Source organism: Marmota monax, unplaced genomic scaffold (genome assembly GCF_021218885.2).
Source record: "Marmota monax isolate L192 unplaced genomic scaffold, Marmota_monax_Labrador192_F-V1.1 WCK01_AAM20220418_F8-fsc00111, whole genome shotgun sequence".
Classification (NCBI taxonomy): Eukaryota; Metazoa; Chordata; class Mammalia; order Rodentia; family Sciuridae; genus Marmota; species Marmota monax.
In genome coordinates, this window is record NW_026695067.1 from 5,887,461 (window position 1) to 6,015,926 (window position 128,466).

At 38.7% G+C, this 128,466-nt stretch overlaps 2 protein-coding genes across 10 annotated transcripts; one reads left to right on the forward strand and one right to left on the reverse strand.

The window, feature by feature from the left end:
- The first annotated feature begins 4,690 nt into the window (after nucleotides 1-4,690).
- Adpgk (ADP dependent glucokinase) lies at nucleotides 4,691-31,955 on the forward strand. Of its 2 annotated transcripts, none has more exons than XM_046428076.2 (7): nucleotides 4,691-4,977; nucleotides 12,456-12,681; nucleotides 16,157-16,219; nucleotides 23,171-23,291; nucleotides 26,577-26,773; nucleotides 27,359-27,457; nucleotides 30,422-31,955. In XM_046428076.2, exons 1-7 carry the CDS (start codon nucleotides 4,745-4,747, stop codon nucleotides 30,974-30,976), a joined length of 1,494 nt encoding a protein of 497 aa, XP_046284032.1. In that variant the 5' UTR covers nucleotides 4,691-4,744; the 3' UTR covers nucleotides 30,977-31,955. The 2 variants fall into 2 exon arrangements, with proteins under 2 accessions (XP_046284032.1, XP_046284033.1); XM_046428077.2 differs by having other exon boundaries at nucleotides 30,425-31,955.
- Nucleotides 31,956-49,370: 17,415 nt separating this feature from the next.
- On the reverse strand, nucleotides 49,371-118,303 carry Bbs4 (Bardet-Biedl syndrome 4). 8 transcript variants are annotated; one of them, XM_058573752.1, is made up of 17 exons: nucleotides 118,228-118,267; nucleotides 109,879-109,930; nucleotides 70,964-71,033; nucleotides 70,332-70,429; nucleotides 67,743-67,806; nucleotides 66,337-66,448; nucleotides 64,923-64,995; nucleotides 61,153-61,206; nucleotides 58,956-59,083; nucleotides 56,577-56,631; nucleotides 55,517-55,585; nucleotides 54,209-54,361; nucleotides 53,940-54,111; nucleotides 52,910-52,979; nucleotides 52,145-52,286; nucleotides 51,399-51,600; nucleotides 49,371-50,752 (listed from the first exon to the last, which is right to left on the reverse strand). In XM_058573752.1, exons 3-17 carry the CDS (start codon nucleotides 70,968-70,970, stop codon nucleotides 50,658-50,660), a joined length of 1,494 nt encoding a protein of 497 aa, XP_058429735.1. In that variant the 5' UTR covers nucleotides 70,971-71,033; nucleotides 109,879-109,930; nucleotides 118,228-118,267; the 3' UTR covers nucleotides 49,371-50,657. The 8 variants fall into 8 exon arrangements, with proteins under 8 accessions (XP_058429735.1, XP_046284050.1, XP_046284051.1 ...); XM_046428094.2 differs by lacking the exon at nucleotides 70,964-71,033 and having other exon boundaries at nucleotides 118,228-118,303; XM_046428095.2 differs by lacking the exon at nucleotides 70,964-71,033 and having other exon boundaries at nucleotides 70,332-70,411; nucleotides 118,228-118,298.
- Between the last annotated feature and the right edge of the window lie 10,163 nt (nucleotides 118,304-128,466).

The window sequence follows — 128,466 nt, forward strand, 5'->3', positions numbered from 1 at the left end:
AAAATGTGATTGGACAAAACAGGTGTGATCTAAGGCCAATAGAGCAATAGAGTAGATGGGGAAACACAGCAAGGTCTCTCTGTTAAGATTCTTTTTATTTAATTATTTTTTTTTGTAGTTGTAGATGGACCGAATGCCTTTATTTTACTTATTTTTATGTGGTGCTAAGGGTCGAACCCAGTGCCTCACACACGCTAGGCAAGCACTCTGCCTTTGAGTTGCAGCCCCAGACCCTCTGATCAGATTCTTTAGCATTCCTTGAAAATATAGAAAAAGACCCCTTCTGAAATGGAGATCTAGTCATCTGTACCAGACAAGGTAGATCAGAGGTTTCTTTATGGCTAGTGGCTGCAAGGTAAGGGAATATTGGAGTTTCTATGACTTGCCTGAGTGATGAGAAATTCTAGTATGTATGGTCAGCCTTCCATATAAAAAGGAGCAGTGAAGGGGGTGGGGGGAGAGAGAGAGATCGAGAGAGAGAGAGAGAGAGAGAGAGAGAGAGAGAGAGAGAGAGAGAGAGGAGATTTTGTTTTCTGAAGCCTTTTTCTGCAGTGTCCCAATATTATTCCGATAGCTTAGGAAATAACAACTATGAGAGTGATGAACCAGGAATTGTGGGTGAAAACCAAAAAATATACACCATATTGCACAGATGCTGTGCTAGGCTCTTTTAAGATACCTCTACTTCAGCCATTTTAAAGTAGAAATTATTTTTCAGATAAGGAGACTGAGGAATAAATACGTTCAATAACTTAACTGAGGCCATGCACATAGTGGGTGGCAGAAGCAAAACCAGGCATTAAACCCCAACTATTTCCATTAAAGTACAAGCTGTTGGTGCCCTGCAGCACCTATTTGTCACCTCTTCTTTCTTTCAGAATCCTGGTTTTGTTAGGATGTCCTTTGTGCTGTCACCCCAGTGATTGCAGAGCAAAAGAAGCCTGGGCCCCTGAGGACTCTCAGTACTGCCATGCCATTCCAGTTGGATGATTTTGCTTCCTTTCATTTATTTTTTTCCCCTTTATTTTAGTCTGGAAAATAACTCTTAAGCTAAGTGGTTCTAGAACTGCTGGGGTTCTTGAATCAAAAAGGAAAGATAGTTGGAAGGCAAACTTTCCTTTCCTTCCAAACCATTGCAAGTATTATAGAAACCCAAACCAGATCCCTACAACAGGCATTATGTGGTTATGGTAGGGATGGCTTACACAGCCAGTGGAGACAGCTTGAACAGAAGAGCCTGTGAGTCTGAAGGACTTCAGCTAGCAGTCTGGTGACTGAGTTCCAGGAAGCCTGACACATCAAGAGAGAAAGCTCGTGGCTTCTTAAAGACAGAAGCCCAGACAGCTCTGTGCTTCACTACTTGCCCAGGGTCAGTATTTCCCCATAGTCCAAAGCACTTAATCCCCAAGTGGAAATCCAGGGCCTGTGCATTGTCACATCTCACAAGCTAAGAAGATCTCTGCTTTCAGTCTGTGTCAGAAATCCGATTACTATCAGGGAACTCTCCTCCCTGATGCCTTTCTCACTGCTTTGCTGTTGATCTTGTCACCTGGCTTCTGTTCCTTCACACCCCTGCCTCTCACCATTTAGCAGTCTTAAGACAGGCTAGGGAGGAGGGTGTCTGATTGCCCAGCTTTCTCTATTCTGGTCTTGGAATCCTCTAGTTTTTTTTTTTTTTTTTTTAATCTCCTTAGAGTTTTCTGTAATCTTCGAAGTGTGCTCTGACTTGGGCCTTTGGATAGCCTATGATTGGCTATGCCTCTGGATCTATAAAGGCTTTGATATGACACTCCAGAGGCCTAGAGCTGTGGGAAAAGTGAGTTAGCCCAGCTTTCACAAGGACTGATTGGTCCCACTTTAGTTTCTACAGCAATGTGGCAACAAGTTTTACCCTTGAAATCTTTTGTTTCAAGAGAGTAGTGTTGACTGGTATGCATGGTAAAGCCAAAACCTTAAGCTAATTTGGGAATTGATGGGACTCTGCTAATTCCTTGTATAAATGTGGGATCTACTTTCTGCCCTTCCAGGTCAGGGACTTGGGTGGGATACCTGGAGCCTCCTTTGATCTCTAAATTTTCTAGAACCAAATTTTTTTCTCGCTCTCACTTTAATATCCTAGGAGAGAGAACCAACAGCAAAGGCCATGTCTGGAAGCAATTTGGGAGGGGAAAGGATTGTCTCAAGGCCCACCCAAACCTTTTCTCTTTTGCATAATTTGCCCAGAAATCTAACTTCTAGGAAAACAACTGGCTTGCAAAGCATTCCAGACTCAAAATAGATAGATGATCAGAATCTGAAACTACTATTTTTTTCTTTAAGGGAATATTTCAAGGGGAATTGTTGCACCAAGAGAGTTGAATGCCTGCCCCTTAGCTCCTAATGAAGACAAAGAGGGAATTAAGGTCACTGTGATTGTGTACATAGCCAGAAGCCACATCAGTCTCCACTACTGTTGCTAGTGTTCTGTTCTTTACCTCCTGTGGCTCCTGACTCTTCAGTCTGCAGTTGCATCAAGGTCAACTCTCAGCTCCTTGTATGCCACCCCCCCAACACACACACAATAAAACCTATATTGACTAGCCAAAACACAGGAGACCTAGAGCAGCCCCCATAAAACCAAATGGGGCTAGCTTGTACTGCAGCCCACATTGTGAATGTACACCATTTGGACTTTCACATGAGAAGTTAATGTCCATTTTGTTCAAGCTGTGACTAATTGAAAAGTTATGACAAGCCAAGAAAGAAGCAGATGAATGGGGCTGGGGTTGTTGCTCAGTGGTAGAGCGCTCGCCTAGCACACATGAGGGTACCATCCTCAGCACCACATAAAAATGAGATAAAGATTTAAAAAAAAAAAGAAAAGAAAGAAAGAAGCAGATGAATTAGGTGCAAAGTACAAGAAGCTCAGTGGCATTTCATGGGGCAAGAAGGTGATAGACAACTTTCTTTCCACATCACACTGGTATGGAGCCTTCTCCTGGTCTTTTAGGCCTGTAGCTTTCCCACAGTTCAGAGTCCTCTACTCCCCCAAAACTTGACCTTGGGAACATATTTAACATGCCCTGACCTTAAACCCCACAAGACTTTGTGGGTCTACACCCAAACCAACAACTACAGACATCTGACTCTCTGTTCAGATCTCAGTAGAAAGAAACAGTTTCTGACCAGTCCGTGGATCTGCTGTTTTGGAGTTGAGTGCTGGCTCAGTCAGCTCTGGTGGTAGGGAAACCTGCCAATTGAGGGCCATGGAGGGACCACTTTCTTTGACTGAAATGTTTCCCTAAGAGAGAGAAAACAGGCAACTAGAGAGAAGACAGCTTTGGTGGCTTTACAGATTCATGGGCTTCTTGATTTTTCTTTCCCAAAGTAGCCCAAATCCCTTCCTGTGTGAATCTCTCCTTGGAAGGGGATAGAACCATCAGATAGGTTGGATGGGGCTAAATAGGGAAGGATAGGTGAGGATGATGGAAGTGCTGGTGAGGTGCATTGGGGAGAATGAAGATTAATGTCCAAGATCAAATCTAGGGAAATAAAATTTCACTGTCAAGTCCAAAGGTCAGGGACAGAATAGAAAATTGGACACAGAACCAAGGTCAGAAAGCAGCAGAACTGGAAAAATGGAAACAAGCCAAGGAACAAGACCAGGCAGGGCATAATTGTTGCTAAGAATGAGTTGGCATTAGGCCTAGCTTCACTGGTTCTTAATCTAGACTCCCGCACAGAGGGGTCATACCAAGGAAGACAGGGCTGAGTTTAAGTAATATCACTAAGGGGGAACAAGAGAAACCAGGGTTTTTCAATTCAGGTCCAATATCCTCTCTGTGTTGTGCTTAAGACTGCAAAATTTGTGCATGTTCCCGAGATTGTTAAAAGGAACAGCACCCTAAAGGAATCATTTTAAGATTTGATGCCAGGCTCAGGGTGCATGCCTATATAATCCCAATGCCTCAGGAGGCTGAGGCAGGAGGATCGCAAGTTCAAAGCCAGGCTCAGCAAATCAGCAAGGCCCTAAGCAACTTAGAGAGAATCTGTCTCCAAACAAAATATTAAAAAGAGCTGAGGATGTGGCTCAGCGATCAAGCACCACTGGGTTCAATCCCCTGTAAACCCCCACCCCCACCCCCTCCAAATTTCATCCAGACAGGGACGATCTCTGTGGGGTCTCCTCAGTCTCAACCAAAGCCCCAAGTAGTTGAGGGCCTGAGCCATCCCCCAAAGGGACAGAATCCCCCTGCCTTGAGCGCCCCTAGCACTTCTATGAAACGCAGCTGCCGTCAGAATCCACTTGGGGAGGCGGAGCACTGGGGGAGTTTAGAAAACCGTGTAGGACGGACACAGGGGCGGAGGGACAGATTGAAGGGGTGTATGAATTTTGTGCCGGCTCAAATATTAACGTGAGGCTTGTCTGCTTCTTTATAATCTGTCCGTTTCGTTTTACTGGGGAAGCAACATATTCCCGCCCCAGTATTTTGGGGATACGGATGGAGTTCTGGGGAGAGATACAAGGCCTGAACTAGAGCGAACGCTTTGTTCAATCACCTTCCGCGCCGCCAAGTGTCAGGATTTGGACTGAGAGCTCCCCGCCCTCGCGACACCAGCGGCCCGCCCATCGTCCCGCCCCTCGGGAGGGGCCGTGGCGCGCAGGTGTGATGTAAGCGCGTATCGACGTCAGCACGCGCTGAGCCCGGAAGAGGCGCGGGCCAGGAACTGAGCCTACCGCTACTGCTGCAGCGCCAGGGTCCCCATGGCTCTGTGGCGGGGCTCTGCGTGTGCGGGCTTCCTGGCGCTGGCCGTGGGCTGCGTCTTTCTGCTGGAGCCGGAGCTGCCCGGCTCGGCGTTGCGCTCGCTCTGGAGCTCGTTGCGGCTGGGGCCCTCGCCCTTGCCCCCGGGATCTCTTTCCCCCGAGGGCCGGTTGGCGGCCGCCTGGGACGCTCTCATCGTGCAGCCAGCCCGGCGCTGGCGCCGCGTGGCTGTAGGGTGAGTGCCCGCAGGGCCTGGGTCTCTGGGCCTCTCTAGGAAGTGCGGGCGCTCAGTCCTCTGAGGTTCACTTTGGAGGTCGGGAGGCTACCGAGCTGTAAGATAAAGCCCGCGTGGAAACGGGTTTTCAGAGGTCCCCAGGAGGCGCCGGTGTCCGCGTTGCCCTCTTGGCAAAAGGTGTTGGATGTCTGGGTCTAGCCAATTTCGTCACCGCTGCAGGGATTCAGACTGGTTTTCACTCTGCTGGCCCCAGAGCCCTTCTTTTGTCCGGGTAGGACCAACCCTAATAGCCTTTTTGCACATCTCACTCAGCTTGTCACCTTCATGTTCAGGTGTTCATTCATCGTTCCAACTTCCAGCTCCCTTGCTTTATGGGCGACTGTTCTTTGGCAGCCAAAAATGTCTTACCAGTTTTGACGGCATTCTTCCTCTTGCTTCGAAAGAAGAATGTTCTCTGCCTTTATTCACTTTCTTTTGCCCTGTTTTCTGTTAATTAACGCTATCCAGTTTGGAGACCACCACTTCACTGAGATTCCCGATTTTCAAATTCAACTTCTTTTAGTCTATATCGTCAGCTTGCTGCAGCCTTCCACTCGTTTAACACGCCCTTCTAGAAACTCTTCTTCCCCAGACTTCAGTGACATTGCATATTTAAGGTTCTCCCAAATCACAACGCCTCCTTTTTTGTACTCCTTTCAGGAATATAATTATTTCCCTTATGCTAACTTTAGTCCCTGTCTCAGTGCCACTTTTGCCATCAACTCAAAGATACCATACAAAAGCAGGTCTTCTGTCAAGTACCCTACTAGTTTATGTGAGTGCTGGGGCCAGAAGGAGTAAGGTAGAGCAAAGTTATCCTGAAAATGAAATAATTTATGTAGCTTATGTAGAGTGGTGTCAGCTTTTGAAAGTACTCAATTGTTAACTTGTATTTTTTCATATCAGCACATTTACTGGTTCTTAAGATGTGTTTCCTTTTACCTCTTATGAGTTCAGGCTCTTTTCATCCACAAGTATCAGCCTCTTAACTGACCTCCCTTCATGCGTGTTCTGTCAACAGATACTTATCAACGATTTCAAGTCTGCTGGGTTCTGAGGATATGAGTATAACAAGGTCCCTTCCTCATTTGTTGAAAACTGATACGTTCATCATTGTATTGATCTGCTTGGGCTGCTAGGACAAAATACCACAGGCTGGATGGCTTAAGCAGCAGAAATTCATTTTCTTGAAGCTGTGGAGCCTTATAGTCTAAAAGGTGCCGGTGTGGTTGGTTTGGGGCAAGCCTTTTCTTTGCAGTTTGCAGTTGGCTAGCTTCTCCCTGAGTCTTCACATGCATGGCCTTTCCTCTGTGTCTGCACTGCTGGTACTCTTTCTTTTATGTGGACATCGGTCTTATTGGATTAGGACTCTCCTGTGTGACTTCATTTAACCTTAATTACTTCTTTGAAGGCCCTGTGTCCAAATACAGTCATACTGGTTAGGGCTTCAACTTATAAATTTGTGATGGGGTAGAGGATACCATTGTCCATAACAATTGTGAAAAGTGCTTTGTTGAATTCAAGTGGTAAGAACAAAGTGTGTGCTGGGGGTATGGTTTAGTGGTAGACCTTGCCTACTTTGCTGGGATCTATCCCCAGCACTGCCAGGAAAAAATAAATAAAAACAAAATAAGGTAGACCTATTGTCCCAAAGAAGGATTACTAATTCTTCCTAGGATAGAGTGTCAGAAAAAGCTCTAGGATGATCTTACATTTACTATTGCTGTATGATAAGTCACCCCAGAACTTAAATAGCTTAAACAACAACCATTTTATGATCTTTTATTATCTGAGATTTGGTGGGGCTCTACTGGTCAGTTCTTGCTTGGGGTCTTAGGCAGTTATAGTTGGATGGTAGCTGGAACTGGGTTCATCATAAAGATTGATCATGGCTGAAACTTCCAGGGGGGTTTTATCGCCTACATGTGGCTTTTCCCTAGCTGTTTAGTTTCTCACAGCAGGAAGACTGGATTAGGAGATGGAATGTGTTGGGAGGACTAGGCAGAATCCTTAAAGTATCTTATGATTTAACCTTCAAAGTCTGTAGGGTCAGTTTTTACCAGAGTTATGGTTCCACCTGGTTTTAAGGGAGGGGTGTCACCTAAATCATACCTTAATGGGAGGAATATCAATGTCACATTTTAAAACGAACATGTGGGTTGGGACATCTTGTTGGGACCATTATGAGAAATATATTCTACTACAGTGACTTGTGTAACAGCCTAGAAAAGAAATGAGACTTTTAAAATAAATAAGCAAAGGTGGGGGAACAAGTCCACCTAGGAAAGAGAACCAAATGTGAGAAAGCAATTTGGCAAGAATCTTTTGGTAAATAAATAAGATGCTAAGAAGGAAAGGTTGGACCAAATTCCAACATGCCTTTAATGTGAGGGTACGTGGTAAGGAGGCCATAAAGATTTATAAACAGGTAAATGACACTACTTATTTATTGAAAATAATGGATGGGAATGTGAAAGGTGGATTTTGAGCAGCCGTTCATGTTTTGGGGGGTTTTGTTGGTTTGTTTTGGTATCAGAGATTGAACCCAGGGGCACTTGGCCACTAAGCCACATCCCCAGCCCTTTTTTGTATTTTAGTTAGAGACAGGATCTCACTGATTTGCTTAGTGCCTTGCTGTTGCTAGGCTGGCTTTGAATTTGCAATCCTGTCTCAGCTTCCCAAGGTCTGGGATTATAGGCATGTACCACCATGCCCAGCCTGCTTCACATTATTTTTATGAGTAACAAGTCCATTAGGAACATTTCTGGTTACCCAAAGAGATTTTTAGCCTAAAGAGGGGATATGGGAGGGGTGGGTGGGAGTATATACAATACTTGAACCACAATCTCATTTTGGGTATATTCGACTTCTTGGGAGAATACACACCTATTCGTGGTCTCTCTCTCTCTCTCTCATGCACATACTCAAAACAATTTAGTGTGATAGCCCTAAGAATGGATGAATGGAGACCCTGGTTAAGAAGACATTGTAGGGTTTACGTGAGAGGAGAAAAGAGTCTGATCATTGTTTAGGAATGGTGATAAAGAAAGGTAAGATTTGAGAAAGATGTGCATAACAGGCTGGATGTTTTAGAGTAAAGAAAAGCAGCCCCAAAAGACAGGTTTTTAGTTTTGGGTCTCTCATAAGAATCTTATGAGGTGGGCAGATACCAGTATTGTCATCTATTCATACAGATGAGTAAATAGGCTCGGACTCATTGATTACCCAAGACCCCACAGCTATCAAGTGCAGAAGGTGCAATTTAAGCCCATTTCAGGTTTCATAGTCATGCCACATTGTTGTCATATTAAGAGATTTAGGAAAAAGGTGATTTGTGGAGGAAGTTAAGCTGAATTTCAGAGGAAGGGAAATGCACCTTGTGGGATTTCAAAGGAAGCTGCTCCATCAGCTGGTAAAAATGAAAGGCTGGAATTTAAGAATGCATGAAGGACCAGGGTTGCAGATTTTAGGATATTAGCTCTTGGGTTGAAGGCTATCACATCTTTGTGAGTCTTCCCGTGCTTCCAAATTGGACCCTGGTACCTATTGAACTTTGGGTAAAAGATAAAGCCCTCATCCTAACATTGATTCCCCTATAACTGTCCTTGCCCTGATCTGTCTTGCTCTTCTCCCTGATATGAATTCTCCATTCTAGCTAGATCACATTCTTATTGTGTCCGAACACAAGGTTAATCCTTTCATCTAAAACTGCTTGCATATGCTCCCTACACGGATTTCAGTATCAGATAAATCTGGGTTTGAGTTTAGGCTTGTTTAGTTTGTAGCCTTTGGAATGTTGGTTAACTCCAATCTCACTTTTCTTAGCTGAAAGCAGTAATGGCCACCTGTCTCACAGAACATTGCAAGTGGGTATATTCTATCTAAAAATGCCTGTCTAGCCCTTGGTACTTCATAAAGATTGGCTCCTTTCTCTTTGCAGATGTGCCATCCAGAATTCAGCCTAGGCACAATTGCCCAGACCTTTGTGATTTCTCTACAGTTCTGTATCTTATAGGTATTATAATTCTTATAATATCTGAGACACATGTTAAAACTAGAAGGAGCCTTAGAAAACATTTTACAGAGGATGAAACAGGATGGAGGTGACAGGAAACATCATTCTTTGAGGAATTCATAGCCTCAGAGGAAGAACTGTGTCCCCCTCACCTTGCCAGCCAAAAGTCTGTACTAGTCGCCTGGAAGCCAAGGCTTCCAGTGTGCCCTGCCTGGTCCTGCAGCCTCTTGTTTCAGCATTTGGCATCTTTGCCTTGTTTGTTTTTTTCCAGTTATTTCATCTGTTTTCTCCAAAACCACACTATAATCTTTTTTTATACATTTCTTAAGTGTGAAATTCTGCCTTCGGGTCAAATGAGCATTGCTTTGTTTTCTGGTTCTGGTTAGCTCCTATCCCTCTATTTCCCCCTTGATAATAAAGCAACTTAGGAGATTTGTTTACATTGGGGATGCTGTTGAGGAAGTGCAGAGGAAGATCCTTGCTCTGGTCAAAGTATTATATAACAAGCATATGTAAAAAATACTTAGTTTGGTATCTGGCCCAAAGGAGATATTTCGTAATTTTTAAAAAATTAATACAAGCTTTTTATAAAAGTTATCAAATGATGATTATAAGTAGGGGATAAAAAATGCTCCTCAGTAGTTATATATTTTTTTGTAACTCAAAATCAGTTTTGTTGGTTTGTCTTGTTTTGCAAAATGCACTGAACTTTTCCTTTCATTTTGCATTACTTTTGTAAACTTGACTTTCTCCACTCTTATCTCTAAAAAATCAAATTCTGGGGCTGAGGACATAGCTCAGTGGTAAGGCACTTGCCCAGCATGCTTATCAAACTGTGTTTAAGATCTCAGTGGAACTAGATAAGAAGGTGATATGTTTATAGTTTTTGAAGTACTTATATTTCTAAATGTAAAACTTCCTTGTTTTTGAACTTCTGCTGTTCAGATTCAGGACCTAAATCCTTTTGGATACTTTCTTTTTTTAAGATAGGCCAGTTTGGTGGAACTAGTATCCCTGGCTATCCAAACACTTTCTGAAGCTCAGGACTGTACTGAAGTTGGAGAGCCAAGAGATACCTGCAGTCCTATTCATAGGCTCACTTTTAAACATCTAATGTTCATTTAGTGGAAGTAAAGGGCACCCTTTGTGGGATGGGAATGAGACCAGTTTGCAGGGTGTGTTTGGTTTATTTCATAGGCTATGAAAGACGTGTATTAAAACATCCTTAAGCACCTGCTGCTTGTCCGTGTGTTTTATGCACTGAAAGGCACAGTAACCCATTATTATACTCTTCCAGTTAAGTCATCTATATTTTTGATTTTTAAAAGAAAATTTGAGTATTTAAATGCTATTTGATGGGCAAAAATCTTTTCAAAACATGGATCCATAGATAAAGAATTACTAAAAGGACCCTTAAGATGAGGATTTAAGTCATTTTGTGTCAGGAGGAGGAATGTCTCTCTTCCTGCCCTTGTAAATCTTCAAAAGTGATATAAATAATATCTAGCCCACATACAAGCCTTTTAAAGTTACATTGATCTAAAACTTACAAAAGTTTGGGCTGGGGATGTGGCTCAAGCGGTAGCACGCTCACCTGGCATGCGTGCGGCCCGGGTTCGATCCTCAGCACCACATACAAACAAAGATGTTGTGTCCACTGAAAACTAAAAAAATAAATAAATATTTAAAAAAAATAAAATAAAACTTACAAAAGTAATACATAGTTGTAAAAATGAGAAATGTTATCTAATTAAAAGTAAAATTATTCTCCTTTATGGTAATTGCCCAATTTCAGTTTGCTACCATTAATGATTTGGTGTGCTAGTTTACAGACTGAGAGATTTTTGAAGTGGATTAGAAGAGAACATAGCTATGTGTTCCATGCTAAAAATCCAGTTCTTTGGGCCTTCTTCATGAATGAGTTGAACTTTAGGTTTCAAAGCTGCTCAGCATTAACTGAATATCAGCCACCCTTATCACTAGGAGGTATCTTGGTCTGCTATGAGCTTGCTCTTAGAGTCTAGGAGCTGCTTGTGGCCACCAACCACAGTAGCAAAAGGGACATTCCCAATAGGCAGAAGGAAGAATAGCCGTAAATGGAAGTGACAGTTGGGGGCCTGGAAGACCTCATCTAGACACCTTAGTTATTTAGCCTTTCTCTTTAAAAGAGGAATGACCTTTAGCAAAGAAACACTGAAAATATGTAAGCCAGGATTTTTTCATGCACACATAAAAGACGCCATGTCAGACAACCTTAGTATTTTATAATTTCCATACAACCTACCAGATGATGCACAAGTTTCTTGCCAGTCCTTTAAAGTTCATGGATAGGCTGGGCTTAGTGGTGCACGTTTATAATCCCAGTTACTTCAGAAGCTGAGGCAGGAGGATCCTAAGTTCAAGGGCAGCATGAGCAACTTAATAAGACCCTGTCTCAAAATAAAAAGGGCTGGGGATATAGCTCAGTGGTGGATTGCCCCTGGATTCAATAACTAGTACCACACACACACAAAAAAAGATTCATGGGTAAGTCTTGTAAACACCTGTCAAGTGATTAGTTGTTACAAGGCCACAAGTGTGCATCTTTTTAAAGCCCCACTCAGCTCTTCAAATGCAGGCTTTCAGCTGGGACCATTTGGGCATTTAGGTATTGAATCTGTCTGGAGGGAAGTTGTCTGGAACTTAGAATTTTTTTTTTTTTTTGTACCAGGGATTGAACCCAGGGGCACGCAACCACTGAGCCCCATCCTCAGTCCTATTTTGTATTTTATTTAGAGACAGGGTATCACTGAATTGCTCAGAGCCTCACCATTGCTGAGGCTGGCTTTGAACTCGAAATCCTCCTGTCTCAGCCTCCCAAGCTGCTGGGATTGATTATAGGTGTGTGCCACCATACCTGACTGGTATTTAGCTTTTGACCAAAATATATTTTGCTTACTTTGCACCAAGCAATGTTCCTAAACATTGGTTATTTAATCTTCACAGTAGCTCTCTGAGTTAACTATTCATATCATTGCCATTTTTTTCAGATGAGAAAACTAAGACTCACAGAAATTAAAGTGACTTGCCCAAGACACTGTGAATCCTGTTTGGCTCTGCTAGTATTTCCTTAGAAATGCTACATTTTTATTGTCATGATAGCTTTGTTCTGAAATGCTAAGCACTGTTTTCTCACTTTTTTAACTAGTATAAATTTTTGCCAAACTTTCAAAAAAGGTTCTGATCTTATCCCATTACATATATCCAGATAAAGTAATTTTCCTTCTGCCACATGTTGTTTGCTTTCCAGTTAAGGTAGCAGATCCACTTCAGCTGTTCCCTGTTTGAATACAGTTCTCTGAAACCTTTCTCTGCAGCTAAAAGCCAAGGTGCTTTTCCTGTGCTATGGCTGCTTCTTTTCACATGTCTCTCCTCCTTCTTTCAGAGTCAATGCATGTGTCGATGTCGTGCTCTCAGGCGTGAAGCTCTTGCAGGCACTTGGCCTGAGTCCTGGGAATGGGAGAGATCATGCAGTTCTGCATTCAAGGAATGATCTGGAAGAAGCCTTCGTCCACTTCATGGGGAAGGGAGCTGCTGCTGAGCGCTTCTTCAGTGACAAGGAAACCTTTCATGATGTTGCCCAAATAGCATCAGAGTTCCCAGGAGCCCAGGTCTGTTAGTTCACCAAGAGTAAATTAAGGGTGGGAAAAGAAGCCTTTTTTTTTTTTTTTTTGAGGGGGGGGGGAGAGAGGGAGGGAAGGAGAGAGAGAGAATTTTTTAATATTTATTTTTTAGTTTTCGGCGGACACAACATCTTTATTTGTATGTGGTGCTGAGGGTTGAACCCAGCGCTGCATGCATGCCAGGCGAGCGCACTACCGCTTGAGCCACATCCCCAGCCCCAAAAAGAAGCCTTTTTAATATGGCAACTTTTCCTCCAGTTTGCCTCATGACAGTGACCATTGGAAATCCAATTCTGCAGTGTTTTCCCTTTTTGTAAAACTGTATCTCATGTTTTATTATTAATTCTGTTTCTAGTCAGTTTAATTCAGCCAACATTAGTGATGCATGTTTACTATAATTTTGGTTCTTGTTCATCATAAAGTTGCCTTTTTCATGTTATCTATGTTTAAAAGGAGGAAACATTGTCTATTAATTTGTTTTAGTTGTAATGCTTATTTTTGATAACTTGTAGTAATCTTAATGTGTCTGAGTCCTAAGCAGGAGAACAAGGCCAAACCCATAGAAAAGTAGACTAGCTTTTAACTGGGAAAAGGAGAGATGGGGCCATACCTTTGTTCTGCTCATGCAGTGGGGTTTCTATGTGTGTGTGTGTTGCTGGGGATCAAACCCAGGGCCTCATGCATGCTATGCCACTAAGCCACAACCCCGTCCCAAAAAGGAGTTTATCAATAGAACATGGATACTATTTTGTGGGGAAGACTGTCCTGTGACAGTAGTGGAATGTTTAGCATCCTTTCCAGCTCTTTTCCCCAGGGCTAAAAAACATGTATTTCCTTGGTTAGATACTCAGGAAGGGGAGTGAAGCAAAATGATCCCTGATTGAAAACCACTGGTCTAGAGTGTTGGCTTTCAAATTTGAGTGTGCATCAGAATCACTTGGAGGAGCTATTGAAACAGATTCCTAGCCTACTCCCAGAGTTCTGATTGAGTAGATATGGTATGGGAATGAAGAATTTACCTTTCCAGCAAGTTTCCTGGTTGATGCTATTGGTCTGGTGACCTCGTTTGAGAACCAGTAGTCTTTGGGTTGGAACAAGTCAGATGGATGGAACTTCAGTGGTCTTCAAGCTCACCTGGTGATCATAAAGCCCTGGAGTCTTAATGGTCCAGGCTGGGGTGGGGGTGAGGATCACATAGAGTAAGAGTACTGGGCCTGGAGACCCAAGTGTGGCTCTTTCCATCTCACCCAGTGTGCCTGCTGCTGTGTCCTCATGCCTCTTGAGGCTGAATTCTGGTTGTTTGAACATTTTCCACCCCAGCTAATTCTCCTCATCTGAGACCTTACTTCAACTGGGCATCCCAGACCAGGCCTGAATTCTAGCCAGGGAAGCTCTTAATGCTGTTTTTAATTGGTACCTTTCACAGGCAAACCTTTGGGATCACTGATGACTTGAGATTTTAAAGATTTTGTCCTTTGAAGCTGCCTATTTGAACATTAAAAATTGTCAGGGGTGTTAGCCAGTTGAGTTTCTAAAGGAAACAGCAAGTTGTTAAAATTTCTATGGTCATTTTGACAGCTTAGTTTAGTAGTGTCTGGTCTTTTAGAGAATCTTGATAGTTCCAATCTGATAAGTATACTGCTCAGAAACCTCTGTGATCATGGTATTTAAACCACTTCTGCTTTGACCCTACCATTTGTTTCATAACAAAAAAAAAAAATCTACAGAAACTCATATCTTACGTTTTTGGTGGTCTATTATTTCTTAACATTTTAAAACCTAAAATGTGTTACTTCTAACAACAATTTGGTGTCATTTGAAAATCCTTTAAACTGTAAGGTAGGCTGCCTGATGAACAACAGTGACAATTATATGAAAAATCTGAGTTGGGCATGGTTATACACACCTATAATTCCAGCAGCTTGGGAGGCTGAGGCAGGAAGATCACAGCCTCAGCAATTTAGTGAGGCCCTGTCTTAAAATAAAAAAAGGGCTGGGGATGTGTCTTAGTGGTCAAGCACCCTAGGATTCAATCCCTGGTACCAAAAAGAAAAAGAAAAATCTGGTATCCATTTTGCAGATATCTTAATAATTTCCCTCAAGATTTTTTTTTTTAATTAAATAGCTTTGTTTATTTTTATGTGGTGTTGAGAATCAAACCTCGTGCCTCACACGTGCAAGGCAAGTGCTCTACCACTGAGCCACAGCCTCAGCCCATCCCCCAAGAACTTTTAGTAAATTCTGCTAGTCATCATTATTAAATAAAATATGAAATCAGATTTGTTAAAAGGTCAAACTTAAGCGAGCATATCACAAAATTAATCTATGAAGAACGGTTAACATCCCACTTAAATCCAGAGATCAGTCAGCCCAAAGCGTGGGATGAGAGTGATAGCTAGCAGCTGGAGTTATTTAGTCTATGCCTCTGCATGGGCTAAAGGTTGTTAGCCCAGACAGAACTACTGATTAGGTTTCTTCAGAATTGAACAACAGCCTTATTGCCTATTCATCAGGTTTCTAAGGTACATGGATCCATCCTTAGCAATGTGGAACACCAGCCTTGAAGGATCTGCTCTCTCAAGCTGAAAGATGTATTAGAGGAAAATATTTTCCTGTGTTAGAGCCATTGCCTTTTAGAATTTACTCCCAGGGAGCCATATATTCCCCAAGACATCGATGTGTTTGTTTCTTTCTCAAAATTTAGCAACAGACATTTACTGAGCACTTATGAAAAGATGGTCCCTGCCCTGAAGATGCTCTTCATGTGTCCAGATGATGATAACTAAAGTAGGCAAGGGCTGTAATATGGGTTCATATTAGAGGGGCAGGAAGTGGTCTGTAATCTTGTCTGGGGAAGATAGTTATGGAAGCTGAGATGTCACTGAGGAAGGGGTACAGAAAAGGCATCACAGAAGAGGCAGCAGCTGAGAAGGGGAGCTGAGAAGGGGAGGAACCTGCTAAAGGCCAGAGGCCAAGAGGAAGGCTGACTTGGAGAGTTGCAAACAGATTGTGGAAGGGGCAGGCATGAGATTAAGAAAGAAAAAGAAAAATTTTAGGTGGGGGTGTAGCTCAGTGGTAGCACAAGTTTCCATATCCAGCACCATTAAAAAAAAAAAAAAAAGTTGAATGATTCAGGAGGAAAGTGATGTATACTCATTTTAAAGGTTGACAAGACCTAGCCACACTGTTTTTTCTTTATCTGTTCTGATGGCCCAGAAGTTCAGTCAAATTTGATCTATAGTTACAGCAGTCACACTTTAATTTTCAGGTTACCATATTTATTTTCTTCACATTTTACTCATTGTCTATTTCTGTGTTTTATTAACTTGTTTGTGTATTTGTTGTAAAGTCACCTCAAAATATTTGGGGAAAAATGTACTATGATTATTAACATTAAAAATTATTAAGCTTGGGTAACTAGTTGTGCTAAAATACTGCCTAATCACCTTGAATTATCTTTCAGCACTATGTAGGAGGAAATGCAGCTTTAATTGGACAGAAATTTGCAGCCAATTCAGATTTAAAGGTAGGTCAGATTTCCAGATTAAAATTTGTACCCTTCTGTTGTTTCAGTAATTTTAGGAGCAAGCATGGATATTTGTTCCTTGATTCAATTTAAGGATTACCTGCTTCTGCACTAGACTGTGGACCTCTTGTTAGGATGCATACAGTATTAGTAGGAGTGTAGTAGTAACTAATACTTTCTAAGTGTTTACTATGTGCCTGGCATTGTCTTCAGTGTTTTACATAGATTTGACTAATCCTTGCAATACCCCTTATAAAGCTAGTTGGTACTGTCATCCTTGCTTTCAACATAAGGAAGCTTGAGGCACAAAGACATTCACAGAGGGTAAATAATGGAACTAGTATCCAAACCAAGGCATTCTGACCCTGAGAGGCCATCAAGTAATGGTTATGAGCATGTGGGGATTATGGAAGTTATGAGAGAGAATGTACTTGGCTATGTTGATAAGCCTGAATCTAGAGTGTTGAAAATTCATGCTACTAGATGAGGGTAGATAGAAAAGTGTCTTCAAGTTTTGAACCATTTGCTATAAGTAGAATTAAAAATGATTACTATTTCAAAATAACATCTGAGTAAGAAGTTTACTGTGCTATAAGTGGAATAGTTTTGAGGAGGGGAAGCCAACTTGGAGATTGTTGCTGTCATACTACAAAATGATAAGGTTTGGATTAGAGCACCCAAAAGAGGAGAGACTTATTTATCACTGGAATCATGGTATGGCTAGACCATAAGTGGTAACAAGGAAGAGAGTAAATAAATGGACAGGTACAGGGTGATTGTGGCTGCTGACAGAGAAGGAAACAATGAACAGTGCTCTGGACTTGGGGAACCAACATAAAAATATAATTTGGATCAGGGATGAAATGAAAAGCCAGAGAGAAAGTTAGTTAAATATGGCTAGATAATCAGCAGTGTTAGGGAAAAAATCAGTGTGTTTGTTTCTTTCTCAAAATTTAGCAACAGACATTTACTGAGCACTTATGAAAAGAGCCACACTGTACACCAGGAGACAAATATACTTTAGATTGAGAGAGTATATTAAAGTGTTAACATTTATATTTTAATAAGAATTAAAATTCTGGGCTAGGGTTATGGCTCAGTGGTAGAGCGCTTGCCTAGAATGTGTGAGGCACTGGGTTCCATTCTCAGCACCATATATAAATAAATAAAGGTTCATCAACAACTAAAAATATATATATATTTTTTTAATTTTTAAATATTTATTTTTTAGTTTTCGGCGGATACAACATCCCTGTTGGTATGTGGTGCTGAGGATCGAACCCGGGCCGCACGCACGCCAGACGAGCGCGCCACGGCTTGAGCCACATCCCCAGCCCCTAAAAATATATTTTAAAAAAAGGATTGAAGTTCTTATGAAATTTTACAGTGGAAAATATAGATTTTTATAGTCATTATCCTTATGATAGTAATAAACTTCTAAATAGAGATGATTAGAAATTCCAGGGTAAACTCTTGGAAACATTATCTGTTAACAAAAAAAGAAAAGTTCAGTCATAAGCTCTTTAGCGAGCCCAGGCCCTTCTCATCAGAATCTTGGGAGTTTTCATGGTTCCCCACAAGGCACCTTCCTGGTCCTGAGAAATAATTCTATCCTTTGGAAAACTAACACACTGGACTGTTATGGGCAAGTACAAGATTGACCTTTCAGTATTGACCTCTTCTGAAACCATTATTTGCTCTTGGTCTCCGGAGAAGTTGGACCTGAGGCTGGTCTTAGTGGAAGGCATTCCAAAAAAACAAGTCTAGCCTTGGTACGAGAAAAGATCTCTTACTCAGTCCTCACAACAGTGTTATAATTTTAAAGATAAGAGGGAGGTCCAGAGAGACTAAGTAACGTGTCCAAATTCAGCTAGTTAGGATTCAAATGCCACATTCTGCATGACATTACCACTCTAATTACTATTAGGGTAATAGTACAGTCTTCAAAGATAATTACCACTGCTCTCTCAAAGAGATTCAGTTTAACTTGGTGAAATGCTTCCCAGCATGGATCAGGTGATCATCTGAGAACCATCAGAGATTAAGAGGTATTTTCCAATGCTGATGATAATAGCTAATGCTTATAAAATTCTCAGTATATTCCAGGTACATAGATATGAACTAATTTAATCCTCTCAATACCCTATAAAGAAAGCCCATTTATTATATTCCACTTGAGAGGGAAAATGAAGCATGGCCTTGAGAAATTAAAACTGCTTAAGGTCATGTACCTAGTAATGGGTAGAGTGGGAATTCAAACCCAAGTAATCTAGTTGCAGAGTCCATACTCTGAATAGCCATGCTATAGTGTATCTCAGAAATAGACCCTGGCAAATATAGTAAAGGCAAATTTAGAAGAATGGCCAGATGCAGGAGTGAGGCAGTGCCTTTAAAAATATATTTGTGAGAGCTAGGGCTGTAGCTCAGTGGTAGAGCACTTGTCTAGCATGTGCATGGCTCCAGATTTGATCTGAGTAGATGTTGGATTTTTGTCAAATGCTGCTTTAGCATGTAGTAAAATGATTTTTGGTTTTTGGTTGTTTGCTATGTGGTAATCACATTGGTTTTCCAATGTTAAACCAACCTGGCATCCCTGGGATAAACCTTATTTATTTCTCATGTATTAATTATCCTTTTTGTGTTTTGTTGAATTCAATTTACTAAAATTTTATTTAACGTTTTGCATCAGTTTTTTTTTTATTTTTTAGTTGTTGATGGACACAATATCTTTATTTGTTTACTTATTTTTATGTGGTGCTGAGGATCAAACCCAGTGCCTCACATGCGTGAAGCAAGCACTCTGCCACTGAGCCACAACTCCAGCCCATATCTGTTTTCTTGAGGGATGCTGTCTGTATTTTTCTTATGTCTGTCTGGTTTTACTGTTGAGGTAATATTAGGCTTAAAGAATGAGTTGGCAAGTATTTTCTTCCTCTTCAGTTTTTAAAAAGGTTTGTATAGAATTGGTATTAGGCCTTCTCTAAATGTTTGTAGGTTTTTCTAGGCCTATAGTCTTCAATGTGGGAAGGCTTTTGATAACAACTCTAATTTCTTTGTTTTGTTTTGTTTTTTGGCAGGTTACTGGGATTGAACTCAGGGGCACTCGACCACTGAGCCACATCCCCAGCCCTATGTTGTATTTTATTTAGAGATAGTCTCACTGAGTTGCTTAGCACCTCAATTTTGCTGAGGCTGGCTTTGAACTTGTGAGTCTCCTGCCTCAGCCTCCTGAGCCACTGAGATTACAGGCTTGCACCACCATGCCCAGCTGATTTCTTTGATATAGAGAAATTCAGATTTTCTGTTTCTTGAGCAACCTTTGGTAGTTTGTGCCTTTCAAGGAATTATTCATTTTGTCCGTGTTGTTGAATTTATTGGCATAGTTAATCATAATATTCCTTTATCCCTTGAAGTTCTGTAGAGTCTATAATGATGCTCTTTCTAATATTGTTCATTTATGTCTTCATATTTTCCTAAGTGATTTGGCTTGAAGTTTATTGATTTTTATTCTTTTTCAATGAATAGTGAACTTTTGGATTTTTATGCATCCTATTCTGTTTCATTGGGTTTTGTTTACTTTGGGTTTAACTAGCTTCTTTTTCTAGTTTCTTAAGGTAAGAAGCTAAGGTCATTGACTTGAGACCTTTCTTATTTTCTGATACAGGCCATTTAGTGCTATAAATTTCCTCTTTAGTACTGCTTTAAATGTGTCCCACAGATTTTATATGTTGTTTTTGTTTTCATTTCAAGATATTTTCAGTAATCCTTTGATTTCTTAAGATGTACTATTCTTGGACTAGCGGTGTAATTTTAATTCTGATCTAGTCTGAAAATGTTTTCCATGACCTGTTAAATTTATTGAAACTTTTTAATGGCCCAGAATATGATCTCTCTTGGTGAAATTATATGTGTATTTGAAAGTTTTTCAAGAGTAAGTAGGGGTCTTTCTATTGTTGAGTAGAGGGTTCTGTAAATGTAACAACTAGGTCAAGTTGGTTATTGGTGATGTTCAAGCCTTGTGTGTCTTGTGTATATCATTACTGATTTTTCTGTCTATTTGATCTATCAGTTATTCAGAGAGGGGTATTGACGTAGCCAACTACAATAGCAGATACGTATTTCTATTGGAAGTTTTATAATTTTTTTGTTCGTGTATTTCATAGCTCTTTTATTCAGTGCATAAATGTTTAGGATTGTTAACATTCTTTTCATGAATTCATCCCTTTTCCTTGCCAGGGATAAAGAAAATGATTTCATAATCTTTGCTCTGAATTCTATTTGATAAAATAGCCATCACAGCTTTTTTTTTTGGATTAATATTAGCATATCTTTTTCATCCATGGGCTTTTAACCTATTTGTGTTTTTAAAGTGTACTCCTTTTGGTAAGCATATAGTTAGGGCTTGCTTTTTAATCCACTTTGGCAATCTGTGCCATTTAATTGGGATGCTTAAACTGTTTACATTTTTGTTTGGTGTTGAGAATTGAACCTAGGGCCTTATGCATGCTGGGCAAGCATTCCACCAGTGACCTATATCCCCAGCCCTAGACCATTTACATTTAGTGTGACATTATTATTTATTTCTGTTTGTTCCGTTCTTTTATCTTCTCTCTTTCCTCTTTCTCCATAGTCTTTTTGAATTATTTTCTATATTTAATTTTATCTCTTCTGACTTATTAGCTGTACATCTTATTTTAGTGGCTGCATTAGGGTTTATGGTGTATATCTATAGCTTATCACAGTATTCTTTCAAGTGATATTACTGCTCCATTACACTATAAGAACTTCAGAATATCATACTTCCGTTTCTCTACTCCAGTCTGTGTACTATTCTCACAGTGTATTTTACTTCTACATATGTTACAAACTTCACTCTACATTATTAGTATTCTTTAAACAGATCTTTTAAAAAATAATAAGGAAATAATATTATGTGCTTATCCAGAGTTAGCATTTCTGGTGCTCTTCATTCCTTTAGTTAGATCCACGTTTCCACCTGGTATCATTTGTGTTCTGCTTGCAGAACTTCCTTTAACATTTCTTGTGGTGCAGGTCTGCCAGTAATGAATTCTTTCGGCTTTTGTATATCCAGGAACTCTTTCATGATTACATACTGAGGAATTAGAGGGGTTTACTTGGATTATTTGGCTTTTTCATTTCTTAGGGATCATTGTGCTTTGCCTAATGTCCAAGCATTTTGAAAACCATTGTTTCTTATGTTTTGTCTGTTTTTTTAGTGTTCTAGGTAGGGGGGTAAATCTAGCCAAGAATCAGAAAGAAAATAGTGGCAGAGGCAAGAATTGTCAGATTTGGCATGTAATGTGCCCATGTCAAGGCAGAAAGGCAAGGGAGGTGTATTTTCACCAGAAGCTGGGATTTCTAATTACATACATGAAAGTACCTCTGCACAAAGCAGTATACAAACAGGCAGCTACTTAGCAAGTTGAAATGCCTTTTGAAATTTCTGGATGGGGCATAATTTGAAACAATGTAGATGGTTCCTGGGGATCTTAATTTGCCCCCTCCACCATCAGAATTCAATGGTTTTGAGTCTGTTATCCTGTCCTTGAGGGCATGGCAGAAACAGCAACTTACTGGAACTGAGAGGTGGCAGCAGATGTGAAGTGGTTTCTAGAAGGAATAGCCAGGGGGAGGCCCATCTTGGAGTTGAAGAAAAAGGTATTGAGAAGTTGCAGAGTACCTCCCCCTAAACTTTCTAAATTGAGTTGCTCATTAATTCTCATATTTGAAAGGTTAAGTATGGTAGAGTGCTTTTTTGGGGGAGGGAGATACTAAGGATTGAACCTAGGGCACTCTAACAGTGAGCTACGTGCCTAGTCCTTTTTTATTTTTAGACAGGGTCTTACTAAATTGCTAAGCTGACCTCCAACTTGTGATCCCCCTGCCTCGGCCTCCCAAGTAGCTGGGATTACAGGCATGCACCACTGTGCCCAGTTTCAGAAGTTCTTTTTCTGTACTGTGTAAAATTCAAATGATTGTTTTCATCTAGCAATCTTTTCCTACCTTCCTTTCTTCTTCTTCTTCTTCTTCTTCTTCTTCTTCTTCTTCTCCTCTTTTTTTTTTTTTTTTTTTTTTTTTAATTGTGATGCTGGGAATTAAACCCAGGACATTATTCATGCTAAAGCACTCTACCAATCAGCTATATCCCCAGCATCTGTCATATTTGAGCAAACAATATCCCATGTCTATTTGCCTACACAGGGTATGAATGTGAATTAAAAAGATAATGTAGGGGAATAGGGTGTATCTTGGTCTGCCTGGGCTGTCATAATAACAAAATACCATAAACTAGGTGGTTTTTTTTTTTTTTTTTTTAATATTTTTGAACAGTTCTGGATACTGGAAAGTCTAAGATCAAAGTTGCAGCAAAGTTTTGTTTCTGGTAAGGGCTCTAAGATTCCTGGCTTGCAGAGGCTGCCTTGTCACTGTTTTTTGTTTTGTTTTGTTTTTCACAGGGCCTTTTCTTGGTTCACACAGATCTCTCTTCCTTTTCTAATAAGGTTACCAGTCCTATCTGATTAGGACCTCACTCTTATGATCTCATTTAATCTTAGTAACTCCTAAAAGTTCTATCTCCAAGTACCATTCCATTAGGGTTACAGCTTCAACATCTGAATTCAGGGAGCACTCATTCAGTTCATAACAGGGTATCTGGGCTGTAGTAGTTGCATAGGCACCTGACAACTATGACTTTGGTCTTTGGTCATTTTCTTGTTTCTGGGTACATTGTGGCATTAACTTCCAGAGGCTTATCCCCTGTTAAGAGCCTCCTGTGCTACAAACCTCTAAACCAAGGACTTTTGGAATTGAATTAGATTCAGTATTTTGTTGAAATGAATAGAATTGGCCTGAATGTACCTAGTGGTTATTGTTCAGATTGTTGGAAAAGAAACAGATCTGGTAGACTGACTTCACATTGCTTATCTCCAGGTTCTTCTTTGCGGTCCAGTTGGTCCAAAGCTACATGAACTTCTTGATGACAATGTATTTGTTCCACCAGAGTCATTGCAGGAAGTAGACGAATTCCACCTCATTTTGGAGTATCAAGCAGGTAAGGGAAGGGTATTAATGGTAATAAGCTGTGCATCTTCAGACTTGGCTTTGTGCCAGAAATTCATCTTTGTAAATTAGTAGGATCCTATTTGTGTCCCCATACCAAGTTTCTCAAGTCCATTGATCTGCAGAGCTGTTATCATTTGTTATCTCAGAGACTGAGAGAAAAATTCTCAAGTCTACAAACCAAATTGGTGTGAACCCAGTGGAAATCAGGCTGTAGGAAAGCAGGCATCTTGAGTAAAAGTGAAAATGTGTTAAACACACATTTGTGAAGCTTCCCTTTATTACTAAGAAAAGAGAAGGGCAGGTAATATTTCCTCAGCTCTGCTGAATCCTGCCCAGGACCCTTCTGGCCTGACTTACCCAAGCTGCTTAGATTAGTTCCAGGCCTCTGGCAAGCTTCCTTTGGAGTAATTTATTTTTTCCCTGAGGTGAGTGGGAGTGTTTTGTATTTAACCTCACATTATTTCTTATTATAAGATATTTCAGGGGACTGGGATTGTGGCTTAGTAGTAGAACGCTCACCTAGGAGGTGCAAGGCCCTGGGTTCCATCCTCAGCACCACATAAAAATAAATAAATAAAGGTATTGTGTCCAACTACAACTAAAAAATAAATATTTTTTTAAAAAAAGATATTTCAGTGTTTATAAAGCCAAATCCACCCCACAAGTAGATTTTTTGTGTTATAAAGACTAGAGATTAATTTTCTACGAGAACCTTAAATACCTGGACATATTTTGAGTCTGTGTGTTCTTTGCTGTATCTTTTCCTGTACTCAGAAATTACTCGAGTTCTGATAAACACATTATTAATTCACATTAAAGATTCAAATATGCAAACAGCTAATTGGCTCCTTAGAGGAGTAGTTAACACTCTTCAGTGAACTGCTTCCAAATCACACAATTAAGAGAACCTCACCTACTGGAGTAATGATCTATAATGTAAGATAGGAAAAAAATAGTGCTTGTTGACAATTGTACCTTTCTCCAAGTATGAAAAAGAACTGTTGTTTGCTTCTGGTTCCCTTTTGGGTGCTTATTAGAATCAGTTGAAATTTAGCAAGGGCAGGATCTAAAAATCAGGGCAGAATGTTGCAGGAGGTACTTCATACCTAATGATGCCCAAGGAGTTTTTCTCCGTTTTAGTTTTCCCAAATAAGAGTGACAATTTTGCTAGGCGCAGTGGCACACGCCTGTAATCCCAGTGACTCAGGAGGCTGAGGCAGGAGGATTGCAAGTTCAAAGCCAGCCTCAGCAACAGTGAGGTGCTAAGCAACTCACTGAGACCCTGTCTCTAAATAAAATACAAAATAGGACTGGGGATGTGGCTCAGTGGCCAAGTACCCCTGAGTTCAATTCCTGGTTTCCCCCGCCCCCAAACAAAAGTGACATTTTTCACTCTTCAGTGACAATGACTATGGACTGGAAGGTGCTACCACCACCAGTCCAGATTAGTCTCTCTTCCATTTCTGTTGGTGCCCACAGCATGAACTAGGCACCTTTGCAGTTCCTGGTTTCTATTGATTCATGTGGTGACTACATAATGGAGAGACTAGGATTTTCAAACTGGACTTTGCTGTTATGTTTGATAGCTCTGCCTCTTGTGGAGGTAAGGAGATAGCTTGTCTCAAAACGAGATTGGTTCTATTCTTGGGTTTTGTAAGCCTTACATTTCAGTTTTTCTTCCTATGTCTTATTTTTCTTTGTACAAAGTAGTGCACTTCTGTGAAATTTTGTGCTGAGTTACATTTTCATAGGCCCCAGGAGGGAACATAATCTGGTGGTTGCAGCCCTTGGGTCAGCTTTCTTAACTCCATCCCCAGCTTCTCTCTAACCTGGACAGGTAAATTCTGAGAGGATTTGCAAACTTTTTTTTTTTTTTTTTTCCTTTTTCTGTCCTATTAGACAGCTCCACAGCAGCTCATTTTCAGGGCTGGGAATCCGGTGAGCCAGAGTGGTCAAAGGGCAGGATGGTAAATTGAGAGAAGAGATTGCTTATAGAAATGAATACAAAGCTCTGTGAGAAAAGAAGGGCACTGAGTATTATTACTGACTGTTCCAATCTATCTGCTTCTTGGGCTACTTCATCAGTCCTATGTCCTATGGAAACAATAAGCAGCTCTCCATATTTCTCTTTGTCCATACCTGTTTATTTTTGCCTCTGTCATTCCCTGAAGAAATCAGTTTCTTTTGAATGCTGTGTGGCTCTTTTGTCCTAGGCTAGGTTAGGCTGTGTTCCCAGCAGTGTCACTGTTCAAGGGCAGGGTAGTGTCTTGTTGTATGGAAAGTATCAGTGTAATTGTACAGAGTCTTGTTAATTTGGGAAATCTTGGATTTGGAGTTAATACCTGTATTTTTTGCTGCTGTGGTCCGTTAGGTCATCAATCTGTTTTCTTAATTCACTTATTTTTTATTTTTTATTTTTTTGCTAATTCATTCATATGGCTACAAACCAGGTTCAATGTGAGGTAGTAGGAATATGATGGTAGAAGACTACACAGGCCCTACCCTCAGCTCACAGTTTACCTTAGGAGATAGACACTTGAACAATTAGTTCAAAATCATGTGCCGAGTCCTATAATACAATAGTGTTGCCTCTGGTAAGGAGGTTATTGAATCTGCTTAGGTAGGGGCAAGTCTTTCCTGACTCACATTTAGGGAGAAAGTAGCACTTGAATGTAGCCTTGAGCAGTCATTACTCCAAAGCAACTCCTGCCCAAGTGGCGGAGCAGCCAGATATTCTCACTCTTTGGATCAAGTGCCCAGAAACCACAAGAGAGCAGCAGAGAGTAGGAGGTACAGTCAGCTTGGCTCTTAGATTCCAACTAAGTGGAAGGTCCTAGAACATTGCTGTGAGGTAGAATGTACTTTGGGAATGGCAACCAGTCCTATCTGCAGGAGTATGCCTCGTGTGATGGCATTTGGAAGTCATGCACAGTATAACTGCGTCCAGTGTTTGGGAGCTCAATAGACAGCAGAGCTTTCCTGGAATTCCAGGGGAGCTAATGACCTTGAGAAAGGTAACCTCTTGAAAAAGGCATAAGAGACACTGTTTCTGTTTTTTTGCTGTATTTGGGTTTAGGTTTTTGGTTTGTTTCTCTACCAATTTACCAGCATGAATGTGGCCACCAAGCTGACCTTCGACCATTATTATTGGGACCCACTCAGCCATCAGTTAGCCTGCTCAGAGCCAGGGCTCCAGGGAGACACCTGCAAGTGCCTCCACAGCTAGGAGACTGAAAGCCTCTTCCTTTTCTTTCCATTGACTGGGCTTTTCTAGGGGAGGAGTGGGGCCATTTTAAAGCTCCCCATGCCAACCGGTTCATCTTCTCTCACGACCTCTCCAACGGGGCCATGAATATGCTGGAGGTGTTTGTGTCTAGCCTGGAAGAGTTCCAGCCTGACCTGGTGGTCCTCTCTGGATTGCACATGATGGAGGGACAAAGCAAGGAGCTGCAGAGGAAGAGACTCTTGGAGGTAACAGCACTGTTACAGAATCTCACAGACCCCAGCTAGGTTTTTTGTTTTGTTTTGTTTTGTTTTTTTCCTTCCAGGTTCCTTTCTCTCTCTGCCTCTGTACTTGTGCTGCCTTGCCTTGGCTCATGCTCTCCCAAGGACATACCTTAGAAGCAGCTAGAGTAGGACAGACAGGTCAGATAATTTTCTTGCCTGAGCCTCTGCATCCTGTGCTAAACTGAGCATGGCTACAAGCTGCAGGGTTTGTAGTTATGTCCTTTATGTTATCTGTGCCATCTCACTTCATATCACCTGTGCTGCAGTTCCTGTAGATCTGAATGGCAGTTGAAGCCAACCGCCTAGTTTAGATCCTAGGAATAGGCTGGCAGCATGAACAATAAGGGGCAGTTCTTTGGCCTCTGATTCTGTAAGCCTGATGGCTCTCTGCAGAATGCAGTTCTCTTTTGTCCACGTTGCTTGTAGCTGTCAGAGGATACAAAGAAGGCAGGTGCCGGGGGCATCCAGACTGCTCAGGACCTCATCTTTTCTTCCCTCTTGCCTGACTTCCTTTTATTTCTAATGGCAGTGTTGTTCTCTTCTTTCCAGGTTGTAACTTCCATTTCTGACATCCCGACTGGTGTTCCAGTTCACCTAGAGCTGGCCAGTATGACCAACAGGGAGCTCATGAACAGCATTGTGCATCAGGTAACCAACCACCTGTGGGCAACCCATGTGTCCTCCTTTAGCCCTGGCCTCATTGGGCCTTGCAGAGAAGCTCCTTTGTCCAGTGGGACTAGGTATTTGGGCTCAGGGACTGTCTCACTGAGATGTAGGTGTTGTGTCATTCAGAACTAGAAGACCCAAATAAGGATTCAGGACTGTCCTAGGTCAAGATTTCCTAGTAAGTTAGAAATATGGCCGTGTGAGCCAGGTGGGGTGATGCATATCTGTAATCCCAACAAATTGAGGCCGAGGCAGGAGGATTGCAAGTTCAAGGCTAGCCTCACCAACCTGGTGAGACCTTGTCTCAATATTAAAAAAAAAAAAAAAAAAAGACTAACTCAGTGATAAAGTTCAGTCAAGAGGGAGGGAGATATGGCAATGTAAATTGAGGGCCTGTGAGTCCTATTGCTTCTCTGGAAGTGAATGGTTTTTGTAGAACTCAAAACATGAAAAACTGAAAGCCCAACTCAGCTGATTTTACTTAAACTTTTAAGAAGCACCAAAAAAGGAAACTTTGGTGAACCTGACCCCCTCACCACCAGACATGTAGGAATTTATCTCCTGCTTCTGGATAGCAGCAGTGGTTAGCATAAATCCGAGTGAGCGAGGCATAAGAATGCAAGCTTTGCCATTCACTAGCTCTGTGAGTTCAGATTACTTAACTCTTCGTTTTATTGTTATTTAACCTGTTAATTGGTAATGTGTTGTTCAAAAACCGAAAAGTATTAAAAGATACACAGTGAAGTCTCATTCTGGTTCTCCCCTTCCTCCATCTGTCTACCCTTTGTAATTTCCTTATTAGCTTTATCTGTATCTCCTGAGTTATAATGTATGATACAGGAATATATTATTTGTATGTTTTATATAAAAATATAAATTTTTTTTTGTCCTATTTTACTCAAAAAATAGCACAACATACTGAACACACTGCTCTACCCTTTGCTTTTTTTCCCACTGGAAAATCTTGGAGATCTTTACTGTATTGTTACTTAGAGAGTACCTCAGTCTTTTCACAATGATGTGGTGAAAGTGAGTGTGGGGTGCTTCTCAGTTTGTTTGACCTTTTTTGTGGACATTCTGATTGGTGACTGTCCTTCCCTTTTACATAGGATGCTGCAGTAAATAATCTTGTACATTGTTTTATTTTGCCTGTGAGCAAGTTTATGCATTTGATAAATTCTCAGAAGTGGAATTGCTGGATTGAAGCCTAAGAAAGCATTTAGAGGTTTGAGATTGCCTTCCATGGGAATTACACTTTATGTCCCACTAGCAGTGTTTAGAATATGTGCCTTTGTGGTACTTAGCTTTTGCATACACAGCAAATATTCTGTGTGAATATTTTCCTTATATTCTTGCCACTGGAATGGGATTAAAAATTAGCATTTGTATCAGTCTGGCAGTTGAAAAATAGTGTCAGTGTAGGGTTTGTTTTTGTTGTTTGCAGTGCTGGGGATCAAACTTGGCCTCAGAACTGAGCTACACTTCTAGCCCTTTTCTAAAAAATTACTTCTTTTTTTAGAAAAAAAAAAACTTTTAAAATTTTACTTATTTTTGGTACTGGAGATTGAATCCAAAGGTGTTTCATCATGAGCTACATCCCCCAGTCCTTTTTATTTTATTATTTTCTGAGTCAGGGTCTTACTAAATTGCCAAGGCTGGCCTCAAACCTGCAATCCTCCTGCTTCAGCCTCTAGAGTTGCTGGGATTATAGGCATGCCCCACTATACCCAGCAAAACAGTCTTTATTTTTCTGGACTGTTTTTAGGTTCACAACAAAATTGACAGGGCTCCCATATGCCCTTTGAGCCCCTTACAGGCACAGCATCCCCCACAATCAGCACCCCTCACCAAAGGGTACATTTGTTATAATCAGTGAACCTACAATGATACATTATCATCACTCAGAGCCCATAATTTACAACTGAGTTTACTCTTGGTGTTTTTCAGTAGTTTTTACTTGTATTTCTTTTTGAGGTGGAATATTTTTTCACTTTTAAAAAAAGCTTTTTTTTTTTTTTGTCCCCCCTCTGAAAGTCTCCTTAACCCTTCCTAGCCTTGGTTTGTAAATTGAAGGCAGTGCCTTCTTCCATCCAAGGGTTACAGTAAGAATTGGATGAAGAGAGAGAACTCTTTAGAGCTCAAAACATGCAGAAAATGAAAAGCCATTGGCTTTCATCCTTCTTAGCACAGAACATGCAGGAAATGAAAGCCATTGGCTTTCAACAACAAAGGTATAGGCCATTATTATTTTATGGGCATCACACACATACATGTACATACTCAAGGACTCATGTCTCCTGCAGAAACCTTTACCTGTTTCTAACAAAAGAAGTGCTAAGGAAGACAGTGAGGTAGACATAGTGGTTCCCCACAAGATAGAAAATGGGCTCAGTGGCTCCTGTTTCCCTTTCCACATGTTGTTATTCAATGAAGACTATTTTCCTAATTCTCACCTGCTTAAGTAGTTTAGCTCTAACGTGAAACAATTTTCTTGCTTCTTGGTGTTATGTCCACAGAGCCATTATGATCCTGACTATACATTGTTCAGGTCTTCTCCATTTTCCTGGCATAATGCCTGCTGACACTCAGGACTTGGCCAAGAGCCATATCCTGGCAGTGATAAGAGTGGCTGTTGCATGTACACAGGCAAAAGTTAGGCACCAAGGAAGGAAATACAAAATAGGTTCACCTCCACCCTTTCTGAATGGTACATAATAAAAGACTAGGTTTGAAACAGCATTTTGGTAACTTTGCAGTTTTTCCCAAGTGATCCTGAAGGTGGAGGTGGTTAGAGATGAAATGGTTGAAATGATGAGTTCAGTCACAGGAAGGCCTGATAAGAAAGATGCCTGCCTGCCTTCCCTGTCATTTAGTCATTGGCTGCGTCCTAAGATTCAGGAGCTCGGTTATACCCGCCAGAAAGAGACCTGTCATTGTTTTTGTTAGCAGGTCTTTTCTGCAGTGACTTCTCTTGGGCTGAATGAACAGGAGCTGTTATTTCTCAGCCAGTCAGCATCTGGACCACATGCTTCTCTCGCCTCCTGGAATGGTGTTCCTGATGTGGGCATGGTCAGTGATATCCTCTTCTGGATCTTGAAAGAACATGGGCGGACTAACAGCAGAGCCTCGGACCTTACCAGGATCCATTTCCATACGCTGGTCTACCACATCCTGGCAACTGTGGATGGACACTGGGCCAACCAGCTTGCAGCCGTGGCAGCAGGAGCTCGTGTGGCTGGGATACAGGCCTGTGCCACCAAAACCATAGACACCAGCCGAGTGTCTCTGAGGGCACCCCAAGAGTTCATGACTTCCCATTCAGAGGCAGGCTCCAGAATTACATTAAACCCAAACAAGCCAGTAGTAGAATGGCACAGGGAGGGGATATCCTTTTATTTCACACCAGTGTTGGTGTGTAAAGACCCTATTCGAACTGTGGGCCTTGGAGATGCCATTTCAGCCGAAGGACTTTTCTATTCAGAAGTACATCCTCATTTTTAGGAAGATTGTAGCTAATTATAGGAAGAAAGTGGTTTGGAAAACAAGATTCAGGGTGTCAGAACCATTTTTAGATCTAATTGGGAAGATAGCCAAAGAAACAACAGCAGATTAAACTGTACAGATACATTCCAGCCTGTTGGCGATTACATAAAAACATTTCAGGTTTTAATCAAAACTTAGCTATCTACTAACGAGACTGGATTTTTATTTTTTGTGTTGTGAGTTACAGGGGTAAAAAAACCTCAATTCTAAAACCCCAATTTATGCAGTGTTGTCAAGTATTTTTTAAGCCAGAGTTAACTCTGAAGAGCATGTCAGCCAGAGAAAGTCTTTCTCTCCTTGCTTACTAGAGGACTGCTTCATTACTCACTCACCACCGTGGGCTCTGGTAAAGCCTGATGTGAGATTCTTGGGTCTCTCAGCTTACCACTTGCAACAGAATCAAGACTTCCATTCAGTGTTACAGCGACAGTATTTAATGAGCATATCTTCTCAGTCTCCTGTTCTCAAACTTGGGTCAGAGCCACGGGTAAAGACAAGACAGTCCCACCTTGGATCTTTGATAAGCCTTTGAGCCATTCATTCTCTTGTTTGGAACCCTTGGTGGCATTGTGAGCTGAAGGACTGTGCCTTCCTGCCTTGGCTCCCTATATTGTAGACTGGCTGATCAAAGGCTCCTGTGGCTTGGGCATTGCCTCCTCATTTCCCAGCTCTGGATATGCTTCCTGCAACAGAAGACTAATATTTGTTCTTTCTGAGCCTTGAAGGAATTTGCTTTTACAACTGGAATTTGCTTCCATCTCTTATGTATAAAAGATCATGTATGTCTTATGTTTTCATTGACACATTCATTAAAGAGTTTGACCTCGTAAGAGTGCCAGGATCATGAATAAATTTGTCATGTTATATATTTATTTTTTTATAAACCAGGACCTCTGTGTGCTTTTAAAAATATTAAAAACAATTTACATTTCAGGAATCCTGTCTGTAATTGATTTCATTTCCACCTTACTCTGGACTAGTCTTATGGCTTACATGTTACTCTGCTCATGATGTTTGTATTTTGTCCGTCTCTCACACTGAGCCTGTACTGTAGACCTGTTCTCTGGGGTTTAGAGTATGAAGTAGCTAAGTCAAAGTTGAGTTGGAGCATAGCAGTTGCTAAGCATGATGAACTTTGGTTTGTTGGAAGGATGTAAGGGACCAGAAGATGGCAGCAAGCCTGCCTAGTACAGGGTCATGATCTCACCAGGCCATAGCAGCAGATTCTTGAATCTCAAAAGCTACCTCAGGCTTTTCATATATGATCTTCCCTCCCTGCTTTGGGTAAGAAGAAAATGCTTGATTACTCATTTTCAAAGAAAATTTGAACCTAGAGAATTATACAGCTTGCAAGTGAAAGTAAGTAGCTCATTAAGGAAATCTTATCCTTTTGTGCCTCTAGGCTTAGTTAAAACAATCACCAACTTTCTGGCCAGTTTTTAAGTGAGAAGACATTTCTCTGTTTCCCAAGAATTAGAATAACTCATCATTTTTAAACCTTTTAAGCCTAAAAAGACTTTTAGTAATACTAAAGTGTTCTCCATGATTTTTTTCTGTGTAAGCTATCTGCTCAGACCCTTCCCTGAATGTATATTCTCAAAAAGTTCTCCAATTTTTATTGGTAATGTCAGTAAAAATTAGACGTGTGATCGGCCTATACTGTAAAAATGTTTTTTCCCACCCCCTGTAACAGGTGCTAGGAATTGAACCCAGGGCGTCACACATTAGGCATTCTGCTACTGATATGCACTCCTGTCCCCTAGAGTACTATTTTTCAAGTGATGCGTTTGGAACTATTTGAAGTTACTAAATCAATTTGGTGGTAATCAGCATCAAAACCCATCATACATTAATAAGGTAAGAAGTGTATTTTGTAAAAAGTGAGTGTACATCGAATGAGTGTAAGAATATGTATGCATCCCTCTGCGGGTTGTGCCACCTTTTCGTGAAGTAGGCTAAGCTATGCAAGAATGGCTGATGTGTCACCTAGGGCAGATAATTCAGAAGTGAGTTAAAGGCACAATAAGATGTACAGGTAGGCTTTAGTTTTTTCAACCCTTTCTTTGAAACTGTATTTTACAAAGGTTTCCACAAATGGTTTTATGTGAATTTGAAAATACACTGGCCTAAAAGAGAAAATACCCTGGCCTGATGAACTGGTCTCTCTAAAAATTTAGAACACCTCCCTAAAAATTTCAGTACACTCCTTGGATTCACTTGACTAAATATCCTGGGAAAAGGTGCAGCATACAAAACACCCCTAGGAGTTTAGAATGCAGCCCCAAATCAGTAATCCTTATCAAGCAGATTCTGTCAGGTTTGAGTGGAATGAGGGGTAACTTCATCAGGAGAAACCCAAATCTGTGCAGGGTTTTGAGATGGTGAGTTGTATAATATTGGCTGAGTTACCCTTTGTTAGCCTCACTTTTCTCATATGTAAAATGGAATTAATCATGGTACCTACCCCATGGTGGCTGTTGATTAGTATTTACTGTAGTATGTAGCACATAACTTCTTTAGTTATTACTAAGCAGAACAAGCAATTCCTGGGTCCCTTTAGGTCTGTTTAAACTTATCTGAAAGCTATTGTAATAACATTTTATTTCTGATTTTATTTTATGTAAGAATATGTATACAGTAAAACTATGCAAATTTTTAAAAAATATTTTTAGTTGTAGTTGGACACGATACCTTCATTTATTTATTTATTTTTATGTGGTGCTGAGAATCGAACCCAGCGCCTAACACATGCTAGGCAGGCACTCTACCGCTGAGCCACACACAATCCCAGCCCCAAACTATGCAAATTTTAAGTGTGCCATTTGTTAAGTTTTGACAAACCATACACCTCTCTAACCCATCCTTTTACAAAGGTTTTGAAACTATATTTTACAAAGGTTTGTCGCCCCAGATGGCTTCTCTTTGCCTCTTCCCCACCCTAACTCTGACCCCTGAAGCAACCACTCTTACCATTCTTTTCCATGATAAATTTGCTTTGCTTCTTCTGGAACTTACAAATGTAATTGTTTGGTGTTTGGTCCTTGATATAAAGCTTCTCTCTTTTGATATAATATTTTTGAGAATAATCCTTGTTTTGTCTTAGTTCATTTTTTTTATTACTTAATAATATTATACTCTAAATATAGAAGTTTTCACTTTGAAGCTTTTGTGAATAAAGCTTTTATTACATTTGTGTAGACATACCGTCATTCTTCTTGGCTAAACATCCATAAACTTGGTGAAGGACTTTTTTCCAAAGTGACTGAATCACTTTATAGTCCCACCAATAATGTATGACAGTTGAGGCTTCCTCAGCCTTACCAACATTTTAGCCATTTTGATGGTTATGTTCCCAGAAGAAATTCTGGGAACCTTTTAACTTCAGTTTTCAGTTAGGTCCATCATCCATTTTGAGTTACTTTTTTATGTCTGTAGTGGTAGGTTGAGCTTGGATTTCTTTTCAATTGACAAAAAAGATATATATTGTATACAATTATGTTTTGAAATATGAATACATTGTGCTAAATTGGCTAATTTGGTAATTAGCCAAAAAGTTTAGCATTAGCTAAACTTTTTTTTTTTTTTTTTTTTTTTTTTGTGGTAAAAACACTTAAAAGCCACTCTTTTAATCCAGGGGTGATTTGGAATTGAGCTACATCCCCAGTCCTTTTTGAGACATGGTCTCACTAAATCGCTGAGGCTGGCCTGAACTTGTGATGTTCCTGCCTTAGCCTCCCAAGTCACTGGGATTACAGGTATGCAGTAACACTCATGGCAAACCCAATCTTTTAGTACTTTTCAAGAATATAGTGTTAATTATGGTCACTACCTTATATGATAGTTCTCTTGAACTTGTTCCACTTTTCTAGCTAAAATTTTGTACATTTTGACCAACATCTTCCCACCTCCATCACCCAGATTCATTCTTCTCTATATCGCTTTCTAGCTGTTCCAGTATCATTTGTTGAAAAGATTTTTCACATTGCACTGTGTTGGTACCTTTATCAAAAAATCAAATGACAACCAGACGGCCTGTGGCTCAGCAGTAGTAGTGCGCTTGCCTAGAACGTGCAGGGCCCTGGGTTCGATCCTCAGCACCACATAAAAATAAAGGTATTGTGTCCAACTAAAAATAAAAAAAATAAAATATAAAAGACAACCAGGCACAGTGGTACATGCTTGTTATCCCAGCAACTTAGGAGGCTGAAACAGCAGGATCACAAGTTTGAGGCCAGCCAGACCCTGTCTCAAAAAATAAAAAGGGCTGGGGATATAGCTCGGTGCTAGAGCACCCTAGTTAAATCCCTAGTACCCCACCCCCAAAACCAAATGCCTGTAAGTATAAAATCTATTTATGAGGATTATGTTGTTTTACTAATCTTGTCTTATGCTAGTACCACATTACTGTCATAGTAAGCCTTGAAATAAGGTGGTATTAATCCTCCAATTTTATTCTTCTTGTTCTTATTCCTCCTTCCCCTTCTTCCAGGATCTTGCTAAACTGCCATCCTAGGATGCCAGCCTAACTTACAATCCTGTGGCCTCAGCCTCCAGGCTAGCTAACCTCAATTTTATTCTTTTTCAAGATTGCCTTGGATGTTCTAGGTCCTGTGTACCTCCTTAAGAGTTTAGAAACAGCTTGTCAATTTCTAACCCCAAACCTGCTGGGATTGACAGGAGTCTATAGAACAATTTTGGAAAATTTTTTACCTTAACAATATTTAATCTTCCAGAGAACATTTCTATTTTAATCATCTTTTTCACAGCAATGCTTTTGTGGTTTTCAGAGTAGAAAATACATTTTGTTAAATTCATATCTATTTCATGCAAATATATTTGACTCTAAATTGGTTTTTCAAACTTTCATTTTCAAATTGTTTCTTGCTAATATATAAAAATACAATTGATTTTTATACACTGGCCTTGTATCTTAGAACCTTAACAAAATTCACTTATCAAGTGTTATAGTTTTATTTTATTTTAGGATGCCTTCAGATTTCCCCAGGATAAACAACCATATCATCTATAAGAGCTTTATTTCTTTCTATATATTTTGGACATTATTGCACTGGCTACAACTCTACTAAAAGAAATGAGCTAGGACTACCAGTCCCTAAGCCACATGCTTGTTATCCACAGGTGTGGCTGTATGCTGGATCAGTAGTCAATGACGGGTAAGATCCAATTGCAATGGTACCAACCTAAGACAGGAGGCTGACGCCTTGAGGTCAGCTCATCCGATGACGGGTAAGGACCATATGTAGTACTGGACAACCTAAGGCAGGCACGGTCCCTAAGCCACATGCTTGTTGTTTAAACAGAGAGGGGGAGATGTTGAGAGCCACAGCTGAAGGGGCCCCAGCAAACTTCCAGCTGCCAGCTGATTGGCTCCTCTGCGGTGATGCTCATTGGGCTGTTTCCCCACCCTTTCAGACCACGGAGCTGCTCATTGGGGAACTCTTTTGGCTCCACCCATGCGACCTAGCCAATCGGCCTCAAGAGCAGGAGGAGTGGGGGGAGGGGGGGTTGAGAGGCTTGTGGGAAGCCGGTGGTGGCAGTTGGGCTCTGAGGGAATTCCTGAAGAGCTCCTGTGGTGCAGCATGTGTGTTCTAAAAATAAAGTTCGTTTCTGCTTGATAAGTGGCTCCTGAATTGTGCCCAGCCAGACTGCGGCATTTGGTAGAGCACTTGCCTAGCATGTGTGAGGCACTGGGTTCAATTCTCAGCACCACATATAAATAAAATAAAAGTCCATTGACAACTAAAAAAAAATACTAAAAAAAAAAAAAGAAAAAGAAATGAGCTAGCAAATCATGAAAAGACATGGAGAAAATTTAAGTGCATATTTCTAAATGAAAAGAAGTAAATTTAAAATGGCTACATAGTGATTCCAACAATATGACATTCTGGAAAAGGCAAAGTTGGAATCAGTAAAAAGATCAGTAGTGGTCAGGGGTGTTGAGAGGAGGATGAACAGCACAGATGAGTTTTAGGGCAGTGAAAAAAGCCATCCTAAAAATTCTCAGCAAGAGCTGGGGATATAGCTCAGTGGTAGGACACTTGCCTAGAATACATGAGGCCCTGAGTTCCTGAGTTCAATTCCCAGCACAGCCACCAAAAAAAAAAAAAGCAACTCTTAGCAAATCAAAAATGGAAGGGAATATATTTAACCTGATAAAGGGCATTTGTGGGAAAAAAATTCAATGGTTCATACAATGGTGAAGTATTACATACTTTGCCCCTAAGATCAGGAAAACCAAGGAAAGAATTGTCTACTCTTAACATTTCTATTCAATACTCTTGGCCACCACCAATCTCTTTACTGTCTCCATGTTTGCTTTTTCCAGAATGCCATAGTTAGAAAGTTGGAATCATACAGTATGTAGAATTTTAAATTAGCTTCAAAGTCTTTTCATGAATTCATAGCTCTTCTTTTTAGCAATGAAAATTATTCTTTTACCTGGATGTACCACAATTTATCCATCCATTTACCTACTGAAGTACATATTAGTTGCTTCCAAGTTAGAACAATTAATTTGCAGAAAGATGCCATAAACATCTGTGTGCAGATTTTTGTATGATCATAAGTGTTAGAGTCTGTAAACAAGTCTGGATGGCGCCTGGCATTTTGCCAGAGGGAGTGGTTTGTGAAGTAACGCCAGCGAGCCATTAAGTGTGGAGATTCCTTATTGGTTGACTGCTGTAACTAGTTTATGTTAATTAGATAAGCTGTGTGGAATGTATAAATACCTCTGTTGTCCTACAATAAACGGCTCCCACTCCTGCTGTATCAATGTACACAAGTTGCTCGTCACCCCCCGGCTATTTTGCTGCAGCCGGACTGCGGCAATAAGTCTGCAACTCCTTTGGGGAAATACTAAGGAATGTGGTTCCTAAATTATATGGTAAAGGTATAGTTATTTATTATTATTACTATTTAATTTTGCTAAAATATCTCCAAAATGGCTGTCCCACATCCTTGTCAGCATTTGGTATTGTTGTCAGTTTTCTGGATTTGGACCATTCTAATAAATATGTAATGGTATCTTTTTTTTTAAGATTTTAAAAATATGGACACAATATCTTTATTTATTTTTATGTGGTGCTGAGAATTGAACCGAGTGGCTCATGCATGCTAGGCAAGTGCTTTGCCACTGAGCTACAGCCCCAGACCTAGTTTGCATTTCTTTGATAGCATAGGAAATGGCACATCTTTTGTATGCAAATTTGTTGTCTATGTATCTTCTTTGGTGGGATGAAGTCTTCAGTCCATTTTTAAAAATAAGGTTATGTTCTTATGGAATTCTGAGAGTTCTCTGTATATTCTGGATAACAGTCCTTTACCAGAAAAGTCTTTTGCAAGAAGCATTTCTAAGATCTTTTTTCCAATCTGTTAATTTTTCTCTTTTGTTAATGCATGTGAATGCTTTTTGTTTTCAAATATTAAATAAAGCTTTGAGGATTAAGGTCATAATATACATATTAATCCATTTTTATATGGATTTGATTTGGTATATTTTAATTGTATACCTAGCTGGGCATAGTTATGTCTGCCTGTAATCCCAGCAGCTCAGGAGGCTGAAGCAGGAGGATCACAATTTCAAAAGCCAGCCTCAGCAATTTAGGCCCTAAGCAGTTTAGTGAGATCCTGTCTCAAAACATAAAAATGGGCTGGGGATATGGCTCAGTGGTATAGCACTTGCCTGGCATGCATGAGGCCTGGGGTTTGATCCCCAGCACTGGGGTGAAAAAAATTAAAAAAAAAAAAACCTTGCCTGTGAAGCCAGGTGTGGTGGTGCACACTTGTAATCCCAATAACTTGGAGGGTGAGACAGGATTGCACGTTCAAGGCCAGCCTCAGCAACTTAATGAGACCCTATCTCAAAATAAAAAATTAAAAAGGGCTAGGGATGTAGCTCAGTGGTAAAGCGCTCCTGGGTTCCATCCCCCCCCCAAAAAAAAAAATTGCCTGTAAAATCATTTGCACCAGAGTTTAAGGGTAACCTTTTTTTTTTTAATTTTTTATTGTGGGTTGTTCAAAACATTACAAATTTCTTGACATATCATATTCCACACTTTGATTCAAGCGGGTTATGAACTCCCACCTTCACCCCATACACAGATTGCAGAATCACATCAGTTACACATCCATTGATTTACAAATTGCCATACTAGTGTCTGTTGTGCTCCGCTGCCTTTCCCATCCTCCACCCTCCCCCCTCCCCACCTCTCCCCTCCCCTCCCCTCCTCTCTCTCTACCCCCTCCACTGTATAACTCTGAGGGTCTCCTTCCATTACCATGCAATTTCCCTTCTCTCTCCCTTTCCCTCCCACCTCTCATCCCTGTTAAATGTTAATCTTCTTCTCCTGCTCTTCTGCCCTACTCTGTTCTCAGTTACTCTCCTTATATCAAAGAAGACATTTGGCATTTGTTTTTTAGGGATTGGCTAGCTTCACTTAGCATAATCTGCTCTAATGCCATCCATTTCCCTGCAAATTCTATGATTTTGTCATTTTTTAATGCAGAGTAATACTCCATTGTGTATAAATGCCACATTTTTTTTATCCATTCGTCTATTGAAGGGCATCTAGGTTGGTTCCACAGTCTTGCTATTGTGAATTGTGCTGCTATGAACATCAATGTAGCAGTGTCCCTGTAGCATGCTCTTTTTAGGTCTTTAGGGAATAGACCAAGAAGGGGAATAGCTGGGTCAAATGGTGGCTCCATTCCCAGCTTTCCAAGAAATCTCCATACTGCTTTCCAAATTGGCTGCACCAATCTGCAGTCCCACCAGCAATGTACAAGTGTACCCTTTTCCCCACATCCTCGCCAGCACTTGTTGTTGTTTGACTTCCTAATGGCTGCCAATCTTACTGGAGTGAGATGGTATCTTAGGGTGGTTTTGATTTGCATTTCTCTGATAGCTAGAGATGTTGAGCATTTTTTCATGTACTTGTTGATTGACTGTATGTCCTCCTCTGAGAAGTGTCTGTTCAGGTCCTTGGCCCATTTGTTGATTGGGTTGTTTGTTCTCTTATTGTCTAATTTTTTGAGTTCTTTGTATACTCTGGATATTAGGGCTCTATCTGAAGTGTGAGGAGTAAATATTTGTTCCCAGGGTGTAGGCTCCCTATTTACCTCTCTTATTGTTTCTCTTGCTGAGAAAAAACTTGTTAGTTTGAGTAAGTCCCATTTGTTGATTCTAGTTATTAACTTTTGTGCTATGGGTGTCCTATTGAGGAATTTGGAGCCCGACCCCACCGACTGTAGATCGTAGCCAACTTTTTCTTCTATCAGACGGCGCGTCTCTGATTTGATATCAAGCTCCTTGATCCATTTTGAATTCACTTTTGTGCATGGCGAGAGAAAGGGATTCAGTTTCATTTTGTTGCATATGGATTTCCAGTTTTCCCAGCACCATTTGTTGAAGATGCTATCCTTCCTCCATTGCATGCTTTTAGCCCCTTTATCAAATATAAGATAGTTGTAGTTTTGTGGATTGGTTTCTGTGTCCTCTATTCTGTACCATTGGTCCACCCGCCTGTTTTGGTACCAGTACCATGCTGTTGTTGTTACTATTGCTCTGTAGTATAGTTTGAAGTCTGGTATCGCTATACCGCCTGATTCACACTTCTTGCTTAGCATTGTTTTTGCTATTCTGGGTCTTTTATTTTTCCATATGAATTTCATGATTGCTTTCTCTATTTCTACAAGAAATGCCGTTGGGATTTTGATTGGCATTGCATTAAACCTATAGAGAACTTTTGGTAATATCGCCATTTTGATGATGTTAGTTCTGCCTATCCATGAACAGGGTATATTTTTCCATCTTCTAAGATCTTCTTCTATTTCTCTCTTTAGGGTTCTGTAGTTTTCATTGTATAAGTCTTTCACCTCTTTTGTTAGGTTGATTCCCAAGTATTTTATTTTTTTTGAAGATATTTTGAATGGAGTGGTTGTCCTCATTTCCATTTCAGAGGATTTGTCGCTGATATACAGGAATGCCTTTGATTTATGCGTGTTGATTTTATATCCTGCCACTTTGCTGAATTCATTTATTAGCTCTAAAAGTTTCTTTGTAGAGCCTTTTGGGTCTGCTAGGTATAGAATCATATCATCTGCAAATAGTGATAATTTAAGTTCTTCTTTTCCTATTTTTATGCCTTCAATTTCTTTCGTCTGTCTAATTGCTCTGGCCAGTGTTTCGAGAACTATGTTGAAGAGAAGTGGAGAGAGAGGGCATCCCTGTCTTGTTCCAGATTTTAGAGGGAATGCCTTCAGTTTTTCTCCATTCAGAATGATGCTAGCCTGAGGCTTAGCATAGATTGCTTTTACAATATTGAGGTATGTTCCTGTTATCCCTAGTTTTTCTAGAGTTTTGAACATATAGGGATGCTGTACTTTGTCGAATGCTTTTTCCGCATCTATCGAGATGATCATATGGTTCTTATTTTTAAGTCTATTGATGTGGTGAATAACATTTATTGATTTCCGTATATTGAACCAGCCTTGCATCCCAGGGATGAATCCTACTTGATCATGGTGCACAATTTTTTTGATATGTTTTTGTATTCGATTCGCCAGAATTTTATTGAGGATTTTTGCATCTAGGTTCATTAGAGATATTGGTCTGTAGTTTTCTTTCTTTGAAGTGTCTTTGTCTGGTTTAGGTATCAGGGTGATGTTGGCCTCATAGAATGAATTTGGAAGTTCTCCCTCCTTTTCTATTTCCTGAAGGAGCTTGAAAAGTATTGGTATTAGTTCTTCTTTAAAGGTTTTGTAAAATTCTGCTGTATACCCATCCGGACCTGGGCTTTTCTTAGTTGGTAGTCTTTTTATGGTTTCTTCTATTTCCTCAATTGATATTGGTCTGTTTAGGTTTTCTATATCCTCCTGACTCAATCTGGGCACATCATATGACTTAAGAAATTTATCTATGCCTTCACTATCTTCTAATTTATTGGAGTATAAGGATTCAAAATAGTTTTTGATTATCTTCTGTATTTCTGAAGTGTCTGTTGTGATATTGCCTTTTTCATCCCATATGCTAGTAATTTGAGTTCTCTCTCTTCTTCTCTTCGCTAGCATCGCTAAGGGTCTGTCGATTTTGTTTATTTTTTCAAAGAACCAACTTTTAGTTTTGTCAATTTTTTCAATTGTTTCTTTTGTTTCGATTTCATTAATTTCAGCTCTGATTTTTATTATTTCTTGCCTTCTACTTCTTTTGCTGTTGTTTTGCTCTTCTTTTTCTAGGATTTTGAGATGAAGTATGAGATCATTTATTTGTTGGTTTTTTCTTTTTTTAAGGAATGAACTCCAAGCAATGAATTTTCCTCTTAGAACTGCTTTCAATGTGTCCCATAGATTCCGATATGTTGTGTCTGTGTTTTCATTTATCTCTAAGAATTTTTTAATTTCCTTCTTGATGTCTTCTATAACCCATTGATCATTCAGTAACCTATTGTTCATTCTCCAAGTGATGTATGCTTTTTCCTTCCTTCTTTTATCGTTGATTTTCAGTTTCATTCCATTATGATCAGATAAGATGCATGGTATTATCTCTACTCCTGTATATTGTCTAAGAGTTGCCCTGTGACATAATATATGATCTATTTTTGAGAAGGATCCATGTGCTGCTGAGAAAAAAGTGTAACTGCTTGATGTTGGGTGGTATACTCTATATATGTCAATTAGGTCTAGGTTATTAATAGTGTTATTGAGTTCTATAGTTTCCTTATTCACTTTTGTTTGGAAGATCTGTCCAGTGGCGAGAGAGGTGTGTTGAAGTCTCCCATGATTATGGTGTGGTGGTCTATTAGACTCTTGAACTTGAGAAGAGTTTGTTTGACGAACATAGCTGCACCATTGTTTGGGGCATAAATATTTATGATTGTTATGTCTTGTTGGTGTATGGTTCCCTTAAGCAGTATGTAGTGTCCCTCTTTATCTCTTTTGATTAACTTTGGCTTGAAATCTATTTTATTTGATATGAGTATGGACACGCCTGCTTGTTTCCGAAGTCCATATGAGTGATATAATTTTTCCCAACCTTTCACCTTCAGCCTATGTATGTCTTTTCCTATCAAATGCGTCTCCTGTAGGCAGCATATTGTTGGGTCTTGTTTTGTGATCCATTCTACTAGCCTGTGTCTCTTAATTGGTGAGTTTAAGCCATTAACATTTAGGGTTATTATTGAGATATGGGTTGTTCTTCCAGCCATATTTGTTTATTTCTGTTACTAAACATTGTTTTCCTCTTTGATTATTCCCCCCCCCCTTTACTGTCCTACCTGCCACTGTTGGTTTTCATAGTTATTTTCCATTTCCTCTTCCTGTAATGCTTTGGCGAGGATGTTTTGAAGAGATGGTTTTCTAGCTGTGAATTCTTTAAACTTTTGTTTATCGTGGAAGGTTTTAATTTCATCCTCCATCCTGAAGCTTAATTTCGCTGGATACACAATTCTTGGTTGGAACCCATTTTTTTTCAGTGTTTGAAATATGTTATTCCAGGATCTTTTAGCTTTCAGAGTCTGTGTTGAAAGATCAGCTGTTATCCTGATTGGCTTACCCCTAAATGTAATCTGCTTCCTTTCTCTTGTAGCTTTTAAAATTCTCTCCTTATTCTGTATGTTGGGCATCTTCATTATAATGTGTCTAGGTGTGGATCTCTTATGATTTTGCACATTCGGCGTCCTGTAGGCTTCTAGGATTTGGGATTCTGTCTCATTCTTCAAGTCTGGGAAGTTTTCTTGTATTATTTCATTGAATAGACTGCTCATTCCTTTGGTTTGGAGCTCTGTACCTTCCTGTATCCCAATGACTCTTAAGTTTGGTCTCTTAATGTTATCCCATATTTCTTGGATGTTCTGCTCATGGTTTCTTAACAGTCTTGCTGAGCTGTCTATGTTCTTTTCCAGTTGAAATACTTTGTCTTCATTGTCTGATGTTCTATCTTCTAAGTGTTCTACTCTGCTGGTAGTATTCTCCATTGAGTTTTTAAGTTGGTTTATTGCTTCCTGCATTTCTAGGATTTCTGATTGCTTGTTTTTTATAACCTCTATCTCCCTGTATAGTTGATCCTTTGCTTCCTGGATTTGTTTGCGTAATTCGTTGTCGAAGTGATCTTTCATTGTCTGATTTTGCTGTTTAATGTCTTCCTTGATACTCCAGATCATCTGAAGCATGTATATCCTGAATTCTTTATCTGACATTCCATCTGCTGCAGCTGTTACCTCTTCTAAAGTTGCGTTGACCTGCATTGCTTGTGGTCCTTTCTTTCCTTGTCTTTTCATACTGCTTGCGTATCTTTCCTGCAGGTGCGGGTGGCGGCTCTGCTCTCTCCTTATTCCAATTGGGGTGTCGTGGCTACCACGCCGGCAGGTCACTGGGCCTGTTCTGGGAGCTGGCGGCGGCTCTGTTCTGCCCCTACTCCAATTGGGGTGACGAGTGTACCACGCCGGCAGGCCACCGGGCCTGATCTGCCGGTCGGTTGCAGGTTTGCCTACCCTGCAGGCGCGGGCGGCAGCTCTACTCTGCCCCTACTCCAAATGGGGTGACGTGTCTGTCGTACCGGCAGGCCACTGGGCCTGTCCCGCTGGTTGGTCGCAGATCTGCCCACCTTTCGGGCACGGGTGGAGGCTCTGCTCTGCCTCTACTCCAATTGGGGTGTCGTGACTACCCCGCCTGCAGGACGCTGGGCCTGTTCCTGGCACAGGAGGCGACTCTGCTCTGTCACTACTCCAATTAGGGTGGTGTTTGTACCACGCCGGCAGGCTCCTGGGCCTGATCTGCCGGTCTGTTGTAGGTCTGCCTACCTTGGAGGCGCGGGCGGCGGATCTGCCCTGCCCCTCCTACCACGCCTGCGGACCCCTGGGCCTGATCTGCAGGTTGATCACTGGTCTGCTCACCCTGCGGGCACGGGTGGCGGTTCCGCTCCTCCCCCACTCCAATTGGGGTCACGTGACCACCACACCGGCAGGGCCTGATCCAGGCGTGGGAGAAGGATCTGCTCTGCCCCTACTCCAGTTGGGGTGACGTGTGTACCACACTGGCAGGCTACTGGGCCTGACCCGCCAGGCTGTCACAGGTCTGTTTACCTTGCAAGCGTGAACGGCGGCTGTGCCCTGCCCCTCCTACCACGCCCATGTACCACTGGGTCGCGGGTCTGCCCACCTGGCGGGTGTGGGTGGCGGCTCCGCTCCGCCCCCTCTCCAATTGGGGTCACGCGGTCACCACGCTGGCGAGCCACTGGGCCTGCTCCGGGCGCTGGCGGCGGCCCGGCTCCTCCCCTCTGGCTCGAGGACAAATTGAGGAGACTTGGGTGACTGTGCCTCATCCCCCCTACCAGGAGACCAACTGCTTATGTCACCGCTGGTATTGATGAAGATCTCTCCTCCGCCGCTTTCTGCTGACATCAGATCTCTGCCATGTTGGTATCCTATGCGAATGGCAGCATTTCGTTCCCCTTGCCGGGCAACCAAAGCAACGGGTGAGTCCTGACCGGCCCTCAGCAGGACCCGGACCGAGACGCAGTTTCCGCGGGCTCCTAGCCCCAGTCCAGGGAAGTTCCGGGAGCCGGAACTCGGCCGCTCCGTGCTCGGTGTAAGCTCCTATAAGTGTAAGCTCCAAGAAGCAGTCCCCGCGGGCTCAGTTCCGGGAGCCAGAATTCGGCTGCTTAGTGCTTGGTGTATGCTCTGATAGTAGCAGGGTCCAAGAAGCAGCCTCCGCAGGCTCCGCAGCCCTGAGCCAGGGCGGTTCCGGGACAGTTCCGGGAGCCGGAACTCGGCCGCTCCGTGCTCGGTGTAAGCTCCTATAAGTGTAAGCTCCAAGAAGCAGTCCCCGCGGGCTCAGTTCCAGGAGCCGGAATTCGGCTGCTTAGTGCTTGGTGTATGCTCTGATAGTAGCAGGGTCCAAGAAGCAGCCTCCGCAGGCTCCACAGCCCTGAGCCAGGGCGGTTCCGGGAGCCGGAACTTGGCCGCTCCGTGCTCGGTGTAAGCTCCTATAAGTGTAAGCTCCAAGAAGCAGTCCCCGCGGGCTCAGTTCCGGGAGCCAGAATTCGGCTGCTTAGTGCTTGGTGTATGCTCTGATAGTAGCAGGGTCCAAGAAGCAGCCTCCGCAGGCTCCGCAGCTCTGAGCCAGGGCGGTTCCGGGACGGTTCCGGGAGCCAGAACTCGGCCACCCCGCGCTCGGTGTTCGCTCCGATAAGATCAGATTCTAAGAAGCACCCAGGCGCTGAACCCTAGCAATCTGTCTGCAAGCCGCAGGCGAATTGCAGCCTGAAATTACCTGTTCTATGGCTGAATGAGCTGCGGTCAGTCGAAAACAGGGAAGGTGATGTCAGTTTACCAACATGGTGGCTGCTGGCCTCCTCTGTGGTCTGACCGGTGTGGAGAACCGAGATGGACCGCTTCCTTCCCCCGTCTCGAACCCAGAATTCAGCCCTGAGTGCGGTGCTTGCGCCGCTGGCAGAAACTGCAGCACTGTAACCCTGCATCTCTATCCCAGAGCGCGCTGCAGACTCTAGCCGCGGGGCGATTTGCTGAATAAGCAGTGTTACCCTCCGTGCGACAAACCTCTCGCGTTTGAGTCCCCGTAGCCGATCCTCGTGCGATGGAAATCCTTCCTCCAGGTTCCGGCGCACCCCACTATTGCTGGAAATTCCTAACAAGATATCCTTTAGCCGTCCTGACTTGTCATACTCCCACACAGTGAAGCAGCACACGGGGGTAATGCACTCCCCTCGCCGCCATCTTAAGGGTAACCTTTGACATATAAATTCAATATCTTCAATATATAAGACTTAAAAAGACTTTACATTTCATCTTGTTTTAGTATGTTGTATTTTTTTTTCCCTTGATACTGTATATTGAACCCAGAGGCTCTTAACCATTGAGTCACATCCCCAGCACCAGCACCAGCACCACCCCTTTTTTAAAAGATAGGGTCTTGCTAAGTTATGTAGGGCCTTGCTAAGTTGCTGAGGCTGGCTTTGAACTTGTGATTTTCATGCCTTAGCTTCCCCAGTCACTGGGAATAATTACAAGTGTGAGCCACTGAGCCCAGATAGTATGCAGTATTTTTCAAAGATCATTTTTCTGTTCCATCTAAGCTGTCAGTTTTATTATCTTAAAATTGTTCATAATATCCCTTTATCTTTTTCATGTCTGTGGAATCTAATCTTGTACCCTTTTATTCTTGATACTGGTATAATGTCTACTTCTTGATCCATTTAACTGGGGAATTACCTCTCCCATAGAATGTGGGCTTTCTAAACTTTTAATGTTTGTCTACTCTTTCCTTCTATTTAATTCTTTCTCTTCGTAGCTTAAGGTGGAAATCTGTATAAGAAACAATTATAGCTATACATTTACCTCTAAGCACTATTAAAGCCAAATCCTATAAATTTTATTTTCATTATCTTTCAGTTAAAAAACATTTTATAATTTATCTTGTGACTTCTTGTCTTAGAAGTTTTTCCAAGTTTTTATCTTCTGGCTTTTGAGAACTATTTTATAGCCCAGTATATGATTTGTCTTGCTGAATGTACTGTGTGCACTGCAAAGAATGTATATTCTGGGCTCAGGGTGTAGTTCAGTTGGTAGAGCACTTCCCTTAGTAGAAAAAAGAAAAAAAAAAAAGTGCAATCTGCAGTTATTGCTTGTAGGATTCTATAATAAGTATCAAGTCAAAGTGGTTGATGCGTCCTTTTCCACTTATTATTTCTATCAATTGCTGAAACAGAAATTTCTTCTATGATTATTTTCATGGTATATCTTCAATGGCACAAGTTTGGGCTTTAGCTTTTTATTCTTTCTCTGTGCTTTTTCAATTTAATGTTTATTTCATTTTAATTATCAATATGATAGGATTTACACTTACCATTTTGCTACTTTGTTCCTTCTGGCTTCTGTTGGGGTGGGAATTGATCTTTCTGTTTTTCTTTTCCACCCCCTTTTAAGCATTAGTTGTACACCCTACCACATAAACTCTAAAACAGCAATCTCTCAGTCTCTTTTAACCCCTTATCCTTTATAGATATTGTATTTATTTAGGTTCAACCTCACAATGTAGTAATTTTTCCTTAAATAAGCATATATTTTAAAATATTTAAATCAAGATAATATTTCATATTGCTTATATTTATTATCTGTGGGAGATCTGGTTCAACACGAGCTACTTTGCTATTATCAAACGATAATAGATTTTTTTTCTTGACAAAGTACGCCTCACTTTTACTGTTGGGAACTAAGAGTTTTGCGCTAATATTATTCAGTAAGGACACTGTTTACATCATGCTAGTTTATACTTGTATTTTCCTGCATCTACTTCACATCATCAAAAACCACATCTGTATCTTTGATTATATAATCAGTCTCAGTTTCCTAATTTTATTAAAATTGTGATAAGCAACCCCCATAATAGAAATTAGGATAGTTTTCACACCAGAATGCAAATCCACATCCCAAAATCTGAACAGGAACAACCTAAGAGTATTTAAGTTTTAAGAAAATCTAAGCCCAAGTTAATGTGGAAAGCATTGCTGGGGGCTTGACTGCAATCACTGGATGCATGGTAGTACCTTACCGCAAAGAAAACCTTCAAATCTATGATTTTCAGCTATCATTCAAATCTAAATTACTCCTGAATCTTCATCTTCAAACCAATTTCACTCCTGCAATCCAGCTATTCAGCTATCTTAGTGATATCATTATTTGGAAGTCCTAAAGATAAACATGTCTAAAAGTAGACTCCACAATCAGCCCTCAATTTTATTTCCCCAGTATTATTTTACTCTAAATCCAGAAATGGGTCCCCATCCTAAAACCACATTCACTCAATCTCTAGTTTCTGTTGATTTTAGATCCTGAATCTCTCTCATGTCTCCTTCTTCCTCTCCATCTTTGTTTATATTCTCATCTCACTGAGACCTCTACAATAACCTTTTCAACTAGATCAGTTCAGTCTAGTATGTTAGCCTCCACACTAATATAGAAACTGAGTTTTCTCAACTTCTCAGGATGCCCAGTTCTGTCACATACCCACTAAGATAAGGGTTTCTACTTCTGATACCTTGCTCTGTTTCTGAGATATGGAGAATTGCTCAGCTGCTTCTTCAATGTCAAATCATGTCCAGTCATAAAGAACTCCAAACACAGTTTGGTTTGGTAATAGAAGGTAGAAAACCTTCCACTTATGGTGAGTAAAAAGCATTTTAAGTGAAAAGTGGGGACAAGCTCTCAAGCAAACTGATGCCTGCCCTCTGTCAGGGCAGGGCTGCTGCTGATACCAAGTAAGAAGTTCTTCCTCTAATTTCAAACTAGGCTTGGAAACAGGTAAGGGAGGACAGTGATCATAGTTTTTTAAACATTTTAATGTGATCTCTTATTTTTACACCTGAGTTACAACTTTCCCCAAAGGAATAATGATACATAATCTTATAAAGGACATATAGATAATATATTGATAGCATCTGGTTAGTGGTTATTATCATTGATTGTCTTATACTAAAATTTCTCAGCTAAGAAGTTTTTCCCTTTTTAAAAAATCCTTGGTGCTGATACCCGACCAGCTCATGGCTCCTAGTTCTGACATGATCTGGTTCTAGACTCTGACCTCTTGCAAGAACCAAATACTTATTGAATTCCCTTTGGGCAAATGCAGCTGGATACTTACCAGTCTGGCCTCAACTTAGCATTTTTTTTCATCATTTCTTTCAGACTGTGAAAAAACTATATTATCAATCCAAGATTTATGTTTGCCTTGAAGATGGATTACCCCACAGTCTGAAGATCATCCCAGTTAAGCCATGGCTTCTGCCGCAGTCTGGCTGGGCACAATCAGGAGCCACTTGTCAAAAGAAACTAACTTTATTTTTAGAACCACACACGCCAAACAAAATAGCCTCTCAGGAAAAACCCTCAGAGCCTCAACTGCCACCACCGGCTTTCCACAAGCCTCTCTCTCCCCCCCCCACAAGCTTCTCCCCACCTCCCACAATCCTCCTGCTCTTCAGGCCGATTGGCTGGGTCACGTGGGCGGAGCCAAAAAAGTCCCCCAATGAGCAGCTCCGTGGTCTGAAAGGGCAGGGAAACAGCCCAATGAGCATCACCGCAGAGGAGCCAATCAGCTAGATGTTGCTGGGGCCGAGGAGCCAATCAGCTAGATGTTGCTGGGGCCGCTGTGAGCCAATCATCAGCCAGCAGCTGGAAGTTTGCTGGCAGCTGGAAGTTTGCTGGGGCCCCTTTGGCTGTGGCTCTCAACAGCTTCAGTATCACAGAGCTACTACACAGAGGTCTCTCAGCCTTTCCTTGCATGAAGGAAGTGGAGAATCAACCAGGAGATAAAAGTTCTTTTAAAACCAAACAGCTCGTGTGCCTTGCTAGCTCTTAAGTTTCACATACAGCCGACGCCTTGCTCCAAATCTTAATCTACTAGACTGTCTTTTCCTCATGTCCTGGTGGATCGGGCCAATAAAGGGCTGCACAGGCCTTAGGTTCCTCGTGAGCATGGTAATACCCTGTGTTCTAATTCAGTGGTGCTCACAGGGAATAGTGCTGGCCTCCACGATGCCTGATCATATAACATTCCTTGGTCCAGTACCTCCTCACCCAGAAACCCCTACTCCAGGGTCATCCTGCTCCTATTTTTCTCTTGTTTGCTCTGATGTTTCCACAATGGGCTCTGGCTCCAGAGGAAGAGATGGTGGCTTTGTGAGCTGGGATGTTCCACCAACACCTAATAACAAAACAATTAGCATAAATTCTTAGTTAAATTTCAAGAGAAAACCCAAATTTGGGGAAACTAGCAAGACGATGGTGTATCTTTGCAGCTATGAGGGAAGGCAATAACTAAATAAATAAAGCAACTGTCAAGTCTGTCTTCAGTGAATCACTGAAAAAAAAAAATCTTCAATTTCCTGTACCATACCATTCTACAATAAAGCACTAAAAATTAAAGTAAGACTGTATAACAGAATTTATTTACTAATGTATTTTCTCCCCCATCCTACACTTGAAACAGGGTCTTGGTAAATTGTAGACTGAACTTGAACTCACAATCTTCTCGCCTCAACCTCCTAGGTAGCTGGGATTACAGGTATGTGCCATCATGCCCAGCCTTGCTAATGTATTTCTAAAACTGTGAAGACTGTATTGCCTTACAGTTAAGTCTGCTGATGCTGTTAACTACTACATAGCTTACAGTAAGAAAACAGATACTAGTTTGGCCACCCTTTTTTTTTTTTTTCATCCCACTGGCCAATACTAAACTGACCATATTCTGAGTCTGAAGAATGTAAGCCTCACTCAAAGTTGTAATCTCTTTGTTGGCATAGGCAGCTTGTACCCACTACATTTTTATGGAACTTTGTGTAGCCTCCTACCTGAAGGGAGCTTCCTATATGCAACTGCTGAAGACATTGCCTGTCCAAGAGCTTGATTGGAGCCCAGAGGCTGTTGGAAACCAGCAGGTTTTCCAGTTGAACTGATTCGGTGCTTCGATTTGGGATCTTTAACTGGTTTAGTCCAGACCAGTGCCTCCCCTACCTGGAGAGCAGCTCCCAACTTCTGAGCCATCTCCACCATCTTGTGTCCACATGAAAAGAAAAAAAAAAGTTATAAGCATGACTGGCAGAGACTAGTCAACCCTCCTATTTTGGATCTTCCAACCAAGAGGGTTAGCTGAAATGGTGTCTGCTGGCTAGCATTTGAAGGAGGAAATATTCACTGCAAAGGAATCATTCTGAAAGGGCAGAGAATAGACTGTCTTTAGTGGCTAGCAAGAGGGCCCATGTAGGATCTCAAAACCACCAACTGAAATCTGATGTATCATTGGACTAACTTCTGCCTTTCCTACATGAAGGGAAGTGGGAAGAAGCTATGCAGAGACACAGACCTCAACTCAAACGAGCAATAACAAATCAGTAAGCCTGAAGTTCTTTTTACTATTATTTTCTTCTAGAAAAGTTTACCTTGGACTGTAACTAACTGACAAACTCATGCTGCAAAGATCATCAAAGCCAAAAAGAGTCATGAGCCTAGAACACCTTTATAATTGCATTATTTTGGAGTGACCTAAAAGTCTGCTGACAGCTTGCTTAAAATGACTGAGAGCTAATAAAAGACATACCTCAGGATCAAATTCCAGAGAGCTATTATCCTTGAGAAAGTTAACTTTCTTTTCCATCTCCTGATACTGGGCCAGGGCATCCTTCTTCTCACCCTGGTTGTACAACAGCACAGCATAGTTCAGGTTTACTAAAGGGTTACACCTGTGGCAGGCAGACAGATATTGTGGAGCAGGAGCTTTGCAACAAATGCACATTTAGAAATCCTTCTCATTACTTGAAACAAAACAAAACTGATTTGAGTGGAGATTTCTCCAATACCCACTAATGTGGGAATATGCTATGTACACTTGTGGAAAAGAATCAAGGAACTAATTGCTCAACAAGCAAAGCAGGTATTGGGACCAAGTCTGGCATCTCAGCCCTCAACAGAGAACACTCAGGATAGGTTGTAAAAGGGCCCTACTGTAGTAGATGCTAGTGGAATAAATTCTGAAAGAGTCAAGTTTATCTTAGATCAAGCTGTGCCCTGAGTTCCATCTGATACTACAGCTAGCTCACAATTAATCAGCAATCCAAGGCCACTGCTGCCTCTGGCTTTCTATGGCTTCCTGATTACTAAACTTGGAACAGGAAATATTTCTTCAGAGTATTAATTCCTGCTGAGCCCTGCTTCCTCAGGAACCATATCCTTCTACATTTGGTCCTGCTGTGTATGATGGCCATGCAGGAGTGTTTGGCTGACTCAAGCAGCACTACTGGTACAGTACCACCTCATGGCTTTGATGAGTCCCACCTTCCCCAGTACCCTTCCCCCAGTAACGTACTTATCCAGGAGAACTGCTTCTGCGTAGGCTCTCTTGGCATTCTCTGTATCTTCCAGATTGGTCAGAGCCACTGCAACCAAGAAAATGAGGAGAGCTAAGCTTAGAAAACAAAATAGTGTATTTCAAGACCACTCCCAGAGCTGGGGGTGTAGCTCAATGGAAAAGCACATGCCCAGCATATGAGAGGCTCTGATTTGATCTCCAGCACCACACACATGCCAACCCAACCCCGAAGTGAACACTTCCTCTGCCCCATCAACTATGGCACTGCTGTATATTCTCATTCCACTTAGATACCTCTTCATAGTTAACAGTTCTATGCATTCTACTTTTGTAGTTTCTTTTCTGACACTGCCCTAGTTTAAGCCAAGTCAGGTTTTCCATTTTCCCCAGCAAAAATGTCTCCACTTGCCTCCATTCCAGTTTTCCTGTGGTATCAGATGTCTCACTCACTGACAAATAAATCTAACCACATCACTGGCCCTACTTAAGAATCCTCAGTGGTTCTCCATGATCTTTAAACTATTATTTAGCAATAGAACACTTCCCTTCTCTTAAATCAATTCCTGGAAGCCTAATGTACAAAACAATGAGAGTTCTTCTAAAAAGCCCTGCCTATTTCATGTTCCCATCAGGCAATTATAATAGGCACCTATAAGATCTAGGATTATGGCTGGACAGGCAGCCTATAGGATAAAGTCTACAGCCCTTGGACTATTCTCATGGCCCTCTATAATCTGACCCCAGATTATTTTATCTGACTCATCTTCCACCACATTCTCTGACAATATTGCCCACTAACTGCATGGGACACTGCAATTTCATGGCTGTACCTCTGTTCACAGTGGTTCCTCATTCTCCCTGTGCTATTCAAGTCCAACTTGTATTATGGAAAATACAAGGAAAGTTATGTCAGATTCATTCCACTGTCTTTCCTTTCTTCTATGGGATATTTAGCCACTGATTCTAGTTCATTTTTCCCTCATTATAGACCATAAGAAGAGGTTTCCATACAAATAATGTCTCCTACCAGCCAAGAGCATGTAGAGCTCCCCCATCTTTGGCTGGAAGTTGATGGCTGCACTGAGGAAATGGAAAGCTGATGCATACTGCTGCATGGTCAAATGGACAAGGCCCAAATTATACAGGATCTTCCAATCGAAGGGTGCCAAATAGTTCGCTCTTTTCAGGCAGCTGATAGCCTGCAGGGGAGAGAGGGCACTCAATGAAAAGGTGGAGCAAGCTCAGCAGACCCAATAACCACACGAATGAAGACAAAGAATGTGAAGGGACACTCACTGCCACATATTTCTTCTTGCCAAAGAAACACATTCCAATATTATTCCAGAGTGGAGGACTTTCTGGAACAGCACAAGCTACAACTCTGTATTTGGTGAGGGCAACATCAAAGTCCCCATGGGTCTGCATCATGCTGCCTGCTGCCAAGATGGCCTAAAAACATGGCATGTGGAAAGTTAGTAATTCTGTTATTCCCAAAGGCAAGGGCAGTGAAGTAGCCTCCTAAATGTAGATAACTCAGCAGGCCCATCAGTATAGATAAGACTGAAAAACTTCTCCCAGAAACATAAATAATACGAAGCTACAGTGACAAGTGCTCCTGAGGAATGTTCTGGTACACCACACTATGACTCTCTTTGGCACTGTACCCAAAGAGAAAAGAATGAAATGTCTCTGGCTTTACTCAGCTCATGTTTCCTACTTCCATCCAGGGAAGTCAGTATTTCAGTAAATAGTGCTTTTATTCTATTCTCTGAAGCCCTTATTTGATACACCAAGTGCTCCAAACACCTCAAATATACCTTCTGCAATAGAACTAAGGGTAAGTCAACTTTAGGCTTCATCAGTCCAGCCTTTCATTTCTCAAAAGAAAAGTGTCAAGGAGGAGAGCCAACAGTGTCCGGCTAATGACTTTCTAAATCAGGACTGAGTTTGTGTCAATAAATAACCCTATCTTGCTGCATCTCCCTCAGGGATATTCATCCACCTGAGATCTTCTTTCTCAACCCCAATGTCACATCTTAACAAAATTTGTGATCTCACTGACTTTCTCTAAAGGTCATTTTATCATAGTTATTTTTGATAATACCTGTGGAAGCTTTATCAATTTCCCAAATAACACATAAGCTAAAAAACCCTCTGATTTTGCTTTATGCAGAGGTTGCAGGCCTGTTAAAACAAATGTGCTAATTTAGAAGCACAGCACCCACACTTCATAATAATTTTAAATAAAGAAGCTGCCTTTTATTTATATATATATATGTATACTTTTTTTTTTTTTTTTAAATCTCAGAGTTCCACTATGCTGCCCAGGCTGTTCTTGAATCACATGGGTTCAAGTGACCATCGTGATACAGTCTTATTTATAATTCTTTAAAAACATCTATTTCTTGGGTTGGAGGTGTGGCTCAGTGGTAGCGCTTCCTAGCACGTATGAGGCCCTAGGTTTGATACCCAGCACCACCAAAGAAAAGTGAATTTCTCAGGTATTCAGTGAGGAAGCTAACCCTTGCCTTCCAGGGTCAGACCACTTCTAGGAGCCATGGGACTATCTATATGAAGGCTCTGGGGTTTCACGGCTTGCAATACCTTATAGTTGGTGGGGTCATAAGTCAGTGCATTTCCAAGATGTTCAAATGCCTTCTGGTAAACACCAAGCTTGAAAAAAGCAAATCAGAGAATTGATATCAAAGGGAACATAGCAGTTTAGGAATCTGGCCAACCACACCCTGAACAAAAACACCCAATCATTGATGACTTTTCTTGACAAAGAGAAAAAAAAAAGAGTTGAACATACCAAAGAAAGAAAGAAAACCCCAAATCCCCATATTTGTGGGCTTTTAAAATTTTACTGATTTGTCTCCAGGTAAGATCAAAGTATCTATTTACCAGAAACCATTTCCACTACTCTCATGCTGTTCTACATAATGCCTCTGGGCAGGAAACGAGCTAGTTAGCCTCCAGTCCTTTGGGGCCAGCCTCACAAGTCAAAGCCCATGGAGACAGAGGGTTAAGGTCCTGGTTCCTCTTAAAGAAAAATGAAATAAACATAAAGGCTACCAGAGAGGCAGTGGTGGAGGCAGAATCAGCTGAGCAGAGAAACTGATAGTGTAAGCAGGGCTTCATCAGTCCAGAGATCCCTGGGCCCAGGTTCCTCAGGCTGATATAGAAAAGTGATAAAGCCAAAACAATTCCATTCACACTCAGAAATGTAAAGAGGGAGTGAAGACTTTATTCTAGACAAAGTGTCCTTTGCCCTTGCCTTCTCTCTTTCTTATAGGACCCTGGCCAGGAAGAAGGAGCAACAGAAACAGCCTTTACCCCATGCCCTGTGCCATGCTAACTTGATCACAGTTTGTCCCCATAGGCCAAAATAATAGTCCCCAAAACCAGACAGGTGTTTCTCATATATGCTCTTTCCTATTAGATAAGAATTATAATTGAAGTAAGGCAGAATTAAAATTGACTGATTTGAATGAAGAAAGTTAATTCCTTTAGCAAAGAATATCAAATACTGAGAACAAGATTCATGTGTTCCATGTGACTATTGGTAAAATGTGCTAAATATCAAAATGCAGAGAAGTCACTGTATGCACAAACCCCAAAGCATTTCTAACATCAGTGCATGAATGAGTGGAATTTTCATTACCTGTAAATACAGCAACCCTAAAGTTGTAAGAAGTTCTGTGTTTTCTGGTGAGAACCTGCAACATAGAGATGCTCAGAGGGAAACAATGGTTATAAGAGACGATACAAGCATAGCCACCTATCCTTGTGCAACACTTGAGACATTTTGCTGAACCTCCTTCTCCACATGGAAATTTCTGAAGGCAATTTGGTAATTTTTTTCAAAAGTAGGTCATCTGAATCCTGGCTATAGGGAAAATTGCTCAACAACAAAAATCAAGGCTCTTTTCTTAGGGCCAACATCATATGATCCTGGGTACCAAAAAAAAGAAAGAAAGAAAAATCTATGGTATATTTTGTGTGACTTTCCTTCTTGATTACACTGATACAATTAAAGAACAAAGTTTTAAACGCCAAGTCAGTCGGGAACACACATAGTTTAAAGCCAGTCCCCTTTTGTGGGATTTCTTCTGTTTTCACTGTGCTCAGGATGCCAGGCAGCATAATTTTCTGTGTCAATTTAGGATTCCAAAACCCCTAATGTTGTACTCTCCAAATTAAACATAAAGCCATACTAAATAGTCAAATTAAACAAAAGAAGGAAGACACATAACAGCCTAGGAAAGAAACTTGGAACTGGCCCTTGGAAGTAAATATTGGCTCAAGTAAAATATATCTCAATCATTAGTATATGTCTTTGTTCAAAAATCAAAGCAACACTGAGTTAAGACTATCTGACTACAGAATCATCAGTTTCAACAGTCATAATACCAAAGGGCCCTGTTTCCTCCTCTTAAGAAATGAGGCAAGATGCTGGTTACTGGTAAGGATCCCAGAACCAGATAAGTCAAAGCCCCAGCCAAGGGATGCCTGAGCTGGCTAAACTAAGCTTTCTCAATTCAGATGAGAACTTGCCTTTCACTTTCTGCCATAATAACACCCATTTTCATTTCTTTCCCCAAGCCACACGAGTAACTTCTATGATTCTTGCAGCAGCCATTTCGCCACACAACATGACTATTCATTCACTCTAAAGCTGTAGGTCATAAAGAATGGTGTCTACCTTCTCAATGAGACTCCAAATGCTCAGCTGTTCCCTTTTATTCCTTGGGAAATTTAGTGACTTAAATCCTTGAGTAACCACCAGAAGAATGTCCCTCTTGGGATTTATGTGCCCTATTTTTGAACAGCCAACTTCTATGAGGCAGGGGTCAGGAGTCAGGGCTGCCCCCATCACCACAGGATACTGAACACAGTTACATGGCTCCTTCCTACTTGCCCATAATCTTAGCTTCTAACCAACAAATAAAAATGCCTTCTCTCTTTATAGCTTACCAAGGAATTTTTCTGTCCTTTTAGATACAAAGCGTTGTTGAAGAAAATTCAGAAAACAGTGTTGTGGTTGATAATAACCACAAAATTACTACCATGGCAATTGATAATAATAGATATCTTAGTTTAGTTCAGAATCTAATTATCGGGAATAATAGGCCTTGAACTGTAGATCAGACATTTTAAGTGACCAAACAAATGAGACACTTAAAGCATTTTTGTACAGCTATGATACTTAAACTCGTCCCTAGAGAAGAAACATGGAACACTAACATGGGAAAACCATTTAGTTCAGTTATCAACAGTTTAGACTGCCCTAATGATGTTCTTGAAAAACAAGATAGCGGGGCTAAGGGTGTATAGGTCAGGGGTAGAGCACACACCTAGCATGTGTAAGGCCCTGGGTTCAAGCCCAAGCAACAAAACAAGATATGAGTTTCAAGCTAATAAGAGAAGATATTTATTACTGAGCTAAGAGATTTTTGTCCCTAATAATATCTCTGGATATATTAATCTATTATAAAGTATAAAAAAAAGAATGGCAGATTGGCAGCTGACCCCCAAATCTTGCTGAGTATATGTCAGCCTACTTCCCTTGCAGCTATGTGTTCCTTCCTGACCAATTTCGAACCATGAAATGTGAGTAGGAACTATGTGTGCAATTTGTGGGTCACCTAAACTCACTACCAGATGCTCATTCCATGTTCAGATTCAAGTACCACTTCCCTTCACCATAGCCTGAAACATGGATGCTGTATTACAGTATCTCAGCTTCAATCATATAGGCAAAGGAATCTTGGGCTAAATGGAAGGAATCTAGATCCCAGGTTGGCTTTGTGAGCAAAGCTACCAGCTAGCCTACAACAGCCATCTTTACAGGTGAGAAAGAAACAGTCTACCTTATTGATGCCATTCACTGGCAGCTCTTATCTAAACTTTAGCTTACCTTTCATTCTAACTTATATAAGTAGTAATCAATCACATATATCTTCTCTTAGGCTTGGCAGTTCACATGTTGTCATTTTTTTTTTAAGTTTCTTATTGCTCTAAAGGTAATAGACACACTTACTCCACTGCTTTCTTGTAGATTTCTATGGCCTTGTCCAAGTCTCCCTCCAGCAAGTGAATCTTCCCCAGCATTGTGTAAGTCAGATCATGCCTGTTAAGCTGTAGGGCATTGTGCAGCTGATCTTGTGCCTAACAAATTTGATGCAGTAAAGAGAACAAAATCACCACCATAGGAAGAACAATGGCCTGCTGAACAAATGTAGGAATATTATGTTAGAGCAAATAGCCCACACCACCCAAAGACCAAAAAGTCCTAAAGCTGTCCTTGTTGACAAGACAGCTAGCAACACAGGCTGTCTGCTTCTGCAGTCACCTGGGAGAGTTCTTCCAAGATGATTAATCTTTCTGAAAGTTTTCTGCTTGGCATTCATATCTATGACTCACACTTTGTAAATCAAAAGAGACATCAGTTGGGTGTGGTGGCGCACTCCAGTAATCTCAGCAACTTGGGAGGCTGAAGGAGAAGGATCGCAAGTTCAAGGCCAGCCTCAGCAATTTAGCAATGCCCTAAGCAACTCAGTGAGACCCAATCTCCAATAAAAAATGAAAAGGGCTAGGATGTTGCCCAGTGCGTAAAGACCCCTGGGTTCAACCCCTTGTACGGGGCAGGGCAGGGGACCATCAGAGGACAATGTAGAGTGCCACATCAAATTCTATCCTAGCTGCACCACGGACTGACTATACAATCTTCCCCAGCATAGGCCTCATTTTCCCCACCAATGTGATGACAAATAAATGAATAAATGGTACCCTATGTATGGGTATCATTGCACAAATGGTATGACTCTACATCATATTCAACTAGAGAAATAAGAAGTTGTGCTCCATTTGTGTAAAATATAAAAATAAATGAATAAATGGCTTATTCTCATTTATTCACTCAATGAGTGTTCATGGAATATTGGCTATTTTAGGTACTAGGTACACTAGAGTTAACAGCCGTAACAATTAAGACCTCCTTTTTCTCGGGAAGTTTATATCTTAGTAGATAGACAAAACAGTTCTATGACTCACTGTTTCAACAGTGTTTATATAATTGCCAGGTATTATATTTGCTTAGCCTGTTAGCTTTACAGTAAAATCTAACTATAATTCTCCTTCTCATCAGTACAGTTCCAACTAAAGACCAATCCTACCTCTCCTCTGGCTCAAAATAATCCTGTGAATTGAAATGTTCACAATATTCTCAGAGAAAAATCTAATCAAGGCTATAAAACTGTAAATCCATTCAGAAAACCTAAGGGGCCCACAAAATATATATTTTTCATATATATATATAAATTAATATCTATCTCACAGGAGAAAAACTGTTAATGTGTAGACTCTTTTTTTTAATATTTATTTTTTTAGGGGGTGTAGATGGACACAACACAATGCCTTTATTTTTATGTGGTGCTGAGGATCGAATCCTAGTCCCGCCCATGCTAAGCGAGCACTCTACTGCTGAGCCACAATCCCAGCCTATGTAGACTCTTTTCATATCCATAAGGGATACATCAGGTTATACCAGTTTATAAATTGAAACAATTTATAAACATTGTCAAATTGGTATTAACCAATTCAGAGTCTCAGTCTCGGTGGCACTAGAGAATAAAACTTCATGACTACTAAGTGGGAACTTTATGAAGAACACTCTACCCAATCTCACTATCACTAACTTTCAGGTCTCTCAGTAATTTCTTCTATTCCTCAATTAATATGTATACATTTCTTTCTGAGCCTAGAGCTTAATCACAATGAAATACAAGTTCTCATCATAAAAAAAATCAAAACTAAAAGTTAAAACTAAAAATTGTCAGAAAACGGATTCAGTTTAAATTTAAAATTCATTTTCAGTAACATTAAAAACTAAAATCAGTTGCTGTGAGAGCAACTTTAAGACTTAAAAATTTACTTTTTGATATCTATATTATTGAACATTTGTTTCTACAAACACTGGGGGTGGAGAGAAAGAAGAAAGGGGAGAATACACTGTCATTCATAGTATTTCCAAAATTTCCATTTTCTTGTCAAAAGCAAGGGAAGACAAGATGAGTAATGATGAATGAGCATTAACATAGCGATAAATGTATAAGGTGCATTTCCTAAAGCTCTGTAAACACTAGAGAGAATACAAAATGAGCAATGGCACCTATGCAACACAATCACACACTTAAGTGAAATTCCAGTCAACCACCATCAGCCCTTCTATAAATTACCTTATTGAACTGCTTCAGATAAATGTAGCAAACTCCTAGATTATGGCAGATTTCCTACATACAAAAAAAAAAGGAAAATGGCTTAGGTGTAATTCATAGTAAGCCTTAGAGTGAAACAACAGGCATCAAGAGTGTTATTGTTCAGCAAAGTGTAAACTTTGAAATGGGCACTACAGTATTTTTTCTAAGTAGAGTTCATATAATCAATATATGTATTCTACAAAATTAGTTCCCTTATATATTTTTTTAAATTAAAATAATAAGAGAAAAAAGCAGAATAAATAGGTGATTTTCCTGGATCTACATGGCTCCTTGAAGATACACACCCAGCCTATCTTCCTACCATTTTTTCTCTAAAAGCTGTCCACTACCCACATCCTTTGTGCCCTTTTCTTAGAAGAAACTATTCAAAGCTCCTGTTGAGAGGACTGCTAGCCACATAGCTCCATCCTTAAAGAAATCCTCTGTCCATCTCTGGGCACCTGAAGCAATCAGAATCCTCTTTCTAGGAATCTACAATTAGAACTGATCTAGCTAGTTGCAAGCACTAAATTCACAAGGTGATGTGGACTTGGGAGCTGACAGCGCCATCTGGAGGTCACTATACATTTTAGTATGTAATTGCAGTCAATCTGCAGAAATTCAAAAAAAGCATAGGTCAGAAAACTATGGCCCATGGGCCAAATCATTCCCTGCCCTCTTCTATAAATAAGGTTTTATTGGAACACAGCCACAGTCCCTTGTTTTTGTATGGCTCTTTTGCACTAGAATTGCAGAGCTAAGTAGCTACAATAGAGTCTGTATTAGGCTGCAGTCCCCCTACCTCCACCCCATTTCCCCAGACACTAAGGATTGAACACAGGGCCTTACACATGCTAAGAAAGCACTTACCACTGGGATATACCCCCAGCTCTTTTTTAATTTTTTATCATGATATGGTGTTTTGCTAAGTTGCCTAGGTTAGCCTTGAACTTGAGATCCTCTTCCCTTAGCCTCCAGAGTAGCTGGGATTACAGGTGTGCACTATCATGCCTAGCTAAGGGGCCCTTTACAAAAACAACAACAACAACAACAACAAAATTTGCCAACCTCTGAATACAGAAAGAAAAGATGAAGCAAAAATGCAGAGTAACTACCTTGGTTGCTGCCAATGTTCTAGTTCTAGTTCACTATAAGTCAACTTGTACTCTTGACCTTAAGTATTGTGGAATCTCTCAAATAACTTTATAATGAACTTTCCTCTATTTAGGGTAGCTTTAGAGAAAGAAAGAATGAAGAAAATGCTCTTGGGAAACATTGTAAGGAACCCCGGTTAGTAGTGTGGATTTGTCCCTGTCCAAGGAACATGGACCACAAGTGCTAGACACAACTAGTTTAATGTTTTCCAAGACTCCTAAAATAACAACAAAAATCAATCACTGATTAAGCACCTATTATACAATAGGCTCAATGCCAGATGTTTTTGCATATATTATTTAAATTTTTCCAACAAATCTGCAATGTATAATCTTTCCAGTTTTACAGAAAATAAAACTGAAGCTCACAGAGGTTAAGAAGTTTAATTAATTCAGGAAGTATCAGCACTGGAATTTTTCCCTTCTTTTTTAGTTCCATATCCTAATCATATATAAATGTAGTTGGAATGGCCATGAATTCATCCAATTCATATGCCATCTACTTTTACTACTTTTGTAACCAAATAACAAACAGCAAAACATTTCAGCATGTATTTCTGAAAGTCTGAAAGAGGTTTTTTTTTTTTTTTGAACCCATTTATAATACCACTATCACACCCCAAAAAAATTACTAACTGCTCTATATCATACATTCAATTACGGTTAGATTTTCCTATTGTCTCATAAATGTTTCACATTTTAAAAAATTACTTTTCTTAATTCACAAATCACATTCACATGTCAAAACACTAGGACTTGACCTCTGGCCAGCCTCCAAAACTTGCGTACTTTTCACTTCATCATGGTATAGAAATGTACACATGGAGACAGAATCGGGGAGAATATAGCCTTTCTTCTCCTTTCCATGTCCTGAAGGTTAACTAACCCCTAACCTTTTTTAACCATTTGCTCTAGATATTATTTGAGAGGGAAGCAGTTATATGCCTTAAACAAACTAAGAGAAAAGGAAATTTGGAAAGGAAAACAAAATAAATCAGAGTCAAATTCTGTCTTTTATGAGGTGAAGGAATCCTATAGACATCTGCAAATGCAGATGGTGTGGTAGAAAGATTCCAGCATTAAAGTGAGCAATCCTAGATTCTAGATTGAGTTCTAACACTGGTTCTGTCTCTAACTCACTGTATGCCTTTTTTTTTTTAATTTTTTTTTTAAATTTTTCGGCGGACACAACATCTTTGTTTGTATGTGATGCTGAGGATCGAACCCGGGCCGCACGCATGCCAGGTGAGCATGGTACCGCTTGAGCCACATCCCCAGCCCACTGTGTGCCCTTTGGCAAGTCATTCCAAGCCTCAGCTTTCTCACCTTTCAATGATGAAAATTCTCCCTACTTAAGAGAATTGCTCCAAAAGTCAAATAAAATAATGTCAGGCAGAATTATTAGTCTCCTGTTGCAGCCAGACATGGAATATCCTGGTAAATCCAAGAAGGTAGGGCTAGAAGTCTTCCTAAGACACTTATAAAGCATAGTAGAGAGTATCTGGCTATTTGGGAAATGAACACTTCTAACTGGTACCAATGGAATGATTATCCAAGTGAGTCAGAAATAGCATCTTTGCATCTCCAGAGTATAGCTTACTGTCTGGTACATAGTAGACATTAATTTGATGAAAATATTAATTAAAAAGTACAAGAATTTTAAAAATGTATTTGTTGATGCTCGGGATTGAACCCAGCACCAACAAATAAGCTACACCCCTAGCTGGATTTTTCCTTTACTTGTAGCTTCACTTTTGTATTCAGCTGTAAAATATTCTATGGCATAAAGAGTCAAAACAACTAAAAAAAGAATAAAAAAGACTCAAACAACTTTATCTTCAAACCTACAGAAGAAAAGTGACTGGCAAATTTAACACACTTAAAAAATATTAGTGACAACGGAACTTCAGGGAAACCCATGCAATGCAAGCTCTCTGAGCTAATCAATCTATTCCTTCTCTCAGAGATGAATGTCTCTCCCAGAATCATCAAATACTTGAAAAAAGTCTCAGCCTGGACATTCTAGGACCACCAAATCAATGCCAGCAACTATTTATCTGAACTTTAGTTACATGAAGAAAAAAAAAATAACCCCTTAATTTGCAAAGCCAATGTTTAGTCCAATTTTCTGCTACAATTAGACACAATCACCAAGATATAAAAGTAATGGAGAACTACTCAAACTTTCCCACACCAAAGAAAAGCAAGGATTTTCAGAATGAAGTGGCCAGATGAGTGTCAAACAGATGGGGAAGAAATAAATAAATCAAATACAATTAGACTTATTGCTAATGGTTTGAAATGCTAATGATAAAAAAAAATCTCCAAAGTTTCTAGAGAGAAAAGTGGAGTTACTAACAAGAATCAGACTGTAACTGCTCACTAGCAACAATGACACTTAGAAAACCATGTAGTAATATCTGCAAAGTATGAGGAAACATGATTTTTGATCCTATAATTAGCAAAAGCATCAACAAAATTTGAGAATATACATTTTTGGCATATAAGAATTCTATAATAACTTATGATAGTCATTTCATAAATGGAACCATTAGCATGCTTACTAAAAGACACTACTGAAAATTCCCTACTTACCCAATCTTTCTGGTTCAGTTTAGCTGCTTCATTATACACTTCAGTGGCAGCTTTATGTTTTCCCAAAAGAAATCTGTAAAAGATGCATTTTCCATAATTATTACCTCAAAATTCTTAGAAGTCTATCTTCACTAATCCCACTTTTGGGGGGGAAGGGAGGTACTAAACTCAGGGGGCACTTGACCACGGAGCCACATCCCCAGCCCTATTTTGTATTTAGAGACAGGGTCTCACCGAGTTGCTTAGCACCTTGCTGCTACTGAGGCTGCTTTGAACTCATCATCCTCCTGCCTCAGCAACCCAAGCTGCTAGGGTTACAGGCATGTGCCACATTTTGTTCATATTACACTCTCTGGAAATTCTAGAAGACATTTTTCTTGGGTTGGTCATGCTAGAAAGGCTAGGCAGGCTGCTGCACACCAACAGCAGAAGCTGTCTTGGTAAACACTGCACTGGCAGCTGTTGCAAGGCCTTTGTCTCATTATACACCAATTTTGGTTAAAGTATTCTATTATTTTTTTTCTATAAATATAGATCAAAAAAGAAACAAGCCAAATGATATAAAATTAAGCAAGAGCTGCCATCATTTATCAACATCATCATTTTTCCTTGATACTGGATCATGATCAGGAAAACCTGCCTCTATGTAAAAACAATGGAGGCATAAATGACAATGTAGGGAAGAAAATGAAGGAGGGAACCCTAATGAACACTCTACTACTCTGGAAAAGGAGAATCTGACACCTTATAAATATTTTGGAGATTACTTCCACTTAGAAAACTTTAGGGCATCCATACAACAAATACTAAAATACTTCTCTGTGTCAAGTATCATAATAAGTGTTGAACAGCAGACCAGGAAAATTCCATGGGTTGCCAATATGATTAGAGGACTTAAGGTACAAGATGGTGTTATTTATGTGATAAGCAGTATGACTGTTCTTCAAATTAGAATGCACAATGACTACAATATCTGGTTTCGGTAGTATTTTTGTTTATTTGGTTTGGGGTGGGTTTTGTTTTCCCCCAGTACTCAGAATTAAATCCAGAAGCACTCTATCAGTAACCTATATCCCCAGCCTTTTTATTTTTTATTTTGACCATTTCCAGAGAGGGTCTCACAAAATTGCTCAGTCTGGCCTCAAACCTGAAATTCTCCCTCCTGAGCCTCCCAAATTGCTGGGATTACAGGCACATACAATCACACCTGGCAAAATACTTAGTTCTTTGATACTACTTTATCTTTTTTTCCTCAAATTTCAAGATTAATCCACACTCTTCAAATGAATCCCATTATACCTATCAAGCCATTTTCCTCCACTGTATCAGTCTGCCAACGGCAGGCTCAGCCTAAGAATGCATTTTACATTGTATTCCATGACTTCCTTAGGGTCTCCAGGCTGCCAATACTCACAAAGATCTGGCCACCTGCTTGAGGTTATCAGCACACTGAGGGTTAAGAATCGCACATGTCTGAAAGAGTTCTAGGGATTCCTGAATGTTTCCTTCCAGGCGAAATATCAATGCTGCCAAGAAAGACAAAATAAAATCATGTTCTAGGAAACAGAGTCTGGCATCAGAAAAATTGAAAAATGGGAAAATGGGAAACCACATGCAAAATATCCTTTGGATAATTATGTCTTAAATCTAATCATATATTACTTCAGATGGTTGAAACAAGCAAAACTGACATAAGCTAAAACTTCTTATAAAATAAGGTTAACTCAAACCTCCCTATCCTCTAAGCATCCACCACACACAGATTTCTTTGCAAATTATCACAGAAACTTCACAAGAAGAACATATTGAAGGGGCTGGGATTGTGGGTCAGTGGTAGAGTGCTTGCCTAGCACACATGAAGCACTGGGTTCGATTCTCAGCACCACATAATAAATAAATAAATAAATAAAGGTATTGAGTTCCATCTACAACTAAAAAAAAAAGAACATGTTGGGCTTCCTCATCAGATACTTTATTATAATTCAGATTTCTACTTCACAATGTACAGAAAGAAACCCAGAATGGTACAAATGGAATCAATACCTCATGTCCAACAAGGAGTTTTTGTCAAATCTTTTTATTATATTAGTTTTCAGTAAAGTTACCTATTAAAACCATTAATTTTCCTTAGGCCTAAGTTTTCAGAAGAATTTATCAGACACTGGGAGTCTAGAACTGGTGATATTGGCAATAAAAGAGCAAATTTTTTTTTTGCCATGATATCCTAAATGTTTCAATATCTTACAAATGATATCAGAAAAGCTTATATTAATCTGAAAATTATAAGCAATGAATGGTAAGCAAACCATTCATTTATACTTAAAAGTCAAAACAGAATTCCTGGAAAAACTAAAGAATGCCACTTTGGGCATTAAAGAGTAAAATTTAAGTGGATGGTTCCTGTTTTGGTTTCTGAAGAGTTCAATTTATCATCTGATTTATCCTATACAACTCTAGGCTTCTTCTCTTCCTCCTGACTTCTTTACAAAATTCTCAAAGCCTTTTCTCATATCCTTTAGCTAGACTACAAGGAACTCTTCCAAAGCATTTTCTGGCCCTGAAACCACAGTGTGAGGCAGTGATCATAAGCATCCATTCTGAAAAAGAATGCACAGGAACTTACAAAGGGGTGTATGATGGTAGTAATTTTTTGCATAGTACTAATCACTTCTGAAGTCAAAGAATTATGTTCAGATTCAAAAAATACTGAGCAAGACCTCAGTGGAACATTTACTTGAATTTAAGTATTTCATAAGTTGGCCTTTTTCCAAGAACCTAAGCCAAGTATACTTCTCCATTAGGAAGAAATATGTGACTTACCTTGGACATAGATAGCATACTCACACAACCCCTGAGTCTCCTGAAGCTGTTCTTTGATAATGGCCTGAAAGAGGAAGAAAAATACCTCAGAATTTTTAAAAATTTTTTTTAGTTGCAGATGAACACAATACCTTTATTTGTTTGTTTGTTTATTTATTTATTTTTATGTAGTGTTGAGGATCAAACCCAGTACCTCACATGTGCTAGGCAAGCGCTTCACCACTGAGCCACAGCCCCAACCCCAGAATTTTTTTTAAATCTCAACTTTTGTTGGGATTACATTTTTTAAAATGGGGTTGACAAATTACAGGACTCACAAGCCACTTTTGTACAGCTCTCAAGCTACGAGTGGTTTTTACATTTTCAAAGAGTTACAAAAAAATAATAAAAAATAATAAGATACTGCATCTGGCCTGCAAAACATTAAACTATTTAGCCAGGTGGGGTGGCTCACACCTGTAATCCCAGGGTTCAGGAGGCTGAGGCAAATTCAAAGCCAGCCTCAGCAACTTAGTGAGGCCACAAACAACTGAGCAAGACCCTGTTTCTAAATAAAATATATATATAAAAAAAAAAAGGCTGGGGATATGGCTCAGTGGTTAAGTGCCCCTGGGCTCAATCCCCAGCACACACACACACACACAAAAAAAAAAAAAAAAAAATTAAACTGTCTTACTACCTGGCTTAGCACAGAAAAAGTTTGTCAACCCCTGTCTAAAATCTAACTAGACAAGCTATTAAAATGTGAGATTTTCAAGGACCATGATAGATGCCAGTGATTCCCTGATAAGTGAACCATAGCCTCTTTGTTTTTTAGTTGTAGATAAATACATACCTTTATTTTATTTATTTATTATTATGTGGTGCTGAGGATCGAACTCAGTGCCTCATACATGGTAGTCAAGTGCTCTATCACTAAGCTACAACCTCAGCCCACCATAGGCTCTTTTTACTACTATGGACTAAACCCAAGATGCTATAATAGCTCAGGGGGCAAGCATCTGATTCTAACTTGAATTAGGGAAGGCTTTCTGGATTTGTTTCAAACTTCATGTTGGCAGGAGCTGGAAGAGAAGCTGAGATACCAAGACTTTCAGAGAGGAAGACTTCAAATGCCGTATCAAAAAGTTTGAGTGTAATGGGGAAAAGTTTTAATCAGGAAAAAACCCAATTCTGTTTGTTATACAGAAATATCACTTTGGAAACGTGTTAAAAACAGAATGAAATGAAACAATATTAAAGGCAAGGTTGGTAGAACTCTTGAGGTAGTTTAAATTGTAATAATGAGGATTAAGGCAGGAAGAGGGGAGAAAGTAGACAATTTCAAAAGGTGGTAAGAGAAGGCCCTCCAGACTTGATGATTATCAAGAAATGGATGAGGGAACTATGACACATTCACAACTGGGTGAATGATGGATGAAATCCATCTCTGAGATGGGAAATGGGATAAGAAATAGGTTTAGAAGGGAGCAGATTAATTCAACCACAGGCAAGTTGAATTTGAAATGCTTGTGGGCATATCAAACTGATTTGGAAATCAGAAGAAATGTGTTGAATGAACAAAGGGATCAAGCAACTAGGAAATCCCCAACTCTTGAGAAATAATTAGAAGGCTGGGCAGGGTGGTACACACCTGTAATCTCATTGAGTGGGGAGGCTGAGCCAAGAGGATCACAAGTTTGAGGTCAGCCTGGGCAATTCAACAAGACTCTGTCTCAATAAATAAAAAGGACTGGAGAAGTAGCTCAGTGGTAAAGGGGCTCTAGGTTCAATCCCCAGTACTGTTAAAACAAACAAAAAAACCCCAACAACAACAACAAAAACCCCAGCAGCAGCAGCAGAGGAAGAGAAGCCAAACAAACAAGGAAACTGAAAAGTGGTCAAAATGAAAAGGGAAACAAAAAAAGGGTAAAATCACAGAAGGAAAACAGAAAGAGAAAATTTCAAAATTTTTACTGGCACTAAAGATCATTATATCTTTGCACTGTTTAAAAGCCAAAATTTAAGAAGCATCACAAAGCTCTGAATGCTTAAAAAAAAAGACAACACTATAGATTTACTTTGCATGTTAATACTACTACCATCTGACAGCAAATTTTTAACATATACAGTAAAGATGGAAAATAAATGGTTTTTATTTAAAACCTTTTTTATATTTACACAAATGATGATCAACCTCACCATAATTAAGAGAATTATCTTATCTATCCAAGGATCAAAAAAACAGATAATACAGTGAGGTAAACATCTGTTTCCATCAAGAAACCAAGAAGTCCCAAAAAATGACTGCCCTTTCAGATTTGCCTTGATATGAGAAGATACATGGAACACACCTGAACCAGACCCAAAAAAGTCTATAGTCAAATCTGGCCAACCCACAGTCAATCTGGAGGCCCATGAGCAATGAATAAATGCCACTAAAACTTTAAGGCAGCACTATCATAGCAAAGCTAACCAATATATAATGTGTAAGGAAGGATGAATTCACATTTTATTAGTGGAATATCAACTGCCATACTGTGCTGCAGACAGTTAGTTGCCTACCCCACAGCCTGCCTCCCATTTCCTCTTATCATTGCAGCCTCTCACCTTGCATGCTTCATAATCCTTCCGGATATAGTGGAGATGTATCAACCAGTTCTGCTTCTCCAAAATAGGAAAGTCTGGGACTAGAGAGCATATTATGACTAAACAAATGACACAAGCATTATTCGATTATTTTCCTTTTAGTGTTGTTCTAATGTCTAAATAAATCTTAAGCATATTGCAATACCCCAATTATTCATGCTGCTGATTATAAGAATATATTATAGTGCATCAAAATATATAGACTATTAAACTAAGAGATACTTGTCCTACTATTACACATTGGATATATGTTTTTTTTTTCTCTAGAGTTTTTGTGTCTTATATAACATCAGTTTTTCACATGATAACTTGGCCTACAAAACAAATCTCTTCTCTCTCTCTCCCCCCATGATTATAGAAGGTGACTAGGAAGTCATTTAATGACGATTTCAGAAATATTTCTAACAAAATATGTTTAACATAGTTAATGTCATACCTGATCAAAGTACCAAAAACACTGTAAATAGTTAAACACAATCTTTAGAAATAGCTCAAATGGGAACATTATACTGTTGCTTAAGGAATAAGAAGTCAACAATGAAAAAAAATCTATTTGAGGGCTGGGGATGTGGCTCAAGCGGTAGCGTGCTCGCCTGGCATGCGTGCGGCCCGGGTTCGATCCTCAGCACCACATACAAACAAAGATGTTGTGTCCTCCGAAAACTAAAAAATAAATATTAAAAAAAGAAAGAAAAGAAATATTAAAAAAAAAATCTATTTGAATCTGAATTAAATTTCCTGTTAAAAACCACACAAATCAGGGCTGGGTTTGTGACTCAGTAGCAGAGTGCTTGCCTAGCATGTGTGAGTCACTGGGTTCAATCCTCAGCACCATATGTAAAAAAATAAAAAATAAAGGTACATCAATAACTAAAAAATATTTATTAAAAAAACAAATCACTGAGATTGAAGATGTGTGTATATGTGTAAAATGGGTAAAGAAGTGCATAATGAAGAGTACTGGGACAAGTGGCTTATTGAGTAATCTTGGACCAACTTCTCATATTTATTTATTGAGGTGGGAATCAAACCCAGAGCCTTGCATAAGCTAGGCAAGTACTCTATCACTGAGCTACATTCCCAGTCCCTTGACCTACTTTTAATTGTATGGCCTATCCCTCTGTCACTTAGGCATTAAAGGAAATAAGTTAAAAAAAAGGAGGAGCCACCAAACCATTCTGAGTTTAAACATTACTCTATACCATTGCTTCTGCAGCCTAAAAATTTATAAAATGTAAATTTTCACATCTTGACTATTATTAAAATGTCACAATAAAAAAAAAGTCATGTTTTGTAATCCTGAATGAATTTACAAGGTAAATTAGAGGTTTATGTTACCACAGAGGTCAGTGACCTGGTAATGAAGGGAAGACAAAGTAATGCCTTTCAACTAGTTGTAAAAATGACCACCCTCAGGGCTGGGGTTGTGGCTCAGCAGTGGAGCGCTCCTCTAGCAAGTAAGGCCCTGGGTTCGATCCTCAGCCCCACATAAAAATAAAATAAAGGTATTGTGTCCAATTACAGCTAAAAAATAAATATATATTTTTAAAAAATGACCATGCTCTTATCTCCAACTCTACAGTGCCCCTCTAGCATCCTACTAAGGCAGTAAGAGCAGAAGGCTGGCAATCTGGCAAAAATACTCCCTTGCCCCTTCTCTTTTCTTGCCTCTTTCGTGACATCTCTTACCCCTCTTTCTTCCTTTAAGATTATAAGCCCAACATATTTAAGCAATTCCATAACAGAATAAACATGACCCCATAAGAATTCTCCTCTATGGCAAATGTCCTAGGTGCCAAATATTCTTAGAAGTGGCCCTAATACAAATCTTTATATTAATCTTGGGTTAATGCCCAAGTTTAAAATTTGTGATGGAATCCTGGGTAAATGAAAGCTAAGCAGGAAATTACTGTGGTTCAAATTTTTAGTTGAACGTTTTCCTAAAACAACTAGGAATTTTCTAAGAGCACTATAAATAAAGCCTTGAGACTTTCAGATATGATAAATAAATTCAGCAAAGTAGAATACAAAATCTACATATAAAAATCAATAGCTTTTCTTTACACTAACAATGAGCTCACTGAGAAACCAGAAAAACGATTTCATTCACAATAGCTTCAAAACATAAATACATACAATATAAATACCATATTCAGAAATAACTGTAACCAAGGAGGTAAAAATTGCTAATTTTCTATGATGAAAATTACAAAACACTGAAATAATAAAAAATGACACCAGAAGATGAAAATACCTCCCATGTTTATATACTGGCAGAATTAATATTGTTAAAATGGCCACATTACTGAAAACAATCTATAAATCAATGCAATCTAAATCAAAATATCAATGGCATAGCCACTTGGGAAGCTGAGACAGGAGGATCTCAAGTTCAAGGCCAGCCTCAGCAACTTAGTAAGGAACTGTTTCAAAATAATAAGTAAAAAGGGCTGAGATGTAGCTCAGTGTTAAGTGTCCCTGGATTCAATTCCCAGTACAAAAAAGCAAACAAACAACAAACAGTCATCACAGACTAGAAAAAAAAATTCTAAAATTCACGTGGAAGCAAAAATGAACCCAAGTTGCCAAAACTATCCTTAGCAAAAAGAATATTTCTGGAGGTATCACAATACCTGATCTCAAAATATACTAGAACAGTATCAAAATATACTGTTTTTATACCAGCATGGTACTGGTAATAAAAACAGACAAGCAGACCAATTGAATAGAACAGGGAACACAGAGACAAAAGCCAGTACTTATAGCTAGCTGATTCTTGCCAAAAACATACCATGGAAAAAATCCTCTTTCAACAAATAGTGCTGGGAAAACTGGATATCTACATGTAAAAGACTGAAACAAGATTCCCCCCTGTCTAAAAATCATTTCAAAATAGATTTAAAAAAATCATCTCAAAAAGACCTAAAATACAAGGCCTGAAACTTTGAAACTGCTAGAAGAAAACAGGAGACAAACTTCAAGACATAGATACAAGGCAATGACTTCCTGAATAGCTAAGGAAATAATAGCAAGAATCAACAAATGGGATCATGTCAAACTAAAAAGCTTCTGTATAACAAAAGAAATAATAAACAGATTGAAGAGACATACTACAGGATGAGAGAAAATCTTTGCCTGCTACTCTTCCCACAGAGGGTTAATATCCATACTATATAAAGAATTCAAAAAACAGACTGGTGATACAGGGTATGGTGGAGTGCTTATTGGCATGCATGAGGCCCTGGGTTTAATCTCCAGTACTGCAAAAACAAACTCAAAAAACTTAACACTAAAAAGCCAAATTCATCAATAAATGAGCAACTAAAATGGCTAATTCTCAAAGAAAGTATCAACAGCCAATAATTACATGAAAAAATGTTCAACAACTGAGAAATGCAAATCAAAACTATATTGCAATTCTGGGGCTGGGATTGTGGCTCAGAGGCAGAGCACTCACCTAGCATGCATGAAGCACTGGTTTGATCCTCAGCACCACATAAATATAAAATAAAGACATCGTGTCCACCTATAACTAAAAAATAAATATTAAAAAAAACTATACTGCAATTCCATCTTACCCCAGGCAAAATAGCTAGATCAAGAAATATAAAAAAACAAACACTACATGCTTTTGAGGACTCAGGGGGAAAAGGAACCCTGATATACTGTTGGTGAGAATGTAAATCAATACAGTCATTATAGAAATCAGTATGAAGGTTCCTCAAAAAACTAAAAATAGAACTATTATATGATCCAGTGATACCACTCCTGGGTATACACCAAAAGGAATTAAAATCAGCATACTATAGAGATATCTGCATACCCATGTTTACCCCAACACAATGTACAACAGCCAAGTTATGGAATCAGCCTAATGCCTGTCAATGGATGAATGGATATATATACAAAATAGAGTATTATTCAGCTATGAAGAAGAAAAAAATCGTGTCATTAGGAAAATGGATGGAACGAGAGATCAAATGTTAAGTAAAATGAGCCAGACTCCCTCACATGTTTTCCCTCATATGTGAAACCTAGGACAAATGAAAGCAGAAGGGAGATTATTAGAGAAAAAGAAGGAAATGAGGAAGAGGGGAGAGTAAGTAGGGCAATGGGGGTGAATATAATCAAAGTATGTTATATATGCACATATGAATACGCCACAATGAAATCCACTGTTCTGTATAATTAAAATGCAGTAATGAAAATTTAAAAGTAAGGCCTTCTTTGTTAAAGACTAGCAGACATGTAGCACATTAAAGTTTTTATATGTAGAATTTCATTCTTAATAAAGCACCAAGACTAGCTATGGAACCTAAAACAAATTATTTGACTTCTCTGTGCCTTCATTTCCTGTCCCCCAATAAATATTCACTGGAAAATATGAAAGATCTCAAAGTGGTCATTGAATAAATGTTAATTTCTTCATATCAAATAGTAATTCTAACACTTTTGTACATTAATATAGCATCTGGGACAACAAAAGATGTAACACAAGACATTTTTACTGTTCTGGGCTTCTACATTGGTCAGAGTCTAATGAAGAAACAGAGAAACCACTCGAGGATTTAAAACAAAAAGACAATGATAGGATAAACAGTAATGGAAGAAATGAGAGGCCTAAAAGAGAATGGTGAGACTGATCAGGTATAGGCATGAGCAAAAATCCACTACCACCCCTAGGACAGAAATAGAAAGGGAGCTAATGTACTACTACCCAGTACCCAGGGCTGGAGTTACCTAGAGGAAACCAAAAAAGAGGTTGGTCTGACTGACAGGAGCAAGAGAAGAGAAACTTCCAGAGATGACCCCTATTCCTCCAACTTCCCCAAGCAGAGGAACAGTGGGGACAGGCTCTGGTGTCTCCTTCCTCTTGCCCTCTAGTCTCCTACTAGTTCCTCCCACTTGCTGATTCAATCAAAAACTGCAGGACTCTGGGAAGAAAAGGCTCCTGCGAGAGTCAGCTTCTCATAACCAAGCAGAGAAGAGAAGCTGAGGAATGATCTAAGGACAAACTGGCCCAGGATCAGCAAAAACATAAACTCTGTTCAGGAACATAAATAATGATGGAAGAAGAGGAGACTGGGCTGAATCAGTATTGAGGACACACAAGAGAAGCTGTTTTTTAATTCTTTTATTAAATTGTTGCTATCCAGCTTGCTTCTTAGGAGCCTTAAGATAGGATGAGGAAGGAAAAAAGGTCATATAAAAAAACAAATTAATTACAGTTTTTCTCTATATTTTAGATTATTGTTAAATTACTTCCCCAAAATAATTAGCTGTATTCTATCCTTTTTAGTTGACTGTATCCTTTTTAGTGTTAAGTTTTTTTATTATATTTTTATATGTATATGTGCGTATGTGTGTTTCAAAGTGTTTTCTCCCATATTATTTCACTGGATAGTGAAATAAGGCTAGTGAGTCAAGCAATTCAGGTACTAGTGCCATATTACAAATAAGGAAACTAAAGCTCTAGAGGTTAAGTAATTTGCCCACAAGCACCAGCTAGTTAGTCAGGGCTCCTAGGGTACTAATTAAAGCACATGTTAGTTTCAGCCTAATATTAAAGACCTTTCTCATTTTAAAATGTATTTGGGCTGTCAACTGACGTAACTTAGTAATATAAAATAAATAATGGTTTTAAAGTTTTTCTATTATAAACGATTATGACTTTTAATATACCAAAGTAGCAAAATTTTCAAATAGTTCTTAAAAATACATAGTTGGAATTTTAAAAAAAAATACATAGGGGAATGGGAATATAGCTCAGTGGTAGAGGATGCCCTGGTTTGATCCTTAATACCATATACATACATACAAAAGGGCAAAAGCATTTACTATGGCACTCTCTTTTATTATTTCTTCTTAATAAATTGTTTAGGTAGATAAATTCTACAAACTTTTTGATAGGAATTATCCATGGTATTATTCTTTGACAGAGGGAGGCCATAAATAAAGCTCTAAAAGTGAAGAATATTAATAAGCTGATATTATACCAGATACATAAATAATGAGCAGTGGAACTTGTGTAGGAAAGAATAACATATTTCTTGCCAATATAAAAGAGTGCACAAAAAGGCCTTTTAGGACACTAAAATTTACAGGGCCACAAATAAGGACCAAAATATTCTTAGTTCAGATAAAATATAAATGTTGTATACTATAGCATATGTATATGTTTTTAAAACCTTTATTTGATACAAAGGGGATTATATTAAAAGTATCTGGAAAACTGAATATTTACTGAGCCTAAATATATCTTCCCAGGTAACCCTGGAACCCTACTCCTCAGTACTGTCTATTTACTAAAAAACACGTACAAGTTTCTTCATGGTGGCATTATTCGAAACCATCTCAAAATGAAAATATCCCAAATCTTCATCAAGAATAAACTGAGGTATAGGCTGGGGTTGTAGCACATGTGAGGCAATGGGTTCGATCCTCACCACCACATATAAATAAATAAAAGTATTGTGTCCATCTACAACTAAAAATATTTTTTAAACACGAATAAACTGAGGTACCATAATGGAATACTATGTAATAATGAAAAACAACCAAACGCTATTATTACATGCAACAAAATAGATGAATGTTATAAATAAAATTTTGAACAAAGCCACCAGACATTAGAAAGTATATACTGCATGAGTCCATTTATATTGTTTAAATGCAGGGAAAACTGATCTTCAAGAGAGAAGTCAGATACAAGTAGCCACTTTTATAGATCAGTTAATGATAGTAGGGGCATGATGGATGCCTGTGAGATGCTGCTGATGGTCAGACCATAATCTAGATGGTGATTACATGGGTATGTTCATTTTGTAAAACTCCACTGAGCTGCACAATTATGATTTATGTACTCTTCAGACTATATGCTATATTTCAACAAAAAAGTATCAAAAATTATAGACAGAATCAAATACCCCCTCAAAGAAATTAATTTCTGCAATAACAATGCAGAAGAGGAAAGGGACACACAACTCAGTCTTAGTTAAGGGTTAAGATCTCCAGGAAAAAACACAGAAAGCATTAATCACAAAATAAAATAATAATAAATTATCCTTCATCAAAATGAAAACCTCTCATCACCAAAATACATTAATAAAGTGAAATGTTAAAGATACATGATAGGGAAAAATACATACAATAGGAAAAGGACATATCTTCAGAATAGACAAATAATTTAAATAATTCTCACAAATCAGTGTATAAGAAAACAACCCAATTTTAAAATAGGGACTTTTAAAAAATATTTTTTAAATTTATTTTTTGGTGTAGATGGACACAACACAATGCATTTTATTTTTATGTGGTGCTGAGGATTGAACCCGGGTCCTGCCCAAGCTAGGCAAGCATTCTACCACTGAGCCACAATCCCAGCCCTAAAATAGTTTTTTTTTAAAAAAAAAAAAAAAAAGGAAAGAAAAAGAAAAAAAATCCTTGAACATGCACTTCACAAAAGGAATGATTGAAATGAAGAAGTGTTCAACACCATAAGTCACTAGGATCACGCAAATTAAAGTCACAATAAGATATTACAACATTCACAAGCATGTCTAATATAAAAAAGAATGACAGCGGCAAACATTCGCAAGAGTGTGCAACAACCAAAACTCTCATATTATTGCTGGTGGGAGGGTAAATTGTAGAACCAGTTTGGAAATTAGTTTGGAAGTTTTATACAAGAAGATAAAACATACACGTCACACATTAACCAGCAATTCCATTCCCTACACCCTTCCTCAAGTGAAAACACATGCCACATACACAATAAAATGTATAAATGAATGCTCAACAAAACTTTTATAATACATGTATAAAGACATGAATTGGCATGGACATACTTTATATACAAAGATATAAAAAATTGTGCTGTATATGTGTATTAAGAATTGTAATGCATTCTGCTGTCATGTATTTAAAAAAATAAAATTAAATGAAAAAAACTTTTATAGAAGTCAAAACTAGAAACACAAATGTGTATTAAAAGAAGAAAAAAATGTGGCATATTCATATGACTTTATTTATTTATTTATTGGTACCAGGAACTGAACCCAGGAGCACTTAACCACTGAGCCACATCTTTAGCCCGTTTTTTATTTATTATTTTGAGACAAGGTCTCACTAAGTTGCTTAGGGCCTCACTATGTTGCTGAGGCTGGGTTTGAACTTGCGATCCTCCTGCCTTAGCTTCCGCAGACACTGGGATTACAGGTGCAGACCACTGCACCCAGAAAGTATTTTTTAAAAGAACTACTAATAGTCAAGTGTGGTGGCACAGAATCCCAGTGGCTCAGGTGACGGAGGCAGGAGGATCGTGAGTTCAAAGCCAGTCTCAGCAATTTAGTGAGGCGCTAAGCAACTCGGTGAGGCCCTGTCTCTAAAAAAATATAAAATAGGGCTAGAGATGTGGCTCAGTGGTCGAGTGCCCCCAAGTTCAATCCGTGGTACCGCCCCCCCCAAAAGAACTACTAATACATACATCACCATAAATGAATTTTAAAAACACTGTGTTTTGCAAAAGTTGAGTTGCCCAAAGTTAAATAATAGAAACTGTATGGCTGACTCTCTTTAAGTATAACTTATATGGAAATTCAGAGTCAATTCATAGATACAAAAATCAGAACAAGGGTTGCATTTGGGTAAGAGAAGGGAGAACTTGAAAATAACATGAGGAAACTTTCTGAATAATGAAATGTTTAATTTGCTCTGAATGATGAATATACGTGTGTGTATACACACACACACACACACACACACACAAGTGTACACATTCATCAAAATTCAAGAGTTTTGATTTGTAGTTCTTACTAGCACTGAAAATAAAAAAAAAAAACAGGGACAAAATCAGATGTATATACTACTTTTTGTGTAAATTACAAGTTAACACAATTCCTCAAGATTAAATATAGAATTATCATATCAGCAACTCCACTTCCAGGTGTGAATTCAAAGCTGGGTCTCAAACAGATATCTGTACATCAGTTTTCACAGCAGCGTTACTAACACTAGTCAAAAGGCGGAAACAACCCAAATGTGCAGCAACAGATGAATGGATAAAAAACATGATATAAGTATATAATGGATATTATTTGACCTTAAAATGGAATTAAATCCTGATACATTCTATAACACTTAAGCATAATAAGCAAGACACAAAGGGCAAATATTGAATGATACCACTTATATAAGGTATCTATCCTACTCAAATTCATATACAGATAGTTGTTGCCAGAGGCTGGGGAAATGGAGAGATTGTTCAATGGCTACAAAATCTCAACAAGGGAAAAACAAAAAAGTTCTGGAGGTGGATAGTGTTCCTAGTTGCAAAACAATGTGAATGTACTCAACAACACAGAACTATACACTTAAAAATGGTAAATTCTGTTATGTGTATTTTAACACAATAAAAAAACCAATACAAAGGTGCCAAAAACATATTTGGAAAAAAAGATGGTCTTTTTAACAAATAATGCTAGGAAAACTGGTTATCCATCGAAAAAGAAAAAGACTAGATCCTTATCTCTCATCCTCCACAAAAATCAACATAAAATGGATCAAAAACCTAGGAATTAGATTGGAAACTATGCAACTCCCAGATAAAAACAAAGGGTCAACACTACAGCATACAGGTACAGCAACAACTTTCTCAACAGGACCCCTAAAGTTCAAAAAATAGTGCCAAGAGTTAATAAACGAATAGTATCACATTTAAAAAGCTTCTACACAGCAAAGGAAACAAGAATGTAAAAAGACAATCTATACAATGGGAGAAAATCTTCTGATAGAGGATTAATATCCAGAATATAAAGAACTCAAAAAACTTAACATCCAAAATTCAAATAATCCAATTAGTAAATGGGAAAATGAATTAAACAGACACTTTTCAAAAGAAGAAATACAAATGACCATCAAATGTATGAAGTGTTCAATATCATCAGCAATTAGGGAAATGAAAATCAAAACTACGCTGAGATTTCATCTCACTCCAGTCAGAAGGGCAGCCAGCGGGTCCATGGTATGGGGCTTGCCCAAATACATGGGTGAGGCACTGGGTTCGATCCTCTGCACTACATAAAAATAAATAAATAAAGCAAAGGAATCATGACCATCTACAGCTAAAAATATTTTAAAAAGAGAAAAGAATACAAAAGTAATAAGTGCTGGAGAGGATTTGGAGAAAAAGGAACACTTTTACACTGCTGGTGGAATTGTAAATTAGCACAACCACTATTGAAATCAGTATGGAGGTTCCTCAAAAGACTAGGAACCAACATATGACCCAGCTATACCATTCCTTAGCATTTATCCGAAAGAATTCAAGCTACCAACTACAGTGATGCAAACACATACCATGTTTATAGTGGTACAATTCACAAGAGACAAACTTTGCAACCAGCCTAGGTGTCCACCAATGGATAAATAGATAAAAGAAAATGTAGTTTATATACAATGGAGTTTTTATTCAGTCATTAAAAAAAGAAATTATGCCATTTGGAGGGAAATAGATAGAACTTCAGATTATGTTAAGCAAAACAAGCCAAAATCAGAAGATCAAGCATCATATGTTTTCTCTTATATGTGGAAGCTGGAGAGGAAAAAGGAAAAGAAAGGATGGGTGATCTCATGAAACAGAGTTAAGCAGAGGAAAGGAAGCAGGAGGAAAACAGGAAATACTGGGGAATGATATTGACCAAATTATATTGTTTTATCACATGCATGTACAAATATATAACAACAAATCCCATCAATAGGTATAGCTATAATGCATCAATAAAAAAAGAAGCTTGGCTCATGCATTTCATCTGTTGAATAATGAGGCAAAAGCCAGATTACAACAGGTTGAAAAGAGAATCAGAATTGAGGATGCAGAAACAAGTAAACTATTCTTTAAAAAAGCAAATGAAATGGGGCTGAGGTTGTGGCTCAGTGGTAGAACACTTGCCTAGCTCTGAGCTCTCCAGGAATTCCCCCAGAGCCCAACCGCAACCACCGGCACTTCCGGCCAGCACTCCACCCGAACTTCCAGGTCATTTTCAGCTCTTGAGGTAGACTTCCGGGTCGCGTGGGCGGAGTCAAAAGAGTCCCTCAATGAACAGCTCCATGGTCTGAAAGGGCAGGGAAACAGTCCAATGAGCGTCACCACAGAGGAGCCAATCAGCTGGAAGTTTGCTGGGGCTGCTTCCGCTCTCAACATCTCCCCCTCTCTGTTTAATTAAACAACAAGCATGGGGCTTAGGGACCGTGCCTGTCTTAGGTTGTCCAATACTACATATGGTCCTTACCCGTCATCGGATGAGCTGACCTCAAGGCATCAGCCTCCTGTCTTAGGTTGGTACCATTGCAATTGGATCTTACCTGTCATTGACTGCCGGTCCAGCATATAGCCACACCTATGGATAGGCCTTTGTACCAGTGGGGGGGGTGAGGTTCTTTGCCTCACCTCTGTTGGCCCCCAAATTTTAGCTGAACGACCATCACAAGCAGAAGGGAGGAGGATACAAAATGCAACGACACCAAGCCAACTGATGGCTCCTTTTGGAAAAATTGTACCACTGATGACATCATCAGCAAAAATACCCCAGCACTACCACAAGTCGCTGCACCAACAGATAGTTCACAATGCATACAAGTGATACATAGTCCAGCCAAGTTCTACAAGCAGTTGAAAGCAGAGAAATCCATTAATAGCAGAAGCTATAGTTTGGTTTTATCTTTGTCTTCACCGGCACTGGGATGAAGATAGGAATTCTGGCAATGATGGCTAAAGAAAAAATTATGTAACATTCCAGCAGGCACTAAAAGAAAGCAATCTCTCTGGAATCCAAATCGGCTGCTGTTCTCACTGTGGAAACACACAAACAGACCTCCGACTCCAGACAATCACTGGGTCAGGATTTTAGTTAATCTCTCTGGAATCCAAATCGGCTGCTGTTCTCCCTGTGGAAACACACAAACAGACCCCTGACTCTAGACAATCACTGGGTCAGGACCTTTCCATTGTCCTGTTAGAATATCCTTCCAAAGTACCTTGGGCTTATGTACATTTTTTGGACACGTATGCCTTTCCGCAGCACTAAGCCCTGATGAATCCAAATTTTAAAAGTTTAGAGTAAAAAGGTTTATTTTAAGTTTATCTTTGGGGGATATATACCCCTTCCCAATTCCCTCTTTTTGTTTTAATAAGTACATTTTAATAGTTTGATGAGCTCTTTCAACTATGCCTTGTCCCTGTGGATTGTATGGGATTCCTGTTATATGAGTAATGCCAAATGATGAGCAAAATTGTTTAAAAGAGGTAGAAGTATAACCAGGGCCATTATCTGTTTTTAACTGTTTTGGAATGCCCACAGTGGCAAAATTTTGTAAGCAGTGAGCTATAATATCTTTAGTTTTTTCTCCGGCATGAAGGGAGCCCATCAAAAATCCGGAAGAAGTATCAACTGTAACATGCAAATATTTTAATTTTCCAAATTCTGGCAAGTGTGTGACGTCCATCTGCCAAATATGGTTAGGTATCAGTCCTCTAGGATTGACTCCAAGATTAACTTGTGGTAAAAAGGTCACACAATTTTGACATTGTTTTATTATTTGTCTAGCTTGTTCCTTAGTTATTTTAAAACGCTTTTTAAAAGTATTTGCATTGACATGGAAGGATTTATGAAAATTTGTAGCTTCTTCTAGCGTAGAAAAAATATGTATGTCATGTGCAGTTTTATCTGCTAAATCATTGCCCAAACTAAGGACTCCAGGCAATCCTGTATGTGCCCTGATATGTCCTATAAATGGATCTTTTCTGTCCCAGATTAGACTTTATATGGTGCAAAACAAAGAGAAAACAGTAGAGGAAGGGGAAATCCTACCCGCATCTTCAAGGGATACTATAGCATTAACTATATACTGACTATCAGATTGGGCCCTAGGTCCAATCCTCAGCACCACATAAAAATAAAATAAAAAACAAAATAAAGGTATTTGTCCATCTACAACTTAAAATTTCTTTCTTTCTTTTTTTTTTTTAAAGCAAACGAAAGAGTCACTCACTAGAATTAGTGAGTTTTGAATTAGTGTGTTTTGAAGACACTGTGGGAACAGTTTCGCATGGACTGCAGATTGAATGAGATAATAAATAAATTAAGTAACTCTACAATTTTGTATATACAAGAACCAAATCATGGGGAAAAAGTAATGAAACCAAACAAGATACTTCCATGCTTGTATAATTATGTCAAAACAGATTCTACTGTCATATATAATTAAAAAGAACCAACAAAAAAAAGCATGTCTATATAAAATAAATTTAGGAATGAAACATATATAATCTGTTGATAAAAATGTTAAATAAGATATAGGAAATGACATATTTGCAGAATATCTATAATATTCCCAATATCCACAACCTTTAAATTCCTTAAAAATTACTGACACATAAAAATATAGAAAACAACCCAAATGTCCGTCAACAAAAAACTGATAAACAAAATGTGGTATATACATAGAATATTATTTATCCTTAAAAAATGAAGATCCTAAACTATCACTATTTTGCCAACAAAATGATTCTATATTTAGAAGATCCCAAAAATTCCACCAGAAAATGTCTAGAATAAATTAATTCAGCAAAGTAGGAGGATATACAATCAACCCCCATAAATCAAACGCATTCCTATACAACAGTGATGAATCCACTGACAGAGAAATTAGGAGCACTACCCCACTCACAACATTCTCAAAATAAAATAAATACTTGGGAATCAATCTAACAAAAGAGGTGAAAAACCTCTACAATGAAAACTACAGAATACTAAAGAAAGAAATAAGGGGGCTGGGGTTGTAGCTCAGCGGTAGAGCGCTTGCCTAGTCACATGCGAGGCCCTGGGTTTGATCCTCAGCACCACATACAAAATAAATAAAATAAAGGTATTTTATTTATTTTTATTATTATAAAAAATACATATGAAAAAAAAAAAAAAGAAATAAGACCTTAGGAGAGGGAAAGATTTCCCATGCTCTTGGATAGGCTAAATTAATATTGCAAAATGGTCATACCACCAAAAGCATTTTATACAGATTTAATGCAACTCCTATTAAAATCCCAATGACATTCTTCATAGAAATAGAAAAAGCAATCACAAAATTCAATTGGAAAAATAAGAGACCCAGAATAGCCAAAGCAATCTAATAGCAAGAAAAGTGAAGCAGGAGGCATCATAATATCAGAACTTAAACTATACTACTGAGCCACAGTAACGAAAGCAGTATGGTATTGGCACCAAAACAGACTTGTATATCAATGGTACAGAATAGAATACACAGAAACAAACCCCATAAATGGAGTTTTCTAGACAAAGGCACCAACAACATTCATTGGAGAAAAGACAGCCTCTTCAAATGGTGCTGGGAAAACTGGAAAACCATATGTAGCAGAATGAAATTGAACCCTTATCTCTCACCCTGCACAAAACTCAAGGACCTAGGCATTAGACAAGAGACCCTTCACCTACTAGAAGAAAATGTAGGCCCAAATCTTTACCATGTGAGCTCAGGAATTGACTTAACAAGACTCCTAAAGTGTAAGAAGTAAAATCAAGAATTAATAAATGGGATGGATTCAAACTAAAAACTTTCCTTTCAGCAAAGGAAACCAATCAATAACGTGAAAAGAGAGCCTACAGAATGGGAGAGAATCTCTATCTCATGTACCTCAGATAGAGCATTAATCTCCAGGATACATAAAGAACTCAAAAACTCAATACCAAAACAAAAACAAAAACAAAAAAACCCTTCAAATAATCCAAATCAATAAATGGGCTAAGGAACTGAACAGACACTTCACAGAATAAGAAATATGACTGCTCAACAAATATATGAAAAAATATTCAACACGTCTAGCAATTAGAGAAATGCAAATCAAAACTACTCTAAGATTTCATCTCACTCCTGTCAGAATGGCAATTATCAAGAAAACAAGCAATAATAAATGTTGGCAAGGATATGAGGGAAAAGGTACAATCATACATTGCTGGTGGGACTGCAAATTGGTGCAAACATTAAAGAAAGCAGTATGCAGATTCCTCAGAAAAACTTGGAATGGAACCACCATTGGACCCAGCTATCCCACTCCTCACTTTATACCTAATGAACTTAAAAATCAACATATTATAGTGATACAGACACATCAGTGTTTACAGCAGCTCAATTCACAATAGCCAAACTATGGAACCAACCTAGATGCCCTTCAACAGATGAATGGATAAAGAAAATGTGGTATATTACACAAAAGAATATTACTCTCCCATAAAGAATGAAATTATGACATTTGCAGGTAAATGGATGGAACTGGAGAATATCTTACTAAGTGAAATAAACCCATCCCAAAAAAACAAAGGCCAAATATTTTCTCTGATTGGTGGATGCTAATTCACAATGTAGGGGGAGGGTAGGGAAAAACAGAGGTACTGTGGATTAGGTAGAGGGGAGTGAAGGGAGGGGAGGGGGTACAGGGATAGGAAAGATAGTAGAATGAATTGGACATCATTACCCTATGTTCATATATGATTACACAACCAGTGTGATTCTATATCATGTACAAACAGAAAAATGAGAAATTATACTCCAATCATGTATGATGTGTCAAAATGCATTCTACTGTCATGTATAACTAATTAGAACAAATTTTAAAAACATTAAATTCTGAAATGTTACAATGTGGCCATGAACCTTGAAAACAGGATACTGAGTAAAATAAAATGATATTATTTAATGGGTACAGATTTTCTGTTTGGGATGATGAAATATTTTGGAGGTTTTTATTATTTATTTGTTTTATTTCTTATATACATGATAATAGTGGAATGTATTACAATCATAATTATCCATTCACAGTCTGTATCCCCCAAATCTCTGGTAGCTGTTTGAATAAGCCTATCTACAAATTCAGCATAAGGTTCATTAGCTCCTTGTGTTACCTTAGATAATTGACCTTGTAAATCTCCATGTCCTTGTAAAGTCTTCCATGCCCTAACTGCATCTGCAACAATTTGTGAATATATGGCAGGATCATATGCAATTTGTTGCTGCTGACCCTCATAAGGTCCCTTTCCTAACAACATATCTAGATTTCTCTGAGGATAACCGGGTGCTGCATTTCGCCTAGCCGTCTCCGTGCAAAATTCCTCATTGGCAACCTTCCATAACAGGTATTGTCCTCCATTTAGCACAGCTTTACACATACTAGTCCAATCTGCTGGCGTCATGCTCAAATTGGTAATGGATTCGACCATGCTTACAGTGAAGGGTGCTTGAGGACTGTAGGTTGTTACAGCCTCTTTTAGCTGCTTCATTGTTTTGAATTCTAAAGCATGGTGAATTCGCTGCCCTCCTGCCGCCTCAAATACAGAGCATGCTAATCTTTGAGGTCCTGTCTCAGGATCCCATCTATCAACTACAGGGGTTGAGGGCCACTCAGCATATGTTGTCTCCACAGGCGGAGCTTTGGTTGGACACCCATGCCCCCCGGTGATAGAAAGGGATTAGTAGCAACCTCCCGTTGTAATTTCTCCCCTGATAGCCCTTCCTCCTCTAAACTTTTTTCCTTTGTCTGACTAACTGGAGAGACTTCCTCTTTTACTTGATGTAAGATGTCTTCTCCTAGACTAAGCAACGTCCATAATGGTAATGTGCCAACTGGCAGAGTTCCTGGGCTTTCCTTTTGTATCTTTTTTAAATCTTCACCATGATGGTTCCATTTTGATATATTTAACAACCCCTCTTTAATGAACCATGGGCTATACCTTTGTATCATCTTAACGTATGCCCTAACTGTTCTTCCGTCTCACTCATCTCCAGGGACAGGCAACTTAAAACAAAAGTGAAGCAAAACAAAAGAAGAATCTTAAAATGGCTACCTATCCTGTTGCCCTGCTCTCAGGGATGAGCAGTTTACCTTATCACTTACCCTCAGTCATTCCCCGTGCGGCCCACCAAATGCCGCAGTCTGGCTGGGCACAATTCAGGAGCCACTTGTCTAAAGAAACAAACTTTATTTTTAGAACCACACACGGCACACCACAGCTCCTCAGGAAAAACCCTCAGAGCCCAACTGCCACCACCATGCTTCTCCAAGCCTCTCAACCTCCCCCACTCCTCCTGCTCTTGAGGCCCATTGGCTGGGTTGTGTGGGCGGAGCCAAAAAAAAGTCCCCCAATGAGCAGCTCCGTAGTCTGAAAGGGTGGGGAAACAGCCCAATGAGCATCACCGCAGAGGAGCCAATCAGCTAGAAGTTGCTGGGGCCGCTGTGAGCCAATCATCAGCTGGCAGCTGGAAGTTTGCTGGCAGCTGGAAGTTTACTGGGGCCCCTTCGGCTGTGGCTCTCAACAGTGGGAGGCAAGAAGTGGTAGGTCTAACTTGAAGAATTCTCAGGTTAGTTGGATTAGCAAGTAGAATTTATTTGAGCAAGCAGCAGTTGAAGATATTTTGACTGAGAATGAATATTGTCCCCTGTCCTCCACACTCCCTCCTCAGTTTTAGAGGTCCATATCCCAGTTTGCCTTTTCAGTCTTAAAGACAGAAAGCTGTGGAAGGGATACACAGCTTTCTATTTGGAGTTTTTGCCCAAATATATCAAGACTTTTTCAAGAACTAGCAGCTTCTTTTTTATAATTGTTTATCAGAACTATTCAGTAGTTCTGAGAAAATAGTATCCTTCATGGGACTACTGAGGTCCCCTTCCTTTTTCCCCATGATGTGATCTCAGGTGACTTTCTTCTGGCTTTCAATTGAGGACCTTAGTCATCACTGAAGTGAGTGAAGTGATTTACTTCATAAGTATATTTCTTTCTTTAAAGGAATCTCCATTGAAGACCTTATCCATTTGGTATGGTTATAGCCAGGGATGAGTTTTGTACACAAACTAGGGGAATGTACTTATTACGTGAGAAACTTGAACTCAGTTTGACTTAATGTCTTCTTTTATTATTTTATTTTTGGGATTTAACCCCAGGGTGCCTTACCACTCAGCCACATCCCTAGCCCTTTTTATATTTTTTATTTTGAAACAGAGTCTCATTGACTTGGTTAGAGCCTCACTAAGTTGTCTTAGCCTTCTGAATCACTAAGAATAATTTTTATATTGTGATAAAATACATAAAATTTGCCATTTTAAACTTTTTTTTTTCCTTTTATTAGTGCCAAGTATTGAACCTTGGCCTGTTGTACATGTTAGGAAAACTCTCTACCAACTGGATTACATTCCCAGCCCACCATTTTATTTATTTATTTATTTATTATTTGACTGGAGATTGAATCTAGGGGCACTTTACCATTGAACTAGATGCTCAACTCTTTCTATTTTTTTGTTTTCAGACAGGGTCTTGCTAAATTACTTAGGGCTTCACTAAATTGCTGAGACTGACCTTGAAATTGAGATGTTTCTGCTTCAGCCTCCTAAGTTACTGGGATTACAGGTGTGTGGCACCACACCCAGCCATTTTAAACATTTTTAGTATACAAGTCAGTGGCATCAAATTTTTACAATGTAAATCACGACTACATCCATTTCTACAGATATTTCATCATCCCTTTTCTATTTCTATGTGGAATGCCATTGGGATTTTGATCAGAATTGCATTAAACTTGTATAGTGCTTTTGGTAGTATGGTCATTTTAATAATATTAATTCTGCCTATCCATGAGCAAGGTAGATCTTTCCATCTTCTAAGGTCATCTTCTATTTCTCTCTTTAGGGTTCTATAGTTTTCATTGTGTAGATCTTTCACCTCTTTTGTTAAGTTGATTCCCAAGTATTTTATTTATTTATTTATTTTTGAGGATATTGTGAATGGGGTAGTTTTCTTCATTTCCTTTTCAGAGGATTTGTCATAGATATACAGAAATGCCTTTGATTTATGGGTGTTGATTTTATATCGTGCCACTTTGTTGAATTCTAGTTCTAGAAGTTTCTTGGTAGAGTTTTTTGGGTCTTCTAGGTGTAGAATCATATCATCAGCAAATAGTGCTAGTTTAAGTTCTTCTTTTCCTATAGTTATTCCTTTAAATTTTTTCATCTATCTAATTGCTCTGGCCTGTGTTTCAAGAACTATGATGAATAGAAGTGGTATCGCTACACCAGACCTTAAACTATACCACAGAGCAATAGTAACAAAAACAGCATGGTACTGGCACCAAAACAGGCTGGTAGGCCAATGGTACAGAATAGAGGACACAGAGACTAATCCACAAAATTACAACTACCTTATATTAGACAAAGGTGCCAAAAGCATACACTGGAGAAAGGATAGCATTTTCAACAAATGGTGCTGGGAAAACTTGAAATCCATATGCAACAAAATGAAATTGAATTCCTATCTCTCACCATGCACAAAAGTTACCTCAAAATGGATCAAGGATCTAGGAATTAAACCAGAGTAAGTCTAATAGAAGAAAAAGTAGGTCCTAATCTCCATCACATGGGGCTAGGCCCCAACTTCCTTAATAAGACACCTATAGCACAAGAATTAAAACCAAGAATCAACAAATGGGATGGATTCAAACTAAAAAGTTTTTTCTCAGCAAAAGAAATAATATGTGAGGTGAATAGGGAGCCTACATCCTGGGAACAAATTTTTACCCCTTCACACATCAGATAGAACTCTAATCTCTAGGTGTATAAAGAGCTCAACAAGATAAGCACCAAAATATTATTAATAATAATAATCCAATCAATAAATGGGCCAAGGACCTGAATAGACACTTCTCAGAAGAGGATATATGATCAATCAACAAATACACGAAAAAATGCTCATCATTTCTAGCAATCAGAGAAATGCAAATTAAAACTCTAAGATACCATCTCACTATCTCATCCAGTAAGAATGGCAGCCATTATGAAGACAAACAACAAGTGCTGGCGAGGATGCGGAGGGAAAAAGGAACACTCATACATTGCTAGTGGGACTGCAAATTGGAAAGCAGTATGGAGATTCCTTGGAAAGCTATTCCTCTTCTTGGACTACACCCAAAGGACCTAAAAACAGCATACTACAGGGACACAGCCACATCAATGTTTATAATAGCACAATTCACAATAGCTAGACTGTGGAGCCAACCTAGATGTCCTTCAGTGGATGAATAGATAAAAAAATGTGGCATTTATATACAATGGAATATTACTCAGCCCTAAAAAAGAATAAGATCATGGCATTTTCAGGAAAATGGATGGCATTAGAGAAGATTATACTAAGTGAAGTTAGCCAATCCCAAAAAAACAAATGCCGAATTCTCTGATGTAAGGGGAGGTGACTTAAAATGGGGTAGGGAGGGAGAGCATGGGAGGAAGATTGCCTCTAGATAGAGAATAGGGGTGGAGGGGAAAGGGAGGGAGAAGGGGAATAGCATGGATGGTGGAAGGAGACCCTCATCATTATACAAAATACATGTATGAAGATGTGAATTTGGTGTCAAGATACCTTATATACAATCAGAGATATGATAAATTGTGGTATAAAGATGTATTAAGAATTGTAATGCAAAAAAAAAGAATAAGAGCTCATGTATAGTGGCATAATTTGGAATGAACATACTTTATACACAGTTATGAAAAATTGTGCTGTGAATGGATAATTATGATTGTAATACATTCCACTATTGTCATGTATATAAGAAATAAAACAAATAAATAATAAAAACCTCCAAAATATTTCATCATCCCAAACAGAAAATCTGTACCCATTAAATAATATCATTTTATTTTACTCAGTATCCTGTTTTCAAGGTTCATGGCCACATTGTAACATTTCAGAATTTAATGTTTTTAAAATTTGTTCTAATTAGTTATACATGACAGTAGAATGCATTTTGACACATCATACATGATTGGAGTATAATTTCTCATTTTTCTGTTTGTACATGATATAGAATCACACTGGTTGTGTAATCATATATGAACATAGGGTAATGATGTCCAATTCATTCTACTATCTTTCCTATCCCTGTACCCCCTCCCCTCCCTTCACTCCCCTCTACCTAATCCACAGTACCTCTGTTTTTCCCTACCCTCCCCCTACATTGTGAATTAGCATCCACCAATCAGAGAAAATATTTGGCCTTTGTTTTTTTGGGATGGGTTTATTTCACTTAGTAAGATATTCTCCAGTTCCATCCATTTACCTGCAAATGTCATAATTTCATTCTTTATGGGAGAGTAATATTCTTTTGTGTAATATACCACATTTTCTTTATCCATTCATCTGTTGAAGGGCATCTAGGTTGGTTCCATAGTTTGGCTATTGTGAATTGAGCTGCTGTAAACACTGATGTGTCTGTATCACTATAATATGTTGATTTTTAAGTTCATTAGGTATAAAGTGAGGAGTGGGATAGCTGGGTCCAATGGTGGTTCCATTCCAAGTTTTTCTGAGGAATCTGCATACTGCTTTCTTTAATGTTTGCACCAATTTGCAGTCCCACCAGCAATGTATGATTGTACCTTTTCCCTCATATCCTTGCCAACATTTATTATTGCTTGTTTTCTTGATAATTGCCATTCTGACAGGAGTGAGATGAAATCTTAGAGTAGTTTTGATTTGCATTTCTCTAATTGCTAGACGTGTTGAATATTTTTTCATATATTTGTTGAGCAGTCATATTTCTTATTCTGTGAAGTGTCTGTTCAGTTCCTTAGCCCATTTATTGATTTGGATTATTTGAAGGGTTTTTTTGTTTTTGTTTTTGTTTTGGTATTGAGTTTTTGAGTTCTTTATGTATCCTGGAGATTAATGCTCTATCTGAGGTACATGAGATAGAGATTCTCTCCCATTCTGTAGGCTCTCTTTTCACGTTATTGATTGGTTTCCTTTGCTGAAAGGAAAGTTTTTAGTTTGAATCCATCCCATTTATTAATTCTTGATTTTACTTCTTACACTTTAGGAGTCTTGTTAAGTCAATTCCTGAGCTCACATGGTAAAGATTTGGGCCTACATTTTCTTCTAGTAGGTGAAGGGTCTCTTGTCTAATGCCTAGGTCCTTGAGTTTTGTGCAGGGTGAGAGATAAGGGTTCAATTTCATTCTGCTACATATGGTTTTCCAGTTTTCCCAGCACCATTTGAAGAGGCTGTCTTTTCTCCAATGAATGTTGTTGGTGCCTTTGTCTAGAAAACTCCATTTATGGGGTTTGTTTCTGTGTATTCTATTCTGTACCATTGATATACAAGTCTGTTTTGGTGCCAATACCATACTGCTTTCGTTACTGTGGCTCAGTAGTATAGTTTAAGTTCTGATATTATGATGCCTCCTGCTTCACTTTTCTTGCTATTAGATTGCTTTGGCTATTCTGGGTCTCTTATTTTTCCAATTGAATTTTGTGATTGCTTTTTCTATTTCTATGAAGAATGTCATTGGGATTTTAATAGGAGTTGCATTAAATCTGTATAAAATGCTTTTGGTGGTATGACCATTTTGCAATATTAATTTAGCCTATCCAAGAGCATGGGAAATCTTTCCCTCTCCTAAGGTCTTATTTCTTTTTTTTTTTTTTTTCATATGTATTTTTTATAATAATAAAAATAAATAAAATACCTTTATTTTATTTATTTTGTATGTGGTGCTGAGGATCAAACCCAGGGCCTCGCATGTGACTAGGCAAGCGCTGTACCGCTGAGCTACAACCCCAGCCCCCTTATTTCTTTCTTTAGTATTCTGTAGTTTTCATTGTAGAGGTTTTTCACCTCTTTTGTTAGATTGATTCCCAAGTATTTATTTTATTTTGAGAATGTTGTGAGTGGGGTAGTGCTCCTAATTTCTCTGTCAGTGGATTCATCACTGTTGTATAGGAATGCGTTTGATTTATGGGGGTTGATTGTATATCCTCCTACTTTGCTGAATTAATTTATTCTAGACATTTTCTGGTGGAATTTTTGGGATCTTCTAAATATAGAATCATTTTGTTGGCAAAATAGTGATAGTTTAGGATCTTCATTTTTTAAGGATAAATAATATTCTATGTATATACCACATTTTGTTTATCAGTTTTTTGTTGACGGACATTTGGGTTGTTTTCTATATTTTTATGTGTCAGTAATTTTTAAGGAATTTAAAGGTTGTGGATATTGGGAATATTATAGATATTCTGCAAATATGTCATTTCCTATATCTTATTTAACATTTTTATCAACAGATTATATATGTTTCATTCCTAAATTTATTTTATATAGACATGCTTTTTTTTGTTGGTTCTTTTTAATTATATATGACAGTAGAATCTGTTTTGACATAATTATACAAGCATGGAAGTATCTTGTTTGGTTTCATTACTTTTTCCCCATGATTTGGTTCTTGTATATACAAAATTGTAGAGTTACTTAATTTATTTATTATCTCATTCAATCTGCAGTCCATGCGAAACTGTTCCCACAGTGTCTTCAAAACACACTAATTCAAAACTCACTAATTCTAGTGAGTGACTCTTTCGTTTGCTTTAAAAAAAAAAAAAGAAAGAAAGAAATTTTAAGTTGTAGATGGACAAATACCTTTATTTTGTTTTTTATTTTATTTTTATGTGGTGCTGAGGATTGGACCTAGGGCCCAATCTGATAGTCAGTATATAGTTAATGCTATAGTATCCCTTGAAGATGCGGGTAGGATTTCCCCTTCCTCTACTGTTTTCTCTTTGTTTTGCACCATATAAAGTCTAATCTGGGACAGAAAAGATCCATTTATAGGACATATCAGGGCACATACAGGATTGCCTGGAGTCCTTAGTTTGGGCAATGATTTAGCAGATAAAACTGCACATGACATACATATTTTTTCTACGCTAGAAGAAGCTACAAATTTTCATAAATCCTTCCATGTCAATGCAAATACTTTTAAAAAGCGTTTTAAAATAACTAAGGAACAAGCTAGACAAATAATAAAACAATGTCAAAATTGTGTGACCTTTTTACCACAAGTTAATCTTGGAGTCAATCCTAGAGGACTGATACCTAACCATATTTGGCAGATGGACGTCACACACTTGCCAGAATTTGGAAAATTAAAATATTTGCATGTTACAGTTGATACTTCTTCCGGATTTTTGATGGGCTCCCTTCATGCCGGAGAAAAAACTAAAGATATTATAGCTCACTGCTTACAAAATTTTGCCACTGTGGGCGTTCCAAAACAGTTAAAAACAGATAATGGCCCTGGTTATACTTCTACCTCTTTTAAACAATTTTGCTCATCATTTGGCATTACTCATATAACAGGAATCCCATACAATCCACAGGGACAAGGCATAGTTGAAAGAGCTCATCAAACTATTAAAATGTACTTATTAAAACAAAAAGAGGGAATTGGGAAGGGGTATATATCCCCCAAAGATAAACTTAAAATAAACCTTTTTACTCTAAACTTTTAAAATTTGGATTCATCAGGGCTTAGTGCTGCGGAAAGGCATATGTGTCCAAAAAATGTACATAAGCCCAAGGTACTTTGGAAGGATATTCTAACAGGACAATGGAAAGGTCCTGACCCAGTGATTGTCTAGAGTCAGGGGTCTGTTTGTGTGTTTCCACAGGGAGAACAGCAGCCGATTTGGATTCCAGAGAGATTAACTAAAATCCTGACCCAGTGATTGTCTGGAGTCGGAGGTCTGTTTGTGTGTTTCCACAGTGAGAACAGCAGCCGATTTGGATTCCAGAGAGATTGCTTTCTTTTAGTGCCTGCTGGAATGTTACATAATTTTTTCTTTAGCCATCATTGCCAGAATTCCTATCTTCATCCCAGTGCCGGTGAAGACAAAGATAAAACCAAACTATAGCTTCTGCTATTAATGGATTTCTCTGCTTTCAACTGCTTGTAGAACTTGGCTGGACTATGTATCACTTGTATGCATTGTGAACTATCTGTTGGTGCAGCGACTTGTGGTAGTGCTGGGGTATTTTTGCTGATGATGTCATCAGTGGTACAATTTTTCCAAAAGGAGCCATCAGTTGGCTTGGTGTCGTTGCATTTTGTATCCTCCTCCCTTCTGTTTGTGATGGTCGTTCAGCTAAAATTTGGGGGCCAACAGAGGTGAGGCAAAGAACCTCACCCCCCCACACACTGGTACAAAGGCCTATCCACAGGTGTGGCTATATGCTGGACCGGCAGTCAATGACAGGTAAGATCCAATTGCAATGGTACCAACCTAAGACAGGAGGCTGATGCCTTGAGGTCAGCTCATCCGATGACGGGTAAGGACCATATGTAGTATTGGACAACCTAAGACAGGCACGGTCCCTAAGCCCCATGCTTGTTGTTTAATTAAACAGAGAGGGGGAGATGTTGAGAGCGGAAGCAGCCCCAGCAAACTTCCAGCTGATTGGCTCCTCTGCGGTGACGCTCATTGGACTGTTTCCCTGCCCTTTCAGACCATGGAGCTGTTCATTGAGGGACTCTTTTGACTCCGCCCACGAGACCTGGAAGTCTACCTCAAGAGCTGAAAATGACCTGGAAGTTCGGGTGGAGTGCTGGCCGGAAGTGCCGGTGGTTGCGGTTGGGCTTTCGGGGAATTCCTGGAGAGCTCAGAGCTCCTGTGGTGCGGTGTGGGTGCTAAAAGTAAAGTTTGTTTCTGCTTGACAAGTGGCTCATGAATTGTGCCCAGCCAGACTGCAGCACATGAGACAGATATAAATCTAACAAAACTATGTGCACAATCACTGTTGAAAACTACAAAATGCTGATGAAATAAGTCAAAGTAAATTTACATCAATTAAGAGAGATATCATGTTCATGAACGTAAAAACCAAGTATTGTTAAGATGCCAATTCTCCCCAAATTGATCTATACAATTATTACAAAATTTTCAGAGGCTGCAATATAGAAATCAAAAAGATGATTCTAAAGAGTGATATGAAAGGCAAATTAGAATAGCAAAAACTATTTTTAAAATGGAAAAAATAAACCTGATTTCAACACTTAAATGTCCTATAATCAGTAGATTTTTAACAAATAGGTAAACATAAATATACAATGGAAGTTATAAAAAGTACAAAAATAAATCCACAATTATATGGTCACCTGATTTTCAACAAGGCTATTAAGTCAAATTGATGAAGAAAGGATACTCTTTTTATTAGTGTTATAAGAGTACAACAAAAGGAAACCTCAACCTACACTACACACCATATACAAAAATTAACTCAAAATGGGTCATACAAAAATAAAATAAAAAATGGGTATTAGACTCAAATATAAAGAAAACATGAGACAATCTTATGACCTGTGGTAGGCAAACATTTCTTAGATATTATGCTAAAAGCATGATTTATAAAAGAAAAAACTAGTAAATGCCTTCCATCAAAACTCAAAACATCTGTTCTTTGAAAAATAGTGGAAAAAAGCCATAGACTATGATAAAATATATGTAAATCACTTATCTCATAAAGATGAAAATAATATATTTCCAGAATATATAAAGAACTCTGAACATTTAATATTAAGAAAACAACTCCCTCCTTTTTTTTTTTTTTTTTTTTTTTTTTGAGATAGGGTCTTGCTGTATTACCCAGGCTCTCCTCAAACAATCCTCCCACCTCAGTTTCCAAAGCACACCCCATCACAACTGGCTCCAATTTTTTTCAACTGGGCAAATGATTTTGACTCTTCACTGAAGATATAAAACTTGCAAATAAGCATATGACAAGATGTTCAACATCAATTAAGAAAATGCATATTAAAACAAGGAGACACTGTTTTATATCCACTAGAATGGCTTTTTTTAAAATACTGACATTCATTCCACCCTGCCTCCCACCAGGAGTAGGGGCTTCTGCCTGAGGCAGAAGAATCTCTTGAGCCTAGAAGTTTGATATCATCCTGCATAACACAACAAGCCTTCAGAACAACAATAAAATTGCTGACAATACAATGTGCTAATAAGGATGTTGAGAAAGCAGAACTCTTATGTATTGCAGGAAGAAATACAAAGTGGTATAACTACTTTGGAAAAAGTTTGACAATTTCTAATAACATTAAATACATGCTCACAATACTATCTAGCAATCCAATTCCAAGGTAAGTATACAAGTGAAAGGAAAACTTATATTCACACAAAACTTTCTAGGTGAATGCTTACCTAGGAGCTTTATTTTTTTGGTGTTTTTTTTTTCAATATTTTTTTAGTCGTAGATGGACATGATACCTTTATTTAATTAATTTACTTTTATGTGGTGCTGAGGACTGACACAGTGCTTCACACATGTGAGGCGAGCACTCTACTACTAAGTCACAACCCCAGCCCATAGGAGCTTTATTTGTAATAGCCACAAAGTTCAACTGAATAAACTGTGAAATATGCTTACAGGTGAATACTACTTATTAATACAAAGAAACTCAAACATACAACCCATTAATAAATCTCAAAAACATCATATCAGGCTTTAAAAGATATGCAAAAGGTTATATATGATTCTGTTTATCAGGCATTCTGGAAAAGGCAGAACCATTGGAAGTAAAAATTAGATCAATGATTGCTGGCAACTGGGAGTGGAAATAGTTTACTACAAAGTCAAAGTGAATTTCAGGGATTGGGGCAAGTGATTAAACTTTTATCTTTTTTTGAGGGCAGGGGGTGATTCAACCCAGAGGTACTTACCACTGAGCTACATCTTAGCTTTTCTAATTTTTTATTTTGATGCTTAGGACATCACTAAATTGTTTAGGCTGGCCTCAAACTTTCAATCATCCTGCTTCAGCCTCTCAAATAGCTGGGATTACAAGTATGAGCAACAGTTCCAGGCTAAACTTTTATATCTTGATTGTGGTGGTGGTGGTGTGATGGTTACATGACTATTTTCATTTGTCCAAATTTCCAGAACCTTGTACTAAAAAAAGGTGAATTGGGTCGGAGGATGTAGACCAGTGGTAGAGTGCTTGTCTAGCTTATATGAGTCCCTCCCTGGGTTTGATCCAAAAGGGAAAAAAAAAAAAAAAAGTGAATTTTATTGTTTGTAAACTATACACACTGATTATCATGCAAACAGTAGTCAAAACAAAAGTGGCATAGCTTTATTATCAGACAAGCTAGAATTGTGAGGGATTAGAGAGAGATATTAAATAATAAGAGGGTCAATGCACCAAGAAGTCCAACAGTCCTGAATGTATTTTAATGATTTACCATACACAAAGCAAACACTGATAAGATTGAAAGTAGAAAAAGACAAATCTATAATTACATCTGTGAAAGGTAGTATCTATATAAAAACATTAATAACTATAAGTATATAAAACACAACCAACCAATTTGACCAAATTGACATAAAATACTTCATCCAATAAAAGCAATATAAACATTAAACATTCTTTTTTCAGGGGGCGGGGGAGACACTGGGGACTAAACTCAGGGGCACTTGGCCTCTGAGTCACATTCCCATTTTATTTAGCGATGGGTCTCACTGGGTTGCTAAGCACCTTGCCATTGCTGAGGCTAGCTTTGAACTCACGATCCTCCTGGGTCAGCCGGTCAGCCTCCAGAGCTGCTGGGATTACAGGCGTGCACCACCACACCCAGCAAAAATAAACATTCTTTTAAAGTCATGTGGAACATTCATCAACTCTGGCTATATTGTGGGCCATACTATAAGCCATAAAAAGAATCTTCTCTACCCACAACAGAATTAAACTATAAGCTAATAATAAAAGCATATCTGGAAAATCCACAAATAAAAGGAAATTAAATAATACCTTTCTTTTTTTTTTTTTTTTGGTACAAGGGATAGAAGGGTACTTTACCAGTGAGCCACATCCCCAGCCCTTTTGTATATTTTCTTTAAAGACAGGGTCTTGTTGAGTTGCTTAGGGCCTTACTAAGTTGCTGAGGCTGGCTTTGAACTCAAGATCCTCCGGCATCAGCCTCCGAAGCCAATGGGATTACAGGCGTAAACCACTGCACCTAGCTCTCTTTTAAAAAAATAACAATAATAATATTTATTTTCTAGTTGTAGGTGGACACAATATCTTTATTTTATTTTATTTTTTTATGTGGTGCTGAGGATCGAACCCAGTGCCTCACACATGCTATGCAAGCGCTCTACTACAACACCAACCCTAGCCAACTTTAGTAGTGCATGTGCCAAAGGAAAAGTCACAAAGAAAAAATTTTAAATATTCAGACCTGTATAACACTTTAAAAACAACATATGAAATGTACATGAAGCAGTTAAGCAATGCTTAGAGAGAAATATATAGCAATAACTGCTTAGAAAAGAAGATCTCAAAGTTTCTGCCATAAGAAATTGCAAAACCGAACATCAAAATAAAAGTTAGGGTTGGGGCTGGGCATGTTGGCACACACCCATAATCCCAGCAGCTCAGGTGGCTGAGGCAGGAGGATCGAGAGTTCAAAGCCAGCTTCAGGGAAAGCAAGGCACTAAGCAACTCAGTGAGACCCTGTCTCTAAATAAAATATAAAATAGGGCTGGGGATGTGTCTCAGTGGGTAACTTGCCCCTGAGTTCAATCCTCAGTACCAAAAAACAAATTAGGGTTGGGCATGGTGGCACATGCCTGTAATCCTAGCAATGTGGGAGGCTGAGGCAGGAGGATTGCAAGTTCAAGGCCAGCCTTAGCAGCTTCGGTAGGCCCTAAGCAACTTAGTTAGACCCTGCCTCAAAATAAAAATATAAAGTGTTGAGAGCCACAGCCGAAGGGGCCCCAGCAAACTTCCAGCTGCCAGCAAACTTCCAGCTGCCGGCTGATGATTGGCTCACACCGGCCCCAGCAACATCTAGCTGATTGGCTCCTCTGCGGTGATGCTCATTGGGCTGTTTCCCTGCCCTTTCAGACCACGGAGCTGCTCATTGGGGGACTTTTTTGGCTCCGCCCACGTGACGCAGCCAATCGGCCTCAAGAGCAGGAGGATTGTGGGAGATTGTGTGGGAGAGAGAGGCTTGGGGAAAGCCGGTGGTGGCAGTTGAGGCTCTGAGGGTTTTTCCTGAGAGGCTGTTTTGTTTGGCGTGTGTGGTTCTAAAAATAAAGTTAGTTTCTTTTGACAAATGGTTCCTGATTGTGCCCAGCCAGACTGCGGCATTTGGTGGCTCGCACGGGGAGCGACTGAGGGTAAGTGAAACTGCTCGCCCCTGAGGGCAGGGCGAGAGGATGGGTAGCCATTTTAAGATTCCTCTTTTATTTTGCTTCACTTTTGTTTTAAGTTGCCTGTCCCTGGAGATGAGTGAGACGGAAGAAAAACCGCTCACATCTGAGGAAAAACTATTTACGTCTGAGGAACAGATAGGGAGAAAGGACGGATGCACATGTCAGGAGGATAGAAAGGCTATAATGACTTTTTGTTGTTCCCTTTTTATTTCATTCTGTCTCGGTTTTGTTTGGCGTCATCTTGTTGGGTTGTATTATAGTAGAAATACGAGATCAGAAATTAGTAAAAAACAAACTGAAAGAGTGTTAAGTAAACTGTTAGAGGAAGGAGGCATCTCAGTAAAATCTAGAACAGTCAGGGCATACGTTGATACAATACAAAAATGTATCCCATGGCTTTTTAAGGAGGAGTTATTAAATATATCACAATGGAACCATCATGGTGAAGATTTAAAAAGAATAGAAAAGAAAAGCCCAGGGACTCTGCCAGTTGGCACATTGCCATTGTGGACATTCGTATCTTGTTTGCTTAGTCCAAAGCCTTCAGTTCAGACAATGGTAGAGGAAGGAGAAGACATAATGATTCAAGGAAAAGAGAAGTTCTCTCAAGTTAGTCAGACAGAGGAAAAGATTCAAGTAAAAGAGAAGGCCTCTCAAGCTAGTCAGACAGAGAAAGAAAGTGTAAAACAGAAAAAGCCATCAGGGGGAAAGTTACAACAGGAGACTGCTACTAACACCTTTCTATCACCAGAGGACGTAAGTGTCCAACTAACAAGGCCACCTCCATATGCTGGGAGGTCCCCAACCCCCGCAGTTGATAGTTGGGATCCTGAGACAAGATCTCAAATATTAACATGCCCTGTATTTGAGGCAGGAGGGCAGCGATTTTACCAAGTTTTAAATTTCAAAACAGTGAAGCAGCTAAAAGAGGCTGTAACAACCTATGGTCCTCAAGCACCCTTCACTGTAAGCATGGTCGAATCCATTAACAACTTGAACATGACGCCAGCAGATTGGGCTAATATGTGTAAAGCTGTGCTAAATGGAGGACAATACCTGTTATGGAAGGTTGCCAATGAGGAATTTTGCAAGGAGACGGCTAGGCGAAATGCAGCAGCTGGTTATCCTCAGAGAAATCTAGATATGTTGTTAGGAAAGGGACCTTATGAGGATCAGCAGCAACAAATTGCATATGATCCTGGCATATACGCACAAATTGCTGCAGATGCAATTAAGGCATGGAAGACTTTACAAGGACATGGAGGTTTACAAGGTCAATTATCTAAGGTAATACAAGGAGCTAATGAACCTTATGCTGAATTTGTAGATAGGCTTATTCAAACAGCTACCAGAGTTTTTGGGAATACAGAACAAGCAATGCCATTACTAAAACACCTGGCTTATGAGCAAGCGAATCATTGGTGCAGAGATATCATTAGACCATGGAAACATGAAGATTTAAACACATATATTAAATTATGTAGAGACATTAATGAACAAGAGCAAGTTGTGGCAGCTGCAGTAAAACAGGCTTTAGATGCCAGAGACATTAATGAACAAGGGCAAATTGTGGCAGCTGCAGTAAAACAGGCTTTAGATGCCAGGCCAAGAACATGCTACAATTGTGAACAAACAGGACATTTTAAAAGGAATTGTCCCATTGGAGGAGGGTTTAACAAAACTAGGTATCAAAGGAGTAGAATACCAGGTATTTGCCCACAGTGCCGTAGAGGGAGACATTGGGCTAATGAATGCCGTTCTCAAACCACCATAGAGGGTACTCCATTATCAAAAAACGAACAAGAACCAGGTGTTTATCCACGATATCGTGGAGAAGGCATCAGGCTCCACTGCCAAAAAATGGACAGGGGGGCCCAATGCTCCGGGGCCCAAAACCACAAATATACGGAGCACTGGAGGAACCCAGCAACCCCATCAGGGTAGTGCCCAGGACACATTGTCCATCAGATCCCTCATCAGACAAACCAGAGGGAGCGCAGGGTTGGACATCTGCGCCTCCGCCAGAGCAGTACTAACTCCAGAGATGGGAGTTCAAATCATTCCCACAGGGGTGAAAGGACCTCTTCCCAAAGGAACAGTAGGCTTATTATTGGGACGCAGCTCTTCTACTCTAAAAGGACTTATGATAAGTCCTGGGGTAATTGATCCCGATTATGAAGGTGAAATAAAAATTATAGCCAGTTCTCCAAAGGGTATATCAGTAATTTCACCAGGAGATAGAATAGCACACTTACTAATAATACCCAGCCTACATGATAAATTTTCCAGTCGTACTGTAGAAAGAGGTTCCAAGGGATTAGGCTCCACAGGTGTAGATTGGGCTATGCTTTCTTTAAATTTAGATTCTCGCCCCATGCTAAAACTAAGTATTCAAGGACATGAATTTAATGGGCTACTGGATACAGGTGCAGACCTTAGCATCATCTCTCGTCAAGAATGGCCAAAACATTGGCCATTACAACAAGCCATTCAAACGCTTCGAGGCCTAGGAGTGGCAACTAATCCCCATAGAAGTGCAATGGTATTAGATTGGAAGGATCCTGAAGGATGTGAAGGAACTATACAGCCACATGTATTGGATCATCTTCCCGTAAATTTATGGGGACGAGATGTCCTAGATCAATTAGGTTTGACATTAACAAATAACATCAACCAAAATTCACCCACTATTATGACTAGACAAGGTTTTAGGAAAGGAAAAAGATTAGAAAAACAAGAACAAGGTATAGCAGCACCAATACAAATAGATCAAGGAACAGACAGACATCGGTTGGATTTTCAGAAAGGGCCACTGAGACAATAAAAATTACTTGGAAATCAGAAAGACCAGTATGGGTTCCTCAGTGGCCCCTGACTAAAGAAAAGATACAAGCAGCCCATGACCTGGTCAAACAACAATTAGCGGAAGGACATATACAACCTTCTGTATCTCCCCATAATACTCCCATTTTTGTCATCAAAAAGAAATCTGGTAAATGGAGATTATTGCAAGATTTAAGAGCCATTAATAATGAGATGGTTATTATGGGACCTGCTCAATCAGGGATTCCTCAGTTGTCTGCTTTGCCAAAAACCTGGTATGTTTTAGTTATAGATATTAAAGATTGGTTTTTTTCAATTCCAATTCATCCTGAGGATAGTCCACGTTTTGCATTTACTATCCCTGCACTGAATCATGAAGGTCCTGATCAGAGATATGAATGGAAAGTACTCCCTCAAGGGATGGCTAACAGCCCAACTATGTGTCAAATTTATGTTAACAAAGTAATCCAGACACTTAGAAATCAAAATCCTGAACTACAAATATTTCACTATATGGATGATGTATTATTAGCACACAAAGATAAAAACACATTGCTAGAATGTTATGCCACACTTACAAACTTATTAAAAAATTATAATCTAGAGATAGCAATAGATAAAGTACAATTAAATTTTCCAATTAATTATTTAGGAGTTCTATTATCCTCAACCATGGTCCATCCACCAAAAATTCAAATACGAGTAGATCAACTCAAATCACTTAATGACTTTCAAAAGTTATTAGGAGACATAAATTGGATAAGGCCTTATTTAGGTATACCAACAGGAGAGTTGGGACCTTTATTTGATATCCTAAAAGGTCCATCAGATCCAAATTCACCCCGAATGTTAACGCCTGAAGCATGAAAGGCATTAAAAATCATTGAAACATATATGGAAAATATGCGTTTGGATAGAATTGATATAAGTTTGCCTTTATTATTTATTGTACTACCAACAAAAAATATTCCTACAGGAGTATTTTGGCAAGAAGGTCCATTATTATGGATACATTTATCTTATTCTCCTAACACTATTCTTACTAGGTATCCTGAGGCTGTAGGACAATTAATACTCAAAGGAATAAAAGCAGCAAAGGGAGTGTTTGGAATTTCTCCCAATAAAATTATTACTCCATATACTATGAATCAAATCGATGAGTTAGCTAATGAGTTAAATACTTGGGCAATAATCATGTGCAAATCTAATGTTTCATTTGATAAACACTTACCATCTAATCCTTTATTGTCTTTTTGGTCATTGCATCCTGTAATTTTTCCAAAAATGACAAGAAAAACACCTATCATGAATGCTCCAAATATATTCACTGATGGGTCAAATAATGGTACACCAGCAGTAGTTACCCCTGATCAAACTTTTACATTTTTAGTACCCAAACAATCAGCTCAAAAGGTAGAGCTTAATGCAGTTTTACAAGCTTTTGTGATGTTTAAAGATTCTGTATTTAATTTATTTTCTGATAGTCAGTATGTAGTTAATGCTATAGTATCTCTTGAAGATGCTGGTAGGATTTCCCCTTCTTCTACTGTTTTCTCTTTGCTTTCCACTATACAAAGTCTAATCTGGGACAGAAAAGATCCATTCTTTATAGGACATATCAGGGCACATACAGGATTGCCTGGAGCCCTTAGTTTGGGCAATGATTTAGCAGATAAAACTGCACATGACATACATATTTTCTCTACACTAGAAGAAGCTATAAATTTTCATAAAAAGTTCCATGTCAATGCTAATACTTTACAAAAGCGCTTTAAAATAACTAAGGAACAAGCTAGACAAATAATAAAACAATGTCAAAATTGTGTGACCTTTTTACCACAAGTTAATCTTGGAGTCAATCCTAGAGGATTGATACCTAACCATATTTGGCAGATGGACGTCACACACTTGCCAGAATTTGGAAAATTAAAATATTTGCATGTTACAGTTGATACTTCTGAATTTTTGATGGGCTCCCTTCATGCCGGAGAAAAAACTAAAGATGTTATAGCTCATTGCTTACAAAATTTTGCCACTGTGGGTGTTCCAAAACAGTTAAAAACAGATAATGCCCCTGGTTATTCTTCTACCTCTTTTAAACAATTTTGCTCATCATTTGGCATTACTCATATAACAGGAATCCCATACAATCCACAGGGACAAGGCATAGTTGAAAGAGCTCATCAAACTATTAAAATGTACTTATTAAAGCAAAAAGAAGGAATTGGGAAGGGGTATATATTCCCCAAAGATAAACTTAAAATAACCCTTTTTACTCTAAACTTTTTAAATTTGGATTCATCAGGACTTAGTGCTGCGGAAAGGCATATGTGTCCAAAAAATGTGCATAAGCCCAAGGTACTTTGGAAGGATATTCTAACAGGACAATGGAAAGGTCCTGACCCAGTAATTGTCTGGAGTCGAGGGTCTGTTTGTGTGTTTCCACAGGGAGAACAGCAGCCGATTTGGATTCCAGAGAGATTAACCAAGGTCCTGACCCAGTGATTGTCTGGAGTCGGGGGTCTGTTTATGTGTTTCCACAGGGAGAACAGCAGCCGATTTGGATTCCAGAAAGATTAACTAAAGCGATTTCTACAGACCAAAAAGAAGATGATTTGGCTCAAATCCATAACAACTGATATCCAAAACTCCAGTTTGGCTATTCTTACATCTGCAACAGAACCAGGATGCTTTTTTCAATATCTATTTTATTATTGCCCTTTGCCATATCATGAAGTTCTATTTTGTTTTTTGAGCTCATACAGACCTAGGTTAATGTTTTGCTGATCCGTTCTATTTTTTGACTATAGAGTTTTTAAACATTGCAATGGAGATTTCACCTGTAAAAAGTTATAAGGCCTTTACTATAATGTTATGTGTTGTATGTATTCTATTATGTGTGCACACTTGTGTTTTGTGTTATATGTTTGAATGTACGTATGTCCATATATCATATATGATGAGTGCTCATGATAAAATGGATCCAAATATTTTTTTTTCACGTGATTTATATGGTTTAATTTAAATTGGGTAAACAACTGTTGAGGATTGTTTTTATATGTAAACAAAAAAGAAGGTTAACAGATCTGTTTGTTTACTTTCACCTTTCCTTTTCATTATATTTAATAATTCTCTTAAAGATAATGTAAATTGTTAAGAAAATTGTTTTCTTTTAGTGCCTTCTGTAATGTTACATAATTTTTTCTTTAGCCATTATTGCCAGAATTCCTATCTTCATCCCAGTGCTGGTGAAGTCAAAGATAAAACCAATCTACAGCTTCTACAATAGCCATCACTGAACTGCTTGCAGAACTTGCCTGGACACATTGTGAGCTCACCTGTATGCATTGTGATCTATCTGTTGGTGCAGCGACTTGTGGTAGTGTTGGGGTATTTTTGCTGATGATGTCATTGGTGGTACAATTTTTCCAAAAGAAGCTGTCAATTGGCTTGGTGTATCTTCCTCCCTTCTGCTTGTCATGATCGTCCAGCTAAAATTTGGGGGCCAACAGAGGTGAGGCAAAGAACCTCACCCCCCACTGGTACAAAGACCTCTCCACAGGTGTGGCTGTATACTGGACCGGTAGTCAGTGAGGGGTAAGATCCAATTGCAATGGTACCAACCTAAGGACCATATGTACTATTGGACAACCTAAGGCAGGCACGGTCCCTAAGCCACATGCTTGTTGTTTAAACAGAGAGGGGGAGATGTTGAGAGCCACAGCCGAAGGGGCCCCAGCAAACTTCCAGCTGCCAGCAACCAGCTGCCGGCTGATGATTGGCTCACAGCGGCCCCAGCAACATCTAGCTGATTGGCTCCTCTGCGGTGATGCTCATTGGCCTATTTCCCTGCCCTTTCAGACCACGGAGCTGCTCATTGGGGGACTTTTTTGGCTCCGCCCACGTGACCCAGCCAATCGGCCTGAAGAGCAGGAGGATTGTGGGAGGTGGAGAGAAGCTTGTGGGGGAGAGAGAGGCTTGTGGAAAGCCGGTGGTGGCAGTTGAGGCTCTGAGGGTTTTTCCTGAGAGGCTGTTTTGTTTGGCGTGTGTGGTTCTAAAAATAAAGTTAGTTTCTTTTGACAAGTGGCTCCTGATTGTGCCCAGCCAGACTGCGGCAAAATACTATAATGTTATGTGTTGTATGTATTCTATTATGTGTGCACACTTGTGTTTAATAAAATATATTATCTTCCAGCTATTCTACTTGGCCCAATTCACACTATACCTGGAATATTCTATTTTGTCCTGAACTCTATACTTCCAAGGACACCAAAGTTCGTCAGAGAATGAAGGCCATAAGTCAAAGGAACTATAAACATCTCATATTTTTTTTAAAAAAAGTTGTCACAACTAGAAATATTTAATCTTCAGAAAAAAGACATTGGGAACGTATACTGCACTGTAATTATTTATGTTCTATATGTCCTGAAGACTGTCAATTTCCTAAGGGAAGATTCCATGCTCTGTTTTTAACTTTGTATTTCCAATACCTAAAACATGGTAAGTCCTCAAATATATGAGGGGCTCAAGGAGAAATAAACTAAACTTTAATAACAGAAATCAGAAAGTAGTTATTCTGCAATGGAGAAGGAAGGAAAAACTGATTTAAAAAAAAAAAAAAAACTGAGCCCCATAGCATTATTAAAGGTTTTAGCATTACATACCAAATGTGTCCCTTTCCCCCACCTCCTGCAGCAAAAAAACTTAGTATCTCATTAACCTGAATTAAGCCTAGGCAACTCTTGGCTGGTATACAAGTATCTTCTGTGTCTGGAGTCAATCAAACCATAGGATTTGACTTCAGAGGAAAAATGAATACTGAAAAGTCAATGACAATAAATGCTAACCCCACTTAACTGGCCAAATTACCCTGGTGACTAAAGGAAGTGACACATATCACAATAAGATGATTCTCATATCCAGAAATGGTATAAAGAATATTAGCCTATCCCTGGCACTGGAATAAAAAAAGAATATTAGCAATTACATTCAGTCTTGGCAGAACTACATCTGAATTTCACAAATAATCTAAATTACAGATATATAACTCTTCCAATGAAAGTGGTATTCCTGAAAAACTCTCTCAAAATACATTTCTGAAAGGCAATCATATTTTCCAACAACTTCCATTATAATTCCAAAGAGTGACAGAAATGGCTCTGGTTCGCTAGTGCCTGCCACAGACCCCTCCTGTCCTCTGCCTTAATAAGCCAATTGAAAAGAAACAACAAAAAAAAAATATATATATATAAAACAATGATAGAAATGACCCAAATAAACTAAACAGTTTATTGACAAAATTAACTTTTATACTGTTAGCACATGCTACAAAAGGATAGATAGTCTGGCAGCTATAATTTATGTATTCAGATAAGAACTACAGACAAGATCTAAGCAAGTCATACCCCTTCCACTCTGCCTTGGTTTTCTCACTTAGAATTAATTAACTGAAAAATAGTAGATACATAGATGAACGAATGAGTGCCTTTTCCATAGACAAGTTCAGGTGTTTCTCTAATGCCTGATAAATAGCAGGGCAACCAATCTATCAGACATGGGTAAACAAACATCAATGTCAACTAACAACTGATGTAAACTCTCCTAAAACGTTAAAACTTAACAAATGAAGTAATTCTGTTCCTCTAATAAAATATATATCATCTCTCTCTCAGATTATTAAATGTAGCTCTTTTCAATGTAGGCCTTCATCTAGTTAGGCTTTCCAGACTTAATTTTTTTTCAGTACAGATGCAATTTTTAGAAATTTTTTTCTCTTTCCACATTTTTAGAATATTTTAAAACATCTTTATTGGTGAATTATAATAGGATTCATTTTTGAAATATATGTACCTACATATACCATAATTTGGTCCAGATTCAATTTTTATAAAATCCCACACTTACTTAACATATCCATAAGATTATTTGAAGCCAGATTTGTTTTTTTATTAGCCAATTAATTTAGTTTTTTGCTATAATATTTTTCTTTTCCATATTTTTATTGGTGCATTGTAATTATTCATAATTGTGGGATTTGTTGTTACATATTCATGTACATGATATAATAATATGATTTGGTCAGTATCATTCCCTAGTATTTCCCCTTTTCCTCTCTACCTCCCTCCTCCTTGTCTTTTTCCTCTACTTTAGTATGTACTATACAACTTAACAGAGTGTTGTTTGCACAAGTAGAAAATGAGCACACTCTTACATAATAATCAAACTCCATTTAAATACATTCACAGATCAACAATACCTAGTGAACTCATAAAATAAAAGGTATATATGGCAGAACATTTGCACTATTACTGATGTTTCCTAACACTAATATTTTAAAAGGTTCTAATGCATATAGAATATAAAAAAGAGGGCTAGGGCTGTAGCTCAGTAGTAGCACACTTGCCTGGCATGTGTGAGGCACTGGGTTCAATTCTCAGCACCACATATAAATAAATAAATAAAATAAAGGTCTATCAACAACTTAAAAAAAATTTTAAAAAGAATATAAAAAAGAACCAATAAGACAGAGTAATCTGTGCAAATATACACATATAATGAAATTTAATACAGACCTTTTTTCTGCCTGGGTTTTTGAGATTCAGCAGATGCAGAATATTGAATTTTCTGAAATGAAAGAAGTTATCTATGTTAAAGCACTTAGGATATATTCAAATAACAAGAATAATCAGAAGCTCATCAATCATACAAATAATTCATTAAGTATCAAGTTATACATTTTCTATCCAAACTATAATGCATAATGCCTATTTATAAAATATATTTATAATATACAAAAATATGGTATATAATATATGCATCAATATTTTTAATGTATTAAGTTCTAAAAAACTTCATATTAGTATTCTCCTTCTGATATACTTCTCAGTAATCAAACCAGAAAGGTAATCTCTATTTGATAAAAGGAAGCATATAAGGTCATCTGCACAGAAATTGCCTAGAACTCAATTCTCAGAGGGAGATATAATACTTACACCATAACTTTGTAGAAAATATTCAAATGGATTTTTCTTATACCAATTTTGTTTTATACATGAAATGCCATGTTATAAGCAAAAAAAAAAAAAAGAAAGAAAGAAAGTTTCCTATATATAATAAGAGACTTTAATTCTTAAGTTCTAGATATGCAACAAATCCTGACTAAGTAAAATGAAAAAGAAATCCACACTTGGGTATATTACAAGAAACTGCACCAGAGACAATAAGAAATTCTTAGGGTTGGGGATGTTGCTCAGTGATAGAGCACTTGCCTAGCATGAGGCCCTGGGTTCAATATCTAGCATCTCAAAAAAACAAAACAAACAAACAAAAAACCTTGAAAGCAGCCCAAGAATAAAAATATCACCAGATAACCTACAAAGAAAGGACAAGTAGATTGGCAGCTGTCTACAATCAAAACTGGAAATTGAAACCACACTAATAAATCATAAGAATAATTACTCCAAATGTCAGATACTAAGTAAAATGACTATTAATCTAGATCACACATTAGCAAACCATGCCTGCAAGTCAAATCCAGTGTGTTTTTATATGACCCACAAGCTAAGAGTGGTTTTTTTATTTTAAATGGTTGAAAAAAGTATATTTGGAAATTCCATAAGTCAAATTTCAATGTCTACAAATGAAACTTTATCAGAACACAGCCATACTTCTATGTTTATATATTGAGTAGGGTTTATTTTATACTACAACAATATACTTCAGTGTTTATAACAGATTGTATAGTCCACAAAGCCCAAAATACTACCTGGCCCTTTACCCAGAAAAAGTTTGCCAATCCCTGATCTAGAGTTTTATACCCATCAAAACTTTCAAGATCAAAGGCTTTCAGAATGTTGAAGTTTTTAGACTCTCACTAAACTGTAAGGGATAAACACCGGAAAACAAGAAAATAATTCCAGAATGAAGAAGGGAATAAGCAAAGGAACTGCTAAAATATATGAGTATTTTCAGCATCTTTTTTTAATATTTTTTTTTAGTTGTAGATGGACACAACACTTCTATTCTATTTATTTGTTTATTTATTATTTGGTGCTGAGGATCAAACCCAGTGCCCCACACATGCCAGATGAGTGTGCTGCAACTGAGCCACAACCACAGCCCTATTTTCAGCATCTTGTTAAACAAGGTATAATTTGTGGTGCTGAATTAAAAAAACATCAAGAACTACAAAAAACTAAACAACAAATGGCTTAAATTGTCAGATGGCAATAAGCAGTAAAGCATTTGATGGCCCCTGTATTATTCAGATTTAAGTTTGATTAAACACCTATTTAAAATTTTTTTGGTACTCACTAAAGGAAGGCAACATAAACAATGTACAACAAATGGAATGAGAGGTGCAAAAAGAGAAATAATTCAGAAAGAAAAATAATTCAGCTTGGATTATGGCTCAGCAGTACTCTCCTAGCATGGGCAGGACCTGGGTTGATCCTCAGCACCACATAAAAATAAAGGCATTGTGTTGTGTCCATCTACACCTAAAAAAAAAAAAAGGTGAGGGACTGATAAGGGCTCAAGCCCTTGCCTGGCATGTGTGAGAACTTAGGTTGGATCCCCACTACAAAAACATAAATAAACAAATGGAGGGGAAGGGAAAAAAAAAGAAGGAAGAAAGAAAAGGGGGATAAAATTCTCCAGGATAGATTCTATCAGAATGGATTTTTTTTAATATTTATTTTTTAGGTGTAGATGAACACAACACAATGCCTTTATTTTTATGTGATGCTGAGGGTCAAACCCAGGTCCCTCCAGTGCTAGGTGAGCGCTCTACCCCGCTGAGCCACAATCCCAGCCCCAGAATGGGTTTGTTAAAATATCCAGATGCATGTTATTATAAAGACACATCTAAAACATAAAGACAAAGTAAAAGATGGGAAAAGAATCATCAAGAAAATAGAAACAAAAAGAAAACCACAGTACCAATATTAACCTTAGACAAAACAGACTTTCAGGAAAAAAATTTATCAGAAGAAAGAAACTAGTTCAAATAGATCAAAGACTAAAACAGAAAAGGCAAAAATTTTAAAGCTTTTAAAAAACAGGGTATGGAAGGATTATTTACTATATAAAACAATATATACAAACAAGTAAATTCATCCATATTCAACTATATTAAAATTTAAAACTTCTGGCTGGGGGCAGTGGCCCATGCCAGTAATCTCAGTGGCTCAGAAGGCTGAGGCAAGTTCAAAACCAGCCTCAGCCATTTAGCAAGGCCCTAAGCAACTTGGCGAGACACTGTCTTAAAATAACACATAAAGGGCTGGGGATGTGGTTCAAGCAGTAGTGTGCTCATCTGGCATGCGTGGAACGCTGGGTTCGATCCTCAGCACCACATAAAAATAAAGAGGGCTGGGAATGTGGCTCAAGCCGTAGCCCGCTCGCCTGGCATGCGTGCAGCCCGAGTTCGATCCTCAGCACCACATACAAACAAAGATGTTGTGTCGGCCAAAAACTGAAAAATAAATATTGATAAATATTGAACATTATCTCTCTCTCTCTCTCTCTCTCTCTCTCACACACTCCCCCCAAAAAATAAAATAAAAGATGTTGTGTCCGCCGAAAAACTAAAAAATAAATATTAAAATTCTCTCTCTTAAAAAAAAAAAGATGTTGTGTCCACCGAAAACCAAAAAATAAATATTAAAAAATTTCTCTCTCTCTCAAAAAAAAAAAAAAGACATAAAAAAGGTTGGAGATGGGGCTGGGGTTGTGGTAGTAGAGCACTTGCCTAACACATGTGAGGCACTGAGTTCCATTTTCATCACCACATAAATAAAATAAAGGGTTTTTTTTTTGTTGTTGTTGTTTTGTTTTTTTAAAAAAGCAGGGCTGTGGATGAACCTCAGTGGTAAAGCACCCCTGGGTTCAATCCCCAGTACCGTTCCACAACTCCCTGCCAAATTAGAAACTTCTGAAGCTTGATGCAATAGGATACATAATGGTCCCAGCTACTGTGATGGCTGAAACAGGAGGATTACGAGCTGTAGGTGAGACCTCCATCTCAAAAAAACAGAACAAAAAACGAATTAAGAACTTTTGTTCCACAAAAGGAAAGACTAAGATAGATACATACAGATAGACAGAGATATACAGATATGTTTTTATTCAGGTTCCTTTACTCCAAAGCCCTCAATATTTCCTAAGTGATTAGAAAAATGTTAGGGCACTTAAGGTCTCAGAAGCAGGCTTCAGAAAGCAGTCTCTCTTTCTGACCTCCCCTGCCCCTCCTTCTGCTTAGTCCTCTTCCTCCCGCAAGACAGGCCACAGAAACTAGAATTTCCCTGCACCCCACAGCAAACCCTAGAAATTTAAACCTTCCCCTGCCTTGAAGTCACTGGCATAATGAAATTCTGACTTACCTAGTCAAATCATAAGACCCCATTTAAGAATCCCTACTGTCTACCTGGAAGGAATGCTACACAGAGAGGCCAAGAAGAATCTGACTGGATCAGGCTTGCTGGGCTTCCCCACTCAGTCTAATAGTAAGCATGCTTACACAGTTAAGTCTCCATAAAAACCTAAAAGGACAGATAGGGAGAACTTTGGGAGAGCTGAACACATGGAAGTTGCTGGAGGGTGGTGGATTGGAAAGGTCATGGAAGCTCTGCTCCTTTTCCCCGTATCTCATCTCATCATCTGTATCTTTTGTAATATTCTTTTTAATAAACCAATAAATGTAAGCAAGTGTTTTCCTGAGTTCTGTGAGCCACTAGAGCAAACTAATCAATCCCATTGAGGGAGTTTCCAATTTATAGCAAGCCAATCAAAAGCACAGGTCAAACCACCTGGGCCTCACTACTGGTATATGAAAGGCAAGATCAGTCTTGAAGGCTGAGCTTTCAACATGTGGGACCTGATGCTATATCAAAGAGATAACATCAAACAATTGAATCAGAAGACACCCTACTGGGCGCTGGGGATGTGGCTCAAGCGGTAGCGCACTCGCCTGGCATGCGTGCAGCCCGGGTTCGATCCTCAGCACCACATACAAAGATGTTGTGTCCGTCGATAACTAAAAAAAAATAAATATTAAAAAAAAATTCTCTCTCTCTCTCTCTCTCTGGGTTCCAGCCCCAGCATTGCAAAAAATAAAATATAAAAACAACAGAATTAGGGTACTATAAAAATTTTATAAGTATAAATCATGGAAACCAGAGCTATCTGCTTGTTGCTTTAAAAAAAAAATTAAGCTGGGCACAGTGGTGTACCCCTATAATCCCAGCTACTCAGGATGCTGAGGCAAGGGATTAGAAGTTGAAGGGCAGTCTGGGCAATTTAGTGAGACCTTTTCTCAAAATAAAATAAAAAAGGCTAGGGATATAGTTCAGTAGTAGAGCACTTGCCTAGCATATGCAAGGTCCTGCGTTCCATCCTTAGTATCACAAAGAAAAAAAGGAAAAAAAATCCTCCTTTTCACATATTTATCTATAAATATCAGTCCCCAGTTCTTTTATAAATTTCAGAAGAGGCAAAATAATTTATCATGGAAAAAAATGGTGCCACTACCCAGCTTCTTTCCATTAGAAACAGTGCCGCAACAGATATCCATGCACTATGTGCTTATGCTTTACTTTTATTTCTATGGGACACAGATTCAGGAGTGGGATTGTTGAATCCTCTTCATTTTATTAGGAGAGGCAAGTTCACTTCCAAAAAGGACAAAAATTAAAATTTCCATGCAGCAGAAACTTGAGAAAATGAAATTACTATAAATATAACACTACCAGCAATAAACTCAACAACAACAAAATAGTTTGCTTCAAGCTGAAGTGCTAAAGTCATTTTAAAAAAAGTCATCCTCTTTAAAATACTATTTGACATTCAAATATGCAGAACAATTCTGCTATCACAGACATCAAATTCATATTCTGTCCCACAAATACCTATCTATATGACAACAAGCACTAGAGGATAAAGAGTATTACAGCATGTCACCCTTTATATATCTTAAGATTATGTAGGGGGCTGGGATTGTGGCTCAGTTAAAGCGCTCACCTAGCATGTGCGAGGCCCTGGGTTCGATCCTCAGCATCACATAAAAAACAAACAAACAAACAACAACAACAAAAAAAAATTTATATATATATAACTATTAAAAAAAAGATATGTAGGCAAAGTAGGTATTTAAAATTTCCAATATCTTAAAAGTCTAGTAACATTAATCATGTTATTTTAGTTTTTTAATTCTTAATTTAACAAAATATCTTTGCTTTGGGTTTTCTTTATACTCAGTTTTAGACTAAAATAATGTGATTACTCTACAAATGAAAGGAGAATAGAACACAAACAAAAGTCCATTGAGCAGATAATATGGCCTTGCTTATTAAGACAAAATTATGTTATAAAATAATCAACCAAAGCAACTATGCTTCCCAGGATGTTTTTCAAAAGACAATAAATTCTGAAAAACTAAAATCATTCTAATATAGTACAGAACAAGCAACAGAAATTTAATACTAAAGCAAGGTAGATAAAGTTTCACATTTGGAACTTTAGAGAAATTAGACCCAATTATGCACATATGATTCACTACTACTATTAGGTTGGTTTGAGGTGACTAAGGGAACGAAGAACCAAAAAAACAACCAATCAGGCACGGACAGACAGTAATAATCACCTGTCAATCAGCAGGGTCTCCTGACTAATCCTGGAAGGACAGGGATCTCAGCAAGATCTCCCAACCAACCCTAGAAGGACAAGGGACCCTAAAACCTCCCTTCCTGCCCCAAACCTCCCTTCCTGCCCTAAGCCAAATAAAATTCCAATCCAAGCCTGGGTGCGACTTCCCCAGACCTGCTCTGTTTGACTGGAGGGTCTCGCCTGGGAGGGAATCTCAATCAGCCTTGCTCAGCAGCTTTTAATCTGCCTCCTTTTGGCTACTGGTGCCTAACCTTACAACTACTATCAAAAAACTAAAAACAGAAATAAAATATGATCTAGCTATCAAATTACTGGGTATACACCAAAAGGAATATATGAAATATTAAAGACATGCTTCTGTTCCCATGTTTATTGCAGCACTATCCATGCTACCAAGACACAGAATCAAAGGAGATGTCCAACAACGAATAAACAACAGATGGATAAAGAAAATGTGGTACATATACACAGTGTAAAATAATTCAGTTATAAAAAGAATAAAATCCTGCCATTTGCAGCAACACAACTGGAACTGGAGGACATTACACTGAATGAAATAAGGCGGGCACAGAAAGACAACTTGTGTTCTTGCTCATAAGTGGACAGTAGGGCTGGAGTTGTAGCTCAGTGGTAGAATGCTTGCCTAGAATGAGAAGGAACAGGGCTTGAGCCTCAGCACCACATTAAAAAAAAAAGGTTAATTCTTTAAAAAAAATAAGTGTATGCTAAAAACAATTGATTTATTGGAAGTAAAGAATAGAACAGTGATCTCTAGAGGTTAGGAAAGAGTAGGGAAGAGGGGGATTAAAAGGAGGCTGGATAAGAGGTATCAAACCAGAGATAAGTTCTAATGTTCTACAGCAAAGTAGGGTCACTATAGTTCACAACTATTTATTATGTATTTTATAAAGCACTAGAAGAAACTAGGCATGGTGGCACACGACTGTAATCCCCACTGATTCGGGAGGCTGCAGCAGGAGGATCACAAGTTCAAAGCCAGCCTCAGCAATTTAGCGAGATCCTATCTCAAAATTTAAAAAACAAATAAAAAGGTCTCAGATTGTGGCTCACTGATTAAGTGTGTTGGGAGTCTCCCTGAGAACTCCCCGGGCCTTTCAAACATGGCAGTGGGCAAATTGCAGTGGGCTGCTAGAACTCCCCGGGCCTTTCAGATAAGAAGCCCCTAATGCAATATGGCCACAGGCAAGTTGTTTTGAAAATCTTCTAATTGGCCCTCCCGTCTTCCCTACTCATGGACAGTTCATGCCCCCCATAAATCTTATGCAGGGCGGACAGGCGTGCACCGAAGGTGATGACCTGACCTTTACTATGATTGGCCCTGGGAGCTTCCTGGTTTAAGATAACTGACTCTCACTTTCTATATAAGCTAACACCTGCTTGCAGTAAAGTGCTTCATCTTTGTCACTGCTATCTGTGTGTGTGCATTTTAATCTCCAACGATGAACCTTCATCTTTCAAAGTGCTCCTGAGTTCAAACCCCAGTACCAAAAAACAGGAAAAACAAAACAAAACTAAAAGAGTTCGAAGGTTCTCAATGACAAGAAATGATAAATACTTAAGAAAATGCTAATTATCCTGATTTGGTCCTTATACATTGTATACATGTAGTGAATTATCACACTGCAACCCATAATATGTACAGTTATGTGTCAATTAAAGATTTTTAAATAACTACCACTGCGTCATCCTGATTTCATTTGGACTAATCTTACATCTAACAGTTCTGTGGAGTTGATGCTTCATTCAGACCAGCTGAATTACCAAACAGTACTTTCCAAAACTTAATCACAACAGAGAAAACATGGTCCTGCTTCACTAACAAAAGTCAGTGGCGTGAAAGCTTTTCAGGCTGTATCTCAATATATTCCTAATTCACAGGATTAACACAAACTGTCTTTACGCAAGTGGTAATAATGTCTTTCCATACCGTCAAGAGAAAGAAAAAGGGGACTAAGAACAGAGCCGTTTCCGGTGAAAATCTCTTTTCTATCCAGCGGACCCCAAGAAAGACCAGTACTACTACAGAGTCTGGGCCACAAAAGGACTCAGACTTGCCCTAGGCAACCATCTCCAGGGGTGAACCGAGGCCGCACTTGTCGTTCCGCCGCTCGGGACTCGGCTCCGCCTCTCCCAGGAGTGGCTGCGCCTGACAGAGACAGTCCACCAGCCTGCCTCGGGGACCGCCGGGTGCTGCCCTGCCCCGCTACTGGGACACTAAAAAGAATCTCAGTGCTCACCGACTCAAGCGTCTCCTCAGCCATCTTGGCTCCGCCCACTGCTGCGCTGCCGGAAGTCAGCCGTTTCCCAGACGACCAGGCAAACGGAAGTCGAAGAACTGGGAAGGGCGGGAAGCCTTAGCCGAAAAGGAAGTAGATTGCCCGCTGGAAAGGTGAGGCTCCGAGCCCAGGGACTTCCGGGTCGGAGGGGAGTGTTGGTGTTGGCACTTCAGACCCCGTGGTTCTAAAGGAGTGGGTGGGAGACCTCGATCGCTGTGTAGAGGCTGCACGCTGCTATCGTTCTAGCTGGACAGCACACTCCGATATGGTAGCATTGTTTTCCGGCTTGCTCTGGCTCCAATCTGTCTTTAATTCGATCCTGCTTCCAGGAAGGAGTCTTGGTTGAAAATCTCAGGCAGAGAATTGCTTTTTTGCTTTCCAAACAAAACTGCCCATTTCTTGGCTTTCGTAGTCTTCCGGAAGTACTCGGCTCATCAACCTCCCACTTTTGTTTACGGTTGTTTGCAAATCCGCTGTTGGTGGGCTGCATTTGAGGCTGTCTTGTTTTGATTTGGAAATACTTTAAAATCAGGAGATTTCACAAGAAATCTAGCTTCGGGATAAAGAGCCAACAATGAGCCTGCACTGCTGCATGAAAGTAAATAGCGGCTGCGACTGTAGATAAACATTTCGTTGATTTTGTCCACGGTCCTAACATCCCAGCGTACTTCAGGTGTTTTACCTTACTCACCTGAGTGAATTAAATACTTGTGTCATCTGAGGAAACGGGTGGGCTTTGTAGGCAAAAATAACTACTGCATGACCTGAGCCAGTCATTTATTACAGCCTCATTCTAGTTCCTGGAACTAGAATAAACAAGATACAGGATCTCTGCACCCGGACCGACCTTCAGGGTGTAGCGAGTCAGACAATAAGTAAGCAAAATTTATGAAGAAACATTTCGCCAAGTAAATACAAATGACTCTTAAACATGTGAAAAAAGACTTTGCAAGGAAGAAAACACATGCAAATAAATATTTCCAAGTGATACTTTTCATCTTTTACATTGGCAGAGAACAAAAATTTTCACTGACATAGATATGAGGAAACGTGCATTCTTCATCCACTAGCAGGAATGTGAATTGGTAAAACTTCCATTTAGAGCAGTTTGACAATAACCAAAATTAAAAATGCACATAACCTTAAACTCAATTATTTCAATTATAGGAATTTATTCTATAGGTATAGATGAGGGAAATTACATACAAAGGTATATGATGCAGCATTGTTTACAATAAACCAAAGCTTGAAAGCAACCTAAATGTCCAACAATAGAAGTTAAATAAATTATAATTCCATACTATATGGCACATGAAAAATAAAGAGGCAACTATTTACATATTGATATAGAAGAATTGCCAGGATACATAATTAACAAAGACAAAGTGCAGAAAAATGCATATACTATCTTTAATTTTTTAAAAAAAGAGAAATATTATGTACATAATTGCTTGTATACTCGGAAAATATTTCTGGAAGGAGAGTCAAAATACTAAATGTTACTTTTAGGGAGGAGAACTGGGCACCAAAGGTACAGGGAACAGGAGAATTTTCACTCTACCTTTTGTACAATTTGAATTTCATTTTATATGTATGTATTACCTATGCCAATAATAGAAAAAAATAAAAAAGAAACACAACTGTACCATTAGGATTGTAGTAAATACTAAGAAAAAGAAACAAAATAGCAAATAAGAGTAAATAACAGGGGACCAGTCTCTAACTTGTTTGAATAGGGAAATTTTCCCTGGATATTTTAAATGAGACCTAAAGGATAAGGCATTAGCTTGGAAAAGGGATGTGCAGGTTAGGGAAGATTTCTAAGGCAAAGGAAGAATTTGTGCAAAGGCCCTGAGGATGGAAGAAGCTTGGCCAGTTTGTAGCACAGAAAGAGAAGTGTGACTGGAAAAAGAAAAGGAGGAAAGGGTTTGTTTCAATAGGTGAAAAAGTTGGAGTCTAGTGGTGTAGATCCACAAAGGCCATATGAGGGATTTTATTGTAAGGACATTGGGAAGGCACTAGAGAGTTTTGAGCAAAGAACAGCATGATCAGAATGGACATTTAAATAATTCATGTTAGCTAATGAGCAGAGAATGAATTGGGAGAATCCAGGGGAGATAAAAGAGTGCAAATGAGATGAAACCAGTTCACCTGAACCAGAAAGAGGGTAAAAGAAATGGGGGGAAAAATAATGAATTCTTAAGAAACTTAGAGGATGGTACAAACCTCCTGAGATACAGAATGGGATGTGGGAGGATGCACAACAAGGAGATAATGTTAAAGGAATACTGCCAGGTTTCTAACTCATAAAACAACTGTACTACTAGAAGAATGCTACAGCTAAAAACTAGCAGGGGAGCCTTAGAGAAAACATTTGTAGAAAAGTCAAAAGCCTGTATCTCAAAATATAAAATCTCCCTGGAAGGGGCCCTGTAAGAAATAAAAGAATTCCTTTCAATAAATAGAAGCCATTGTTGTTATGTTTCAAAATCTCTCCTTTGACCCCAGATCTTAGGAGAAATAGAGTACTTTCTAGGTAGGTTCCTTTTCATAAGAAAGTACATTAATTTCTCAAATTGCATCACCAAACTTAATGTGCTTCAATTATATAACTTAAAAACTCTTCTCAAAAAACAGTATCTTGGGGTGGGGGATGTGACTCAAGCGGTAGCGCGCTCACCTGGCATGCGTGCGGCCCAGGTTCGATCCTCAGCACCACAAACAAAGATGTTGTGTCCGCCGAAAACTAAAAACTAAATATTAAAAAACTCTCTCTCTCTCTCTCTTTAAAAAAACAAACAAACAAACAAAAAAACACAATATCTTTACAGGAAAATCCTAAATATCACATAAAGCATGTTTGTGTATCACACGAGTCTTCATTTCCCTTAGAAAACCTCCTTAAATGTGACCCTATTTATTAAAATCATTCTAATCATATAGCTGTGCAAAGCATTCCAAACAAGACATTAATCTAATTTTTAGTGGGAAATGAGGAGGCAGAAGAATCAGGCATAAGTAATTTATAGTACCTCCAATATGATTATCTTTTATTTACTTTTGGTATTGGAGATTGAACCCAGGGGTGCTATAAAACTGAGCTACATCTCCAGTTCTTTTTATTTATTTATTTATTTTTTTTGAGACAGGGTCTTGCTAAGATGCTGAGGCTGGCCTTGAACTTGGAATCCTCCCAAATCACTGGAATTACAGGTGCCCAGGTGCAATTTAAGGTTAAAGAAGGAGCTGCAGCTGAGTTTCTCCATTTTTAATATTTAAATGTCATTTTTACTTTTCTCAGAGTCCACAGCCAGCTTTTTTTTCCCATGCAACCTGCTGGGTAGTATCTAGCACCTCATGCCTCATTTGAAGCGTCTAGTGTTCCCAAAACTCATACCACAAACTTCTGAGACCCCAGCCATCACTTTGGGAAAAAAAACACTTTGAAATAAAACAAAATATTCATATTATTTGTATGCCTTCACAAAGTATTTTAAATATGTCGTTCCTAATGATATACTCAACAATGGTCAATGGTGAATATGAGCAAAGGCATATTTACCATTTTGTTTGTGAGAAAAGAAATACTAGAAACATCCAAATATCCACTACCAATAATTGTTTAAATAAAACAAGGTACATCCATAATAAGACATATTACGCAGCTTGTAAAAGTCCTTAAGATGGCAAAATAGTTATATAGAGAAGGTGAAGAAAATATGCTTCCATTTTGGTTAAAGGAAATAAAGGGGAGAGATATTTACACATTTTACAAATACAATTCTGAGAAGAAATAATAGGAAACTGTAAGACATCTGTCTTTGTGGAGGGAGTAAAGGAACTAAGGGACCTAGGATGGAAAGATACTGCTTTTCATTATTTACAATTCTATAAAATTTAACTTGCTATCATCCATGTATTTTTAATTTAAAATAAGTTAACAAAATATGTAAATAAAACCATTTTAAAACTCTAATTCCTGGAATTCACAACTGCTTTGTATGCAGAAAGTCACAAGAGAATATTGCTCCCACTCTATCAAATAACAAAAGAAGTGATTTTAGCTTGAAAATTTTTTAAAAATCTTAAATTCATCAGGAAGAAGAGGACACAAGCCTACATAAACCAAATTTGAGAAAATGTCAACCAAGTTCTTCATAAGAGAGAAAAGACTCATTGCTGCTCATATTTCTAATTGAACTATGCTAGGAAGAATCATCCACCATAGGGGGAGTAAAGAGAAACTTGCTGAAAGTTAACAAAATTTTAATGGCCCCATAGAGGCTGCCATGACTTTAATATCTGGGAGGACCCAAATCCAGAGGAAGCCCACACCCACCCACCAATCGTACTTCATAGATATTAAACAAATACAGGGATGTAGTATACCAAATTTGGAAGTAAATGAATATTAGGAGAGCGAAGAGAAATCTACCATGTTAAGGAGCCTTTTCCAGGTGCAAAATGCCTTTTAAAATGAGGGGGCAAGGTAGAAGAGCTGAGAAATCCATCAGAGGCACTCTTGAAGACTTTTAGGAGGGGCAGGAGAGTGGAAAGTCTCATCCCTCAGGCATTGGGGTCATTCCTTTAAAAAAGACTAAGAACCTACACAAGTGACTGCTGAGAAAAATACCCCCCATCCAGATGATAAAAAGGAAGGAAGGAAGGGAGGGAGGAAGGGAGAAAGCAAGCCTGGAGTCAAAGCTATGAAGCAGAGAGAGACTGTTTCCAAAAGCTGATGGTTAGACTGTTAAGCAGTTGGATCTCTGGAATCTTGCCAGCATCCCAAATCCAGGTCCTGCTGAAGTAAAATTCTCACCTTCAAAATATTTGTAACTAGTGGTGAACCAAATCAAACTAAAGCTACAATAAGGTCCAGTTCTAGGTCAAATATACATCAGATTAGCCTAAAACAGAAATGGCCACACCCCATTTTGGAAGTAGATAATAAATAATGCTTACTTCAGTCTCCCTTGTTTATTTATTTATTTATTTTGGTACTGGGGATTGAACTCAGGGGAACTTGACCACTAAGCCACAGCCCCAGCCCTATTTTGTATTTTATTTAGAGACAGGGTCTCACAGAGTTGCTTAGCGCTTTGCTGTTACTGAGGCTGGCTTTGAATTCACAATCCTCCTGCCTCAGCCTCTTGAGCCACTGGGATTACAGGCGTGTGCCATCGCACCCGACTTCTCTCGAGTTTTCTTAAATTATCCATCATACAATCAGAAATAATCATGTGTTTCTTAACAACAGGATATTTTGTTAGGCAATTTCATCATTGCACAAGAATGATACACAAACCTAGATGGAATAGCCTCCAACACACCTAGGCTACATGGTATAGTGTATTGCTCCTATGCCATAAATCTATAACGCATGTTACTATACTAAATACTGAAGGTGGTTGTAACAAATAATATTTGTGTATCTAAGCATATTTAAACAGAAAAGTTGAAGTAATAATACTAGGTAATAAGTATTTTTTAGTTTAATTTTCATTTTATGGAACTACCATTGTATGTGTCGTCTGTTGATGATCATTGTATAATGAAACATATGACTGTATACAAGACATGTGCAAAAACAAGAAAATGAGACCAATGATAAGAGAGAAGACACAAGCAGAACTAGAGAAGACCTAGATGGTGAATTACCAGTTGGGATCTTTAAATTAACTCTGACCAGGCACGGTGGTGCACAACTGTAATCCCAGAGACTCAAGAGGTTGAGGCAGGAAGATCACAAGCTGGAGGCCCTAAGCAATTTACTGAGACCCTATCTAATAATAATAATAATAATAATAATAATAAAGGTCTGGGGATATACCTCAGTGGTAAAGCACCCCTGAGATTATCAGTACCCAAAAATAAAACAAACAAGTAAATAAATAACAACTCTGGTTAAAATGCTAAAAACTCTAGTGTAAAAAAGTCAAAATAACTAGAATCAATAGGTGGTTTTTTTTGTTTGTTTGTTTTTTTGTGTGGTGCTGGGGCTTGAACCCAGGGCCTTGTGCATGCGAGGCAGGCACTCTACCAACTGAATGATATCCCCAGCCCTGGTCATTGACTGTTGTTGATGGTTCTTATTCTACTGATAAGGTTTTTGAAATAAAATGATAATACTAAAAAATCAAGTGGAAGGGCTGGGATTCTGGCTCAGTGGTAAGAGTGCTTGCCTTGCATGTGTGAGGCACTGGGTTCAATCCTCAGCACCACATAAAATAAAGGTATTGTGTTCACCTACAACTCAAAAAAATTATTTTTAAAAAATCCAGTGGAAAACATGCTTGAAGAAATGGGAGACTCTGGCAGAAAATGGTAATTATACAAACATAATGAAATGCTAGAAATAAAAAATACAATACCAGAAATGAATTAATTACATGAAGCCAGGTGCAGTAGTGCACACCTGTAATCCTGGCTACTCAGGAGGCTGAGGCAGGAAGATCACAAGTTCCAAACCAGCCTGGACTTATCTCAAAATAAAAGATAAAAAGGGGGTGGGGATGTGGCTCAATGATAGAATATCACTGAGAGTTCAATTCCAGTACTGAAAAAAAATTTTTAAAGGCATTATAACTATAAAAAGAACCAATTTTAAAAAGTCATTTTTTAAAAAAGATCTCAGATGATTTTAAGAGGTTATCATCAGAAAGCATCCAATCTGAAAACCAAACAAACAAACAAAAAAAGAGTGGAGGAAAATCATCTGAGATCTGTAGGATAAATATTAAGTCAATGAGATTGGAATCTCAGAGAAAAGCAGCAGTATGGAACAAGAAATATTTAAAGAGCTAATCATCAAGAATTAGCCAATATTAATAAAAAAAATCAACAAAGGTTTGAAAAGTACACTAATCTCCATACAAAGGAAAACATGTAGACATATCATAGTAAACCTGTTATACACTAAAGACAAAGAACAGATGCGACCATTGTGAGGGCACGCATTGTGGACAGTGAAACAAAAATTAGAATGATGACTCACCAGAAACAAGCGAGACCTGAGTATAACTTCCTTAAAGTACTGAAAGAAGAATAAAAGCTTACATAGAATTAGAATACCATATCAACTACAATAGCCCTCAAAAATAAAATTAAAGACATTTTCTGACAGATTAAAAAGTGAGAGAATTCACCTCTAGAAAACTGCAATAAAAGAATGCTAAAAGTATTGTGGGGTTTATAGTATATATAAGTAAGATATAAAATAAAAAGAGTATTCTAAGAGTACATATTTTTTAGTGTTGCACTTTCCAATAAAGTAGCCACTGGTAATAACTGTCTATTTAAATTCATTAAACAAAATTAAAAGTCTATTTACACTAGCCACAGAACCACTAAGTACCTACCATATTGACCAATTCAGACAGAGAATATTCCTGTCATCATAGGAAGTTCTATTGGACAGTGCTATTCTAGAGCAACAAAGAGAATGAAAATGTTTGTAGATCACATAGTCTCCGCTTCTTCTTTCTTCTATTTATAAACTTCAAATAATGTAAATCAAACAGGGCATGGTGGCACACATCTGTGATCCTAGCAACTCTGGAGGCTGAGGCAGGAAGATTGCAAGTTTGAGGTTAGCCTTAGCTTAGGCCCTAAGCAATTTAGCAAGATCCTGTCTAAAAAAATAAAAAGGGTTGGGGATGTAGCTTAGTGGTAAAGAATCCCTGGATTAAATAAATCTCCAGTACCAAAAAAAAAAAAAAATGAATTAAAATTAAAAAAAATAAAAGTAAAAATTCTTTCAGGTTTGTACAAAAACACTCAATGGGATCGATTTGGCCTATGGGACATAGTTTGTCAATCCTTGAAATATACTATTTTAACATAATAAAAACCCTATGATAATTAATAGAAACAGAAAAAAATTAGATGAAATTTAACAAACTAAATTTTATCTTATGAATAAAAATTCTTAGCAAACTAGGGCAAGAAGGGACTGGGGTTGTGGCTCAGTGGTAGAGCACTTGTCTGGCACATGTGAGACACAGTGTTCAATCCCTAGCACCACATAAAAATAAATAAATAAAATAAAGGTATTGTATCCATCTACAACTAAAAGTATATATATATATATATATATATATATATATATATATATATATATATGAACTAAGCCAAGAAATAAATTTCCTTAGGTTGGTAAAGGACATTCATAAAAACAAAACAAAACCTTACACTTACTGGTAAAACAACAATACCTTTACTCCTATTATTGAGAACAAAAAAGGCAAGAATGTTTTTTGGTTTGTTTGTTTGTTTGTTTTTGGGTTTCAGTACTCAGGATTGAACCCAGGGGCCCTCTACAACTGAGCTACATCCCCACACTTTTCAAAATTTTGAAACAGGTTCTTGCTAATTTGCCCAGGGTGGTCTCAAACTTGCTATCATCCTGCCTCAGTTTCCTGAGTGGGTGGATTATGGTGTGCAACACCATATCTGGCAAGATAACTGTTTTTATCACATGTATTAAACATTATAGTAGATATTGTAGCCAGAATAGAAGAGCAGACAACAAAATAAAAGGCACAAAAATGTGATTCACAGATCATATTTTTGTGTATATATAATACTGTATGGATTCTACATTATGTCTAAAACTAATAAATAATCTTAGCAAGGTGGCAGAATTTGAGATAAATGTACAAAAAATTGTAATTTTATATACTAGCAACAAATAAAAACCTGGAATATAAAACTTAGTACTTAAGCCAGGTGTGGTGGCGCATTCCTGTAATTCCATCAACTCAGAAGCCTGAGGCAGGAGGATCTCAAGTCCAAAGCCAGCCTCAGCAACTTAGTAAGATCCTTTCTATATTAAAAAAAAAAAAAAAAAGTAGGGGGATGAGGATGTAGCTCAGTAATTAAGCACCTCTGGGTTGAATCCACAGTACCAAAAAGAAAAAAGAAAAATAAATAAAAATATAAATTAGTACTTAAAAAATCAAATACCTGAGGAAAAACAATCAATGAAAGAGAGCAAGTCCTATAAGGAAAGCTACAAAACATTGCTATAAAAATATTAAAGAAAATCTCATAAATGACAATGCACACCATATTCATGGCTTAACTGACTTAATACTAACAAAATATTCAATCTTCTTAAGTTGACCTATAGATTCAATGAAACCTTATCAAGATTCCAGCAGCCCTTTCTAAAAAATAAGACACTCATCCTAAATTTTATATAGCAAAGCAAATAATGCAAATAATCTAAAATAACCAAAGCAATACATTTTTTTTAAAACTGGGGATTGAACCTACAGACACTTTACCACTGAGCTGCATTCCTAGTCCTTTTATTTATTCACTTATTTATTATTTTGAAACAGGGTCTTGCTAAGTTGTTGAAGTTGGCCTCAAACTTGTGAACCTCCTGCCTCAGCCTCCCAAGTGGCTCAGATTATAGGTGTACACCACTATGCCCAGCTAATCAACTGATTTTCAACCAAAGTGCTAAGTAGATCTAATGGGTAACGTAAATCTTTTAAAACAAATGTTACAGTAAATTGAATATTCATGTCAAAATAAAACCTCAATGTTAACAAAAATTAATTTGAAATGGATCATACACATAAATTAAAGCTCAACCATAGATGTAAACCTCAAAATTATTATTATTTTTGTGTGTGCCAGGGAATGAACTCAAGGTCACTCAGCCATTGAGCTACATCCTCAAAACCATTAATTTAAGATGGATCAGTATGTCTGGCTACAAACAGAGTTTTTATGTAGGAAAAGACATGAAAGATACTTAGTAAAAGATAGATATGCAAATAGAAGATAAGCATATAAAACATGCTTAATATCATTAATCATCAGGTAAAAGTAATATAAATTAAAAAGCCAAGTTATATCATTCCTGCTAAAATAGCTAATATAAAAAAAATTAATAGGGGCTGGAGATGTAGCTCAGGTGGTAGCGCGCTTGCCTAGCATGCGTGAGGCACTGGGTTCAATTCTCAGCACCACATAAACACAAAATAAAGATACTGTGTCCACCTAAAACTAAAAAGTAAATATTAAAAAAAGCATTAATAGGAAATGTTGACATATGTGAAGCAATTGGAACTTCATATATCACTGAAAGGCATAGTAAAATAGTAAAACCACTGTAGAGAAAAGGAGTGCAGTTTTATATAAATACAAGCTTACCATATCACCTATAAATTTTTTACTCTTAGGTAT

Excerpts from the sequence above, each read along its gene's own strand:
- Adpgk (XM_046428076.2), top strand. The coding sequence starts at position 4,745 with ATGGCTCTGTGGCGGGGCTCTGCGTGTGCGGGCTTCCTGGCGCTGGCC. Across the intron at positions 4,978-12,455 it reads TGGCGCCGCGTGGCTGTAGG|AGTCAATGCATGTGTCGATG; the intron begins GTGAGTGCCCGC and ends TCCTTCTTTCAG. Across the intron at positions 12,682-16,156 it reads CAGAGTTCCCAGGAGCCCAG|CACTATGTAGGAGGAAATGC; the intron begins GTCTGTTAGTTC and ends ATTATCTTTCAG.
- Bbs4 (XM_046428094.2), bottom strand. The coding sequence starts at position 118,251 with ATGGCTGAGGAGACGCTTGAGTCG. Across the intron at positions 56,632-58,955 it reads ATCTACAAGAAAGCAGTGGA|GTTCTCACCAGAAAACACAG; the intron begins GTAAGTGTGTCT and ends TCTATGTTGCAG. Across the intron at positions 54,362-55,516 it reads ATGACCCCACCAACTATAAG|GCCATCTTGGCAGCAGGCAG; the intron begins GTATTGCAAGCC and ends CCATGTTTTTAG.